We start from the raw sequence: 144,179 nt of genomic DNA on the forward strand, positions 1-144,179 counted from the left end.
ACTCTCAGGAACTCCAACTGAGAGGTAGGAATTTATACCCCTATGCAGACTCCTGCTAATTAAAAGCATCTGAGCAGAATGGGGAGGAGTGCTGATACCAGAAAAGCATAGATTCTACAAAATGTGTAAAATATAAGAGTGAAACTGGATCGCACACCCTCAATACTATGCTTTTATCTAATAACTGCTTCTCAGCATAATTTACATCGCTTCTCAGCGCAATTTATCGTATACCTACCCCTATGTTGCATTAGTATACAATTTGATAAAAAAAAGCATAGGCCCACTCAACACCACAAGGTTGCCTCTTTGAATGGGACCCTACGTCGCCGTATATCCTCACACTGCACTGTATGTTCGTCCGCCCCGAGCCATTCATGTACCCAGCTTTTATGTATCCAGCCTTGATGTACCCAGCTTTACGTACTCAGCCCTGGAGGAAATAAAGGAAGTTTGCGCCGAATGGTGAGTGCCGCCTGTATATATCTTTTCGTTTAAATTGGCTATAAGATTTCTGTGGGCAGAGCACCGCCAGGTGGCTAAAGTTCGCACCCGTGATGCACGTTACATAGCCCGTTTATAGGGTAGAGGAAGTTATACGCAGTGCCACTCGAACTATTTTCTAACACGAGCCCATGTAGATTGTAAGCTCTTACAGGCAGGGCAGGGTCATCTCTCCTTCTGTCTTATTTGTTCTGATTACTTGACTTTCTAGTTGCTAGTTACAATGGTTGTCCCATTCTACCACTTATGGCAAATCGCTAGGCTATGGCACAAACGTCCGATAGGTGCGCTTCTATCACCAGAACAGAGCACCAAAGTGAAGGAGAGCACACTGTCCATGTGAGGTGTTTTCTCCATTCAATGCTAAGTGAGCGCTTGTCTATTTTTGGAACTCCTATAGTCGTCATCAGAAATGAGGGTAACTGAACAGCTGCTCTCCCTTCACTGTTTGGGGATAGCAATGACTCCCAGAGGTGGGACCCACATTACATTTGTGGCATATCCTAGCAATATCCCATAAATACTGATGTGGGACAACCCTTTTAGAGGGGTTAGCCACTTTCTCACAGGATGTCTATTATCTAACCTAGTTTGCCCTATCCTAGGAAACCCCAAGCTGCCTCATGACTTCGCTTAACACTCCATTTCCATGTCCCCTGCTATTGATACTACAGACACTGGCAGCCGCCATACCCAAGACAATGAAGATGGCAAGGATCACATGATTTACCCACGTGATCACTGCCCAGGACACATCCTGCTCTACTATTGTGCTGAAGCCATTCAGTACATGTGGAGATACAAGCAGAAGAACCTGCTGTATGTGCACATGCACTGAATGCCTTCATTTTAGGCGCAGAAGAGGATGCATCTGGGGCAGCGGTCATGCAAGAAAATCATGTGATCTGGAGTCACATGTTGCTGTGCTTACACAACAGATCCAAGGACAGCGGGAGACACTAAAACGGGGAGGTAAGTCATGAGGGGTTTTCTAGGATAGTGCCCCCTAGGTTAGGGCATTATAGAAATTATTTTAGAAAGTGGCCAACCCCTTTAATTTCCCAATTGTAAAGTTTGCAGACTATGTTGTTATAAAATTAAAGATTATTATTAGCATCTTGTGCTTGTTTAAGTGTTTATAGTAAATTGTATAAGTTTTTATGCAGTAAACATTTGTATTTTTGGCCATATGGGTATGCTGTTGACACTAATGCACCTCTTTCTCTGTTTGTATATGTATTTGTATTACCTATATACCTAGATTTTATATTAAATACTTCATACAAGGCACACACTCGGACTTTGCTGGTATTTTTATTTTATTATTATTCCTATTCAGAGTATATGCTCTGTAAAGGTGCAGAACCGTGCTATCAGTTTTGTACCAACAAATACCATACACATTATACATTGCAGATTTTTTTTTGCTTTATTTTCTAGAGTACTAGTAAAATCAGTAACATAGACAAACGTAAAAGCAGATGGAAAATAGAGTGCAAAAATAAAAATAAAATCCATGAATACTGAGTTACCCAATCTGCTCCCATCTTTATCATTACCACCAAAGTTACAAGTATACATTATTCTCCACACTACAGGGTCAACAGTTCAAGATATTACACAGAATATTAAAGTGTATTCATGGTTTTCTTGTCTTCATTCTACAATAACCCTTCCATTAAACTACTGCAACATACTGATTTCCCTTTTTGTTGTATATACCACTATCTACTTGCATCCATTATTGCATGACATACAATTATGTATGACCATGAGGCACAGGTACTTTACAAAGGGGAGAATTTTTCTTAGCTGTATATTTAAGCGGGACGCATCTTAGGCCACGTTCACACTTCAGTTACTTGGTCACTTCTTTTCATCAGGTATTGTGAGCCAAAGCCAAGTTCAGGTCAAAAACACCGAACAGGAGCAGATCTTTCCATTATACCTGATAGGCTTCACTACTGATGGAAATAACGGACCAAATAACTGAAGTGTGACGCATTCTTCTGGCTTCTATCTCACATCTGCATCTGCACATCTGCATTAATACATTCTGCAACTAATTCCGATTTCATAGGATTGTTTAATACACTAAGTGTAACCTCAACGTCTGAGGTTTTGTATAGTTACCATTCACATAACCTAGTGCGGAGCTATTTCATGTAAGCAAAAACTCCAGTCAAAAGTAATAAAACATATAGTATATAGGGGCAGATTTACTAATATTTACTGTAAACATAGGCCAGTCTAATGACGTTCCAAATGTATCACAGTTGCTCATGCTGAATGATACTTTACACTAGCTACTGATTGGATTACTTGCTGTCCTTTGCCAGTATGTTAATTCCCTCTCCGTACACAGGGTTTAGAAGGCAGATGGAGACAATTATGCACCAGCTATGTTTTGTTCGGGAGAAGAAAGAAGCATGGGCCCTTTACACAGTTGATGATTGGGAATAAATATTCCTACGAACGCTCATTTGCCCGATCATTGCCCTGTGTAAACATGCTTGTTTGCCCAGTCTTCGCAGACATTAAAAATCGTAGTCTGTTGGCAGGACTTTACCCTATGTAAACAGGGGATACAGTGCCCACAAATGCAATGTATGCAATTGTATGGGGAAGATCGTGCTAATTTACTTGCCACTCAACGAATGCCAACTGACATGTTGTATTGCTGTAGAGCGCTCGGCTATCTACGGAACTCGCATATAAATGAATGGAGCAGCTGCGAACATGTGCAACCGGTGCTACGGTCATTTCAGGGGAGCAGCAGGGGGTATGGGCCCCCGTTCTTGTGATCGGTGGGGGCCCCAGCAGTAGGACCCCTAGTGGTCTGATAGTTATCCCCTATCCTGTGAATAGGAAATAACTTTTACCTACCAGAATACCTCTTTAAGGGGACAAAAATCTGCCGTGTAAAAGGACGCTTAGGAGACCATCAATGTAAAATTTTGTTAAGACTGGAGTTTTTCTTATAGAAAACAAACTCTCACACATTGTGCATGTTCCTATGACTATCGTTTTTGAAGGCCACAGCTGAAATTTTCAATTCAAAATTTTTTTAACAGTATTTTCCTCTTTAGGCCACAACAAACCTTTGGGTATATGTATATACAAGGCATCTATGACAAAAACAGACTAAAACCTGCATATACAAGACTCATCTATATTTACAAAACTGTACCCACACATTCAAGTTCCCTCTTCCACTATTCCATCAGGAACTGTTTTTCTCACCCACAGGAATAAACTATACAAACAGGGGTTGACCAGAGGCTTCCATTTGGTACCAGTCACAATGTATCAGTATTATGATAAGGTTCATATTGAAACGGTCCCATGTAATGGAGTTTTGGTATGAACACATCGATTGGAATTCTTAAGCTGGCCATACTCATTAGACATAAGGAGACCTCCTGACTCTCCCTCAAAAGCAGATTTCGAGAGAGATACGGATCGGGCAGTTGGATTTCAATTGCTTACTCCCTTTGTTCTCCGGGAGATATAAGCCATTGGCAGAGGAGTGCGGGCATGGCTTCTTCTGCTGTGAGCTAACCTGAGGAGTCATGTGTATGAGGAAATCAGGAGTCATAACTGTTGGGCAAATAAGAGTTCGGTCAGCAGGCATCTTATGTGTATGGCTAGTCTTACAATGATGGATGGACATATAAAAAGAGTACTGTACTATTCAATTCAGATATGCAACAAGTTTCCACCACCACATCAGAGCAATACCATAGGCGCCATCTCCTCACAGTCCATTTGCTTCACCTCTTTTAGGTTGAAATCTTACACATTGTACAAATTAAGAAGCTATATTAAAAGATTAAGAGGATATTTTGCAAAAGCCTCTACATTTTTGTCTAGCGCAAGTGCTGTAGACATCTGTTTCACACATTTTTTACATTTTGCAATGTTTTAATTTGTTACTTAAGCTAAATGTATTACACATCAGTTAGAAATAAAAAAAAGACATAGCTAGAAATGGTCCACAGACTTTGTGAGGCATTTATTTTAGGATGCAATGTTACTGGAAAGAGCTCCTTCGATCCACTCCGTGTCTGATCTCTTAATCCCGAAATAGTACACGGCCCATAGGTCTTTAGCTTTCATAACCTATACGACCATTACATCTCATAATTATATACATACAATAAATATTCTTTATCATAAAGTAAAATATATATAGCTATATATAGAGAACAATATGCTTTGTACACTATGCAAAATGGCTGTGGCAGGTTACTGGTTATCCTGGCACAATATATACATAGAATATAGCAGAAGGGCTATGGGAATGCTATTCAGATGTGGTTATTGCTTTACAAAGAAAACGCAGCTCAAGCTTGGAGAGATGCTGCAGGCGTTCATTGTTAAAATGAGCATTAGATGAGGCAAAAAGTCACTTGAATCATACAGGTCAGTCATCTGGTAGATGATTTTGGTGGCCTAGTTCCTTCATAAGTGACATCCTATGGAGCTGTTGTGACCACCATGACAAAAGTGATAAATTCTTCTAGCAGAACGGCTTGGTGATTCTCGTGTAGATTCTTAGATATGTCCTTGCATATATCAGTATATTCTGCAATAATTAAATTATCTATATACCAAATGGTGACAAGATTGGTAAAGAACTGGGCATTGCTTTTCCATGAATGCTGCAATGCATCTCCCATTCCAGGCTCTTCTCTTCACTGATGGTGTGGGTTCCATTGAGTGTGGAGAACTGTGTTGAGATCTGGCATCAGGTGGGAGTAGCACAAGGAAAGCCTATATTACAACTAGGCTCTGTGTAACTTTGCAGCTGTGGCTGCCTGAGCTGTATGGAAACGATAAAGAAAAGAATTGGAGACGTAAGTACCAAATATCAAGTCACTGAACTGGTGCGATAGAGAAGAAACGACAGATAGAGAGCTAAGTGAAAAGGGCCGCTAATGGGAGAGGATAAAAGAGGGAAAGAAGGACGGAGAGAAGAAATTTACAGAGGAAAGCTACCATGGTATAGGGGAACGATCAGTATCGAATTTCCGTAATTTCTTCAGATGCATCACATATTCATACAGTCCATAAATATTGTATGATGTTTTAGTTTATTAGATGGATTCCTGCAAACATTTTATGGGAGTTAGAAAAAAAAATGGAACTAGTGGAGCTGATTTCTTAAAATGCTGAGGATTTCAGCTTTAAAAGGGGTCTAGAACTTGACAGCTGCCCTTTACTTGGTTTGTATTACTGTCTTTGGTATCATTATCATTACACACAGAACATGCCATTTATCACCTATTCACAGGATAGGTGAACAATGTCTGATCAATGGGGGATCCGACCTGCACGATCCCAAGAACCTGGTCTCCAGGTTCCCTGTGTAAATCAAGTGATAGTGCACATACATGACCAGCACTCCTTTCACTGTCTATGGGACTGGTGAATATACACAGGGGAGTTAGGGACCACTGTTCTTCGGGGCTGGCGATCATATTTATCATCTTGTCTATAAATGATAAATGCTCTTTATGTGAAAACCCCTTTAAAAAAAGGTTATTTGTAATTTATCTCATGACTACCAAACCCTGGCAGCAAGTTATTAGTTTATTGGCTCCATAGTCACCTACAAATGGGGCTGTCTACGGCTGGATCTTTGGGACCCATTATTGTGTCACAGCCTGGGCCCAACAGAAAAGCCTGGTACTCTGGCGGGCTGGTTGGTAATGCCCAACATCAACTCTTTACTGCACTTATTTTGTCTCTTAAAATGTATACCACTTCTGTTCTATGCTTAATGACAGGAAGGCCACGTGGCTATTTACAAGAACGCCATCTAACTCACTGTTGGTGTTGGATAATTTCATCCTAAATATCTTATGTTCATTTTCAGATGTCTTCTAAATAGCATATCTTACATGAGTGCTATCCTCTAACACAGGGCTGGCCAACCTGTGGCTCTCCAGCTGTTGTAAAACTACAATTCCCACCATGCCTTGCTGTAGGCTGATAGTTGTAGGCTGTCTGGGCATGCTAGGAGTTGTAGTTTTGCAACAGCTGGAGAGCCGCAGGTTGGCCAGCCCTGCTCTAACATAAAAACAACCTAAAACATTATAAAACAGTCACACATACATTCTGAACCTATTTACTGTTCTCCAAAACTATAAACTGCATTCCGTTGCAAAAAAAGTTTCAGCTATATTTTGTACAGCTATCATACGCATACATGAAGGGGAAGTAGCTTCTTACACTGTGGCTCAGACACACATGATGTTCGCCCCGTATTCCCCAGCGCTGTCACTGCTGTTGCTGCTGCTCCCTAGAGCCGTGCGCTCAGGAGAAGAGGGGAAGGTCTGAGGAGCTGGGGACGTGGGAGACGTAGGGGGGCTCGGGGTGGCACACATTGCTGGAAACAGAAAATGAGAATGAGATGATGCAGCAAGCATGAAGGGGTTAATGTGTGTAATAGTGTCTATGTTAGGCCTCTTTCACACAAGCGTGACGGATTGGCTATAGATGCGTTCAGAGTGCGTTCAGTGAAACTCGCACCATTTTGCAAGCAAGTTTAGTCAGTTTTGTCTGCGATTGCATTCAGTTGTTCAGTTTTTTCCACGTGGGTGCAATGGGTTGATGATTTTTTCACGCACGTGATAAAAAACGGAAGGTTTACAAACATCTCTTAGCAACCATCAGTCAAAAAAAACTTGAGTATTCCCCGCGGGTGCAATGCGTGATGCGAACGCATTGCGTCCACACTGAATCCTGACCTATTCATTTTAATGGGTCTGTGTACATGAGCGTTGTTGTTCATACATGACTTGTGCGTTGCGTGAAAAGCGCAGCATGTTCTATATTCAGCGTTTTTCACACAACGCTTGCCCCATAAAAGTGGGGCTGCGTGAAAATCAAGTGCGGATGAGATGTGTTTTTTCACGGAGGGTTGCTAAGAGATGTTGTTGGTAAACCTTCCGTTTTTTATCATGCGTGTGAAAAAAACGCATCAATGCACATTGCAATCGCAGGCAAAACTGAACTTGCTAAATCGCGCATTTTCAACTGAACGCATCCGGACCTAATCCGTATCGCTCATCTGCAAGGGGCCTTAGGAAAAAAAGGAGAAAAGGGATTTGGCACCTTATGCTCTTTCCAAACAAAACCTACCAGAATAAGATGAGAAAAGTGCAGACGGTGAAGACACTTTAGTACGCTTCTCTAGAGTTACAGAGAGTTTGTGCAATATTTCTTAACCTAAAGGTGACAGGCACAATAAGCATATTTAGGTATATATATCACAGTACAGGTCTTCTAAAGTGTATTAAAATCATCTAAGTATCCCCCCTGTCCACCTTATAAATACAGTAAACTGAAGTTTTATAACCTGGGTGAAGCGTCTTCAATCTGCCCAAGGGGCGGCGTTTCATCTCCACTTGCGCCCAGCCAGCCGCCCCCAACTGCCGTTTTTAAGCGCCGCCCAGCTCATCAATATTCACTTCGCTGGGTGGCTACTACTGTCCCCGACTTCACAAGATCCGGCGCATGCCCAATACAATCCCATTGCTGAAGATGAGACGGAGGCCGATGCCCATAGGATTGTATTGGGCATGCGCCGGATCTTGTGAAGTCAGGGACAGTAGTAGCCGCCCAGCGAAGTGAATATTGATGAGCTGGGCGGCGCTTAAAAACGGCAGTTGGGGGCGGCTGGCTGGGCGCAAGTGGAGATGAAACGCCGCCCCTTGGGCAGATTGAAGATGCTTCAACCAGGTTATAAAACTTCAGTTTACTGTATTTATAAGGTGACAGGGGGGATACTTAGATGATTTTAATACACTTTAGAAGACCTGTACTGTGATATATATACCTAAATATGCTTATTGGGCCTGTCAGTGTCCCTTTAAAATCTCTCTCATCCCATGTTATATCTGGTTATAGGACGTGGTTATACAAAATAACGGGACTGACTATCCTTTGTCCAAGTAGAAGCAGAATGTGATCCAACAAAACACCTGATTAGATGACACCTACCGGATAGTACTTCCTAGGAAAGACTCCAGTTACTGGTAATAATTATATTGTTTTAATATTGTTTGTGAAGAAAGATTCCATAGACACTGGTCATTGCATTAACTGTCTACATCAGTCCAGCCTCATCACCCTATAAATTTGATGTTTTTTCCTATGAAGTATGAATCATTGGAACAGAGAGCAAATACTGTTGCAGATTGATGCTACTTTCCAAAGGGCAGTAAGATAACGGCAGACTGTATATTGATGAAAGAGAACTATTTCAGCAATGTTATGAGTTGAGCACTCAAGTGTTTGAGCCATTCTATAGAGAAAATGACAGCCCTAGTTACTGCAGCTGATACCAGAGGGCTTCCTCATCCCCTATGTTCCTGATAGTTAATGAGACCATGTCTATAACAAAAGGAAAGCTAATTTGAGGAAGACAAATACTCAGAAACATCTCTAGGTCAGTCTACTGCACAATGCCAGGGATATAGAAAAAAGCCCCTGGACTGTGTCACCATCTGAACCCCTCTGTTCTTATTAAACTGGTACACAAAGGGTTGGCTTATTAAATTCACATGCGGTACGGAGTAAGTCTGATGCAATAGAAAACTCTATCTTCAGACGTCAATGAATACTAGTCATGTCTAGGATTTTTCTATATTTTATTGATCTCTTCCACTTTCACTTTTTAAGAGTACGAAACTTAGGAAAGAAGATTTTCCATTTGTGATAAATCTATTAAAGGGGTTGTCCGGGCTCAAAGCTGAACCTGGACATAACCCCTTCTTCCCCAACTCAGCCCCTCTGAGTTGAGCAACGGAGCATTTCATGGTCAGATGTTCCCCCTTGCCCAGGACAAGGGCTGTTGGTTTACCTTTTTACACTGCTAGGCTGACGCTTCCAGCTAGCAGCGCTAACGACCGCCCATTAGTGCCAGTCACGTCACCAGTCTCACTGTTAGGTGGAAGCCTCCGCCTAGCATAACCCGATACGTCACCAGATCTTAAGAAAAGGCCCAGAGCTTCAACTCACAGGGGCTGAAAGGGGGGTTGTGTCCATGTTCAGCTCTGACAACCCCTTTAAATATTTGTGCTGCCATAAATGGCTTCATCTAAGCCATGTCCTTACAGCATGGTTGTAGTTAATGTGATCTGATGAAAGCTGTGCCAAGAGCTGGTGGTGGTGGAAAAGTACAGCATTTCTTACCAGACAGAAGGCGACCACGACGAGAAGCTTCTGCAGCCAGAGTGCAGGATAACTCAATGCGCTTCTCCTGCTCCTGAAGCTGAGATTCAGGATCTGGAGGTAACTCCATCTCAGAGTCACTCAATGGAATAACATTCTGCAAACTTAAAAACAGACAGAGAAGACATAGCATGCATAAGTATGATGAGCTGAATCTTTAGTCATTACCAAACACCTTGTCTGCATTTAAGAACAATCTAAGGGTACTTTCACACCAGCGTTATTCTTTTTCAGTATTCAGTTCCGTCCTAGGTGCTCAATACCTGAAAAAAAATGATCAGTTTCATGCATTCTGAATGGAGAGTAATCAGTTCAGGATGCATCAGTTCAGTCCCTCTTTACAGTATTTGGCCAGAGAAAATACTGCAGCATGCTGCAGTATTTTCTCCGTTCAAAATTTCGGAACCTCTTTCTGAAATGCTTTTAGAGGGGACCCAACCTTCTCTTTGATGTCCACATACCCTAACAGGACAGAGGTTGTCTTCATGAGACAACTACTTAAATTTGCTGAAACTGGAACACCCCTTGAAATGTGCTTTGGATTCCCTTAATGGAAGCAGATTCACAGATTCACAGTAAATCTTAAAAGGGTTTTCTGGGTTGTAGATATTGACGACCTATCTTCCGTGTAGGACATAAATATCAGTTCAGTGGAGGTCCAGAACCCCCACCAATCAGTTTGCAGCAGCAGCAACCTGGAGCTGGAAGTAGAAAAATCCATTGATTGTGCAGTGGCTATACAGGTTACTGCAGTACAGCTCCAATCCTTCCGAGAAAAGCTGATCAGTGTGGGTTCTGGGTGTTGGACCTCCACCAATCTAATAATAATGACCTATCCCGAAGACAGGTCATCGACATCTAGAACCCGGAAAAACTCTCTAATATTTGCTGTGAATTCCAGAGCACATTTCAAGGGGTATTGCAGTTTCAGCAAATGGCTGTCTCATAAAGATAACACTTGTCTTATTAGGTCATATGGACATCAGAGAGAAGGGTACCCTGTTAGGCACCCCTCTAAAAGGCACTTTTTGAGAGTGGCTCCTATTCTTATGGACTTGATCTGTCCCTGTGTTACACAAATGAGCTTTAATCTGAATGGCCTCCATGTAATACTACTGCAGCTGTAAGATAAATTGTACCTAGCGCAATCCGTTAATCACCCTCTGGGCTGCATTCGGAAAGGTGGTGTCTCTCATGAGACAACCCCTTTATTTGTATCTTTTGTATAATGAAAAGCTAAATAATTTTCCAATATTCATTCTCTATCAGTTCCTCACGGTTTTTAACCCCTTGGCGTCAAAGTTGGATGGCAGAAGTCGAGGCTTTAAACATAACTGGCAGGTGACTGTTGTATTATATAGCAGACACCTGCAGGTAGGGTCTCTGGTCAGAGACAGAGATGCTGTAGTCAATAGTGACCCTTTCTCCTTCAATAAGACCCCCAACCCCTACAGTGAAATTGAGAGTTCCGATCAGCTCACAAAAACAAAAAAATATATAAAAAATTTATTATCTCTTTCCCGTTTTTTTACATATAGAGATAAACAATATAAAAATAAACATAATTACTATTTCTGCAAATGAATATGTCCAAACTAATATAGAAATATTTCTCCTGTGTAGTGAACACTGTAATGGAAAAAAGCTAACCAATTCACATTTTTGGTCACCTCACGCCTCACAATTTTTTTTACACAAAGTAATCAAAAAGTCGTATGTACTACAAAATTTGTACCAATAAAAACTGCAGCTCTGTAAAGGGAAATACAAAAAAGTTTGGTTTCAGAAAAGTGGTGCCTATTGAATACTGGTTCTGTTTGCTTAATTAAGTACAATTTAAAGATAAACGTAAAATTATGGTGGCTCACCTGGTTGTGATCATGTGTTGGGTGCTCCGTCTCTATCTGATTCACCCAATCAGTGTGTATAATAGATAATTGTATTGTATAGATAGGCACTCCACATCTAGTCGCACGCAGAGAGATATACTAAAATACTAAGTATTTTATTAGTAGTAAAAAAACAAGCAATATATGGAACACACTGGGTATAATTAAAAGGATATAATTAAAAATTTATTGATTAAGAACAAAACTAAGAATTAAAATGGTGTCTCCTTTGTATTTTGAATGCTAGTCAAATAAAGATATAATATCTTTCTAGAATGTCTGGAGAAAGGTACATTAAAAGTCTAATGCGTAATAGCAGCTTGTTGCCGTCCTTGTTATTATATCGTCTTGCTTATGAAATCTAATATACCGTAAGTAATTTTGTCTCTTCCTGAAATGAAAAATAAATGAATAAACAGAAAGCATCAGTGTTTTTTGGTAGATGATATCAACTGTTTGCCGTCCTTATGGGTGTATCCTCCTCTTAATTTTCACAAGGGTAATTGGGTCCTTGTGGCAAACAATGTATCTTTTAATGTTACCAACTGCATATATAATGTACTTATAGGCAGTGGTTTAGTATATTGATCGCCACAAACAATAGGTTCTTGGAAAATGCAGGATCTATTGATATAGGGCAAAGTTCAAAGTTTGTTGATATAAAACAAAGTTCATTCCGTAGGCAGTTGGGTCCCACGTGGCTGTGCTTGCAATACGCAAACTGCCGTTACCTGTATCATTGTCTTCACAGCTGAACGCCGCTCATACGGACCCGGCTTCCCTCTTTGGGATTCCCCGATGTGTGTACCGCGTTGGTATGACGTCACTCCTCCAGTGTCACACATGTAATATGCCGGTCTTATTTGACTAGTTCGCCGATCGCATAAAATGACAATGTTTTAGTTGGAAGCGCTTCCAAAAATAGATTGGGCAAATGTGATAATTTTTCACCAGACGCGTTTCGGAGTCCCGATCTGACTCCTTCCTCAGTGGTTACCCGCATTTCTCATGAGGCTCCTTTTATACACTATCCTTGGTTACACCAAAAATCTGGAGTGGATACATCTTCATTTTCAAACAGTTTATAGTTTTTATTTATATTGGTGTTTCCCAGAGTAATTACATATCCACCATTCTTAGTTATCAAGAGTTCTTGTTAAATGGTACCTCACATCACAGGCTTACATTCCAGACCTATTGTTTGTGGCGATCAATATACTAAACCACTGCCTATAAATACATTATATATGCAGTTGGTAAAATTAAAAGATACATCGTTTGCCACAAGCACACAATTAGCCTTGTGAAAATTAAGAGGAGGATACATCCATAAGGACGGCAAACAGTTGATATCATCTACCAAAAAACACTGATGCTTTCTGTTTATTCGTTTATTTTTCATTTCAGGAAGAGACAAAATTACTTACGGTATATTAGATTTCATTAGACTTTTAATGTACTGGTACCTTTCTCCAGGCATTCTAGGAAGATATTATGATATCTCTATTTGACTAGCATTTGATATACAAAGGAGACACCATTTACTTTTTAATTCTTAGTTTTATTCTTAATCAATACATTTTTTATTATATCCAGTGCACTCCATATTTTGCATTTTTTTTTTTTTTACAAATAAAATACTTAGTATTTACATATCTCTCTGCGTGCGAATAGATGTGGAGTGCCTATCTATACAATACAAATAACAATTATTACCAGTCCATACTTAGTCTTCTACATATAAAAGGTATGTGATTTAACTAAACATGTCCAACCTTGATTTGGCGATAAGTGTTTTTATCCGTTCCACCTTCCTCTGCTTCTCCTGCATCTCCTCTGGGCTCAGAGGGCTGTCAGGTTCCATATCAATGTAACGCTCTGGAATGAGCACCTTGTCTGGGGTGGAGAGCTGAGACATAGAGACGGACATACAAAGTGTGATACATACTGTGCAAATGATACAGCCTGCACACAATGTACAAGGTGTCAGAGATGTTAGTAATGGCGTGCATTGTGACCATAGTGACTTGTATACAACATATGTGGAACACAAGTATGGGAATGTTCATGTTACACACATCGGTATATGGTAAAGTGGGAAAATCTGATATAAAATTTGGGGATTGGCACCTTGTCTGGTGTGCTGATCTGAAACACAGAGGGGAACAGTTATGTTGGTAAAACAGGAAAAGGTTAACCGGAAAATAGATAAAATTTGTGCGACAGGAAGAATAATGTAAGTAAATGATTGAGGTAGGAGAAGGGGGTAGGAATTATACAGGCGAGTTAGAAAAAGGTGACAAAGATATACAGGTCCTTCTAAAAAAATTAGCATATTGTGATAAAGTTTATTATTTTCTGTAATGTACTGATAAACATTAGACTTTCATATATTTTAGATTCATTACACACCAACTGAAGTAGTTCAAGCCTTTTATTGTTTTAATATTGATGATTTTGGCATACAGCTCATGAAAACCCAAAATTCCCATCTCAAAAAATTAGCATATCGTGAAAAGGTTCTCTAAACGAGCTATTAACCTAATCATCTGAATCAACTAATTAACTCTAAACACCTGCAAAAGATTCCTGAGGCTTTTAAAAACTCCCAGCCTGGTTCATTACTCAAAACCGCAATCATGGGTAAGACTGCCGACCTGACTGCTGTCCAGAAGGCCATCATTGACACCCTCAAGCAAGAGGGTAAGACACAGAAAGAAATTTCTGAACGAATAGGCTGTTCCCAGAGTGCTGTATCAAGGCACCTCAGTGGGAAGTCTGTGGGAAGGAAAAAGTGTGGCAGAAAACGCTGCACAACAAGAAGAGGTGACCGGACCCTGAGGAAGATTGTGGAGAAGGACCGATTCCAGACCTTGGGGGACCTGCGGAAGCAGTGGACTGAGTCTGGCGTAGAAACATCCAGAGCCACCGTGTACAGGCAATGGGCTACAGGTGCCGCATTCCCCAGAAACAGCGGCAGAAGCGCCTGACTTGGGCTACAGAGAAGCAGCACTGGACTGTTGCATGTCATTCGGAAATCAAGGTGCCAGAGTCTGGAGGAAGACTGGGGAGAGGGAGATGCCAAAATGCCTGAAGTCCAGTGTCAAGTACCCACAGTCAGTGATTGTCTGGGGTGCCATGTCAGCTGCTGGTGTTGGTCCACTGTGTTTTATCAAGGGCAGGGTCAATGCAGCTAGCTATCAGGAGATTTTGGAGCACTTCATGCTTCCATCTGCTGAAAAGCTTTATGGAGATGAAGATTTCATTTTTCAGCACGACCTGGCACCTGCTCACAGTGCCAAAACCACTGGTAAATGGTTTACTGACCATGGTATTACTGTGCTCAATTGGCCTTCCAACTCTCCTGACCTGAACCCCATAGAGAATCTGTGGGATATTGGGAAGAGAAAGTTGAGAGACGCAAGACCCAACACTCTGGATGAGCTTAAGGCCGCTATCGAAGCATCCTGGGCCTCCATAACACCTCAGCAGTGCCACAGGCTGATTGCCTCCATGCCACGCCGCATTGAAGCAGTCATTTCTGCAAAAGGATTCCCGACCAAGTACTGAGTGCATAACTGAACATAATTATTTGAAGGTTGACTTTTTTGGTATTAAAAACACTTTTCTTTTATTGGTCGGATGAAATATGCTAATTTTTTTAGATAGGAAATTTGGGTTTTCATGAGCTGTATGCCAAAATCATCAATATTAAAACAATAAAAGGCTTGAACTACTTCAGTTGGTGTGTAATGAATCTAAAATATATGAAAGTCTAATGTTTATCAGTACATTACACAAAATAATGAACTTTATCACAATATGCCAATTTTTTTAGAAGGACCTGTATGTAAGGTATTTTATTAAGATAACTACCTCTCTGTTGATATCCACATCAAAGCCCTGAGGATCCAGCTCCATTTTGCGCAGACGGGCAATTTCTTCTCGTGGAGATTCATATACCCTTTGGGTCTCTTGGGATCGGATAGCAGCTTCGAGGTCTGAAATGTCTACCTCATGAATGCTACGATGTCTCCGCACCTGTCACCAAGGAGTAAAGTGATCAGCGTCCATAGGCAGCCTACAGGGCACATGGATGAATTTGCTTGGTATAGGTAGAAATATGGAAAGTAAAGCTTGACTCACCACTCGGTATGAGCCTGCTGGTTTTGCAGTGCTGGGTTCTGTCGGCTGACCAGAAGGGAGCTGAAGACTCCGTCTCTTCTCTTTCATTGAGCCACTTTGATGACGCTTCATTCGATCAATCTGTTCCTCCACACTCATTTTAGACTTTACTTCACTGGGAAACAGTGCACTCTTTGGACGCTCCTATTAAGAACATTAATATGTTGTTGTTTTTTATCTTCTATTTACTGGTTACGGTTCACCAATGTGTTTGTAAGATGATTATATGACTATGATTATTAATATAGCCTTTGTAGAAATTCTGCACCATTTTCTACATTTTTTAAGGTATGCCCTCTTGTTTACAAAGTCTTTTCAGTTGGCCATAAAATGGCTGCTGATGGAGGGTCATGTGACCAGGCAAATCACCTCCATGTGATGTCTTCCTTCATTCAAACACACTGTACCTGCATTAAACTTCCAACAGAACAAGTACAGATGACAGGTGCAGTGTATTTGAATGGAGAAGACATTGCATGGAGGTGATTTGATTAGTCACATGACCCTCCATCGGCAGCCATTTTTTGGACAGGATCTCTGTGTGGACAACAGAAAAGACTGTGTAAACAAGGGGCATACCTGACAAAATCTAGAAAATGGTGCAGAATTTCAACAAGAACTACATTAGTAAGAGCCATATAATCATCCCACAAACACATTGGTCAACAGTAACCAAAAAGTGGCCAAACCCTTTAACATTAATATGTTAATTTTCAAGTTCAATCCATGAAGTTCAAATCCATCAACACCAGCCTACACAAATCTGGCCAGCAAATACAGGGGTGGATCTGTCAGGTGTAACCCAGGCCTTATAAACCGATTGTGGATTTACATGTATTTCCACAACTGCTATAAAACATCAGCAGAAACTGCATGTATGAATTTTACCATCGTAGTCCAATGGTGCAACTCTGTCATACTATTACCACGCACGTAAGAACAGCTTGAAAGTTGTCCTGTCTTCTCCTCTCAACTTCCCTAGTCATTGAACACACTAAAACCCAGCAGAACACACAAGCTTCCCAAGTAGTCACAGAACACCCCCCCCCTCCCCCCCCAGTAACACAGTAGGAAACCAATAGTATAAATCCAAAAGAAAAGTCAAGTAGAATGCTCTTACCCGTGAGATTTGTCCATTTGACGTGTGACTACCCCCTCGTCTCACCACGGCTGGTTTTGTCACTGGTCCTTCTTCATTTGGTGACTTAGTTCGTGGAGGGACAATTCCAACTTAAAAGACGTATTAGAGGATAATACGTAAAAATAAATCTCACCAAATCCCAGTATAATAACTTTTCATTATAACTATATGTTTATTACCTTTATTGATAGCCTGCTGCTTCTCATTCTCTGGGTCTGGCTTTGTCTGCATGGAAGGGACTCCTTCATTGGGGAGAGATGTGGAGAGATGAGGTGACTCTCTCTTATATGACTCTAAACTTGACTTCAACTGCAAAATGAAATTGATCATTAAGAAAAACAGTTCGTGAAAAGTAAGTTACCAACACGCCAAGAGAATACTTTAAAAATACAAATAAAGATTACGTTATTTGTGGAGAAACCAATAGGTCTCACATTTTTCATATTTTCTCTTAATAAGATTAATTCACACAACCATATGGTCCACAATGTACGGGCACTGGCTGTGTGCACTCTATGGTGCGGATGTGGAGCCACTGACTTGAAATTGAAACGTAATTTTTTTTTTTTACGTTTTTGTAGTTTTAGAAAAATTTCTAAAAGTCTCTGCATTGTTATATTACCATTACGATTTTGTAGATCCGTTTACAGATCTGTGTAGGCACTCTTTTTATGCGGGGTGATCTGTTGTTTTTATTAATACTATTTGAAGTAGTTATGACTTTTTAATATTTTTTTTCATCCAATTTTTTTTAAGGAAATCAAAAACCATTGATTCAGTTACTTTGATTCATATTTCTGTTCACCATACTGGATAAATACTTTTAAAACGTAATGGTTTGACCATTTGTGGACACAGCGTTGAAAATTATGTTTATTTAGGAAGGGGGGGTTATTTTTAAAACTTTTTTTTTTTACTTTATTTTTATCCTCCCAAGGATAATTGAACATGTGAACATTGGATTGCTTATACCAAAAACTGCAATAAAATAATACTGTAGTCTATGGTTTATGGGCTATGTTCCTATTTAGCACTGGCCACAGTTCCGAGTTGCTATAGTAAACAAGCGGCTCCTGTGATCTCATTGCAGATAGCAGGGCCGGGCCCTTGGTCGCCAGAGGGAGCCCCCTCACTCTAAATGACCTCTCAGATGTTTTGGTTGCAATTGATCATGGCATCTCAGAGGTTTAAAAGGTTTTCTGAGATTTAAATGCTGATGACCTATCTTCTGGATAGCAAATGAAGAGAGGTAAAGGCAGCATCTCCAGTGAATCCTTTATTGGACGGACTTTACAGAAAGTGTGCTGCTTAATTTTATGGCACACTTTCTATAAAGTCCGTCCAATAAAGAATTCACTGGAGATGCTGCCGCTACCTCACTTCATTTGCTATACGGTCGACTGCTGAGGATCTGCGGTTGTGGCTCGGCTGTTGTATTACCGGGGTGGCCATTTACGTCCATAGGTGCTGCTCTACAAACACTTTTGTTTACTATATTATGGATAGGTAATAAGTATCTAATCGGTGGGGGTCTGACACCTGATATACCTGCAAATCAGGTATTTGAGAAGGCACCAGTGCTCCTGTGAGCACAGTGGCCTTCTCCGTGCACACCAAACACAGCAACGTACATTGTATAGCGGCTGTGCTTGGTATCGCAGCTCAGCCTCATTCACTTCTGTGGGGCTGAGCTGCTCATAGGCAACGTGACTGATGATGTCATCACTGGGCTAGGGGAAGCTGTGAGAAGGCCACAGCTCTACTGCGAGAGCCACTGCCTGCTTGAACAGCTGATTAGCGGGGGTCCCGGGAGTCGGACCCCCACCGATCAGGTGCTGATGACCAATGCCGAGGATAGGTCATTAGTATTTAAGTCTCGCAAAACCTCTTTAAGTGTCCATGATTGGAGTTGTCTGACCATAGACACTACTGCCGGTTGTCTGCTTTGTAAAACAATCGTTACCCACTGGCTATAGCACTGGCTCAGCTCCTGGGCTGACACCATATTTAAACCGCTGATATTCAACATAAATGCATGGGGGATGTTGGGAAGCTGGTAACGTTTACATAATGAGGTGGATACATATCAATAAAAATGAACTGATAATACTGTTCAAACAGTACCCCTTGGAAAGATAAAAATGTGATTCCATGCAGAAAACTGCTCTAACTAAAATTGCCGAATCCCTTCTTTCCACATGAACCCTGCCCTGAAAAGCCTCTGTGGCTTTTTTTAGGAACATCTCAACATAAATAGTTCAACAGTATTAGGCCTCATGCACACGACCGTCCCGTTTTTTTTTGCAGTCCGCAAACCGCAAAAAACGGAAGCCGTCCGTGTGCCTTCCGTAATTTGCGGAACGGAACGGGCGGCCGTCAATATAAATGCCTATTCTTGTCCGCAAAGCGCGGACAAGAATAGGACATGTTATATTTTTTTTGCGGGGCTGTCCGCATCTTTTGTGGCCCCATTGAAGTGGCTCGGATGCGGACCCAAACAACGGCCATGTGCATGAGGCCTTAAAGTGATATCATGATTTACCAGTTGGACTCTCACATTTGTTCCATGTGGATTCTAATGGTGTTCTTATAGGTTACTGGTTATCCGGCACCAGAGGCATCTCACTCAGCCAACCAGTCCCCTGCTCTATAATAACAGGGAGCAAGAACTGCGAAACTTGACTAGTCCTCTTTCAAAGCTTTTTAAAGGGCACCTGTCATGCATTTTATGCTGCCCTGAATGAGCTGCCAGCATTATACAGTAAAGTCTCAGAAACCACTTCACAATAGCAGCTAAGTGACAGATTGCTGAAATCATTGAGGGAAGCAAAATGTGGATAAGAGGGGAGAACCTCACATGCTACTAGAAAGAGTCACTCACCACTAAATAGTCATCCATGTGGAGTTTGCCATCATTAGTGGCTATAATAGGTTTTGAATCACATAACTACGATAGCAAAAAAAACTGAATAAAACGCCCACCTTGTTTTCTGGAAAGAAGGCCCAAGCTTACATAAAAAGAAAACTAAAATCTGTATTCTAATTCATGACACTGGCAAACTTGCACGTATAATTGAGGGATTTTGACAATTTGGACACTGTGCACAAAACTCAAAGGGGCTGTATATATTTTAAATGGATAAAACTCTTACGTCATTAAGACAAAAAGGCTATTTTGCAATATAGACCTACATTAATTTATGGATGTTTCATTGTAATGAAACAGGGATACAGGGATACATGTACAGTATTTGTGTTTCTTTTAATAAAAGGATGGATGTCATATAGATCATTCCTCCTGTAGAGAGGTGAGATATTAGAGTGGGCTTGGCCATCACCTCTTACATGATAGCCATTTATTTCAATGGCCAGTATGTGACATGTGGCCAGTCACAACTGCCTCTCCAATATCAGCTGTTGACTGTGGGTTTCAGATATCAGACCTGTCACTGTAAGGCTTCCTGCACACATTGTGGATTACATAAGTTTTTTCCAAGCAGATTCTCATGCAGAAAAAATGCTGTGTAATTCAGTGCCAGCAAAGTGAAAGAGATTTGACAAATCTCGTGTGCACTTGGCATTTTTCTTCTGTGCGGAAATTGACCTGTCGTGCTGTGGTACGGTGGTTTTACCATAGACTTCAAAAAGTCCCTCCTAAATGTGAGTCTGCTGAACTGTAGTCATATAATTCCGTGACTACACTTCAGTAGACTCATGGTTAGGAAGGAATTCACAACATCATAAATCATCATGGTGCTGCAAATCCACTTCAGATGAGCAGTGTCCGGAATGGGAAATAGAGCTCCCACATGGAGCCGACATCCTAGTCTAAAACTAAAGGTCCTATTACACGGACCGATAATCAGGCCAATTATTGGGAATGAACGTTTGTAAAAACACTCATTCCTGATAACTGCCCTGTTCAAGGATGCCAGTGATCACAAGCAAACGCTCGCTCAACGGGTGATCTTGTCTTTCAGCCAGCGCCTAAAATCATCATCATCTCTGTGCAGCAGATCGTGGTGTGTAAACAGCCATCTGCTGTCCAGGAACAATGACTATATATGGGGACAACCAATCCCTGCGGCGATCTCTTGTCCCCATACAGCAGATAATACAGTAAATGCAGCCAACGTCTCTGCTGACAATCAGGTATTTATCTGGAACATTTGGGTAGTTACCAAAAACATCAGTCCATGTCATGCCAACTTTGGCTACTTTCACACTGCTGTTTCTGGGTCCGCCCTGTGAGATCCGTTTCAAGGCTCTCACAAGCGGCCTAAAACGGATCAGTTCAGCCCCAATGCATTCTGAATGGATAAGGATCCGTTCAGAATGCATCAGTTTGCCTCCGTTCAGCCTCCATTCCGCTCTGTAGGCGGACACCAAAACGCTGCTTGCAGCGTTTTGAAACTGAGCCAAACAATGTAAGTCAATGGGGGACGGATCCGCTTTTACTGACACAATATGGTGCAATTGAAATCGGATCCGCCTCCCATTGACTTTCAATGTAAGTCAAAACGTATCCGTTCTGAACGGATACAAGCGTTTGGATTATAGGTGCGTATAAAGGCTACTTTCACACCTGTGTTAGTTGTGGATCCGTCTGGTATCTGCACAGACGGATCCACAACTAACACAGGTGTGAAAGTAGCCTTTATTGTTGGAGACAATCCTTTTGCAAAACATGTAGGCTTACTAAACTTGAGAAAGCTCAGTGCATGGTACTCTACTGTATGTTATTATTCAATGTATATGCTAGAGGAAAATTAACAAATTCGGTTCCCAAAGTAAAGTTATATTAGGAAATACATTTAGCAATGCAAATCTACCAGAATTCTAGCAGACATGCTGTGTGCCATATTTTTTCATCTTAGACACGTTCTCTGCCTCTCTCGGCAAGCTGGCGTGACTTAATGGGAAATGGGTGTAGGATAGGTCATCAATAGGAAAAAAAAAAGCAGACAACCACTTTAACCACTTAACAGTTTTGCCGGAGTCCAGCTCCTGCAGTGGGAAGAGTAGCTAACTGGAGGGGGAGGGCTGTTGCTTTAGATGGTGATATCTCCTGAATGGTTAACAGCTAGAAACATGCAACTAGTCTTGTTTAAAAGCTGACAGTCGATGCTTTCATACAACTGACGGCTAAAGTCCAAGCAACAGAGGAGAAATCAGTGTTAGAAATAGAGATGGGAATAATCGCGGGTAAAACCTGTTTTTACTTTCACTTTCAGCTGCATTAACAGCATTCCCATTTCTATCAGTGATATCTTCCCCTGTACTTAACATATTGCTGTCATTCTTGTATTGTCTGAAAGCTTGGAAGGTCAGCTTTCAAGAACAGCTGCATGTTTCTAGCTGCTACCATTCATGAGATAGCAGCATCTAGCAGCCCTCTCCCCTCCAGTCAGCTACTTTTCCCACTGCTGGAGCTGGACTGGGACAATACAGTTAGGGGGTTAACATATTTAACTAGACCCAATTTCCAAAACTGGACAGAGTGATGTAGAAATGCAAAAATATTTTGCCCAAATAATCCCACAAAGTCGCAAAAGCTCTATTTTGTGACATTTTAAAGCCAGAATTCTTGAGAACAGGGCAAGATAAACTCCATTCTAAATCTTGGACAGGATTAGTAAACCTAATCCATTGTGTACTTTTATCTTTTACCATTTTAGACACAGACATTGCCTGCTAGCATCTTATACCTGCTATTGTATGGATAACTTTAGAGTGTCAGTCATTAAAAAATTAAGAGGAACACTTTGAAAAACCATGTGGATAATTTGACTTGCATATTTTACTCACCTGAAGAACATACAGGTCCTTCTAAAAAAATTTGCATATTGTGATAAAGTTCATTATTTTCTGTAATGTACTGATAAACATTAGACTTTCATATATTTTAGATTCATTACACACAACTGAAGTAGTTCAAGCCTTTTTATTGTTTTAATATTGATGATTTTGGCATACAGCTCATGAAAACCCAAAATTCCTATCTAAAAAAATTAGCATATCATGAAAAGGTTCTCTAAACGAGCTATTAACCTAATCATCTGAATCAACTAAAAACTCCCAGCCTGGTTCATTACTCAAAACCCGCAATCATGGGTAAGACTGCCGACCTGACTGCTGTCCAGAAGGCCATCATTGACACCCTCAAGCAAGAGGGTAAGACACAGAAAGAAATTTCTGAACGAATAGGCTGTTCCCAGAGTGCTGTATCAAGGCACCTCAGTGGGAAGTCTGTGGGAAGGGAAAAGTGTGGCAGAAAACGCTGCACAACGAGAAGAGGTGACCGGACCCTGAGGAAGATTGTGGAGAAGGACCGATTCCAGACCTTGAGGGACCTGCGGAAGCAGTGGACTGAGTCTGCAGTAGAAACATCCAGAGCCACCGTGTACAGGCGTGTGCAGGAAATGGGCTACAGGTGCCGCATTCCCCAGGTCAAGCCACTTTTGAACCAGAAACAGCGGCAGAAGCGCCTGACCTGGGCTACAGAGAAGCAGCACTGGACTGTTGCATGTCATTCGGAAATCAAGGTGCCAGAGTCTGGAGGAAGACTGGGGAGAGGGAAATGCCAAAATGCCTGAAGTCCAGTATCAAGTACCCACAGTCAGTGATGGTCTAGGGGTGCCATGTCAGCTGCTGGTGTTGGTCCACTGTGTTTTATCAAGGGCAGGGTCAATGCAGCTAGCTATCAGGAGATTTTGGAGCACTTCATGCTTCCATCTGCTGAAAGCTTTATGGAGATGAAGATTTCATTTTTCAGCACGACCTGGCACCTGCTCACAGTGCCAAAACCACTGGTAAATGGTTTACTGACCATGGTATTACTGTGCTCAATTGGCCTGCCAACTCTCCTGACCTGAACCCCATAGAGAATCTGTGGGATATTGGGAAGAGAAAGTTGAGAGACGCAAGACCCAACACTCTGGATGAGCTTAAAGGGCTTCTGTCACCCCACTAAAGTGATTTTTTTTTTTTGGGCTAGTGAAATTAGTTATATTGCGATATATCACAATATAATTGTGTTACTTACTTTGATCCAGCAGTTTCTGCAAAAAACGAAGTTTTATAATATGTAAATTCGGTCTCTAACAGCAAGTAGGGCGGCTACTTGCTGCTAGCTGCTGCAGAAATCCGCCCCCTCGTCGTGTTGATTGACAGGGCCAGCCGGGATCTCCTCCTCCGGCCAGCCCTGTCGGCATTTCAAAAATCGCGCGCCTCTGTTGATTCGGCGCAGGCGCTCTGAGATGAGGAGGCTCGTCTCCTCAGCACTCCCTCAGTGCGCCTGCGCCGATGACGTCTTCTATTTCGGTGATGTCATCGGCGCAGGCGCACTGAGGGAGTGCTGAGGAGACGAGCCTCCTCATCTCAGAGCGCCTGCGCCGAATCAACAGAGTCGCGCGATTTTTGAAATGCCGACAGGGCTGGCCGGAGGAGGAGATCCCGGCTGGCCCTGTCAATCAACACGACGAGGGGGCGGATTTCTGCAGCAGCTAGCAGCAAGTAGCCGCCCTACTTGCTGTTAGAGACCGAATTTACATATTATAAAACTTCGTTTTTTGCAGAAACTGCTGGATCAAAGTAAGTAACACAATTATATTGTGATATATCGCAATATAACTAATTTCACTAGCCCAAAAAAAAAAAATCACTTTAGTGGGGTGACAGAAGCCCTTTAAGGCCGCTATCGAAGCATCCTGGGCCTCCATAACACCTCAGCAGTGCCACAGGCTGATTGCCTCCATGCCACGCCGCATTGAAGCAGTCATTTCTGCAAAAGGATTCCCGACCAAGTATTGAGTGCATAACTGAACATAATTATTTGAAGGTTGACTTTTTTTGTATTAAAAACACTTTTCTTTTATTGGTCGGATGAAATATGCTAATTTTTTTAGATAGGAATTTGGGGTTTTCATGAGCTGTATGCCAAAATCATCAATATTAAAACAATAAAAGGCTTGAACTACTTCAGTTGGTGTGTAATGAATCTAAAATATATGAAAGTCTCATGTTTATCAGTACATTTCAGAAAATAATGAACTTTATCACAATATGCTAATTTTTTTTAGAAGGACCTGTATATATTGAAGAACACAAAAGTCACTTAAAGAGGACCTGTCACCACTCCTGCTATGTCATAATATCTATATAAATTCCATGTATAATATAAATCATGGAGAGTCTATTCTTATGGTTCTATGTTGTGCCATTCCTTTATTATTTTTTGCTAGAAGTTATGAGTGAATTGCTAGCAGTCTGCAGTAAGGATACAGAGGGGAGGTAACCAGTTGGGGGTGTGTACCTGCACAGACTGACAATGCCAGCACTGATTGGATAGAGTGAGTCTCTGCAGGCACACACCTCCAACTTGTTAACTCCCCTCTGTACCCTTACTACAGACTGCTAGTAATTCATGCATAACTTCCAGCAGGAATAATAAAGGAATGGCACAACATAGAGCCATAAGAATAGATGATCCAGAATTGTTATTACATGGGGAATGTATGAAGCTATTAAAACAGGCATGTCAGGAGTGATGACAGATTCTTTTTAAAGAGGACCTGTCACCTCTCCTCATATGCCTGCTTTAATAAATCATTTTATTCCCCATGAAATAACGATTCTGGAGCATCTTTTTATATAACACTATACCACCCAGTTTCTCTATTATTTCTACTAGAGGTTTCTGGAGGAATTACCAACTGAATTTGACCTGCTGTGAGTGTGTGTCTGCGTAGTCTGTGACTGGACAATGCCAGACTGTGCAGGGACACCAATTAGTAACAGCCACTTGCCAATTAGTTCATACAATTCTAGTAGGTCCTAGACCGGTCCTCTTTATAGGTGAAGGGTCCTTTATGTATTAAGACAACCCCTCCCTTTTGTTTTCCCTTTATTCCCTCTAGTTACCTCACTGTGTGGCCAGCAGGGAGAGATAGGGTAAGGCCAAGGCTGGAAGCGGCCCTCCCCTGGGGGTGGAGGGACAGCTGGAGGAGAATCCAGGGGAGTGTACGAAAGAGGGAGAGGGGGCCGAGGGGGGCCCGAGTCCTGAGCAGAGAGGAAGCCAGAAAGCATTAGCAGCAAGGGATGAATAGGTAAAATCATAGGGTAAAAAGAGCGGGAATTATAGATACAAAGTAAAAAAAAATTATTAAAAAAATTAATAAATCTTAGGAAATTGATTTACTGGTAAACAGGATTTAAAAATGAATAAGCAATAGCAAAAACAAATAAATAAATATGGGTTTAAAAAATGAGGGGGAAAAATTCAATCACATATAATAAGAATAATTATATTTTAAAAGGCATGCAACTGTTCAAGGACTGACAACATGAGGTGGGAATAGCAATTTTTTGCGGTGTAGTAAAAAGGACTGTCTAGCCTTATGTAAGGAAGTTATGAAACTTACTAATATAATTTGTGCTACAACTATTATTATGGGGTTATCCAAAGTCTAAAATATTACCCCCAATGCCCAGGCCCCTCGTATTATACTTGCCTGTTCCCTGGCACCTGCGTCACTCCAGATCCCTGCACGGCCACTGCTTCATCTCCCCGTCACGCGGCTCAAAACATCCGGTGACTCCCCCATCACCAGATGTTTTGATCCTGCGTGACGGGGAGATGAAGCAGTGGCCGTGCAGGGATCTGAAGTGATGCAGGTGCCAGGGAGCAGCCAATAGCAGGCTGCGACAGGGACAAGCCTCCCTATCAGCAGCGGCCGTGCAAGGATCCACAGCGACACGAATGCCAGGGAGCAGGTAAGTATAATGTATATAAGGGGCCTGGGCTTTGGGGGGTTATTTTAGACTTTGGATAACCCATGTAAGACTACTATTTGTCATTTGATGAGCAGCTGGCACTGTTACAATGTGCCAATCTAGATAAGAATTCAGCCTGAAGAAAACAGGAGATCTATGCTGCTGCTCTGTGTAACCAATCAGGACGAGGCGAGAATGAGTTTTCAGACTCTCAATAAATATTTCTATTCAACGACCGAAAGCACAGATCTTAAAAAGATTAAATATAAGGTACACTAGAGAGATAACTGCAAGAGTCTTGAACTACCTTTAATTTACATTACAGATATCAATCAAACATATTTGCATCTGGGAAGAATAGGGTTTTGATAAATTAAGGTGCATTTACACGCCCAGATGATTGTTGGGAATAAAGCGTTCCTTCCCGACAGTCGGCTGCTCACTCAATGGAGGTGAAGTGCTGAATTTACATGCAGCGATCACCTCCACAGTATGCGGACGAGGGATCACTTTTGCTATCGCTCGTCCTCATACAGCTGCATTGTTTCTGCGCAGCAGATTGCTGTTTAGAAAGGACAATCTGTTGCCCAGAAATGATAAGTTAGGTGCCTGCATGAACAACAGGACCACTTGATAAATTCGAGTTTTGCTCGTTCATCAGGTAATCGTCAGCACCTTTACACAGGCAGACTATTGGGAATGAGTGTTCGCAGAAATGTTCGTTCCCAATATTCTGCCCGAATATCTACTCGTGTAAATCCACCTTTAGTTTCTGCTTTGCTTTTCTAAAAACATTAGTAATGAAATAGTTTTTATAGATATGGATATTCTGTGTATAGATTATAGTCTGAATTCTTCAGCTAAGTGATCCAATCTGATTTGGAAACAAATGATTGAAATAGGGTTGTCAAGAAGTATATAACACTGAAAAAAGTGAAAAGGATCTCAGCGTACTGCCCTCTGGTGTCGATGCCCATGAACAGCAGAAAGTCCATCTCCTAAATTGCTTGCAAGTTTGAAAACTAATAAGAAAACCACTTACTTCACTTGTAGTATGCTTGGTAGGTGATCCCTGAGATCCTGAGATGAGGGAAAATGGGCTGAGGGGGCTGGTGAGACTGGCAGAGCTCAATGGGCTTGCTGGACTATTAGAGGTGAATGTTGTTGAAGGCCCTGCAGCTACTATAAGAGAGAACACAAGTCAATGATGGAAAAACAAGGAACATACTGTACAAATAAATGTATGTAAGTTAAACAGATAAAAGACTGGCAATGTCCTGTTTTTATCATTCAGACAATATTATGGACGTGCCAGTTATTAGGGAACATGAAAAACTACCGTTTACCAATAAAGACTTGCAGTAGGCTCACCTCTGTACTTTATAATAAGAAGACCCCATACATTACTGGCTTGTATTATTATACCTCATATACGAGGGATCAGCAGCTAAAAAACCAATCTCCGCACCACCAAAGCTCTGGGCTGCCAATGCAAGATTTCCAACTGATCCTTTCAGATGATTTCTGCTGACCTATCTGAGAGAGTATGTATAGAGGGAGAGGAGCTGAGCAATGCGATACGAAGGTTTATATGACCCGGAGCAGAGAAAATCCTGACAGGACTCCTAGGAGAGACAGTGAGAGTCCTGATTGCCCTGCCCACACAGGATGATTGACAGCTCCCGCTGTATCAGTGTGCATATAGAAGGCTGGGAAGTAAGCAGGACTCTCAACATTTCTCCTAGGAGTCCTGTCAGGATTTCCCACTACAGGAATCCTACCCTCTTTAGCGTACCCTGCTCTCAGATAGGGCAGAAGTAATGTGATTGTTCTAAATAGGATCCATCCATTTAGTGGATTATTAACATGTCCTCTATAAACAGTTGGAACACAATCTCACCTCTATGTTTGGCCGTGTCTGTCCCCCTGGAGGGGTTATTTTTCCTTAGGCCTTCCATTACATCTTGAATCCTCCAGATTTCCCTTTGAATGTGTCTATTCATTAATTCGTTCTGAAAGATTGGAATACAAGCCATTAATGTGTTGATATGACTGGTATTGCTTGTTTTTCCAGAGAAATGAGTACTTCTTACCTGTATGTTAAGGTTCAGCTGCTCCCACAAAGCATCATGTAAAGCAGAGACCTCCGCCTCCAGCACCTCGTACTCCATGCTGCTATTGTTTAATGCCTAGAGTACAAGAAGGCTCATTAGACCATACTAAAAGAAACCCCTGACATGATATTACAAATTGTAAATGCACACTCAAGTCTACTTTGATAAGCCGAGGCGTATTGTGAGCCTAAGGCCTCATGCGCACAGCCGTAGTGCAGCTGTTCCATGCATTGGGGACCGCAATTTGCAGTCCCCAGTGCACAGCAACATCCGTGCGGCGGCTGGGACAGATCGAGACCCATTCAACTTGAATGGGTCCGTGATCTGTCCACACCGTAAAAAAATAGAACATGTTCTATTTTTTTGCGGTGCGGAGGCACGGACAGAAGCACCATGGAAGCACTCTGTAGTGCTTCCATGGGCTTCCGTTCCACACCTGGATTGCATGATGCGGGGTCCACACGGCCGGTGCCAGTGTATTGAGGACCCGCCGTATGCGGGCCGCAATACGGCCATGGCTGGGCAACGGTCGCGTACATGAGGCCTAACATGCATGATTTTCCATTTTAATTACTGGACAGTGAAATGCAATTATGCAAGTTGCTCTGAAGGACATATTATTAATGTTGTCCTTGTCATTCTGGTAATAATCAGTGTCATAACAAGATAATTGACTTTCCACTGCATTTGAGTGGCAGAGAAGTGCAAGGATAGCAGTTTGATTCCCATGTACTATTTATATCCGCAATGTGGACCAAACATGCCCAATGAAGACTACGGGACCGTAAAAACCACTGACAGAACACAAAAGTCATCCGTGTTCTGTCAGTGGTTTTCACTGATCATTGATAAGAAGGTGCTCTGGAAATCCCTTTTCAGCCTAGCAGTGCACATGGAATATGGATGTCACTGGGAGGGCAGAAAAACTGACACACGGACCAACAAAGGACCCTTCATGGAGATTGTCAAGGATGAAATGCTGAGTACAAGTACATGTGAATCAGGACGAAGAATGCTGGTTTATTCTGAGTTAATGTAGGTTTTGTGTTATGTGCCTTACCGTGGTGGCCTGTGAGAGCTCCTACACGGATACTGATCAGCTGGTTCTGGAGAGATTCCTTCCGATGCAGTAACTTTTCTGGAAACGCTGTCTGATTGCCAAACATCTCCATCTCCTGGTGAGTTCCCATAAGTGCACTCTCGAGGCTCTCCTGGATAGGTGGGCAAGCAGTCAGTCACAAGAGAGTTTGCAGTTGCACATTTTTTTTTGCTCATTCTGGATGACACTAGCAGCGATGCTATATTCCCACTAATAATATGTTACTAACAATGATCTATTGTTCCACCCACACATTTATACTGCGATATTTACTGTGAAGTCTCTGCCAAGGTTAAATGGAGAATACTTCTATATACAGATATAAATAATGTGATGCATAAATGACCCAATTTGCACATTTTTACGCTTTTATTTATTCATTCTTCACTATTCATCCTGTATGACTATTGTAGAAGATAAACCTTGTGGAGAATGTTTTGCCTCTAGATTAGTGTTATATGTTGTTGAAGGGGTTCTGCACTTTGTTTAAACTGATGATCTATCCTCTGATCTATCCTCTGGATAGATCATCAGTATCTGATTGGCGGGGGTCCGACCCCCGGGACCTTCTCACTGTTTACAGCAGGCCCAGTGACGGTACGACTAGTATCAATGGCCTGGGCGGGGCTAAGCTCCATTAAAGTGAACAGAGCTTAGCCCCGCCCAGGCTAATTGATACTAGTTGTGACGTCACTGGGCCTGCGGTAAACAGTGAGAAGGCCGCAGCGCTCCTTCCTTTAAATGTGAAGGAAGCCTTGCCCCAAAAAATGAAAATTAACCCTAAATCTTATCGAGTGGATGATCTGTCATTAGACATGAAGTGACAGGGGCATCTGATAGATTCTCCCAAACCATTTCGAGGCGGTGCTCCAATTTCTGAAATGACTAACAATTTAAGAAAATTCAAAGTTTTCAAGAGTTTTTATAGTATCCTCACAGATGCTGCTCTCAGGACCCTGTAACAGCTCCATGCTGGAGCAGTATATTTTGCATCGAGGTTGAGGTGCGATCACATTTTTGCCATAGAAAGTACATCTGAATGTAAAGTTAGGGTTACGTTCACACGTCGCAGATTTCCTATGGCAAAATCCAACTTGTGTTTTCAAGAGGTTTTGTGGCGGACAGTTGGATTTCAGCTGTGAATGTGCAGTTTGATGCGTTTCAGATCCTCACACGGATTAGTCTCAATCAATAAAAAAGACCCAGGGCGTCCCAATGGAGGGTGAAGGACAGTGCCCACCCAATGTAGCCACAAAGGACACCCATGATTTGTAACTTGGTACAAGCTCCCGAGTATAATAGCAAAAAAAAATAAAAAATGGAGCTCATGGTACCAGAAAGTAAAAATATGCTTTATTAAGACATGATTAAAAGATATACATAAGTAATGAAGCAAATAAATATAGTGCCATTTAAAAAGTGAATGGGAGCAGAGAAAGGCGCCACCCTGGGGTAGCACACAGGTCAATAGTAAATATATATGTATGGATCAAGAAAAAATACTAGGTACAATGACCGACCAATGACCCAACAGCGAGGCGAAAACCTAAATGTACAGGTGAGTCGATGGTCAACAGGCAGACCCGCACGGCAATGGAAAAAGGTTTGTTTGGCAAATGCAATATAAAAATAATAAACAACAAACCAGCAGTGGAGACCAGGTGTAATAAGACACCAAAGTCAGGAATGCCGTACAGGTGATAGAGGAGCAAAGACTCACCTGAAAAAGACTGTGTGCTAAATTACCCAGGGTGGCGCTACCCCAACGCGCGTTTCGGCGTGCCTTCGTCTGGGGGTAACGCCATCACTGTGAATCAAGTATTTACAGCCTCTCTCAGCCAATGGGAAATAGATACTCACTTGTCCTCAGGTGTGGATGTATGTTGGCGCGCGAAGCTCAAGTGAAACCGCGCCCGGCTGCCTCGCGGCCGGCCTTCCACCGACACGCCCACGCCACGTGAGAAATCACATGATCGGACGGCATGAGGACGCTCAAGCGTGAGGCGCCGGATGACGCGCACACATCACATAATAGGGGGAGGAACAGGGCATCCCATCAAAGAACCTAATTCTCTCCGCGGAGAACCCTCATGTGTGGATAAAGAATACACCATAGCATACATAGAATATAATGCGGCACCTCCATAGAATCCATGATTATGCTGGAGAAACCGGTTTTGCACAATACAATATAAGCGCCAAAATAAATTACATAGTATATGTATTAAAGAAAAACTAATAAAAAGTAAAAACTAAAGAGAATAAAAGAAAAGTAGTGGGATCCACAGTCGTGGGCCCAGCGGTTACAGAAAAGATGAGAAGCCCAAATTATCATTTAGGCCCCTGGGACATAAAGTCCCAAGGGTCCAGATCCAACGGCTCTCCTTTTGGGCTAGCCTTTTGGATACATTGCCTGCACGTAAGTCAACCTGGATATAGTCAATCCCTCTAACCTTGAGAAGTCTCAGATTTTCTACGCATCCGACGGATATGTTCCGACGATGCGACTTTTGAAAGACAGGCCGGTGTTTTGAAGGATCGCTTCCTCAGGAGAGGCTATAGCCATCGCTCCATCAAAAAGGCATACTGGCGAGCTAAGACACAAGATCAAACCCAATTGATACAAACAAAAAAAATAGGGTATCCGACAAAAAAAATTAGATTTATAAGTACGTACCATTCACACTGGGATGAAATGAGGAAGTGTTTAGCTTCACACTGGCCCATTTTATTAACGGATCCAGTCTTGGAAAAACTCCTGCCTACACAACCCCTTATTACGGCATGTAGGGCTAACACCCTACGAGATAATCTAGTTAGAAGCTACCTACCACCAGCATCTCCTCAACTTTTTGTCAGACAAGGTAGTCCAAAGACTGGTTTTAGACCTTGCGGCAGATGTGCTACATGTCCCAATATGGAGCGATCTTTTGACTTCATGGATTCCTCTGGAATCAGGTCCTTTAAGATCCATCGGTCCCTTACATGCTCCAGCACGCGGGTGGTATATTATGCTGTATGCCCGTGCCCCAAGATATATGTGGGTTTGACAACACGTGAATTAAGGGTCCGCGTGCGGGAACATGTAAGGGACATTCTGAATGCACAGGAAATAAAGGCGGACGAGGTCCTCAAACCAATTGAGAGTCACTTTAAGGAATTTCACTCGTGCAATTGAAGAGACTTCTCAAGGTTAGAGGGATTGACTGTATCCAGGTTGACTTACATGCAGGCAATGTATCCAAAAGGCTAGCCCAAAAGGAGAGCCGTTGGATCTGGACCCTTGGGACTTTATGTCCCAGGGGCCTAAATGATAATTTGGGCTTCTCATCTTTTCTGTAACCACTGGGCCCACGACTGTGGATCCCACTACTTTTCTTTTAATCTCTTTAGTTTTTACTTTTTATTATTTTCTCTTTAATATTTTGTGTGTGTCTCTCTCCATTACTGTGTTCTCTTGCAGGATGTCACATCCTCATGCCTCCCATTGACCTATATCTGCTACAATTGGACTTCCTTTCAGCTTGTCATCTGTTCGCTATTTGAGCCAGTGTCGAATTCTGTCATATGCACAGATACATACGCATTTGCGTGCCGGTCTGCACATCACATCATTTATTCCACCCCTCCCCTTTTCCCTTTCCTTTTTCCCTCCTCCCCCTTTTTCCCAATGCACTTCGGCACTTTATATACTTTAATTGTTTAGGACACTTTTGTGATTATATATGCTTGCCTAATGGTGCCTCTGGGGCTTGCGGTACTACGCAGCCTCCGCTCCTTTTCCTCTCGGGTAAACACCCTTTGTCTGCACTGTCCATTTCTCAGATCGTTGTATACATGATATATTCCATGTATCTGTCTTATGCACTTTGCACTTTATCGATTATTGATCATTGTCCTTATTCTCATGTTTTCATTATATCACCAGTACTGTATGTTTCACTTTATATAATCATGGACTTACGGTAATTATTACTGTGACCATGTATGTATGTCCTTATAATATCACGACTATCGTCACCATTATTATTTCTTGCATTTTTATCTTCAGCCTTTATATTTAGTGATATTTGTATTTATTTGTCACCCCCCGCAATATTGACTTATACATTTTTATATATATTGCCATACTTGTATCTATTTTTCACTCTGTAATTTATTTTGGCGCTTATATTGTATTGTGCAAAACCGGTTTCTCCAGCATAATCATGGATTCTATGGAGGTGTGCATTATATTCTATGTATGCTATGGTGTATTCTTCATCCACACATGATGGCTCTCCACGGACAGAATTAGGTTCTTTGATGGGATGCATTTTGTTATGTTGGTGCCCTGTTCCTCCTCCTCTTTTGTGATGTGTGCGCGTCATCCGGCGCCGGCTGTAAATACTCGATTCACAGTGATGGCGTTACCCCCAGATGAAAGGCACGCCAAAACGCGCGTTAGGGTAGCGCCACCCTGGGTAATTTAGCACACGGTCTTTTTCAGGTGAGTCTTTGCTCCTCTATCACCTGTACGGCATTCCTGACTTTGGTGTCTTATTACACCTGGTCTCCACTGCTGGTTTGCTGTTTATTATTTTTATATTGCATTTGCCAAACAAACCTTTTTCCATTGCCGTGCGGGTCTGCCTGTTGACCATCGACTCACCTGTACATTTAGGTTTTCACCTCGCTGTTGGGTCATTGGTCAGTCATTGTACCTAGTATTTTTTCTTGATCCATACATATATATTTACTATTGACCTGTGTGCTACCCCAGGGTGGCGCCTTTTTCTGCTCCCATTCACTTTTTAAATGGCACTATATTTATTTGCTTCATTACTTATGTATATCTTTTAATCATGTCTTACTTTCTGGTACCATGAGCTCCATTTTTGTGTTTTTTTGGCAGTCTCAATCAATAGGCTGATCTGTGGCCTCTCTGTCTGGAATCCGCAAAAATAATAAACATGATCATTCTTCTGGCACGTTTTTTTTCTTTCTGCGGCACAGACACAAAGCTGACTAGGTTGATTTGGAGCATGTGAACAGGGTTTCAAAAACAGATTAATAGGCATTGGAGGCAGCATGGTAACCGATCTAATGAGGGTTTTGGAGCAGAATCCTGGACATGTAAACAGGCCCTGAATACATGTAGTTCTTTTTTTCTCTTACCTTCTCGGCTCGGAGCTGCTGGACTAGCCGGTCCTGTTCCCTCACCACCTTGTGTTGCTCACACAGCCTACCCAGGAGTTTCTAGTAGAAAGAAACGTAATGTCCTTATAACACAACTTACAGATAGATAAAATATGACAACATAAAAGCTTCACATTCACTTACATCTGTGTCCTGCTCATTGAACTTGTAGCTCTGCAGAGCTTCTCTGTATGGATCCGCATAAGGAGAGACCTACGCGAGAAAACCCAATAAAATGATCTGTCATTAACAGCACATGACAAATATGGGATCAGATAAGTATATATAAAGAAGTTTTAGCATGGACTTCAGTAACTGGGTGACCTGCACTGCTGAACCATATTTCGGGAGAATGAAAGCCTCAGTAGACTGGGCCATATTTGACACTTAAGGCTAACTAATTCATAAAAATAATAAGAAGGTCGCTCAACTTCTGAAAGGTGGATTTATGGTTGAACTGGAGAATGAATTAATTATCTATGAGAACTGACACTAAGGAGGTTGCTCTTTTCCATTGCCCTAATCCCTTCTCCTCATGTAAATAACGGTGGTGTGACACTCATGTAGATGACACCTCTATTTGCCATAAACAGCTGGTAGCAACAAAAGTGCATATTTTTATAGCTTAAGTTATTTATACAGGCAGATGGCGGGACCTCAGGTCATTGGCATTCACTGAATGGTGGGTAGTTGACTAAGCAATCCCGTAATCTCAATGTATCGTATCTCATGTGGAGATGGGAATGGGTTGTGTCATGCAGAGTGAAGGTGACGCTCAAGTGTTCTCTTACTTGCATGAAGATCTGTGCTCTGGGGGAGGAGTGTACCATGTTATTCACCATGCTGATCAAAGTCTCACTCTCACTCATCTGCAGCGGATGGTGGGGGAAACAGAGGGTGAAGAAGAATTCCAGTCATTGCATTCACTCTGACAATATATGAGCCATCCACTGTGTTCTACACTACTTTACACACTGGTCTGTATCTAAGACTGAAACACAACGTCAGCAAAGAAGTATCTGCATATGTACGTCGCCCTCTGGAGGCAGAAGCCATGAGTCAGGGTACCCGGCATGTCAACTTAGTATAATTAAATGGGTTGACGACTGAAATGAGTCAGGGTATCCGGCACGTCAACTTATTAAAAATCAGATGGTATGATAACTGAACTACCGAAGAACATTTATTAGGACTAAGGTTTTACATGGTAGTCTTAATCTATCCCCCGCTGGCATTAGATGCCCCACAATTATTCAGTGCCTGATTCCTAATAATTGTGGAGCATCTGTGCCCAAAAGAGAGCCAGTGTAGATCTCAGGTGTAATCTACTGGCGTAGATTATAATAAGTGTGCCAGGACACCTATGTCCAGTCCTGCACTGCCCACTCCCACGTTTTGGTAAACTGGTGAGCACGAAGCAACCGCCCAAAATAGTCTCAAGATTTTGCACAAGCAGGACGTTTGGCAAATTTTTGCTAATTTTAGATGCCAGTTTACTGATGTACAGGTGTTGATAAATATCCCCCCACTAGGGGGATTGTTTCCAATTGTTTATATTAGTTGACACGTTTTATTCTAAGTCAGTGGTCCACACTAATGTGGAGGTTGCACGGGCACATGTTGTGCTGCCAAAAACTCACTGCCATGCTACTCGTACTGTACATATCAGCGTAATGAAAGCAAATGCAGTCACATTGTGACACACGACCCAACAGTCACCGTAAATCCAGTATATTTGTATTTCTTCTGACTTTTGGGTTGCAGTCAAGGCAACTTGCCATCACTAGGGCAATGCTTCAAGAAACTGTCATAGCCAATAACAGTGTGGCTAACTACAGTGTTAGACTGCGTTCATATCGGCGTTGTGTTTTACACATTCACATAAAAAATTTAAAAATGTGATCCATTTTAATCACAGTTTGTTTAAATGGGTTACTTTGGACATCAGTTGTGCTCAGTTTGTGTCCCATCAGGTCTCAGTTGCTCTTGACTGGAGAAAAAGTCATGTCTGCTTTCTCCTATCAAAAGTAACCAAAACCTAAGGGAACTACACACATTGAGCACAACTGATGATCAAAATTGCTCAGTTTTTAGTGTTTTTTTTTAGATTTTCCTGTTCCTCTGATGGAACACAAATACGGAAAACACAACGCTGCAGTGAACTCAGCCTGATCCAGGTTTTATTCAGTTTGGTAAATTGGCAAATGATGTAAAACAGCGCAAGGATCTCCTGATCTTCTATGGTGCTCCTAACCTAAGCAGAATCTACTCTTGTCCCTTATCAGTAACATTAGTGGAATTGTCTAGGTAAGAAACCTCACCCTATTAGGAAATTCTAAGTTAATAGTTTGGCTATTGAATGAGGTGCACATCTCATTGCTCCTTCAATAGCTGTTGGCCGAACATTCGTTCTGTCGACAGCTATCTCTATCAACTCCCACATAAATGTTCGGTTCAAACAAATGTGCGTTTTCAATAGGGACAGAGGAGAAAGCTGCTGTCATACACCTCTGGCAGCAGCTTACCTCCTGGGAGAACAAATGGATCGGGCGCTCAGTCCTTCTTTCCTCCAACAAATGGATCGGGCGCTCAGTCCTTCTTTCCTCCAACAAATGGATCGGGCGCTCAATCCTTCTTTCCTCCAACATCATCTGTCGTGGAAGAGTCAGGAGGCCCCCATCCATGTTGGACTGTCAGCCACTCCTCAGGGTAGGCCATCAAAATCTGAGTGGTGGGGGTTCAAAACCCTAAGCTCCTGCAGGAAAGGAACTCTTGTGGTCATGGGTTGAAGTGACAGCAGCAACAACCCATGACCAGCGCCACCGATCCCTTCTAACAAAACAAATGGTCCTAATTTATATTTTTTTTTTAGTAAGCAATAAATAGGAGATCGGTGAAATGTGATCTCACTTAGTTGGCGAATTATATTCCTTGGCTGTACCATTGGTATAAAAAGTTTGTGTACTTTTAGAAGTCAATTTAGATGTATCCTCCAGTTATATGCCGATAGCTGGTACAGAAACTCCTACGTGACCTCCTCTAACCTTGTCATTTGACTATTCTGGTGTGACTGACATCTTTTATTGATTCATGCATTATTTTATTGATTACATGCAGGATTTATTTGGTGGTCTTTTCATTCATATTTGCTTGCTTGCTCTGAAGATATACATATGCTTTCAAGCAGGGACACATAGTTACAAGGGCTACCGATTCACACATAGTACATGAGGGAAGGAAGGTCAGACACTGTGTCACAGGGAAACCCATACAATGTAGGGGGGGTATGGATGTAGCTTTGTGGCTTCCTACCTGCTGATCCAAAAAATCAAGATGCCTCTGTAATTGAAGGTCTAACATTTCATCCTGTGTGGAAGGGGAAGCAGCGGCAGGAGACAAACACAGGGTTAAAAGAGCAAAGCAGAGCAAAAGCTGGGCTGGGAGCCTCCAACCCTACATTTACTTATTCATAAAGTGCTACAAAGCAAGGCTGCAGAAATTAATGCGAATAGCGCTAAAGCAGGGAAGGAAAGATGACATGCCATGCAGCACCTATGGCAATCCGTACTCCACAGTCACACTGCATAGTATATAGTACACGCAACACGTACATGCAATACATAGTGAGACCACTAAACACTGAAGATGCTACACCCCAGGACACATGCTACACACATGTTCGGCACATTTTTAATTTATTTGATATACTGTACAAACAACTATAATATTCCTAACCTATGTATATACGTATTAAAAAGTTTTCCATCTTTGGGGGACTTTTGGAAAGGACCCCCTCCCCCCACGTGGCTAGATTTGTGGAATGAAGCATACTTGCTTTCCCCAAGCGACTGGGTTCCAGCTCCTTTGATCCACCGCCAGTGCTGCAGCACTCCCTACATGTTAACATCCGGTCTGATGGCCGCTGCAGCCAATCAATGGGTCACATATCTGCAGCAGCCATCAAACCCGAATTATGCAGTGGGGAGCAGAGTGTTGCAGCCACAGCAGAGGAGCCAGAGCCCAGCAGCAGGTAAGTGTGCTTCCCTCCACAGGTCCAGCCACGTAGAGGTTGGGGGTCTGTCCGGAAGATGGAAACTCCTTTAATATATACAATTTGAAGGTCACACACTTGACTACTATTTAAACTGCTTTTCCTCAGTCCCAGCTTCCCAGTTTAATGATATAACCATATATCCAAGATATCCTGCACAGCAATGCAAAGATTAAGGGTACAGTCCATGTAACAAACTCTGTGGATTGACTTGGATGCCAAAAACCTGCAGCGTAGCAACAAAGTGAATGAGACCTAAATAATCTGTGACATAAAAAAGATTTTTGGCACAAAGACAACTATCAGCCAAATCAGTACTGCTGTAGAGAGATGTGAAGTCCGTTTTCAGCAGCATCCCAAAGGAATGGTACCTTACCATATATGTGCCCATAGGGGATCCATTTATCTTCAGCAAATTTAACATTAATGGAACCTGAATATCTACTAAGTATGAAGAAGCTATATGGCAGGTTATTGTTATTTATAACCGAAAGGAATTTTATAGTTTTACATAAGCGCTTTAACATAAGACTAACCCTCGCCAAATACTGCCGTCTGCACTGCATTATAGTCAATTCGACTTAATAGGAAAAGAAGCATCCACATCCGGTCAGGAGCCGGGAGGAAAAGACCGCAGCCTGTGTCAGTGTAGCAGAGGCAGCAGCATCGGGGAGTGAGGGACAGGCAAGTACTATCTAAAAGATCTTCCTGCCACAGGTTAGCACCCGTCACTAATTAGACTAAATGCTCAGAGAATCCCTTTAAGACTAGACAGCCCCATTAAAGGGATATTCCTATCTATGACATTTATGACTGAGATTGGATCGTGGCGAAAGGTGGCCTGGATTACAGAATCAGACAAGTATGTTGTACTACGCTTTTTTCCGTAACTTTCATAGAAGTAAATGGGAGCTCCAGAAACCGTATAGTATAGTATGCTATGCTGTCTCCATAGCTGCAAAGTTACAGATACAGGGTAGTGTGCTACTATGCAGTGTACATTTACCTATATGGGACTTATGGAAATAGCCCACTCAGCCCATTTCGTAACCTCTGATCACTGTGTACGATGGGTATCCCAAAGGTGTATTGAAAATGCACCTTTAACTTGGTAGCTATGCAATGCTTCCATTGGTCATTATGTTGTATGAATATCTATAAAGGTGTCCACATATCTTCAATAGCTGTGAGCCAAGCAGCATTCTCTCCAAACTCCCCCATACACTCTTGTTTCAGCTGGGCTCATATGTGATTATGATGGGGAGAGAGGGGAAAGCCACCAATGTCATGCACCTCTGCTGCCATCTTATCTCCCAGAGAACAAAAGGATCAGGTGTTAAAATTCAAAAGATCCTTAACCTTCTCTCTCTCCAAATGAAGAGTCAAGCTCTCCCCACACATAGAGGTCCTGCCAAAAGTATAATGGGGTCATTTATTAATACTCCTTTCAGCTAGCTAGCGGTGGATGTACCGAATTTATGTAGAGGCGCCGGCCTCTAAACAACTTTGGCGTATCCAAAGCCTGTCTAAATCTACACCAGCTCCTTTGCTGGCGTAGACTTAGACAATTTTTTACCTCTAAACAGGGACCCCCTTTTTTCAGACCTGGTGTGAGAAGGGAAAAGTTGCAGATTGTGGCGCAAAGATTCTTTGAGTGGCATATATCGGTTAGTAAATTACCCCCCAATGTGTATAGGTGCTTTAAAAGGGAATCTGTCATCAACTTTTAGCTGACCTCACTGAGGGCAGCATACAATAGTGACAGAAATGCTGATGTCAGCAGTGTTCCACTGATGAGCTAAAAGTAAGTGGTTGCTGAGAACCAGCATCATAATCATTACAGCCCAGGCCTTGAGAAGAGTCCAATCTACCTGAGAAGAGTCCTGGTTATTCATCTCCTGCTCTCTCACCATCTGCTGATGATTGGCAGTTCTCTCCTAGATAGAAAGGGAGAAAACTAGGTAGGAGACTGTCAGTCATCAGCAGGTGGGCAGGAGAGCAGGAATTCATGAATAACCAGGACTCTTCTCCGGTGGCCGTGACTCTTTTCCAGGCCCAGTCTGCAATGTTTGTGAAGTTTGTTCTCGGCAACCACTTACTTTTAACTTATAAATGACAGACCGCTGAAATCAACTCGCCTGTCTCTACTTCATTCTGCCGTTAGTATGGGCAGCATAAAGTTGATGACAGGTTCCCTTTAAAACGGGTACCCACTGCTTCTTCTTCAAAATTCCCTTGAATTGGGCTGAGCATCTGTAATCACACTGAGCCCCTCTACAAAGGAGACGAAGCGCAGGTAATCTTGAAGAGGATGTAGTGTTTGCAAGACCACAGCTACCTCTTCAACAAGCTGATCTGATACTGATGACCTGTCCTGACCATAGATCAGCAGTATTTTAGCACTGCACAACCCCTTTAGGACACCGTTGTAGATGTAATGGTTCCAATTTGTCAGTAGTTTTTCCATCCAAATACAAGCACCCTCCCCCGAGGCTTATATCCTTTAATTTAACCTCCCATGCGGCAGTAAATCAAGAGCTTTTAGAAATTCTAAGTAGACTGGATCCTTCCAGCCGAGGGCATGATGCTGTGTGAACCATGAAGTATTTTCATGCACAATTACAACTTACTGGTTGTCATCGTGGACAGAACCTACTCTATAAGGATAGAAAGATGTGTAGACAGAAGTCATAGTCACTCAGGCCTAGCAGTCATCACTGCATACAGGAAATAGAGGCATAAGGCTCCATTCACACATCCGCAAAATGGGTCCGCATCCATGCCGCAATTTTGCGGAACAGGTGTGGACCCATTCATTTTCAATGGGGCCGGAATGTGCTGTCCGCATCCGCATTTGCGGATGCACACTTCTGTTCCGCAAAAAAATAGAACATGTCCTATTCTTGTCCGCAATTGCAGACAAGAAAAAACATTTTCTATGAGAGTGATGGCGATGTGTGGTCCGCAAAAAAGCCTTGATGGGCAAAGCTTGTGTTTTGTCTGCATAGAGGTCCTGTCCACAAGATGGCTGCTGATTGAGGGTCACGTGACCAGACACATAACATAGTCAACTGTAAAATACAGAGTTAGTTTCCTGGTCACATGACCCTCCATTTTATGAACGGGATCTCTTTGTGGATTATAGAAAATGGCACAGAATATCAAAGGCTATATTAGTGCCATATAGTTATCAAAAACATATTGATCAACAATAGTCAGAATGTGACCAGCCTTTTAATAACTATGTATACTGATGCCCATTGCAGGCAGCACTGGAAGAACTGTGTAAGACTGTGGGTAGTATTTTAATATTTAAATGGGTTATCCAAGATGTGGCTGCAGTGTAGTTCATACTTACCTAGTGCCTATGTGATCACTGCAGCCAATCACTGGCCGCAGCGGTGACCTGTCACCCATGTGGCACGTCACTGGGTCACATGCTGCACGGGTGACAGGTCAATGCTGCGACTAGTGATTGGCTGCAGTGGTCATGTGGTGCCCATCAACAGTATGTTGATGCCAGAGCATTGCAGAGATGGTCAGAGAGCAATTGAGTTGGTACCCAGCGACAGGGACCAAGTATGAACCTCACCACAGGTTGTCCACTCTCTGAAGTCTAGGATAACTAATTTTATTAAAGAGGGCCTATCACTCTCCGTACTGACCCGTTTTAGTAAATATGTGCATTGCTCATGAAATAGTAATTCTGCATCTTGTCTTCTTTAAAGGGAATGTGTCATCAGAAAATGATCAATTGTTTAAATCGTGTTTTTATCTCAACCCTTCGGGACTTGTTTTCGTTTTTCACACCCTGCCTTCCCGAGGGCCATAACTTTTTTATTTTTCCATTCACATAGGGGCTGGCTTTTTGCAGGACAAGTTGTACTTTTTAAATGGCACCATTTAATATTACATATGATGTAGTGGGGGGGGGATGGGGGAAATCCAACTGGGGTGTAAATATAATTCTGCCACAGTTTTATGGGTTTGGTTTTTACAGCATTTCTGATGTAGTAAATCTGACTTGTTCATTTTTTGTCAGCGAGGAAGCTGTCTTACATTTAGAATCAGCGGTGGATACGCTGAAGTTATGTAGAGGCCGCCACCTCTTCATAACTCCAGGGCAGGGGCTTAATAAATGTGCCCCTTTATGTATTTGAATCACCAAGAGAAAGTAGAAACCAATTGCCACTATTTTACAGCAACTTCATGTTTTTAAAACTATGATTTTTTTTTTTACCTATTTACTCCTAATAATGCTAAAATTATAAAAAAGGCAATGTTTCCTTAAAGATTTTAAAACATGACAACCAGCAGCTACTATACTGTATATTGTGTCTGGCCATTAAGGCCCAAAATATCCCCATTCTTTACAGGCTAGGTGCACTTTGCAACCATTTTAGTATAAAAATAAAAAAAGGTTTGCAAATAGTCCTTATACAAAAAAGTCTACCATTCCATTCCTACAGCTCCTAAGCAGTCCTATGTGTGGTCCTGGCAAGGACCATAAACAAGCCCTATGTAGGCTGATCCATGTATCACTCCCTTTTGAGCTGTCGACTGAGCACTCATTCTGCTGACAGCTATCTTTCCAGATCATCCCATACGTATGCATGCTCTGCTTGGCCAAGCATGCATACGTAGTGAATGGAGAGGCGAGAAAGCTGCTGTCAGACTCTTTTAGCGGCTTATTGTCCCAGTAACAAAAGGATTGGGAAATTGAATCCCACTTGCCCAATCCTTATATTCCCTGAAATCGGGGGAGATGTGGGAGGCCACCATACACATTAGATGTCAGCTGGACCCTCTGAAATAGGTATGTTTGGCTGATACACATCTAATATGTATGGCCAGCGTTAGAGGGCGTGGAGTAATATGTGACTGCAAGATCAGACTGCACAGAGTTTGTAGTCTGTAACTACAGAGACTCATAGGTCTGCATATGAGCTGTAGGATATTTTAATGAAGTCTATTTGCAAAGCAGCTTAAGGGTTGTGTGAAGTTAGAAAACTATTCCCTATGGCCTCTTTCACACGGGCGTCATGTTTTTTGCCCGGATAAGAGGCAGGTGCGTTGCGGGAAAATGCGCGATTTTTCCGCGCGAGTGCAAAACATTGTCATGCGTTTTGCACTCGCGTGAGAAAAATCGCGCATGTTTGGTACCCAAACCCGAACTTCTTCACAGAAGTTCGGGCTTGGGATTGATGTTCTGAAGATTGTATTATTTTCCCTTATAACATGGTTATAAGGGAAAATAATAGCATTCTGAATACAGAATGCTTAGTATAATAGTGCTGGAGGGGTTAAAAATAATAAAAAAGTTAACTCACCTTCTCCTCTTGTTCGCGTAGATGCCGGTCTGTTCTTTAGCTGTGGACTGAATGACCTGAGGTGATGTCAGATCACATGCTCCAATCACATGGTCCATCACCATGGTGATGGAGCATGTGATCTGACATCACCACAGGTCCTTCAGCCCACAGCTAAAGAACAGACCGGCATCTAAGCGAACAAGAGGAGAAGGTGAGTTAACTTTTTTATTATTTTTAACCCCTCCAGCACTATTATACTAAGCATTCTGTATTCAGAATGCTATTATTTTCCCTTATAACCATGTTATAAGGGAAAATAATACAGTGAATAGACTGTCACCTAGAACCCATGCGTGAAAATCGCACCGCATCCGCACTTGCTTGCGGATGCATGCGATTTTCACGCAACCCCATTCATTTCTATAGGGCCTGCGTTACGTGAAAAACGCACAAAGAGGAGCATGCTGCGATTTTCACGCAACGCACAAGTGATGCGTGAAAATCACCGCTCGTGTGCACAGTCCCATAGAAATGAATGGGTCAGGATTCAGTGCGGGTGCAATGCGTTCACCGCACGTATCGCACCCGCACGGAAAACTCGCCCGTGTGAAAGGGGCCTTTGAGCAGGACAGCGATAGACATTCTCCGGCTGTCACACTGAGAATAAATGGAGCAGTAGCAATAATCTGCCCCTCCATTCATATGGGTACACGAGGCCCCCTTCTCATGACTGGTGGGGTCCCATTGGTCAGACCTCCACCTATCAGAAGTGATCAGATGAGGAGTAGACGTTGACCACATACTGTATATAACTGACCTTCTGAGGTCAATAACTAATCTCAATTAACTTTATGTCGCACAGAAACTGTACAAAAGACTCGCAACTTATTATTTCTAATATTCCGCAATTTTACTTGGACGTAATAGCAAAAAAATCTAATAAAATCAAGGGAGGAGAGATGCTGCTGGCACAGAGACGTAACAAGGCCAGGACAAATACACAGGAAATGTTTGGAAGAGACAAGGGGTCCACAGTGCACACTTCTATCCAAAGAACTAACTTGTTTCCGTCATTTCTTACCATTTTGTCATGAAGAGGAGGGGACGATGGGTAGCTGTACGAGTACACTCCAGCAGGTCCTGGTCGCCGGTCTCCCAAATAGTCATACTGAGGAAAGAGATAGAAATCTTGAGATGTACATAAACCCTGTAGACACAGTAATGTTTGCTATAGCTCTGTCCCACTATGTTACATCTATTTTGGATGTGGAGAGGAGAGATGTATGTCTGAATTTACACACTATCTGTGGTGCATGTTTGGTATACCGTATACCTCAGGGAAATTTCCCAATGTATAAGCTAATCTGCCCACAGGTGTGTGCCTTAAAGGGGTTGTCCAGCTTTTTGGACTTTAACTTTCGATGGCAGCGTGTTGTACCAGTTGGAATATTTTTTTTTTTAAATCACACTTACCTGCCCTCCACCGTTCTGGCTCCCTTCAGTGGTCTTCCGGTCCCCATCCTGCAAACTTGAGGGACATTCGGAGTCATGTTTGGTCAATGGCTGACCAGAAGACTGCTGAACAGAGGTACAGGAACAAAGCGGCAGGAAGCAGGTGAGTATGATTTCTTCAACCATTAAAAAGAGGCTGTTATTGATGGTTTAAAAAGTCCAAAAAGCTGGACAACTACTTTAACCCCTTAAAGGGATTCTGTCACCTCCCCTCAGCCAAAAAACGATTTAAAAGCAGCCATGCAGCACAGCTTACCTGGATTAAGCTGTGCTCTTTTATCTTGAAATCCGCCCAGCAGTTACTGCAAAAAACGACTTTGATCGATATGTAAATGTGTCCTGAAGGTGCCCAGAGGGGCGTTTTTTTCTTCTTAGTGAGCCCAGTACCGCCCCTCTTTCAGTGCCCAGCCCGCCTTCCTTGTACTGTCTAACCGCCGCCCCCAGCCTGCCCAAGCCTCCCCTCCCTCTCCTCCCCCTCCCTCACGCCGAACGAAGTCTCGCACAGGCGCAGTACCCACTGAGGGCTGCGCCTGTGCGATCATCAGGAGACTGAGGGCGGCAGCTTCATCTTCGTCACTGGGCATGCGCCGAGCCCAGTGACGTCCGATGTTAGCTCTTTCCCTCAGTCAGCCTGGTAGGAAGCGCAGAGGATTGCCGATCGGCTGCTGCACCCTGCGCTTTCTCCAGTCTGCCTGCCACAGTGAAGACGGCCAGCGATTTCTTTCCCCACCCTCCCTTCAGGAAAGAAATAAGTATTTGTTGGGGCGAATTAGGTATTATTATATTAAGTAAAGCTTTACTGAATTTATACATTTTCACTGAGCAAAAACAAATACTTATTTCTTTCCTGAAGGGAGGGTGGGGAAAGAAATTGCTGGCCGTCTTCACTGTGGCAGGCAGACTGGAGAAAGCGCAGGGTGCAGCAGCCGATCGGCAATCCTCTGCGCATCCTACCAGGCTGACTGAGGGAAAGAGCTAACATCGGACGTCACTGGGCTCGGCGCATGCCCAGTGACGAAGATGAAGCTGCCGCCCTCAGTCTCCTGATGATCGCACAGGCGCAGCCCTCAGTGGGTACTGCGCCTGTGCGAGACTTCGTTCGGCGTGAGGGAGGGGGAGGAGAGGGAGGAGAGGCTGTGGCAGGCTGGGGGCGGTTAGACAGTACAAGGAAGGCGGGCTGGGCACTGAAAGAGGGGCGGTACTGGGCTCTCTAAGAAGAAAAAAACGCCCCTCTGGGCACCTTCAGGACACATTTACATATCGATCAAAGTCGTTTTTTGCAGTAACTGCTGGACGGATTTCAAGATAAAAGAGCACAGCCTAATCCAGGTAAGCTGTGCTTCATGGCTGCTTTTAAATCGTTTTTTGGCTGAGGGGAGGTGACAGAATCCCTTTAAGGTTGAGGTCCATTTTCATTTTTGTATTTTGTTTTCTGGATTTAGGACTTTAAGGCTACGTCTACATGACGACATTTGTCGCGCAACAGATAGGGCACAACTACACTGCAACATTTGTAGCGCAACATTTTGTTGCACTAATGTCGTGCGACAATTTTTATAATGGCAGTCTATGGTGTCGCACTGCAACATGCAGCGACTGCGACGCAACAGTCGCAGAAAAATCCCATCTCGAATGGATTTTCTGCGACTGTTGCGTTGCAGTCGCAGCATGTTGCAGTGTGACACCATAGACTGCCATTATAAAAATTGTCGCGCGACTTTAGTGCAACAAATGTCGGCGTGTAGACGTAGCCTTAGGGCCTATCCCCAGGACAGGCCGTCAATATCAGACTGGTGTGGGTCCACCTCTCAGCCAATCAGCGGCCTCTCCGTTGTTTCTATGGCTCCGTCTACCTGCACCCTGTCTACTTACTAGCGGCTTTGCAAGATCTAATTAGAGATTATTATTCAGCATCACAGAGTTACAGTGTGGCTCATTCATATACAGATCTGAGGGCCAATCTGGGCCATAAATCCAAGTCCCAGCTTTGGGTTTCTATCACAGACACCATGTTACAGATTGCATATACTATATCAGTCTAAATAAAAGTCTTCTCATGGACTGATCCTGTATTATAGTAGAAAGCTGCATTAGGGCTCATGAACACGACCATGGTTTGGGTCCGCATCAGATCCACATTTATTGCGGATAGAATGCGGACTCATTCATCTCAATGGGGCCGCAAAAGATTCGGACAACACACCAGTGTGCTGTCCGCATCCGTAAGTCTGAAAAAAATAGAACATGTCCTATTCTTGTCCATTTTGCGGACAAACAAAGGGCATTTCTGCAGGAGAAAAAAAAACATGGCGGCATTCACTTGGCTGGGATCCATGTTTTGCAGATCTGCAATTTGTGGACCGCAAAACACTTACGGCCATGAGCATTAGCCCTTACATATGGTAGTTCTGCAGCCTTCTGACCTGCAATCTCCCGACATTCCCCACAACTAATAGTATGTACATAATATAAAAGTACATTTGGAATGATTCACAATAGTTAAACACTATGATAATGCCAATAGCCGCCAGCAGCTCATGCCTAAGGGATCATGCACACTGTATTACGGATCTGTATCATTCCCTTCTTTTTTTTCACTGCATGGCAGTGCATTTAAAGTGACTGGCCAGTTAATGGTTAATTCTAGAAATGTGCTAAAATCAGCACTATAATCAACTTACTACTAGGCTGGAACGAGAGCATTTGTGCTGCTGTCCCCTTCACTGCCGCACGTGCCCCTTGTGCCGACAGTCGGCTCCTGTGTAAACATAATGATCCTTCCTCAGACATGGCCGCTGATGGAGAGGAACATTACTAGACCCGTCTATCAGTGTCCTCCATAGAGTAAAACTGTGCATGGGCTTGGTAACTAGTTACACAGTGGAGGCCGCTGATGGGTCTAGTCAGGTTCCCCTCCATCAGCAGCCAGGTCTGGAAAAGGATCATTATGTTTACACAGGAGACGCCTGCCAGCAATGAAAGGGACAGCAGCGCAGCTGCTCTGGTTCCAGCCTAGTAGTAAGATAAATATGGTGCTCACTTAGCACATTTCTAAAATTAATCAGAAACTGGCCAATCCCTTTAAATGGTTATATTCAAATTTTGGAAGTTTGGGCTTTTTTATACACGTCCGTTTTATGCACATTGTGTTTGTTCCAATATGCAGCATGTTCAATGGATCCATATGGGTACCACTTTCAGCTCACAGAAGTAAATGGGTTAAATTTAAATGGAACCGGCGGTCCTATCAGTGACTGGTAGCGCTTTCTGTATACACAATCACTGATAGGACCGCCTCGCTGACTTCAAAGCCCAGAAAAAGCAGGACATTAAATGAATAAATTACAAGTTATTGAGGGACATGGCATGAGATGCGCTCCATTTATGAAGAGGCAGAATTAGTCACCTCTCTGCCCTGTCACGTGCCAGAAACTGAAGTCTACGCCAGCGAGAGGCCAGCATAGACTCCACCTAAAAATGACACCAGTTTCTGGCTAAAGTTATAGAAAATCTGGTGGGCTGTACAAAGCTTCACCCCTCTGCAAAGCCATGTCCGCCTTCTCAGCACTTCAGTAAAGTGCAGAGAATCATAAAAATTCTAAAATTATGGTGCACATATGACGTGTGCTATAATTTGCTACTTTTTTATGCTATTGTGGCAGATTGTAAATGTCCCTATTATCATTTCCAATAAAGCTATAGATCAATTGGCTCAGCTCCTCCTGCTCTGCTCAGATACCAGATTCCCTTTAAAAATGCATGTTCCACATTTACATAGCTGATGTGTCCATTTCTTCCATTCTTACCATCCCTTTTTCTGCCACATTACATAACAGCAACAAGTTAAAAGGATTTTTGAGATTTTAATACCGATCACCTGCCCTCTGGAAAAGGTCATCAGTATCTGATCAGTGGGGGTCCGAGCCCAAAACTGCACCAGCACTCCTTTGAGCACCACGGTCTCCTCCCTGCTTACCAAGCACAGAGCCATACATGCGATAGTGGCTGTGGTTGATATCGCGCTCAGCCCCATTCACTTCTATGGGGCTGAGTCTTGCCTAGGCCACGTGACCGCTTAAGGTGACGTCACTGGCCTGAGGATAGGTCAAAATTATTAAAATCTCGAAAAAAAAACTTTAATCCATTAACAAAAAATGAATACTGACGTACAATCAATACCAAAAAAATTAAAAATAAATGGTAATAAAAACAATCAATTTTGCACATCCATATTTTATCCCCGTTTTCATAAACAAGTGTGAATTATCCCTAACTTAAATGCTGACATACTCACTTTAGGAGAACTAATTGAGCGCCTCATGGTGTATGCAGCTGGATCTCCAAAGCTTTCATCCCGACTCATGCTTTCAAAGCGTGCACTTGGGGACCGCACTGGAGAGTAGACCCTTGGACGAGTACTGTAAGCTCCCTGACTAGGAGATCGTGGTACTGAACGAGAACGAGGCTGCATGGAAAGGCGTCTGAGAGATCCACAAGCAGCATCCACCTCCTTGTAGTATAAAGCTGGTCGGGGGCCCCACAATTCTGCTGGGCGTCCATAAACACCAGGCTCCTTCCAGTCCCGAGGCTGATAAGGTATTCCATTGCGAAGAGCCTGATGCTTTTCCTCTAAAGCCCATTGTGGGAAAGCCGACATGGAGCAAATGCTGTCTGGTCGTGATCCCGCAGGACTGAAATACTGATAGCCATCAGAATACTGAGATGCGTACTGAGGATAGTAATCAGGCATGCGGTGTGATCCTGGGAAGTATCTGCTGGGGCTGTGATAAAATATAACGTGTATTGATTGGATGTAATTTCATACAGCACACACAAAATATATATAAAACAGTAACAATAATGTTGCCAGCCTCCAGTGATGCAAATGTAATACACTTACATATGAATACAACACTTCACAACCCGTCTTCTCTAATGTGCCAATGTGATATTTTATCAGTCTAGTTTCTTACTATATATACTGCCAGAGATCATCAGATTACTCTCCTAGAGGTGCAGCATTGCAGACCATACTTTCCTACCTTTGCAGGTCTTCTGTAGGTGCTGCCGCCCTGCGCAGGTTGACCCACTGCTGTAATTGTGACATCGAGTTTTGTCTCTGTGCAACTTTCTCTGGGTGGGTGCGTGAAAAGTTTCCCCTTCGTTGTCCATTGCCCTCTGGAAAAGCAGTGCTGGCTGGGCGGCCTGGAGAAGAAACAAAACCCCAACCATTCGGATGCGGGGGGCGTTCTCCTTCTGGCAAGTGTCTGGGAGGCTCCAGGTCAGGAAGCCTTTCAGAAGAAGTTCCTGTCCCATTTACTTTAGTCATAGGTTCCTTTCTGCACTCCGACCTTCTCTCCAGCTTTTCAGAACCTCTCCCATCTCCTTCACCTCGGCTTCTGGTTTCTGGATCACGATCCCTCACAGGAGGTATATTTTCACTGTTCTGCCTTTCCAATCTTCAAAAAGTACGCATAAACATTGCAGTCAAGGTTTACAAAGGTTATTTCTTTTTATTATCTTAAATGTTTTAATCAGTGAGAAATGTCTAGTTTTCCTGTTATCATCTGTGTATCAGCTCCCCCTCCACTGATAATTGCAATTCACTTGGAAAAATGCATTTTCCCCATGCAGGATAAGATTATCTCTGCAGGTGGATCATATTTTAAGTGTCAATACAAATCTATGGAGAGGGGAGGGGGAGGAGTGAGAAGACAAACACAGACAACTAAGACTGAACAGCTACATAGGAAGCTTATAGCTTATCACAAGTGCTTCATTCACAAAAATACAGGTCAGTACTTCTCTGTAATGTGCTCAGTTATCCTTGGGCTGCTTCTGAGTGACTTTGAGACAGTAAGGAAGGAGATTTTCCTCTACTTTCTGTGTGTGCAGTGGATGGCAACTAGTCTCCACCCACCATGTCTGAGAGAGCTGTAAACCAGATATTCGGCAAGCACAGAGGAAAACTGCTAAAAAACGCCAGATACAAGTCATATAATGGCCAGAAATGTTCCTCATGTACACACACTGGACTTTTGATTAATGCAAAGTTTGTTGCTTTAAAGGGGTTGTCCGGAATTGGGGACATTGTTGTAGGTGTACAATAGTCCCCTAAATATTACATTCGTGCCTGGCCTACCTTTAACAGACATTTCTGATGCCCCTTTTGCAATTCACAAAATCTCACCAGGAAGTGCCGTTCTTCTAAGAGTCAGTGACGTACCGGGTCCCTTTCTGCAGAGCGAAGCCTCTTCTTCCTCTTCGCAAGGAGTCTGGTGATGTCACCGTCAGCCAAAGTAATTATTCACAGCGCATGGATGGGCGGTAGCTAGGCGGCAACAAACTGCGCTAAGCCACGCCCCTCTGGTCCGGTGACGTCACCAGGCAGGGCGCTTTATTATCAGTGAAGGAGGCAGAGTTTAGGGGTGTAACTAAGGGGGAGATATATGTGCAGCAGGAGGCGGCATATGAATCAGGGGGGCGGATGCACGGAGGAGCAGACAGACACCAAAAACCACGCAATGCTGCTCTGCGCTGGGACCCAGAAGGTAGTGTGGCAGGAAGTTACTGCATACATAAACATAGATGTCAACAATCAGTGGGGGACTGTCGGAGCACTGCTGATGTCGAAAAATACAAAAAAACATCTGGGGGGACCTTGAAACAGCTATTAATAGTGAGTAAACAGTTTTGTAAAAAAAAAAAAAAAAAAATTGATACCGGACAACCCCTGTAAGACAAACCTTCTTCTAGAATTCAGATCTAGTAGCACATATCACATATTTACTCAGGAAGTAATTTCTGTTTCATGACACTCCCTACAGAATGCCTCCATGAGAGAAAGAGGCTTATTAAAGGGGTGTTCCCATCTCAAGACAATGGGGGCATATCGCTAGGATATGCCCCCATTGTCTGATAGGTGCGGGTCCCACCCCTGGGAACCGCACCTACAACGAGAACAAAGCCGGGAGAGCGCTGTGGCTGGAGGACCCCGGATTTCCCGGGGTCCGTCCATCACCAAGCGCTGCTCCCATAGAAGTGAATGGGAGCACACCACGCATGCGCGGCCCCAGTCTCCCATTCATTTCTATGGCAATAGCCGAGCCAGCTATTTTAAGCGGCCCCATAAAAATGAATGGAAGGTGCCCCCTCCGTTCATTTCATGGCTCCATTTTCATTGTAGGTGTGGGTCCCACACCTATAAGACAATGATGGCATATTCTAGCAATATGCCCCCATTGTCTGAGATGGGAAAACCCCTTTAATCAGCAAAGCATACAGTATTTAGTATTATATGTGTACCTTATATAATATACAGGTGGCAATTACTTCATATCATATACATTATACAGCATTTATTTGAAACAATCCAAAAAATATATACTTTTTCAAAACATACTAACATTTCCCTGCCATAATTATACAGTAGTTAGGTTGGTGAATACAGTTTCAAATACAGAAAAAGAAGCGCTACATAGCGATAACTAGACTGTAACGGGGCAAATCACTTTATATAATATGGAGAGCACTAAATGAAATATAGATCTACGTTTTCAAGTTTGTGTGCAGATTTGGGGGCATCACTGTGACAAGGGAGGTGATAACTAGAATATATATTTTATATATATATATATATATATATATATATATATATATATATATATATAGCTTGTAGAAAATAGGACTGCACTCCAAATTGAAAGTGAAAATAGTGAACTTTTATTCACCCATAATATGGCAACTTTTGCAACGTTTCGGCTCACAAGAGCCTTCTTCCTCACAAGAGCCGAAACGTCGCAAAAGTTGCCATATTATGGGTGAATAAAAGTTCACTATTTTCACTTTCAATTTGGAGTGCAGTCCTATTATCTACAAGCTGCATTATTGGGGTATTGCCGCTGCCCTTGTGGACATTGCACCCATTCCTCGGTTGGTGCTCCCGCTGGACTCTTTTACAATATATATATATATATATATATATATATATATTATTCCTGCAACACTATTACTACTTTGTATGCATACTAAGGAGTATATTAATGTGGATTTGTTCAATTACTACTAAAACTCCTGCAATTCCTATATCTGATCCATTGCCACAATGTTTTCATTGCCATTTTAGCATACTCACATCAACTACTCCTTCATTCTATTTCAATGTACCCATTACTACTCCTGCCTCGCTATCTCTATGTACCCACCACTATTACTCTTGTATCACTATTTCTACATACCCACTACTACTACTACTACTACTACAACATCGCTACTCTAACTATTACTAGGCTATTTCTGTGTACCCACTACTACTACTCCTGCCTCATTATCTCTATGTACCCACTACTACTACTCCTGCCTCATTATCTCTATGTACCCACTACTACTACTCCTGCCTCATTATTTCTATGTACCCACTACTACTACTCCTGTATCAGTATTTCTGCATACCAACTACTACTCCTACATGGCTATTTATATGTACCCACTACTACTACCTATGTATCACTATTTCTGCACTAACTACTACTAGGCTATTTCTGTGTACCCACTACTACTACTCTTGCCTCATTATTCCTATGTACCCAGTACTACTATTCCTGTATCACTATTTATGCATACTCACTACTATTACTCCTGTATTGCTATTTCTATATACCCACTACTACTACTACTACTCCTGTATCACTATTTCTACATACCCACTACTACTCCTGTATCCCTATTTCTGCATACTCACTACTACTACTAGTACTTCTGTATAGCTATTTCTGAATATCCACTACTACTACTCCTGTATCGCTATTGCTACATACCCACTACTACTACTCCTGCCTCACTATTTCTACATACCCACTACTACTCCTCCTGTATCCCTATTTCTGCATACTCACTACTACTACTCCTGTATCGCTATTTCTACATACCCACTACTACTACTCCTGCCTCACTATTTCTACATACCCACTACTACTACTCCTGCCTTGCTATTTCTACATACCTACTACTATCACTCCTGTATCGCTATTTCTACATACCCACTACTACTCCTCCTGTATCCCTATTTCTACATACCCACTACTACTACTCCTGCCTCGCTATTTCTACATACCCACTACTACTCCTCCTGTATCGCTATTTCTACATACCCACTACTACTACTCCTGCCTCGCTATTTCTACATACCCACTACTACTCCTCCTGTATCGCTATTTCTACATACCCACTTCTACTACTCCTGTATCGCTATTTGTGCATACCCACTACTACTATTCCTGTATTGCTATTTCCGCATATCCACTACTACTCCTGGATTGTTATATCTACGTACCCACCTCTGTTATTCCTGAATAGCTATTTCTGCATACCTACTACAACTACTATTCAACACTGCATATCCGCCGTTTGGGACTATATTTTGGCATAAAATACGGCACAATTTGGCAGGAAAGAGGCACGGCCTAAAATGTCACTTTTTGTGGCAAAATTTCTAGAATAAAAATTTGAAAGAAAGACAACTCTACATTTTTAGACAGTTTATAGACGGATTTTTCATAGAACCTAAGCCACTGTGTCTACATATCTAGCCTAACTAATAGTGAATCTGGGCCAGTGCACCCTCAGAGATTAAAGGGGTTGTCTGGGTGCAGAATATTGATGACCTATACTCAGGATAGGTCGTTAATATCTGATCAGTGGGGTTCTGACACCCAAAACCCTACCAATCAGCTGTGCATGGTATTGCAGCCCAGGTCTATTCACTTGAATGGGGCTAAGCTGCGCCTAGGCCATGTGACCGATGAACGTGACGTCACTGGTCTAGGAAGAGGCAGCAGTGCTCACCCCAATGTAATGGCCTCTTCAAATAGCTGATTGGCGAGGGTACTGGAAGCTGGACCCTCACTGATCAGACACTGATGACCTTCCCAAAAAAACGTAAGATTTTATGTCCAGAATGTATGTTTTTATTTTTAGATGCCTATTTTTGTTTATCAGCAGTACATACATGTAATTATATTCTGCTACCATGGGATCAACTCCTTCATGGAAAATCACTGTTGCATTACTTTGTACTCATTCTTTTGTATAAAAGCTACAAAAAAGTGGATACTTTTCATTGCAAGTAGCTCTGTATGCAGGGGAGCTATATGTATGATGTGATGTATATCATATACTGACCTAGGAGTGGGAGGGTTGTGTACTTGTGATGCCTCCCCATGGGGAGCTATATGTATGATGTGATGTATATCATATACTGACCTAGGAGTGGGAGGGTTGTGTACTTGTGATGCCTCCCCATGGGGAGCTATATGTATGATGTGATGTATATCATATACTGACCTAGGAGTGGGAGGGTTGTGTACTTGTGATGCCTCCCCCATTGCTCGTATCCAAGCCTCCTGTTCTTCTCTGCTTTCTGCACTAAAGTAATACGTGCGAATGCCAGCGTGTTCCGCCTGTCGAGACATTTGGGCTTCATTATGGAAAGTTTCATCCCCAACCCAGCACACTGTTACCTGTGGGACAAAATACAAGAACAAATATGAAAAGGACAAAACAGTGAATACAAAGCCGCAGTCAGACATGCAAAGACAGATACAGGTAAAGATCCCAGGAAACCCACCTAGTTGTGAGTTAGAATAGCACACAAACATATTTATGTCCTGCCTTTTTCTAGGTTGTTTTACTCTCTTTATATATTTTATATAGTAGGTGTATGTATATATATATATATATATATATATATACACACACACACACATACATACACACATACACACACACACTTTATGAATAGCAAAAAAATTACTTTTAAGGCTACATTCACACAATCATATTTTGGGTCCACATTCATTTCCCAGGCGGACAGCACATGGATGTCATCTGTGTGTTGTCCGCATCCATGTGGCCATTCTGCAAATTACAGAATATGTTTTGTGGATAAGAACAGACACTTCTATGATGAGGCCCGTAGAAAGTGCGGGATGCACAGAGCCAGTATCTGTATTTTGTGGATCAGTCGTTTGCGGACTACAATACGGATACGATCGTGTGATTGTAGCCTAACTGAACCATAATTTAAGGGGGGGTTGTGCAATCTTATAGCAAAAAGCTTAGTCGCTGTATAATGAAAAGTTATGTAACCTTCGAATAAAGTTTGCGTTTCAATCTCTCATGATTTTTAAGATCTCCATTTGCTGTCAGTGAAAATAGCAGTCAAACCGATCCTGTGTTAGCTGAAAGGAGCAGCAGCCCAAATGTCCAGCACATTTCTCCAAATTCACAGCTATTCTTTACAGCGATACACTATACAAAATGGCCGTTATGCAAGCAGGAAGGGTCTTCAGTCTGCAAAGACAAACAATGCATTTTCTCTTCACTGACAGCAAACAGACATTTTAAAAACGGCGAGGAACTGAAAGAAAAGATTGCATTATAACAACTGGACCACCCCATTTAAAGACGAAATTAGCAGATACTTAAGCACGTCATTTCTATTTTGTTTCACATTCACCAAATACTTATTTATGTTGTAAGATATTGAAAAATGAATCCCCATGCATGAATTCCCAGTGCACAGTAAAGATCTGTGAAAAGACATCTGAATTCACTAGCCACCCTCAAGCAAATGGCACAGCTTACACTCGAACTGGCTGCATGCATGTGTGTATGGAACATGCATGCTTGGCCTCTGCCAAACAGGGAATGGAGAATGTGAGCATGCAGCAGGACTTACTACCTAGCACAGCGACTCTGCGGGGGGCAGGTTCTTGGCAGGGGTACGTTCCATGGACTCCTCTCACCAGCACAGGAGGGAAGACAGAACAGGTGAGAGAGGCAGCATACACTGGGGGCTTGCATCACGCAAAGCAAAAAACCCCATATGTGACTCAAATGACTTGTCGGAACATAAAATAAAAAATAATGGATCTCTTAGGAATAAAATATACTAAAGACAGCTTCATGTTTAAAGACTCCCAAACCATAGGATACAATTGGAAATAATTAAAAGAGTGGACATGCTTTTAATTCTTTTAAAGTTTCAAATAATTATTTCAAATATAAGAATACATATTTTTTGTACAAAAGGCAAAAGAAAATAACTACAAAGTTTATAATTCATACATTACTTGTATAGAAAGGTTGTATAATTACACAAATATTAAAATACTAGAAATATTTTTTTTCCCTTTTAAACATGTCACTGTCATCAGTAAGTATTTGCCCTAAGAACGAGCAATCCTTCAACAGAGTGATAAGTATTGGATGAGATCTCTCCTAAATCAGTTCAGTTTCTGATATAAGAAAGTCACCTGTATGTGAGAGCATACATTTCATTCAGTAGATATCCTGGAAAAATGTGGCTGTGTGACCATATACTGTCAACTACTGTGGATCAATAGGTAGTAAGGGTACGTTCCCACTGAACATATTTTGCAGCAGAAAAATCTGCGACAAAACCATAGTAAAATCCATATGAGTTATTTGTCACTTTAAGGACTCATGCACACGTATTTTCTTTCTGTGCACGTTCCATTTTTTTTGCGGACCGTATGCAGAATGATTCATTTCAATGGGTCCGCAAAGAAACAGAAGTTACTCTGTGTGCACTCTGTTTCCATATGTCCGTTCCACAATAAAGTAGTACATGTCCTATTACTGTCCGCATTACAGACAAGGATAGGACTGTTCTATTAGGGGCCAGCTGTTCAGTTCCACAAAATACAGAATGCACAAGGACGTCATCCATATTTTTTGCGAACCGTGTCATGTGCATTAATCCTAAACAGTGAAGTCCGCAGCATACATTGGCATGCTGCAGTTTAAAAATCCGCACTAATGGTACAATTTCTGATATGCCTTTTTCCGACAGCACGTAGATGAGATTTGTAAAACCACTAATATAAACGCTGTGGATTTTCTGCATGCAGTTGTGCAGCAGAAGATCCCTAGTGTTTCCGTTCGATGGGAACCTACCCTTACTCCAGAATATCTTTTTATAAAATTCTGCAATCCCACTGACCTTGAAGGTGTGCTTCCGACTGATATTATCCGATGGTTGGACGGGAGCGATGCGAAAACTCAGCAGGGGAATGCTTCCCAAAATCCCCTCTTCTTTTTCATCTGAATTTAAGAAAACAATGAGAATCTTGAAAGAAAGAGGCAAGAGGGGAGAAATGAAATAATGAGGGCGATGAGTGAGGAGGACAGGGCAGCAGTGCGCACATGGAACAAATAGAAGGAAAAGATGGACGCAGGCAAAAAGGCACTGAATAACTGGTGACAAGAAAACAAAACCCCCGCTGCAGAACAATGCAGAGAGTGACAGACTGTAACACAGGGGGTGGACACGTCGTGACAAAACCACCGCTATACACCTGATGTAACTCTTTCTCTGCAATTTCCCAAAAGCAATGCTGTTTTCATGGATGTCGCAGTAAAGATCTTCCCCACAGAGTTAACCGTACTACATGTAGGCCTGCCAGTGATAATAACGTGTGGGAGGCTTTATGCATGCACACATAACACAATAGGGGGCTGATCAATTATTCAGACTCCACCTGTTCCATGCCAAAGCACAGGTGACTTGGGACCAGGCAGCAGATGGGAGCAGGGGTCCTCAGTCCATCTGTTCTGGCAATAATAACCTGTACTGGGATTTAGACAAGTACCTTTGTAATAGAAGAGGCAACGATCAACAAGAACAAACCACCGCTTGTTCCACTGCTTTACTCCAGAACTGGCCTGCAGGAAAAAAAATTGTGGATAGTCAAAGAGAAGGGAAAAAAAGTAAGGAAAAAGATAAAACAAAGCATCTAATGTGTAAATAGAGCAGAAGTAATTAGATTACAATTTAGAAATGTAGTAAATAGAGAAATTAAATTAATTTCCTGTTCTGGGATTTTTTTTTGCAAAAACAGCGAATAGCTAGCAGAAAAAAACAAGCACAATAGGCAAGTACAAAGACGACACTTCACAGTAAAAATGAAAGGGGTTGTACTATCTGAGACACTGGGAAGATATGGCTAGGATATGCCCCCAATGTCTGAAAGACCAGCACCTATACTTAGAACGGAGCCGGCAAAGGCCCGCCCTCAGGGACAATATCTGCATAGAGTTTGTATGTTCTCCCCGTGTTTGTGTGGGTTTCCTCCGGGTTCTCCAGTTTCCTCCCAAACTCCAAAGACATTCTGATCGGGACCTTAGATTGTGAGCCCCACTGGGGACAGCCTGATGTTAATGTCTGTAAAGTGCTGTGGAATATAGCAGCGCTATATAAGTGCGTAAAATAAATAAATAATTCAATGGGGCCGCAAAATATAACACACCGTGTGCTGTCCGCATCCGTATGTCCTTTCCATGGCATCTGCTAAAATACAGAACGTGTCCTATTCTTGTCCGCATTATGGAAAAGCATAGGACTGTTCTATTATCGCCCAGACGTTCCATTCCGCTAAATGCAGAAACACGGGCTGGTATCCAAGTTTTGTGGACTTCAAAAACGGCTACAGACATGTGCATGAGCCCTAACAAGGGCCACGGTTTTAATACAAGTCTTAAAGGGGTTCTCTGAGACCAGGAGCCCCTTTTATATTGTCAGGCTGGGTACAGAGATTTTTGATCACTCTTTATTACATTTTTTGATGGGAGGTGAAGCAATGAAAAAAAATGGCAAATTGGCCAATTTGATTTTTTTTTTTTTCATTACGCCGTTCGCCTTATGGGATAAATATTTTTATATTTTACTAGTACATAAGTTTTGGGACACAGTTTATGGGGATTTGAATTTTTATATTAATACTGATTTTCTCAGGTATTCAAATACTTATGTTCAGCAGTGCAAGACAAATACATTCTTTAAAAATCATACAACGTGATTTCTTTCTTTATTTATTTAATTTTATTTTTATTCCGTCTCTCAGAGTGGGAATGCACCTACAATGTGAATTTCAGACCCCTCCATGATTTCTAAGTGGGGGAACTTGCAAAATCGCAGGGTGTTCAAATACTTCTGTTCCTCACTGTAGGATCAAAGGGAGATTGAGCTGAAGGGAGAAGGTGCTGGAATATTTTTATGTTTTTTGTTCCTTTAAAGGGCACCTGTCAGCAGATTTGTACCTATGAAACTGGCTGACCTGTTACATGTGCACTTGGCAGCTGAAGGCACCTGTGTTGGTCCCATGTTCATATGTGCCCACATTGCTGAGAAAAATAAAGTTTTCATATATGCAAATGAGACTCTAGGAGCAACGGGGGTATTGCCATTACTCCTAGAGACTCTGCTCTCTCTGCAACTGCCACGCCCTCTGGTCTTTAATTGACAGGGTCAGTTGTGATCACATTTACGTTGCATGGTCGTGTCAAAGTGCAGAGGATGTGGCAGTTGCAGAGAAAGCAGAGCCTCTATGTGTAATGATAACGCCTTTGTTGCTCCCAGAGGCTCATTTGCATATATGAAAACAGCATTTTTCTCAGCAATGCGGGCACATATGAACATGGAACCAACACAGATGCCTTCAGCTGCCAAGTGCACCTGTAACAGGTCAGCCAGTTTCATAGGTACAAATCTGCTGATAGATGCCCTTTAAATAGTTTCTCAATAATTCACTATCTTGACTCAATGGGCCTCATTTACCAAAACTGTCTAACAGGAAAACTGTCTTAGTTGCCCATAGCAACCAATCAGAGCTAATTTTTTCAGAACCCTTTAAGACATGAAAGGTGAGCTCTGATTGGTTGCTATGGGCAACTAAGATGGTTCTCCTGTTAGTTTCGATAAATGAGCCCCACTGTCACTATATCATTGTGTTTTTAACGTATACTAAATATTGTTTTTAACACACAATTTACCCACCTGTTTATATAACCAGCCTGTCTTTGTGACCTCAGCATTTGGATTCCTCTTCATGGAATTGGACCGTTTCCCAAATGCGATTCCTTTTTTGGACGGTCGAGACTTTGTAAAACAAAATCCACATTTTTCTTAGTGACCGACACAGCATCACAGAGAAAATTAAAGGGGTTGTCCGGGTTCAGAGCTGAATCCGGACATACCCATAATTTTACCCAGGCAGCCCCCCTGACTTTTCAAGTGCAGTTCATGCTCCGATGCTCTCTTTTGCCCTGCGCGATTTAGCTCTTTTGTTTACAATAACAGACTGCCAGGCGGAAGATTCCGCCCGGCAGTGTGTTCGGTGACGTCACCGGTTCTGATGAAGAGCCTGATTTAGTGCAGGGCAAAGGAGAGCATTGGATTTCTATCACCCTAAGTTCAGACCTGAGCGTTTTACAGCGCGTTCCTACGCGCTGTAAAACGCTCAACAAGGAGAAACCAATGCTTCCCTATGGGAATGGTTCTCACCTGGGCGTTTTACAGCGCGTACGATCGCGCTGTAAAACGCCTGACGCTCAAACAAGTTCTTGAGCTTTTTTTGGGGCGTTTTGTCGCGCGTTCCTGTACATAGATATTCGGGAATGCGCGACAATGTGTGTTCTCTTGTCTCTGTATGCGCGATTGTAAACGCCCGTACAATGGCGCATACAGAGCGCTCCTTTCGGAACGCTCAGGTCTGAACCCAGGGTCAGTGATTGTGAACCAATACCAGGTGTGGGTGAAAAACAATGAAAAGGTGCAATTCTATCCATTATACCTTATCTCAGCGTACTTCTGGTTTTGGCTCACAATCACTGATGTAAATCACTGATCAAATCACTGAAGTGTGAACTCGGCCTTAGGCCCTTTTCACACAAGCGAGTTTTCTGCGCGGGTGCAATGCGCGAAGTGAACGTATAGCACCCGCACTGAATCCTAACCCATTTATTTCAATGGGTCTGTGTACATGAGGGTTTTTTTTTTTTTTTCACGCATCAGTTCTGCCTTGCGTGAAAAATGCAGCATGTTCTATATTCTGCGTTTTTCACGCAGCCCTGGCCCCATAGAAGTGAATGGGCTTAAGGGAAAAACACATTGCATCCGCACGCAAGAGCGGATGCAATGCGTTTTTCACTGATGGTTGCTAAGAGATGTTGTTTGTAAACCTTCAGTTTTTATCACACGCGTGAAAAACGCATCAAAACGTATTGCACCCGCCCGGAAAAACTGAACAACTGAACGCAATCACAGATAAAACGGACTGAACTTGCTTGCAAAATAGTGCGAGTTTCACTGAACGAACCCTGAACACCTCCGGAGCCAATCAGTCACGCTCGTGTGAAAGAGGCCTTAGGGCAATTTGCGGTCCCCAATGTAAGGGGCAACATCCGTGCGGATTCCACAAACGAATCCTGACCCAGTTCTATTTTTTCGCACCGCAACTTCTGGATTGCGGATCCATTGAAGGGATACACATCCGTGATGCGGAATGCACACGGCCGGTGCCCGCCAATTGCGGATCCGCTGTTTGCGGGCCGCAATACAGGAGCAATGGCCGTGTGCAGGACCAAAATGAGAAGAGCCACAATCTGTCAAATGATGACACAAACACTGCCCAATGGTCCCCACTGACTAGAAGAGGGGTCAGCAACCTCCGGTACTCCAGCTGTTGTGAAACTACAACTCCCAGCATGCTGCATTAACTTCTATGGGAGTTCTGACAACAGTTAAGCACGTGTGCATGCTGGGAGACGTAATGTCAGCACAGCTGGAGTGCCGGAGGTTGCTGATCCCTGGACTAGAATGTTGTCAAACGGGTTTCTGTCAGGGAGCCCGGCAGCTTACCGGACAAAATATAACATTTTTATCCGGCCTCTTTGTCCGGCTTCGACAGAAGACATAAGGTTGTGAACAAAGCTTTATAACGCGAATAGGATTTTTTTACTGCTATTTCTGTTCTGACAATACTCTATGTACATCACTATGTGCATTATATCAATGACCAAAGTTGCTCATTAAGTTCAGCATATATAGGTGTATCAAATCGTTTTTTTGTACACAATAAAAGCACACAGAGCTATGGCAACTGGATATTGCGGATGTGCTAGCGGCCATCTAGCAACCCATGTCCTCAGCTCTATACCCAAAATCCAGATGACAGGTTCCCTTTAAAGTAGGTTTTCTGAAATAAACACCACTGTATATGTACAGTACAGGCCAAAAGTTTGGACACACCTTCTCATTCAAAGAGTTTTCTTTATTTTCATGACTATGAAAATTGTAGATTCACACTGAAGGCATTAAAACTATGAATTAACACATGTGGAATTATATACATAACAAAAAAGTGTGAAACAACTGAAAATATGTCATATTCTAGGTTCTTCAAAGTAGCCACCTTTTGCTTTGATTACTGCTTTGCACACTCTTGGCATTCTCTTAATGAGCTTCAAGAGGTAGTCACCCGAAATGGTCTTCTAACAGCCTTGAAGGAGTTCCCAGAGATGCTCAACACTTGTTGGCCCTTTTGCCTTCACTCTGCGGTCCAGCTCACCCCAAACCATCTCGATTGGGTTCAGGTCCGGTGACTGTGGAGGCCAGGTCATCTGGCGCAGCACCCCATCACTCTCCTTCATGGTCAAATAGCCCTTACACAGCCTGGAGGTGTGTTTGGGGTCATTGTCCTGTTGAAAAATAAATGATGGTCCAACTAAACGCAAACCGGATGGAATAGCATGCCGCTGCAAGATGCTGTGGTAGCCATGCTGGTTCAGTATGCCTTCAATTTTGAATAAATCCCCAACAGTGTCACCAGCAAAGCACCCCCACACCATCACACCTCCTCCTCCATGCTCCACGGTGGGAACCAGGCATGTAGAGTCCATCCGTTCACCTTTTCTGCGTCGCACAAAGACACGGTGGTTGGAACCAAAGATCTCAAATTTGGACTCATCAGACCAAAGCACAGATTTCCACTGGTCTAATGTCCATTCCTTGTGTTCTTTAGCCCAAACAAGTCTCTTCTGCTTGTTGCCTGTCCTTAGCAGTGGTTTCCTAGCAGATATTCTACCATGAAGGCCTGATTCACACAGTCTCCTCTTAAGGCCTCTTTCACACTACCGTTTTTTTTTTCCGTTTTGCAGTCCGTTTTTTGCGTTCCGTATACGGTCCGTATACGGAACCATTCATTTCAATGGTTCCGCAAAAAAAACGGAATGTGTTCCGTATGCATTCCGTTTCCGTATTTCCGTTTTTCCGTTCCGTTGAAAGATAGAACATGTCCTATATTTGGCCGCAAATCACGGTCCGTGGCTCCATTCAAGTCAATGGGTCCGCAAAAAAAACTGAACACATACGGAAATGCATCCGTATGTCTTCCGTATCCGTTCCGTTTTTTGCGGAACCATCTATTGAAAATGTTATGCCCAGCCAAATTTTTTCAATGTAATTACTGTATACTGTATATGCCATACGGAAAAACGTAACGGAACAACGGAACGGAAACGGAACCACAACGGAAGCAAAAAAACGGAACAACGGATCCGTGAAAAACGGACCGCAAAACACTGAAATGGACATACTGTAGTGTGAAAGAGGCCTAACAGTTGTTCTAGAGATGTGTCTGCTGCTAGAACTCTGTGTGGCATTGACCTGGTCTCTAATCTGAGCTGCTGTTAACCTGCGATTTCTGAGGCTGGTGACTCGGATGAACTTATCCTCCGCAGCAGAGGCGACTCTTGGTCTTCCTTTCCTGGGGCGGTCCGCATGTGAGCCAGTTTCTTTGTAGCGCTTGATGGTTTTTGTGACTGCACCCGGGGACACTTTCAAAGTTTTCCCAATTTTTCGGACTGACTGACCTTCATTTCTAATGAAGTAATGATGGCCACTCGTTTTTCTTTACTTAGAATTTGTATTATAGCAAGAAAAAAGCAGCTAACAGTCTATTCAGTAGGACTATCAGCGGTGTATCCACCTGACTTCTCCACAACGCAACTGATGGTCCCAACCCCATTTATAAGATAATAAATCCCACTTATTAAACCTGACAGGACACACCTGTGAAGTAAAAACCATTTCAGGTGACTACCTCTTGAAGCTCATCAAGAGAATGCCAAGAGTGTGCAAAGCAGTAATCAAAGCAAAAGGTGGCTACTTTGAAGAACCTAGAATATGACATATTTTCAGTTGTTTCACACTTTTTTGTTATGTATATAATTCCACATGTGTTAATTCATAGTTTTGATGTCTTCAGTGTGAATCTACAATTTTCATAGTCATGAAAATAAAGAAAACTCTTTGAATGAGAAGGTGTGTCCAAACTTTTGGTCTGTACTGTATGTGTACTCACCCTTATGCTGGGGCCATCCTGAATGGTGTCAGAAACCATGTTGAATGTGGGATTTTCGTTGGCTAGGTTAGTAGTGCGCTTTCCTCCTGCCTCTGAGTTCATCTCAAACCTGGCCAAAAAATGGAGAGTACAAGGCTTACAACACTGTATCAGTCATGCAGAGGTCTATAAAAGACTATTCCAAACTCACCCCAATCGTCCAGTTTTCTTTGGGATCAGTCCAGTCACTGGGTGAAGGGTAAGGTGCTCATTGTGGCTACAGAAACAAAAAAGAATGGGGAATATAAATGCATTTATCTGAATATAAGAATATACAAGTTTTATTACATGTAACTGGCAGAAAAAAGGGCATCTTTAAAGTGTTAGGCCTCTTTCACACTGGCGTGTGCGGCCTGTTGCCGTATTGCGGGCCGCCAACTGCGCCGTTCTGTGGGCATTCCGCATCACGGATGCGGACCCATTCACTTGAATGGGTCCGCAAATTCCGGAGATGCGGAATGGTGCGGTACGGAACCACGGAACCCTACGGAAGCACTACGGAGTGCTCGTGGGGTTTCGTCCCGTACTTCCGTTCCGCAAAAAGATAGAACATCGCAATGGCCGGATCGCAGACCCATTCAAGTGAACACTGCGGCTGCCCCACGGACTGTGCTTGTGCATTTTGCGGGCCACAGCACGACCACGGGCCGCACACAAGAGGCCTTAGAAGAAAGAAAATAATGCAGTGAAAAAAACTGAAAAGTAAGCCTTTCTTACAAGCAAACCCCCCCCCCAAAAAAAAAAACTATGTGAAAAGGAATATTAATGGACATTAGGGCTGAAATGAGTACTCAAGCAAATCGATCAACATAAAAAAATCCTTGATGCAATTTTTTTGCATTAAGTATTCGTTTACACCATGTGACCACAAAGCGGTTACTGAAGGGTAATTGCTATTACTCACTGCTCCATGGTCTCCCTCCGGCACCACACTGCACTGTCTTGGCACGCACACATCATCAAGACATAGTGCATGTAAGCGCGCACTATGACCTGACCCTGTGTGATGTCAGGTCCCAGTGCATAGCATGAAAAGGACGGTGGAAGAGCAGAAGAATGTCGTCGGTGCCCCTAGCAGGAAAGGATAAGTTCTATTTATTTATTCGGCTATGGCATGGGGGTCTGATGACACGAGGGAAGGGGTCTCATGACATGGGATGTCTGAAGGCATGGGGGGGGACTGATAGCACTGGGGACGGATGGCATGGGGGGAACTGATGGCACTGGGAACGGATAGCTTGGAGGAGGCTGATGGCATTGGGGAACTGATGGCTCTGGGGACTGATGGCATGAGGGGGCTGAAGTGCTCTCTGCTCTGAACTAATTCACAATCCCGCCCCTCTGCTCTGAGTGACAGCTGTGGCATCCAACCAGCTGTCACTCAGAGCACAGGGGAGGGGCTGTGAATTAGTTCAGAGCAGAGAGCACTTCACAGTGAAGCACCGCCTGCTGGACACTAATATTCACACTACTCCTCAATCAAAGCTCAACAAAATGTATGTTTGTCCTGCTCTTCCAGGCCCCCTACCTAGTGCTGTTAGTAGTTTCGCAAGGACAGAACTGCTGATAGACGCCCTTTAAGCTGGCCATAAACATAACACAGTTTCTGAAGCAGTTAATGCCTACTTAGAAGGAAATAATAAATACCCACAGAATTTAATAAAATACTATATAGGAAGTTCAAAGTTCAGGTCCCTGCTGATTTACTTATGAAAAATTAAATAAATAAAAAATCACAGCAGTATCAAGGATCTCCATATACCATCAACCAAACGTTAACGATCTGACATAGTACGATCTTACATACTTCACCCCATTTCACCCCATTTCTTCCTCCTCAAAATAATTAGGACTGCAGTTTCACAGCGATCACCATTCGCTTCACAGTAAGCTCTGAGCTCTTCCAAATCAATGGATTATAATTTACAGGTTTATTAAAATTCTAATCGCCAGGAATGTCACAAACATTGCCTGAGATGAATCATTAATCCTGGTGCTTGCTACCTCTGAATAACTTGTGTATTTCAGACATAATGAAGATATCTCACACAGAACACCCTTCTATATTATTCACCTAGAGCTGCCATTATGACGCAACTAAGGCTGGACCCGAAGCTCTTGAGTTCGATGACAGCCTTTGCATAATCTGCATATGTTAGACAGCAACAGGATTTGCGAGTTGTTGGAACTAATGAAAATGCTGGCATCTGAGATGTCATCACCTTTCCATGTCACTGGCAGGTTCTCGACTCAATACAATAAGCATGGCTTCTCCATCCAGAATTTTCCATTTCCGATCTTCACGTTTCCTGACTTGCTTTGTCTCTGATCTATGTGTGGTTTCCAATTCCAAGCTGGGAATGAAAAGGGGGGGGCGCTTGCTGGTATGGCCTTAGCTTCATGGCAGTGGCAGCAACTGGGCGGAGGGCAATGAGAACTCTCACATATATACATTATGTATTAAACTGCAGAAGAACAGGATTAAAAATGCATTATTCTCCAAATCTATAGGAGAAAATCCTGCAATGCAGCCCTCGCGTCTTCAGGGGTATAATAAAATAACAAGGAAAACCAAGCAGATTAGGTGGGCTGGCTCTGTATATAAGCATGGGTAGGGTTAAAATGAAGTAGATACTTACCTGTCCTGACGCCTGACACGAAACTTAAGCATGTTCTAGCTGCCACCTGCCCTTCGAGGTGATGTGGTAGAGGCAGGTGATGGGAAGAAGGCACACGCTTGTACCATGGACGTAAGAAGACACAGCAAGGGATAAAGGGGAGGAGGGCAGGTCACTTGATGTAGGGGATAAGCAGATAATAGTTGAAAGGTGACATAAGCTTTGGCAGAACCGAGTGATACCAGGTCGCCAGGTGCCCCTTATTATCAATGACGCAGAAGACTACAGGTCCCAGTAGAAATCAAAGGAACTTCAGGTTTAGTGGCTGGATGGAACTACCCTACCTACTGAGCCTTATGCATCACTGTATACCCTTCGTCTAGTGTGATAAGAAGATGGATATCAGGCTTGAAGTCAATTCCAATATAGTTATCAGTCTGATAAACCAAGCTGAGTACCACATGTGTGTCCTCAGCTTACCAGCAGGGGGGAGCTTTCCGTCACATCTTCAGGCTTCTGTGACCTTAATCTTTTCATTAGTAGGTTGTGTTAGGCTAGCCTCAATTAACGCCTTCTACCCTAACCTAAAATCATGCACTAAAAACAAGAAAATCCCTTAAAGTTTAACCTCACTTATCATGCTCGGCATAAACAGCTTAAGTTAGCACCGGCAGGTCGTTCTTTATATAGAGGTCAGGCTGATGACATATACGACCTATAGGTGTTGTGCTACACGTGTCTTTTATTCCTGGAGAATATTCTAGGACATATGGATGAAGTGTGCCCCTACTCCGAAGCGAGATCATATACTCTACATGTGCAAGCAATTCAAAATCTCTACATGTTACTGTACTCTCAATAGGAATATGAGAAATAGCAGTAAATACAAACATCTGCCCTTTCTAGATGTCTGGAAGGTATTTCTGTGGATTTCAGGAGACTCCCCTCATTTTCCTTTATCTACACAGCTTTCCCCCTCCTCTCCTGTCCGGTTGCGCTCACATCAGGACCAGCCTACAGTAAGTGTGTTTTTTGGAACGAGCTGCAGCAGATAAGGTGTTTCCCGAATTCCAGGGTCCGAGAGAAGAAACATCTGGAGTTAATAATAGCTCCAGGAATGTTCATCCCCCTCCAGACACACAATACAGGGATCTGTAGCCCCTCAATATCCATGGAGGAGGCTTAAAGACTACTCAGATTTAGAGGTGGGGGAGAAGTATAACAGTTTAACCCTTCACCTAACACAGAAATAGCATTTGTCTGTATCATATCTATCTATATCATCTAATCTTATAATCTGTCTATCCACAAATCAGTTACATTTGTCAAGGCAACCAGTCCATCAATTCAATTTGGTGGCACTGACTGAATTTTAGGTACACACAGAAATTGTATAGAAGTATTCCATCCTGGTCTTTGTAATTATTTGGCACACTACATGGAATTGCTAATAAAAAGTACTGTATCTTTTTCTTTACCTGAACAGACCTATACATGGTGGGACTAACCTGCCTGTAGTAATCGTTCTGCAACATCAAACACTGAACTATAATGAAGTGAACGATAATGTGGAGAGTAAGAACATTCTGACGGGGAGCAGAAAAGAATGGGTGCTGACTAGTGTTGAGCGAACTTGTGGTTTCAAGTTTGTCGTACAAGGTTCGGGTTATCTAAGAATTCCGTTATGGATTCCGCTATCAGTTATTTCTGTGGTAGCGGAATCCATAACGGATTTCTTAGATAACCCGAACCTTGTATGCCGAACTTAAACCACAAGTTCGCTCAACACTAGTGCTGACCTCTCTGGTGGCTGGGACAGCGGGAGTGCACATAGGCTAGCGCTTTTTCTATACTGTACAAGCACGGCCACCGTTGCTGGATTGTAGAATGGTTGTAACAATGGAAACGAGCAGCATATAATGTGATGGATGAAGCCAGCAAAGGGGCAATATGGATAATAACAATACATTAGTAAGCGCCTTTCTCTCCATGATAAATGACATTTGCCTGAGCGAGACAACACCTTTAAAAGGCCCTTATACATCACACATATATATGTCTGGCTTCCAGATATTTATAAGCTTTCACCAAATAAGCACATAGGGGGTAATTTATTAAGACCGGCATTTTAGACGCTGGTCTTAATATAGCCCCGTAGCTGGCGGTGGATCCGCCGCAGTTATGTAGAGGAGCTGGCCTCAACATAACTTCAGCGCATCCAGCGCCAGTCTAAGTGTAAGACAGCTTCCTCGCTGCATAGGCGTAGAAAATAATGAATGAGACAGGCCTACTGACCTGTCCCCTTCCCTGCCCACTTTTTTTAGACTTGGCATGAGCAGAGAAGAGTCGCAGATTGTGGCACAAATAACCTTTGCGCTGCAATCTGCGCCAGAAATACACCTAATATATGACCTCCATTATTTTAATAGAGAACAGGATATAAAATCAAACCTTTCACATTCCAACAGTCGAGTGATCATGAGACATTGGCGTTCTGTCTTTTAGGCCTAGTAGTTTTGTCAGAGTCCACTGCCTGCTGGCCTATGTTCTCTTATCTGCTTACACGTTTCTGGCCTATGGCGGCTCTGTTCTCTCTGCAGGTCTCGAAATGTAATTAACTTATAGTAGGCTAATGACATTTAGTGCTAAGTCGTGACAGAGAAGACAGAATGTGAAAAGATCTAGCAAAAAAATTCAGTAACCTGAGTTCTCTTTCCAGATAAAAATGGGGGGATAGCAAAATATGTGCTGGTCCTCCTGACACTGACCTTCAAAATCAAGACCTACAAGCCTGTACTTCTGAGTCCTTAATCTTACCATACTCCATCCAGCATAATAATTTGAACGGATAACTAAATAAGAATGATGCTGAGGGTTTAGGGTACGTTACACGGCAAGTTTGCTGCGACTGCAACATGCAAAACACAAAAAATCTAGCAGTGTTGATTTAGGATTGAGAATAAAAAGTTGTCTCCCCACATTTACCACACAGTAACAGGTTGCATGTTTTTCTATACCAGCCAGCAATAATGATTTATGACTTCCAGAATGGGTACAAGCACATAGTTGCATCATTAAAACCATCTGATATACTAGGACCTATCTGGCATGCCATTCAGTAAGGAAAATCATAAGACGAACATTTAAATGGTCACTAACTTTTCACACAAGTTTGCATAAATCAATAGTACAAGCGACCATAAGAAACTTTGTAATATGTCTTATCAGTGATAAATGTCTATTTCTCATATCAGATGTTTACCCACCCCAACTCGCACTTGCTAATTTCTCTTCCCTTTGAATAATTATAATGATCTTTATTTAATTTTTTTGCAAGTGCCCCCAGCTTGCCTCTGGAAACAGAAGATTCATACTTATGTGCTCCCCGCTGTTCCGACGGCCACAAGTTACACGTCACCGCTGAAGCCAGTCATTGCTGTGGTGGATTTAAACACAGCATGGGGACCAGAACATGGACAACTGAAGCAGTGGGAGCAGGCAAGTATGAATATTCTGTTTATGGACGCAGGAAATCATTATTCCCGTCCAATAATAAACCCGTCCAGATCAGCTCCATTGAAGTATCATATAACACATCAATACAAGTCTATGGAGAGGGGAGAATGGAGGACTGAACAGGAGTAGAATGAGACAGGACTCCAGGGGAGACACTAAATAGACTGCTGCAATTAAATAGGAAGTTTATATCTCAGCACAAGTGCTTTATTCACCCCCATACAGATCAGTGCCTCTCTGTAATGTCCTCCATGATCCTGAGGCTGCTTGTGAGTGAGTAACAGAAGGTTAGGAAGCAGATTCTCCTCTATATTCTGTGGGCAGTAAATGTATAGCCGTATATTTAAAATAAATGGTGGGAGGGCGCTGTTTACCATTAATAAATGAACTTATTATATTAAATTACAATTAAAACAAATGGAAATAAAATAGCAGGAAGGTGTGACATGTTTCAAAGGCAGTCTGCCTCCTTCCAGTTAGAAATGGCCCGGCCCAAAGTAGAAGTTTAAATAATGAGACAGGGAGTCACTGGGGATGTGAATGGAAAAGGTATGTATGAAGTATAGATTTAAATGTAAATCATAAGTTGTAGATTGACCTAGTATGATGCTGAAAATGTATGTGTGCAGTGGATGGCAACTAGTCTCCACCCACCAGCTCTGGGAGAAATGCAAACTAGACTATTCAGCATGCACAGGAAAAACTTCAAAAAAATGCCACATACACACCATATAGTGGACTAAGAGTGCTACTCCTTATGTACACACACTGTACTATTGATTAATGCAAAGTTTGCTTTGAAGGTTACGTACACTTTAAAATTAATTTAATTATAACAAACTTTTTTATGAATGACCAGTTTTTATCAACGGTACTTTGGACAGATTGTTTTGTGCATTTACACAAAACTGGAAGGAAAAATATAATTGTCACGTGTGAAGGGGGTCTTCATTTAAAGGGGATCTCCAGGAATTAAAATTTAAATCAAATTAATGAAAATACTTAAAGGGGTTGTCCCATGAAAAATATTCTACAGTTTTCAAACTAGCACCTGGATCTGAAAACTTTTGTAATTGCATGTAATTATTATTATGTAAAATGTATGTGTATAGTGCCACTTAATTTCTTTGACCTGCTCACCGAGAAGGCCGCACATACTTAGTTTCATCCTTCAGCTGCCTCCTGAGCTGTGATAGTGAGAGCATGGACACGCCTCCTGAGCTGTGATAGGGAGAGCGTGGACACGCCTCCTGAGCTGTGATAGGGAGAGCATGGACTGCTTAGCTGCAGCAGAAAAGACACTCCCTTGAGCTGTCAGCTTAATATAAATCTAGCAGAACAATAAATGGGGAGATCTCTGGATCCATGTGCGGTACAGGGCTGGTTCTAGCTTTGTTATAAAGAGACTGTCATGGACTATATGATGTCTGGTTTTCATTTTTTTACAATAGTAATGGGATAACCCCTTTAAATATTACTTTATTTTAAATATATCCCCAAATACCTTTCATTGTCTAGGGAGCAATCATCAGGGGAAATAAAATGGCCACTTTCCTATTAGTACAGACAAAACGTGTCCTAATCGAACAGGAGGACAAGTTAATTCACAACATTGAGCTAAAGGGCTGCCTCATCCTCCTCTCTGCTTGTCAGTGACTATGATCCTGAATACAGATGAGATGGAAATGGATGAGGTGACATGAAGTACATAGAGGAGCCATGCAACAACTCAAACCTTCATTTGTTTCCTTCCAGGGCTGTTTCACACTAATAGTATCTTCCTGGTTGTGGCTGGATCTCCACTGGACCCCATTATAGTCAATGGGGCCGGGTGGATTGCCGGGAGCTCACATCTGCACCAGGCAAGGACGGATCCGACAGGCTGTTCCCGGCTGTTCTGTTTACCGTTAGTGTGAATTAGCCCTTAGTCAGTAAAGTAAGTGACAAAGGTATCTTGACAGAACACACACGTGGACAGCTTGCAGACACATTTTGTTCTCCATGTATATTTTCTTATCTTATCACTGAGGTAAAAACAGCACAGGGTCATGGGGTTAGACAATGCGTATTTATTGCTGGGATTAGATGGGGACACACAAACAGGTCCAGACAGACTGGAGAAATCCTCATCTCACATGTGGTTTATGAGGCTGTGCCACACAGTCACATTTTCTGATGCAGTTTTTAAAACCACAATCGGGAGTTGATCATAAAAAGTATTAAAGACAGATACGTCTCTACTTTTTTAAATCCACTTCTGGTTTTGGCTTAAAATACTGCATCAAAAAACCTGAATGTGTGACAACACCCGGAGGAAAGCATGGAGCAGCTGATGCTGGAAAACAGCTTCCAGCTAAACCTAGAAGTTATAGGCTACATACACATTTACAATCACTTTTTTATTGTCTAAATATATCTAAAATAAACTTTCAATAGATCCTAATTAAACAGTACTGATTATTTGTTTCTACAGCATCTATGTGTCTATATGACAACAGAGAGCAATATGAATTTGTCTATATATTCCTACAGTCTTTCAATCTCATATTTTCTACCATTTTTACCTATTTTGTGCTGACGTTTGTTAGATTTGTCAAAAGCAGAAGGGGATATGAATGCAGAATCAGACTACACATACTTTGTTTGTTGTCTGTTACCATGGAGATGCGTAGTCTGGATAGAACCTATAGGAACAAAACTGTAGGAAATCTTTCAAAACTGGCAAAAATTAAGATATATTTTTCATGGTGGCTGGCCATGCCCCTTTCTGCCCGTGCTATGCCCCTTTTCTAAAAAGAAGTGAGGGTGATGAAAAAAACACCACTTGCGACTATTTGCATTTTAAAAGTTGCACACTGTAATTTTCCATATGAACAGACCTAGGAATGTTCATACACTGGAACCTATGACCCTGGAAACCCTGAATTGCCCTGGAATAGTGTCAGGGCTTAAGAAGACCTGTTCCTTCCTTCCAATATGAAAGAACAAATGTCTCCCTGAGGCCTAGTAACAAACAGACAGAGGGGAAACATCAAAATATAAAAGGGAAGTAACACTTAACTTCTGAAGTAAATGGACGAGCAGGAACTCAGAAGAGGACCATACACCAGCACTTCCAATACCAAACTGCATAGCATGATGGGTAAAGCCAGACCAAATAGGGGAGTTGGAATGACCACTAAGCTACACCTGAGACAAGAGGTGTGGTCATTACCAGCAACAACACAGAAACAAGTGAAACCAAAGATGCTGTCAGATCACATAACATGCAGCCAGTCTCTTAGATCTTCTGAGACCTGTCACGTTAGAGACCGTGACAGCGCCAGACTGTTCCCTGCCGGATCTCTGACGCTAATGTACAACTAGCATAACTACAAGCCAACAGCACCCTCTCAGGGGGAACCGCTAGACATCTAAGAATTCGCAAATTAATTAGAATTTGTATAGTACAGGTTAACTCAGGCTAGTTTCAATCTGTGGAATAAATAAAAATGGACACCAACAGCTCCCAGCGGATCCCATTAACTATAATGACGTCCATTGGGTTTCCATTAGAGACGAGTGAATCGATTAGTCTCATCAACAAGAGCTCTTCGCCTGAGTGGGGCTGTCCCTGGCACTGAAGAAGCCCCCCCCCCCCCCCACCCTGACAATCTTGGTCTGCGCCACTGCCCTGAGCAGTGGTAGAAGGTGCAGAGGCTCTGCTTCCACTTTCGAAGCAGCGAATGTTCATGTGCCGCTACCTGGAAGTTTAGTTGCACATGTACAGTCACTGCTCCGGAAACGCAGCAGCGCAGGTACCAGATTGTTATGGTCGAGAGATATTTCCAGCCCTGTCAATCAAGCAGCAGAGGGAAGCTTCTTCAGCAGCAGGGACAGCCCCTTGCAGCTGAAGAACCCTTGTTGATGAGACGACTCGATACGCTCAATCACTAGTTTCCGATATGGTTTCCACAATTCTACTGGACAAAATACCAGTACATGCAGCAATATCTTGTCCTACTGTTTTTCAGGAACCTAAACCTCAGCTACAGATGTGAAGGTAGACTCAATATAATATAAGTAAAGCTGTTATCGGAACAAGAAACTATCCTGCAAAGATCTCTCCAGCACAGACTAAGGCCTCATGCACACGACCGTTGTTGTGTCCCGTGTCCGTTGTTCCATTTTCCGTGATTTTCTGCGGACCCATTGACTTTCAATGGGTCAGTGGAAAACTCGGCTAATGCACCGTTTGTCATCCGCGTCCGTGATCCGTGTTTACAGTCCGTGAAAAAAATATGACCTGTTCTATTTTTTTCACGGACAACGGTTCGCGGACCCATTCAAGTCAATGGGTCAGTGAAAAAACACGGAGGCACACAAAACTGTCATCCGCGTCCGTTTTTTTCCTATCATTTGCATGGCAACTTGACTTAGATTTTTTTTTACTTTCCTTCATGTCTGGAGATCCTCAAAAAATAAAGGAAGACACACGGAAACAAAAACGGACACGGATCACGGAACAACAGAACCCCTTTTTGCGGACCGCAAAAAAATACTGTCGTGTGCATGAGGCCTAAAGGACCTGTAACACGGCTGAGGATCGGGACAATTATCAGGGGTAAGTGTACTTACAAAAGCGTGTTCCTAGTATTTGGCCCATGTAAATGTACCGCCAATCACCTGACAAACAGGCATACGCTTGTTCATCAGGTGATTACATCTTTTATGCGGCACATAAAATCCTGTGTAAACAGGGATGCTCTGCTGACAAATGCTGAAACTGTATGTGAGGAGTGATAGCAGTTATACGGTATACACAAGGCATCAGAACAGCATTGTGCGTGCTTTATATAACCAGTCCCCTCTCACCACATTGCAGAGGTTGTTACCCAGCTTTCCCCGAATGCCAAATGTATGTAGTTTTTCACTGATAACGCTCCAGCCTATATCACAGCTAGTCAGATATGCAATTCAGGGACCTGGCAAAGCTGGGTATCAATGTTTGCGAAACTAAAGGACACTGCTTTAGGGCTGATTTTGACAACCGAATCAGTTTTTTGCAGACGGCAAATTGCGGATCCGCAAATTATGTGTGTTCTGCATTTTGCAGTCCCTCTCCATGATGGAAATGCCTATTCTCGTCCGCAAATATGTTCTATCTTTTTGTGGGGCTGTGAGACGGCCATATGTATGTGGACAACACACAGTGCACATCTTTTGCAGCCCCATTGAAATAATGGGTCCGCACCCGATCCGTAAAATTAGGGAACGGATGCGGACAGAAAAATACAGCCGTGTGGATGGGCCTTAAAGACAAATCTGCCGTCTTATGCAGTAATAATTCCCCTATTCTGTAAGCCAGAAAGGTTTGCCATTTGGGGTACAAGAGAAGTTAGGAGTCTTTTTTTGCCCTCCATGTGTCATCTACAGTCAGGTCCATAAATATTGGGACATTGACACAATTCTAACATTTTTGGCTCCATACACCACCACAATGGATTTGAAATGAATCTAACAAGATGTGCTTTAACTGCAGACTGTCGGCTTTAATTTGAGGGAATTTACATCCAAATCAGATGAACGGTGTAGGAATTACAACAGTTTTCATATGTGCCTCCCACTTGTTAAGGAACCAAAAGTAATGGGGCAATTGACTTCTCAGCTGTTCCATGGCCAGGTATGTATTATTCCCCCATTATCCCAATTACAACGAGCAGATAAAAGGTCCAGAGTTCATTTCCAGTGTGCTATTTGCATTTGGAATCTGTTGCTATCAACTCTCAAGACGAGATCCAAAGAGTTGTCACTATCAGTGAAGCAAGCCATCATTAGGCTGAAAAAACAAAACAAACCTATCAGAGAGATAGCAAAAACATTAGGCAGTGGCCAAAACAACTGTTTGGAACATTCTTACAAAGAAGGAACGCACCGGTGAGCTCAGCAACACCAAAAGACCACGGAAAACAACTGTGGTGGATGACCGAAGAATTATTTCCCTGGTGAAGAAAACACCCGTCACAACAGTTGGCCAGATAAAGAAAACTCTCCAGGAGGTAGGTGTATGTGTGTCAAAGACAACCATTAAGAGAAGACTTCACTAGAGTGAATACAGAGGGTTCACCACAAGATGTAAACCATTGGTGAGCCTCATAAACAGGAAGGCCAGATTAGAGTTTGCCACATCTAAAAAAGCCTTCACAGTTCTGGAACAACATCCTATGGACAGATGAGACCAAGATCAACTTGTACCAGAGTGATGGGAAGAGAAGAGTATGGAGAAGGAAAAGAACTGCTCATGATCCTAAGCATAGCACCTCATCAGTGAAGCATGGTGGTGGTAGTGTCATGGCGTGGGCATGTATGACTGCCAATGGAACTGGTTCTCTTGTATTTATTGATGATGTGACTGCTGACAAAAGCAGCAGGATGAATTCTGAAGTGTTTCGGGCAATATTATCTGCTCATATTCAGCCAAATGCTTCAGAGCTCATTGGACGGCACTTCACAGTGCAGATGGACAATGACCCAAAGCATACTGCAAAGGCAACCAAAGAGTTTTTTAAGGGAAAGAAGTGGAATGCTATGCAATGGCCAAGTCAATCACCTGACCTGAATCCGATTGAGCATGCATTTCACTTGCTGAAGACAAAACTGAAGGGAAAATGCCCCAAGAACAAGCAGGAACTGAAGACAGTTGCAGTAGAGGCCTGGCAGACAATCACCAGGGATAAAATCCAGCGACTGGTGATGTCTATGCATTCCAGACTTCAGGCTGTAATTGACTGCAAAGGATTTGCAACCAAGTATTAAAAAGTGAAAGTTTGATTTATGATTATTATTCATATTCATAGTCCGTTTTTTCTCCGCGTCCGTGATTCCAGTCCGTCAAAAAAATATAACCTGTTCTATTCTTGTCAGTGGAAAACGGAGGACAGACCCATTCAAGTCAATGGGTCCGTCAAAAAATAAATAAATGGTATGTCATCCAGTGTCCGCGTCAGTTTTTTTTTCTACAAGACCTTGGTGCAATAAAATTACACTTTTCATTAACCTTCCTTTTTTCCCCCCTGTCAGACAAAAAAAAAAAGGAAGACACAAGGAAACACAACTGTAGCAAAATCAGACACGGACCACTGAAGCCAAATCACTGACAGTGAAAAAACACTGTCGTGTGCATGAGGCCTAAAGCTGACAGTCTGCAGTTAAAGCACATGTTGTTAGTTTCATTTCAAATCCATTGTGGTGGTGTATAGAGCCAAACATTTTAGCATTGTGTCGATTTCCCAATATTTATGGACCTGACTGTATATGCTGAAAAAGCGGATTTCCAGAGGATCTACTACAGATGGTCAGTGAAAACCAGCTGTGTTCTGTCAGTGGTTTTCACAGACCCATAGACTTCATAGTGTAACTCATGCTTGGGGCTGCACAGATTCCCTGCTTTAGGTCCTTCAGCATTGCGCAGCTTTCTGTGCCCATTCTAGTCTCACCCCCAGTTCCCCTGACTGCCACCCCCATGAGGCTGATACCTGGATACCAGCTTGCTTTAGCCAAAGATGGAGGAGTCTGGGCGGAACAGGTTTACTTTTTGTCTGTGCCGCTTGTTGAAATTATTGCAGGCTCTAGAGGGAACATTTTTTATATGCGTTTATCTTTTCCCAATTATTTTAAAGTTTCATGACCTTTAAGAGGTTACAGGTTTCTCTTATTTTCATTTGAGAACAGGTTTAAAGGAGTTGTTCACCTTTTGGGGAGGGAGAGGGGGTTGGGCAGACCCTACCCTCCCAGCCAGACCTGAAAAGGGAAGCAAACTTAGGCTACTTTCACACCAGCGTTTTTGCTGGATCCGTCATGCATCAGCATAAACACTTTCGCCATGATAATACAACTGTCTGCATCCGTTATGAACGGATCCGGTTGTATTATCTTTAACATTGCCAAAACGGATCCCTCATGAACTTCATTGAAAGTCAATGGAGGACGAATCAGTTTTCTATTGCGTCAGAGAAAACGGATCCGTCGCCATTGACTTACATTGTATGTCAGGACGAATCCGTCTTGCTCCGAACCACATCGCAGACAGAAAAAGGCTGCTTTCAGTGTATTCTGTCCGCAACTGGAGCGCAACAAAAAGGAATGGAATGCATTCTGGTGCACTCCTTTTCGTTCAGTTTTGTCCCTATTGACAATGAATGGGCACAAAAAAGAAGCGTTTTCCCCCCACTATTGAGATGCTATGACAGATCTCAATAGCAGAAAGTGAAATCACAGATGTGAAAGTAGCCTTACCTGGTCCCTGCCACTGGGCCATGGCTCCTTTACTGCCTGGCCACCGCTGCCTCACTGAGGTCCCATCCACTTTGATGCTGCTGCTGCCAATGACTGGCCACAGTGGTGACCTGCCCTCATGTCAATTAGTCGTGTGATACAAGGGGGCCGGGATGTTGACAGCAGGGGACCTCAGCAAAGCCGCGGCTGACAGATAGTAAAGGAGCCAGTACCCAGCAGTGGGGAGCAGGTAAGTATGCTTCTCTTTGCAGGTCTGGCCAATAGAAGGGGGGGTCTGCTCAAACGCTGCCAAAAAGTGAACAACCCCGTCAAAGGGGTTTTCCCTATTAGTAACATTTATCATCTGGGAACACCACTATTCACCAGAAGGAGGTGCCGGAGTCCGCTTTGTGAATGGAGCAATACTGCGAAGGTGGCGCACACCATTCCATTCACGTCTATGGAACTGTTGGAGAGCACTTCCACTTGGTAATCCTACAGAAGTCATGCGGTCTCAAGGACGCTCATTTTCGTCATTGTTTGGGATCCCAGTAGTTGCCATCCTAAGGCTAGGTCATAAAGTATGAAAAAAAAACCACCCTATAATAGTAACTACCAGTAGCCCACAAAGGAAAACACCTACAGTCGTAAAAGCCACAAGACAGTACATATAGTACATATATCACCTTCCCATGTTAGTGACAGCAGGCAAACATCTCACCCTGTAGTCTCCCTCAGGGGGTTTATCCAGCATAAAGTATTTATTTCTACACATTAATCATATTGGAGCACAATGTCTTTATGGAATTTAGGAGGCAAATGTCTGATGATGATCCTCAGCCCTAGAAAACGTCTTTCATTTACACAGCTGGAGACAGATGTTGCATTTCTGAATCTTCTTTCATCCAGTCAAATTCCAACCACACCCTGCCCGGCCACTCTCCCCCTCCACCTCGGCAGTAGAAACAAAGCATAGGGAGCATTGCTAGAGCAATCACGTAATGTACTGCTCCATTAACTGGTCATAAAGCCGTAGGATCTTCTCTCAGTTGGACAAATATACAAAAAAGGCAATTAACGCAATGTAGCAAATGTGGGATCATATATGTAGATGCTAATAGCTAGTTGTAATCATGAACAGAGGGCTGATTCATCATCGTATTATTTCAGTAGTAAAGGTTAAAGAGTCGAATGATACACCCAGTGCCTCCAGTCTTTGTTGTGAAGACTCAAAGTCCATTGTGTTCTTGACCTTATCATTTCCAATATTTTGTGCTGATTAATTTTATAATATACCTTCATAGCTCCATTTTTCCAATACAGAGCTCCAAATCCACCATAAATATTCAAATACCAGCTACCTGCAGCTACCACTAGGGGGAGCATACCGCATACCACTTTATTAGGAGTATAGTATGCAGTAAGCTCCCAATCTCCCCCTAGTGGTGACTTCAAGCATTTAGAATAGTATCATTTCACCCTATGACAATGCAGAGGTGCTCTGACCTTTATAAAGACATACCATTAAATAAATAAAAAACACAATTTTGGATCTTTCTTGATTAAACAATAATAGGGTATTCCAGTTATATTAAGTTATCCCCTACCCACGGCCGCTCCATTCATCTCTATGGGACTAAGCTATCTCTGGCAGTACCATATACTTTGACAGGAGCAGTGGCACACATGCACGACCCTCATTGTATTTGAACGCAAGTCATGGGCCCATGTTCTCAATATCAGTGGCGTCGCCTATCCAGAAAGACAGAACTGTAGTCAATAGAAATAAGTATTGTCAATCACTCAGGGCGATAACTCAAATAACTGGAAAAAAAAGGATATTAGAAGTCAGAGAGCAAATCAGAGAAGATACCAAGCTCCAAGCGGAGTGGTGACAAGGTGCTTGTACGTGCTTGCCTTATCTACATTTGGTCTGTCTTCACTGACAGTCAAAGGAAGCTGAGCTTTTCAACACCAATTCACTACATTCCACAGCTAAAGTTTACACGAAGAGCTCAGAGGCTTTGCAAATTCTGTTCTTCACATATCCTACATGACGTTCTCGCCTTCCTTCATGTCCAAAGTTGGCCATACACATTCCATAGCTGCCAAACCAACAAGGTATACATGTCATTTCAATGGGAGGACACAACTACAACAACCAAGGATTGGACAGTTAGGATCCAACCTATCACATCTCTGTGACATTTTTTCCAGATTCAAACCAATGGCTGTCCAGCTTATGTAGGGTTCTGTGGGCTTTAAATGGGTTTTCCAAGACTCAGACTTATGATCTATCCTCAGCATTGAATGGCATATTGTAGAGATGTTACAGGGGCTTTCCGAGACTTTAATACTGATAACCTATCCTGAGGAAAGGTCATTAGTATCTGATCGGTGGGGGTCCAACAACCAGGACGCCGCCAATCAGTTATTTGAGAAGGCACGGCGCTCGCAGCATTGTACATTGTATAGCGGCTGTGCTTGGTATCACATTCAGCACCATTCACTTCTATTGGGCTAAGCTGCGCCTAGGCCATGTGACCGATGAATGTGACACTATTGGCCTAGGAAAAGCTGAAAGAAGGCTGAGGCACTACTGAAAGCGGCGGTGCCTTCTCAAACCTCCCGGGTATCGGACCCCCACCGATCAGACACTAATGACCTTTCCTCAGGATAGGTTGTCAGTATCAAAAGTCACGGAAAACCCCTTTAAAGCGGCTCTGTCACCATGATCACCCCTATTAAACCAGACATACTGGCTGGCAGGGATCATCATGCTGATTAAAACTGTACCTTTCTTTTGTCTGTACGATAGCTGCAGAGATATCTGTGTTTTCATTCATATACAAATGAGCAATTGGAGCACTCAGAGCCGGGGCTGAATCGTCTGCGCACTGCTATGTAACACCCCCTGTGCTCTGTACGTGCCCCTCCCCTTGATTGACAGGGCTAGACATGCTGAGGGCAGAGCTGTGTCCTGGCTTATGCATAGTTACTGTATATATGTGTATTATACACACTATGTACTATAGCTTCGCCACACTGAGATCTGCTCAGAAAGCTGATATACATAATACAGCTGAATTCACAGGCAGAATGTATGATTATAGACACCAGTAATATGTGTTAGGGCTCTTTCACACCTGCGTTATTGTCTTCCGGCATAGAGTTCCGTCGTCGGGGCTCTATGCCGGAAGAATCCTGATCAGGATTATCCTAATGCATTCTGAATGGAGTGAAATCTATTCAGGATGCATCAGGATGTCTTCAGTTCCGGAACGGAACGTTTTTTGGCCGGAGAAAATACCGCAGCATGCTGCGCTTTTTGCCCCGGCCCAAAAAACTGAAGACTTGCCGCAAGGCCGGATCCGGAATGAATGCCCATTGAAAGGCATTGATCCGGATCCAGCCTTAAGCTAAACGTCGTTTCGGCGCATTGCCGGATACGACGTTTAGCTTTTTTAGAGTGGTTACCATGGCTGCCTGGACGCTGAAGTCCTGGCAGCCATGGTAAAGTGTAGCGGGGAGCGGGGGAGCAGCATACTTACCATCCGTGCGGCTCCCGGGGCGCTCCAGAGTGACGTCAGGGCGCCCCAGGCGCATGGATGACGTGATCGCATGGCACGTCATCCATGAGCATGGGGCGCTCTGACGTCACTCTGGAGCGCCCCGGGAGCCACACGAATGGTAAGTATACCGCTCCACCGCTCCTACTATGGCAACCAGGACTTTAATAGCGTCCTGGGTGCCATAGTAACACTGAAAGCATTTTGAAGACGGATCCGTCTTGAAATGCTTTCAGTACACTTGCGTTTTTCCGGATCCGGCGTGTAATTCCGGCAAGTGGAGTACACGCCGGATCCGGACAACGCAAGTGTGAAAGAGGCCTTAGCTTATAAGCATAGAAGAGTATACAGCTCTATGTGGTAATGCTTTAGCCTAATGGTATAGTAATCTGCCTTGAATAGTGACATCCTTGGTTCGAGTCCCAGGAGAGATATATTTTTTTCTATTTTATTTAAAACCATATTAAAAGGCTATACTATAATAAATAATATGTAATCATATTATATAATAATAATAATAAGGCCTTACTATATTGAGAATAATGATTTTTTTCTAAAATCTGTTACTCCTTTATTCATAGACACAATACACGATTATGAAGAAACCAGTAATATTTATTAGGTTTCTAAAAAACATTATTCTCAATATTATATCCTCTAAGGGTACTTTCACACTAGCGTTTTTCTTTTCCGGCACAGAGTTCTGTCCTAGGGGCTCAAAGAACTGATCAGTTTTATCCTATTGCATTCTGAATGGAGCGAAATCCGTTCAGGATGCATCAGGATGTCTTCAGTTTAGTCTTTTTGACTGTTCAGGGCAGAGATAATACCGCAGCATGCTACGGTTTTATCTCCGGCCAAAAATCCGGTACACTTGCCGGAATGACAGCATTTTTTTTTTCATAGGAATGTATTACTGCCAGATCCGGCATTCAAAATACTGCAATGCCGGATCCGTCCTTCTGGTCTGCGCATGCACAGACCGAAAAAAAGTTTGAAAGAAAATAAATGCCGGATCCGTTTTTCCGGATGACACCGGAAAGACGAATCCGGCATTTCAATGCATTTTAAGACGGATCAGGGTTGATGATTTGTTTGTGCCATGTGACCGTGGAGTGTGAGTGAAGAGCATGCTATTACTCACACTCCCTGGTCACCCGCCTGCCCACACAGTGCTGAACTGGATCCTGACGTACACACATTGTCAGGACACAGTGCACGCACTATGACCTGATGCTGTGTGACGTCAGGTCCCAGTGCAGCGCGTGAAGAAAAGGATGAAGATCTCTGGAGTGTCGGCAGCATCCCTAAAGAAAAGGTAAGTATTTTAGTTCACTGGCACTGTGGCTGGGCATTGATGGCTAGGAGGGGGAGTGGGGGAACTGATGGCAGTGGTGGCAGCTAGTGGCATTGGAGGGGGAGCTGATGGCACTGGGAGGGGGAGCAACTGATGACATAGGGAAGCTGGTGGCACTGGGGGGAGCTGGTGGCACTGGGGGAGGAGCTGGTGGCATTGGAGGGGGAACTGCTGGCACTGGAGGGGGGAGCTGATGGCACTGGAGGGGGGAGCTGATGGCACTGGAGGGGGGAGCTGATGGCACAGGGGGGATTGATGGCACTAGGGAACTGATGGCATTGGGGGGGGAAAGGGGGGAGAGCAACTGATGGCACTAGGGGAGCTAATGGCACGGGGTGGGGGCTGATGGCATACGGGGCTTATAGAAAACATTATTTTAATTAGTTTTTTTCTTATTAATTAGAGTACTCGATTAATTATTGGAATAAATCGGTAGAATACTTGATTACTAAAATAATCGATATCTGCAGTCTGAATTCAATGCAAGTCCAACCACTAATTCACAAAATCGGTGGAAAGCTGCAGCCATTTTTTAGGTCGTTTTGGGCTGGGTATAGTAGTGCAGCTCAGCCCCATTCAAGTGAATTTCATTTAATGTGATATTCTGGCTCTCATGCATGTGGTAATTGGGTTTCTAAGGCCCCCCCCCCATGGCTAAAAATGGTGCGGTCTAAGGTAACGTAATCTCACATTGTGCTGGGGTAGACCTGAATGCATCTTTTCCCTTGTTCCTCATTTCTTTATTACATTTATTATTAATACAATGTCTACACGTTCTGCGCAATTAGTTAGATAAATGTGGCATCGTTTTGGATTACAATGTATTGCCTTATTACATTACTGTTTTCCAACTATTCGTATTTCGCCTAATAATGAAAAGGAGATTGCTTTACAGCGGAAATCATCTTCATACAGTTAAGTAAATTAAGAGAATAAGTCTTAGGTGCTGATAATTGCTTATTCCCATGTCTCCGACCGTGTGCATGACAATGGGCTACGTATGGGGGTGACTAGCTGTCAGAGGGAACTGGACATCATCATTTTCAGACAAGGGTTTGGCAGCCCCCACATTCTGCTGACAAATATCTAACGTCAATAGTCACCGCTCACCAGACGCACATCCACCTTTCCCGAGGGCTCATACAGCAAAGTGTACAAAAAATGCTACAAAACGTTATAATCACTGTCCCCTTTTCCAACAACAGTAAAGGGGAACTCCAGCGAAAACCGCTGCCGGCACATGGTCAAGAAACCATTAGGAAGATCCAGTAGGCATTCAATTGTCAGTGGACTTCACTGACTAAAATTTCAAGCAATTACATTCGCACCCCTTTATCAGCCTAACGTCGGCACCTCCTAGTGACGTCACCAAATGTGATGACCCACTGATGACATCATCGCATGTGATCTTCACTTGTACCATAAAGTCAGTCCATTATGATGTCACTGTTATTTAAACTGAGAGGGTAAAACCTTTTTTTTTTATGAAAATGGCTGTGGCGAGAAGGGGTTAAATCCCTTCCAAGCACAGAGACAACGGTGCAGCAGGTACCTGTGTTTTTGGTCTCTGTGTCAGATCCAGCGCTTATCATGTTACATCCCACAACACCGTCCCATTCCTGGCATACCAAAGGGATGCAGAAGGCCAGAGAGGACCCCAGGAAGAAGAAGCGATAAAAGCCACTGCTACAGCAGGGTAAAGGCTGGACAGCGGGCACCCACAGCTGTCCACTGCCCTATCACAGGCTCCAGTCTCTTCTGACAGGGCCAGGGACCTTGGAACAATGTTTGCAGAGGAAAACAAACAGGCTCTGTTTACCGCCCTATTAACCATCTCAGCCCCAGCGCCTGCTTTACAGACTACACAGATGTCTATTGGCTTGCGCAGAATATACGCTCTGTTTGTAGGAGACATGATAAGGGTAATCTATGGGAACATATTAGGAAGGCTGAAAGGAGGCCACTGTGTAACCTCCTAAAATAAAGCAAACGTTAAAGGGGTTCTCCGGGAATTAAGAAAATTAAAATACTTTATTATAAATATATTCCCATATACCTTTCAGTAGTTATGATGGCTCGTTTTGTCTAGGGAGCAATGATTAGGAGAAATAAAATGTCCACCGTCCTATTAGTGCACACAAAACCTGTCCTAATCACACAGGAGGACAAGTTACTTCACAACACTGAGCTAAAGAGCTGCCTCTACCTCCTCCTCTCCTACTTGTCAGGGATTATGATCCTGAATAAAGTTTAAAGGGAACCTGTCACCGGGATTTGGGGTATAGAGCTGAGGACATGGGTTGCTAGATGGCCGCAAGCACATCCGCCATACCCAGTCCCCATAGCTCTGTATGCTTTTACTGTGTATAAAAAACTATTGGATACATATGCAAATTAACCTTAGATGAGTCCTGTCTCTGACTCATCTCAGGCTAATTTGCATATGTATCAAATAGTTTTTTTACACAATAAAAGCACACAGAGCTATGGGGACTGGGTATGGCGGATGTGCTAGCGGCCATCTAGCAACCCATGTCCTCAGCTCTATACACAAAATCCCGGTGACAGGTTCCCTTTAGGCCGAATGCACACAGCTGTGTTTCACGGCCGTGAGCGGTCCGTGGAAACACGGGCTGGATTCCTGCTGAGAGCAGGAGCGCACGGCGTTATTGGTTGCTATGACGCCGTGCGCTTCCTGCTGCCGCCGCAGTGCAGTAGTACACTGGTATAGATCATACCAGTGTATTACTGTATTGCGGCGGCAGCAGGAAGCGCACGGCGTCATAGCAACCAATAACGCCGTGCGCTCCTGCTCTCAGCAGGAATCCAGCCCGTGGTTCCACGGACCGCTCACGGCCGTGTGCATTCGGCCTTAATAAAATCTTCAGCTGAATCTCTGTGGGAATGGAGGAAACATGAAGTACAGAGAAGAAGGTGGGGTGTGGATAATGAGCAGCAGCACTTATCACTACAGTCTGTCCTCTCTGTACATCATGTCTCCTCATGAACTCCATTCCTACAGAGATTCAGCTGAAGATCAGGATCATAACCCCTGACAAGTAGGAGAGGAGGATAAAGCAGCTCTTTAGCTTAGTGTTCTGAAGTAACTCATCCTCCTGTGTGATTAGGACAGGTTTTGTGTACTGATATGACGGCGGCCATTTTATCCCCCCTGATGACTGCTCCCTAGACAAAATGGGCCACTATAACTAATGAAAGTTATTTGGAAATATATTTATAATAAAGTAATATTTCGGTATTTTCATTTTTTTATTTCCCGGAGAACCCCTTTAAGTCTTTTTATGCCAATGAACTGGGATTAGCTATAAATTTTTTTTATAAAAAGACATATCAGTAAGTCATAACAGTCAGATCAGTGGGGTTCAGCCGCTTTGCCTAGAAGATACCTGCATAGTTTCTAAAACCAACCATATCTCAAGAGCATCATCCCGCTAGCGCCACCTAGTGGACGTGGCTCCCTATGGGTCAAAATCCGACTTTTTAACAAGCCTTGGGATTTGACAAGGAAATTATTGAAAAGTCTGATATTTGACTCTTAGGGAGCTCCACAAGGTGGCGCTACTGAGATGGTTCATTCCCTTTGCATATTCATTTACCATGGAGCATTGCCATTAAGTCTCCATACCATGAAGTACATACAGGACTGGTCTCTTGAAGGAGATCCAGCACCCTGCCTAAAACTAACCATACTTATGGATACCTGTCTTTTCACTTCAAGATTTCTGAAACCACCACTAATCTTATTAGTTATCTGGACCCTCAATTTCAATTTTAGAACTTGCCTGATTTAAATCATTCTTGTGACAATTCAGGCCAAAAATGTGATCATGAGACAATGGTCCTTTAAGTATACTTTAAGGAGCACGTGTCACCTCTCCTGACAGGCCTGTTTTAGTAATTACTTGCATTCCTCATGTAATAACAGTTCTAGAGTGTCTATTCTTATAACTATGTTGTGCCATCCCTTTATTATTCCTGCTAGAAGTTATGTTTGTAATGAAGGTCCAGATGGGTGTCACCAGTTGGGATGTTCCTGCACAGTATTATTACACTATCCAATTTGTGCTGCTAGTGTCAGACTGTGCAGGGACACAGCCACAAGAATATGGATCTGCAATGTAAACTGTGAGTAATACAGTCATTGTATACATAGGAATAGTAATAAGAATAGATGCTCCAGAATTGTTATTCCATGGGGAATGCAAGTAGTTACTAAAACAGACATGTCAGAAGATAGGTCCTCTTTAAGGGCCTATTCACACGACCGTATGAATGGGTCCGCATCCGTTCTGCAATTTTTCAGAATGGGTGCGGACCCGTTCATTTCAATGGGGCCGCCAAAGATGCAGACAGCACAGAGTTCCGTTCCGCGGCCCCCGAAAAAAAATAGAACATGTCCCATTTATGCCGGCAATTGTGGACAAGGATAGGCATTTTCTATCATAGTGGCGGCCATGAAAGATCAGCTAATTGCGGAACGCACAAAAGCTGGTATCCGTGTTTTGCGGATCTGCAATTTGCGGACCACAAAACAACTCCTGAGGCTGGGTTGCATGGCTTGGCACGGTGGGTGGTAGTGTGCCATACAACATGTCAAACCGCAGTGATTTACCCTGAATTCTTGCAGATGAAGTACATGCGTTATATGTGCTTTGGCTGTACTTGCTGAAAAACCATGGCAATTCACTGCAAAACACTGCAGTTTTACTGCGCCACATAGCACACCACTGCGCCACAGCGCAACTGCTGCTCCTCACTGCTTTCAAGACCTCTGCTTGCTGGGCAGGAGTCAAATGGACATGGTCAGTAGATATTTGCAGCGTCTGGAGGGAGACAAGAATGCTCCCACTCACAGAAAGCAAGCGGAGATCTTGAAAATGGTAAAAGGTATTTAAGAAACAATTCCTTGTATTCCTGACTGAACTTGGTGTCTTACAGGGTTTGCCAGTGTCTTAAAGGGTCTTCAGTAATAAATGACACTGGAGTGAGGTGCCCTGAGGTGAATTGGCACAAAAATGGGCATCAGGGTGGACACATGAGAGTGTGACTGCAAGGGTTAAATGGCTTTTGGCCCCTTTATGCACCAACATGAGCACAGAGAAGACTCATATAAAGTGATGTTAGCTCTAGCCCGGACCACAGTGGTTCTGGGTACAAAAATTGGAACCAAAGTGGGTAGATGGGCACTTTGTACTGACTTGTATAAGTAATGGGTGTTTTTGAAGATCACTGTTCCCAAACTGTCAGCACACAGATAGGGATGTCACACACCAATTCCAGTCAAGTCCTGGCTGGTTCTGGGAATAAAAACTGGCACAGAAGAAGGCTGCTATTTTACTGAGCTGGATAAGTAATAGGAAGCGTATTTAAAGGGTTAATTGGACTTTGGCCGGTGACATCACATGCAGGCTGGCCATAGTGGTTCTGGGCACGAATGCTGTGTTTTGAATAAGCGACAGGTGTTCTCAAAGAGTTAAATGACTTTGAACGACAGATACCACTGGCAGATTGGGATGCCCCCACATCAGAGTCAGTCCAGACTGGCCTAAAGCTGCTCCAGGCACTAAAATCCCTATATCAGGGTGCTGGCAGCACGGGTACACGCACTATGGTAGAAAAGGGCTGTCTACCCATTTTCATGCCAGTCGTTCTATCCCTGTCCATGTGTTAGCAAATGCCATTTAACCCTTTAAAAACATCAATGACTTATTAAATCAATAAAAATAAAAAAGCTCCAAAAAGTGTCCCTCTGCCCACTTTGATGCCAGTATCGATGCCTCGGACCACTTTGATGCCAGTCCAGAGTGGAACGACTAGGGCATCGCTACCTATGTGCTGGCAATGTCTTTTAACCCTTTGGAAACGTCGCTTATATATATCACTGAAAATGATGCCAGTTCTTATGCCCAGAACCACTTCAGGCCAGGCTTGGGGCTAAATGAATTTTCGGGGTGAAATGAGAGCCTTAAAGTCATTTAACCCTTGAAACTCTTGAGTGCCAATGATTTCTGTACATGTGATTTAGTAGGAAAGCTAGCTTCTCCTTCATTCCCAACCCAGCAGAGAATAAGAAACTGGCAAATAGGAGACAAGCAGCAGTAGATGCATGTGACGCATGAGATCCCAGCCCTAGTACACACAGGCAGCCCACACATGAATACCGCAGGCGGCCGGGCGGCCGTGCAGTCACACGTAGAAAGCACCTACCAGAAGACGGCGGCACAGGGTGAAGTCCAGGAATGCCCTCACGTAGACGTCCATGGGGCAGAGCAGCACCACCAGCCTGCAGTAGCCACCCCACCTGTCCCCAGGGGAGTGACAACTGCCAACCCGAGCTCCACGGCCGCAGCTCCCTGGTCCCGAGCAGTCCCGGGCTCCGCCTCACGTCCTCCTCCTTCCCCGCTCTTATCAGTGACGCCTCACCTGCAGCCTCCACACCACCGGCCATGTGCCCGCACATGTGCCCTCCGTGGTGCCCCTTCCCTGTAATACAGGATATTCGCCAAATATCGTTCTAACTTTTTCAACCCCAGGCAGGAAAGAAGCTGCTGCCATATAATAAGAATCCCCTCACAACTCCTCAGACAGGGAAGTGGGGTGCAGGGCTGACTGGGAGCAATAGCATAAGGATTGGATTAAGAGGGGTCCCCACCAGGAAGGCCCCCCTCCCAAACTGAGGACATGACCACTTTTCTTTTCAGTAAATTTCACAAATCAGGTCTGGTTAGGTTCACATATGCTACAAAATTCCCTTTTTCTGTTCCAGTAGAACAGAATCCTGACAGCACGGACACCCAAAGAATCCCAGTGACTATAATGGGGTGGGTTGGGATATGGCATTTTGCTAGATACTTCTGCATACGCAGACTTCTGTCAGAACCTCAGATGCGAACCTTGCCTCAAAGGAGCAATTCACACTGGTGTGTGTCCTATTCTGGACAAGAGAGTAAGGCCTCGTGCACACGACCGTTCTGGTCTGCATCCGAGCCGCAGTTTTTGCATTCACTTCAATGGGGCCGCAAAAGATGTGTGACAGCACTCCTTGTGCTGTCCGCATCCGTTGCTCCGTTCCATAGCCCCCCCCCCCCAAAATATATCATGTCCTATTCTTGTCTGTTTTGCGGACAAGAATAGGCATTTCTACAACGGGCCGTCTGTTCTGCAAAAAAAACGGAACGGTCATGTGCATGAGGCCTAAAAAAACTAAAGGCAAAGCACATGGAAGAAATTTTTGCAGATACATCTCTCTCTGTGGACAGAAAATCGGACATGATCATGTGAATAAATAGCAGGCCGCGACGAGACGAGCCTCCGTAGCATGACCCGCGATGCTAGGGAGGCTCATTCCTGTCGCAGCCTGCTATTGGCTGACCAGCCCCCCCCCCCCTTGCTGCTCTTAATAAATGACCCCCACAGTTTATTAATACAAATTTTATATATACAGAAATAAGGTACTTTCACACTTGCGTTAAACTTTTCCGGTATGGAGTTCTGTCCTAGGGGCTCAATACCGGGGAAAAAAAACGTTTTATCCTAATGCATTCTGAATGAAGAGCAATCCGTTCAGGATGTCTTCAGTTCAGTCACTGTACGGTTTTTGGATGGAGAAAACACAGCAGCATGCTGTTCTGGAAAAACTGATCCGGATTTTGCGGTCTGCACATGCGCAGACCTTTAAAAATGTGAAAAAGATAAATACCGGATCCGTTTTTCCAGATGACAACCGGAGAGACTGATCCGGTATTGCAATGCATTTGTCAGACAGATCCCCATTCGGATCCATCTATAAATGGTATCCGTTTGCATACAGATTGCCGGACCCGGCAGGCAGTTGAGGCGAAGGGACTGCATGCCGAAATCCATCAACGCAAGTGTGAAAGTAACCTTAGGCCTGATGCACGGAGATCTATTTGGCAAAAACTCTTGAACCAGTGGTTGCTGCAAATTGACCCCAAAAATCCACTTCAAGGGTGAAAAAAACACCTTTGCAAAAAGCTGCCTGTTTGTCCTGTTTTTAATGCTTCCCATAGACGTCCATGCAACATCTGGAACTGGCATTTTTTTGCCTAAAAAGCGTGGCAAAAATACCCAGCAAAAAGAAAAATAAATAAATAAATAAACAGCAAAAGTCCGCTCAATGCTGCGGCTCGCTGTCCTCTGGTGGTGAGCCGCGGTATTAGCTAGCACATCCGTACTGCACATGTCTGTGCCTCTGCCCATAGTGGGCATAGCACTGCATATGTCTGGGCCCGGCGGTGAACTGTGCAGGTGAGAATTGAAGAGGATGACCACTAGATCATAACAGGGCGGGCCAGAGGACACCATTGGGGGGGCACTTGTTAGACTCATTTGCATAATTTTAGCATAACCTCATTTTTGCAGCTTCCCTCATTGTCTGATAGGTGCAGGTCCCTCCTCTAGGGACCCACACCTACAAGGAGAACGGAGCCGGGTAGAGTTGTGGCTGGAGAAACCCTGGGGTCCGTCCACCACCAGGCGCAGCTCCCCGCCTCTCCCATTGAAGTGAATGGGAGCGCACATGCGCATGCGCAGCCACCGCTCCCATTCATTTCTATGGGGCCGACGGAAATAGCCGAGCCAGCTCGGCTATTTTCAGTGGCTCCATAGAAATCAATGGATGGCAGCTGCGCATGCACAGTGTGCCCTCCTCAACTTTCTCCATTCTCCTTGTAAGGTGCGGGTCACAGAGGTGGAACCCGCACCTATCAGACAATGGGAGCATATCCTAGCGATATGCCCCCATTGTCTAAGATGGGATAACCCCTTTAAGGTTGTAATTAGAGATGAGCGAAGCAAGCTTCGGATGTTACATCAGAAGTCGCTTCGTTCAAAACTTCAGATTAATACTGTACGGAGATTCTGATTAGCCGAAGTACAGTATTAGCAATGTATGGGCTCTGACTGAGTCGAAGTAAGTTATTCGGTAATTGATTTTTAAAGTGGAAAACCACTTTAAAACTTGAAACTGAACTCGGCTTCGGTTCCGAGGAACCAAAGTCGAGTTTCGAGACTTAAAGTGGTTTTCCACCAGAAAAATCAATTAACGAAGTTATTCAACGAAGTCGCAAATAACTTACTTTGGCTCATCGGAGCCCATACAATCTAATACTGTACAGAGATGGATCCTGTACAGTATTAGGGCTCATGCACATGAACATATTTTCTTTCTGCGTCCATTCAGGTTTTTTTGCGGACCGTATACGGAACCATTCATTTCAATGGGTCCGCAAAAAAAAACAGAAGTTACTCAAGGTGCATTCCGTTTCTGTATGTTGGTTCCACAAAAAAATAGAACATGTCCTATTATTGTCCGCATTACGGACAAGGATAGGACTGTTCTATCAGGGGCCAGCTGTTCCGTTCCGCAAAATACGGAATGCACACGGACGTCATCCATATTTTTTGCGGATCCGTGTTTTGCGGACCGCATGAGCCCTAAGGGTAAGGCCAGTGTGAATTCAAAAATGAGAGTCGTATCTGCGTTTTATACTTTGGGTCCTTTTATGATCCATTCCTGATTTTGGCCTCCAAAACTCCATGCAGCCTGACCGCGTGGTCGTACAATAAGTGTATCCGGAATTGACCGTTTTAAGAATCAATATTAGTGCATGGTAATCAATTGAAAGGTTAATTGTCACAGAAGTGTCCAGTCCTCTAGGTCAAACCTGCTCACATGACCATGCTAGCGAGGGAGCAGTGTTCAGGTGGCCCCCTCCCCCTCTGTGCCCTAGGGCATAGTGATCTCAAGGGTCAGCAATTCATTGGTAGGACCTATGTTTCAGCATTAATCTTTAAGTTTAACCTCCTGAATGCCAGGATGCTATTGTGCCTATCATCTCCACAGAGACAACCTAAAGTCTCTCTCAGCCATGGTGTAAAGCAGCACTAAATATGCAGACTAAAAAAGGAAAGCTTATAAAAAGAGCCGCTAACATTCACACGTGTATGGGAACGCTGGTGAATGTTCTCTGAACGGTGGCAGAGGTGAAAAGCAATTGGTGGGGGTCTCAGCATTCAGACTCCCACCGATATGTCTCTAAGACATATTGAAAGTTTTTCAAAAACTCAGTGACACTTTACTTTAAAAAGCTTGAGGGGCTCATTATAGGGCTCCTTGTCCCTTGTAGTCCGCGTCCTATCTTTGCACGTGAAACTGCTACTTTATATGTCTGCTCCTGGATATGACCTGGTAAGGTTGTCACGATACCAACATTTTGATTCGATTTCGATACCATTTTGTACTTTTTGGACCATTTTGTACATTTTGTATTGCGATACTCGATACACAAAAAAGCTGCGTGCATTCTGCATTTTATGGAACAGTCCTATCCTATTTTTTTCCAAACACTTGCAACCAAAACCGAGTTCTGGAAATGTTTTTTTACAGTAGAAATTAATTTCTGAAAATATTACACGAGGTCTCGCGAGACTTCGCGGAGTAATAACTTTGGCTCATCGGAGCCGATACATTCTAAGGGCTCATGCACACGAACGTATTTTCTTTCCATGTCCGTTTTATATTTTCTGCCGACCATATGCGGAACCATTCACTTCAATGGGTCCACAAAAAAAACTGAAGTTACTCCGTGTGCACTCTGTTTCCGTATGTCCATATTTCCGTTTCTCCCAAAAAATAACATGTCCTATTATTGTCTGGATTATGGACAAGGATAGTACTGTTCTATAAAGGGGCAGATGTTCCGTTCTGCAAAATACGGAATGCACACGGACGTCATCCATATTTTTTGCGGATACATACAGTCGTGTGCATGAGCCCTAATACTGTATGGAGCGCTCGCTCGGTACAGTATTCAAACAACGTTTTATGCAAATGAACTTAAGATGTTTCATCCGAAGTCGATTCGCTCATCCCTAGTGGCGATACGTAATATATTTATTTTTTATTGTGTTTATATTTTTATATGTAAAATTGGGAAAGTGGGCGATTTAAACTTTTTATATTTTGGTGGGGGATCTTTTAAACTTTTTTTTATTTTTTTACTTTAGTCACCTTAGGGGCTAGAACCCTTGTCCTATTCACCCTAATAGAGCTCTATCAGGGTGAATAGGACTTCACACTCTCCCTGCTGCCGTGTGCATAGTGCACACGGCAGCAGGGAGCTTACTATGACAGCCATGGTAGTGTCCTGGCTGCCATGCTAACCGATCAGAGCCCCACGTTTACACTGCTGGGGATCCGATCAGAAGCTGCCACTGCCACCAATGAGAAGGAGGGGAGGGGACCCTGTGGCCACTGCCACTAATGATTATAATAATGGGGGAGGTCGCACTGCGCCACCAATGAATATCATTTATCCCTAAATACAAATGTAGGTGGCGGGTGCTGGTTGTACCACATACCCTGCACCCGGCCTCTATGACAGTGGTCCCACCAAACTGCAGCAATTAACCCCTCAGGTGCAGCACCTGAGGGGTTAATTGCTACGGTTCAGCGGGATCCCTGTCATAGAGGCCGGGTAGTTGATACGGCTGGCACCTGCCGCTTACATTTGTATTTATGGGTTAATTATATTCATTGGTGGCTCAGTGCACCCCCCCCCCTCCCCCCCAGTAATATAGTCTTTGGTGGCAGTGGCCACAGGGTCCCCACCCCTCCTCCTCCCTGCTATCTCTTCATTGGTGGCAGCCGGATCCACGTCACGGTGGGGAGGGAGGGACTCTCTCCTTCTCCACTGTGCTGCTGAGGAGCACATGGCGCGCTCTGAGACCCGTGTGTGCCATGTTCTCTAACAGATACTAGACTGTGCAGTACTGCAGCCTAGTATCGGAAAATAGTAAAACCCGGTATCGTATCGATCTGGGTCTAAAAGAATCGATAATTCGATACCTGGTGCAACCCTATGACTTAGGCTACATGCCCACGACCGTATGTGTTTTGTGGTCCGTATGTCATCCTTTTTTTGTTTTCGCGGATCCATTGTAACAATGCTTAAAACAAATAAGAATAAGACATGTTCTATATTTTGTGGGGCTACAGAACGGACATACTGATGTGGACATTTTTTGCGAAACCATTGAAATGAATGGGTCCGCATCCTATCCACAAAAAAAACGGAACTGACACGGAAACAAACAATGTTCGTGTGCATGTAGCCTCAGGCCTCTTGCACACAATCGTATGGCTTTTTCAGTATTTTGCAGTCCGCAAAAAATACAGATGACGTCCGTGTGCATTCAATTTTTCGCGGAACAGAACAGCTGGCCCCTGATAGAACAGTACTATCCTTGTCCGTTATGCGTTATGTTCTATCTTTGAACGGAACGGAAATATGGAAATGGAAGGCATACGGAGTACCTTCTGTTTTTTTTTTTTGCAGACCCATTGAAATGAATGGTTCTGTATACGGAGTGTAAACGGAAATAAAGAGCCCTATGGGCTTGTTCACACGACCATATGGCTTTTTCAGTGTTTTGAAGACCGTTTTTAACGGATCAGTTTTCCGTTTTTGTTTCAGTACTGTTTCCGGTTCCATTCTGCTTTTTCAGTTCAGTTTTTTCCGTATGGCATATATATACATATACAGTAATTACATAGAATATATATACAGTATACAGTAATTACATAGAAAAAATTGGGCTAGGCATAACATTTTCAATAGATGGTTCCGCAAAAACAACCAAAAGCTCACAACCAAGCTCTGTAAGCAATGGGAGCACAATTTTACTGTAAAACCACCATGGGTTAGCGGGTATTGGCCATGGGTATTCAGCCACACCGCGTGCTCTTACCTGCACATTCCCCAATGAATTTTCCCCAGGATTTTTTTATGTAGCATTGTTTAAAACTCCAATGCACTAAAATTCATATCAAGCCAGTACGGTTCAGTGAGTTACTGCTCTGGCAGGTTACTACCACTTCATGTACAAGGCATTTCACACCAAAGTCTGAAAATACAGGGGAGTGGATATGTACTTATTCCCACTCTTCCATAAGCTAACATGAAGCTGTATTACAGGGATGAGATTGTAAAGCTAATAATGATATGCTGAGTTAGGAGGATTCCTAACCTTTCCAAATACTATTGTCGTCTCAAGAACTGTCAAAATTGACACGTCACACAAGTGCTGACCTTTTCATGTTCCTTAAAATACCCTATCCTACTAAAAAGTGTTAATATGTTATTTTACAGAAGAAGGATCTAATTGGTGGATGTCTGACCACCAAGCACAAGAACGGGGGTCCCATTCCCCCATATGAATGGCAGGTTGCACATGACTGCTGCTGCTCCATTCATTCTGTGAGCCAGGCCTGGAATGGCCCACAGGGATACAGGTGAATCCCCCGGTGGGCCCCTGAGCAAGGTGGGCCCCTAGTCTCCCACCCCCATTTATATGGGAGTGGCACATAACACAGTAGACTTACTGCACTACATACATATATTCAATGTACAGCCCCTCAACCAGCCTATATCAATATAAAAACTTGTGTCCTCTTCTCCCCAGGACCTACCTTCTCAAAGCTACTGCAGAGACCCCCATATTCAATCATCTGGTAGCATCTTGCTGCAGGTAATATCTGAATGTATCCGTACTGTGGGCCCCCGAAATACATTTTACTGGTGGGCTCTAGGCAGCCCAGTCCGACACTGCTGTGAGCCTCTGGTTTCCAATCGATTTGTAGCACTAATTGGCCAGTATACATGAAGGAGAAGATGAATGATGATATTTTTATGGATGTTCATCAGTTCTGACACCATAAAAGTTATCATTATTGGGGACAAGCTTTATTAATGTAAATGTAGCACATGGTATGTGTGCTAAGTCCCATCTACCTGTATCCTGGCCTAATCATGCAGGGTTATCTAGCATTCTCAGACAGCAGACATATTTCACTGCGTAGGACCTCACGTGATAAATAGTGTGACTGGGCATGGAGCATCCTGGTGGCAGGGTTCCAGATTCCTCACATACCCTTCACTAACAACACAGTTATTAGATTTATGTTTTTGCAGCAGTCTGATCTTTACACATAGAGAAGAAGACGGCGTGAAAATAACTTCAGCCAACGTGTCCTGCCCATGTCACGCACAGAGAGACTACAATGTCACCTGATGCAGCTGTTCATGGCATTACTTGTTATGGTGACACTCTAGACTATGTTGCAGACATTAGCAGCCCCACTCCCGGCCTGTGTGTGAGGCTTTCTTGTTAATATTGACTAACTAAGAGTACTTTCACACTAGCGCTATTCTTTTCCGCCATAGAGATCCGTCCTAGGGGCTCAATACCGGAAAATAACTGATCAGTTTTATCCTAATGCATTCTGAATGGAGAGAAATCCGTTCAGGATGCATCAGGATGTCTTCAGTTCAGTATTTTTGACTTTTCAGGACGGAGATAATACCACAGCATGCTACGGTTTTATCTCCGGCCATAAATCTGGAACACTTGCTGGAATGCCAGATCCAGTATTTTTTCCAATTGACATGCATTAATGCCGGAGTGTTCCAGTAAAACGGATCCGGCATTGCGGTCTGCAAAAAATGTGAAAAAAATGCCGGATCCGTTTTTCCGGATGACACTGGAGAGACAGATCCGGCATTTCAATGCAGTTGTCATACGGATCAGGATCCTGATCCGTCTGACAAATGCCATCAGTTTGCATGCGTTTTGACGGATCCTGCAGGCAGTTCCGGCGCTGGAACTGCCTGCCGGAATCCTCTGCTGCAAGTGTGAAAGTACCCTAATGGTCTACGTCTATTGTGAGGTATTCATGCAAGCCAAAACCTGAATCCAAAGCAAAACCTCAACAAAATGGTCAACATCAGGAAGGTTGTAAGTGCCACATGGACTTCATGGTGTAATCGCATGCACGGTATGTACAGTATTAAAGGGGTTCTCTAGGATGAGGAAAAAATTATCTCCAATTTTTGTTCAGAACAACTGTCCATGGTTGTGGACAGTACAGCTCCATTTACTTGATTGGAGATGAGCTGCTATATAGGCCCAGCCCATGGATAGATGGACAACTTTTCCTGCAAACCATTTTTAACATGTGCCAAAAGAGTGTTTTCTTCCACAGTTCTAGATAAGAATATGGCAGGTCAGCAAGGGGACTAAATTCCCCATTGATCAGCAAGCTATGGCCTGCATAATGATGTTAGGGCTCATGCACGAGACCGCAGCGTGTTTTGTGGTCGGCAAACTGCGGATCTGCAAAACACGGATGTCACCTGTATACGTTCCACAATTTGTGGAACGGAACGGCCGCCCATAATAGAAATGTTGATTCTTGTCCTGAAAATGGACAAGAATAGGGCATGTTCAATTTTTTTGCGGCCACACGGAATGGAGCAACGGATGCGGGCAGCACTACGCGTGCTGTCCGCATCTATTGCGGCCCCATTGATATGAATAGGTCCACATCGGAGCGGTTCGTGTGCATGTATGTTGCTATCAGATTTGTAAGAAGCCATGGGGAATTAGTAACATCTGTGGGTTTGGGGTTTAATCTTTGAGAATGGTAAGTGTAACGGGATATTATACCCAGTGTCATAGCTTCTTATGTTAGTTCCAATTATATCTAGAATCCATCAAAAGGGTGCTTGGGGGTCCCCTTTTTCTATCTCTTTACATCAATACAGCTCAGTCTGTCCCCTAGAATGTTCTTTTCACACCTGTATAGACACTAGGTTGTATAGATGAAAGCGCGGAGGTCAGGATCTGGAAGAAACCAGCAGAGAGATTTCTTTTTCCAATCAAGCTTCCTATTAATTTAAAGAAATAATGCAGAAAGGCTTTTTGCATCCTTCCCCCCATGCTGTCATGCAGTATACAAAGACAAGCAGGAGAGCACTGAAGATGCAGACATATTGACGGCATGCCTGATTTCCATCCACTAGCGTGCCGCCTAGATAACAATCAGTCAGTGCATATTTCTATATCTCACGCACAGCCTGCATATACATGCTAACCCTGCTCGCATACCAGCACCATCACACTTATGAGCATAAAGAATCTAATCACTAAAAAACTTTCACGCCAGAGTTTTTGCTGGATTCGTCATGGATCAGCAAAAAACGCTTCCGTCATGATAATACAACCGTCTGCATCCATTATGAATGGATCCGGTTGTATTATCCTTAAAATAGCCAAGACGGATCCGCCATTGTAAGTCAGTGGGGGACGGATCAGTTTTTGTGTTTTTTTTTGTGTCCGAGAAAACGGATCCGCTACCATTGACTTACATTGTGTTCATGACGGATCCGTCTTGCTCCGCACCACAACACAGACAGAAAAAGACGGAATGCATTCTGGTGCACTCTGTTTTGTTCAGTTCAGTTTTGTCCCCTTTGACAACGAATGGGGACAAAACGGAAGCGCTTTCCCCCGCTATTGAGATCCTATGACGGATCTCAATAAAGGAAAGGAAAAACACAAGTGTGAAAGTAGCCTAAGGAGCAAGGCAGCAGCGAAATAATCATTGGGTATGGGATTTCACTGCGTGGCACTCAAGAGCCAAGTGGCAAATGTAATTGTCTTGACATTACCAATTTTCGGAGGAAAAAACGGAAACTCATTACCAGACTGAGATTGTTATTAATACGGAAGGCAGGGGTTATGCAGCTACATTTGGACATGAGTTGTGCTAAAATCATAGGGTTACTACATTACACAATTTCATTGTTTCCATGGGTATTTTTTTATTTTTTTTGCAAAGTCGCCGATGGCCTTATTTTATGTAGAAAACTGTGATTTACCCCAATTCATTTTTTCGATGCAGGTTATCGATTAAAACCAGATCGATGGATCGTCAGCGTCCAAACAATCAGACCACTGACATGATATACTGAATTCTCACTTATGCAAAGTGGCGAAAGAATACTCATAATTACCTGATCATGCCAAAAACACACACTTTCAGGAAATGAGTGGTTGCCTTTTTTTCTTAAAATAACAGATTTTGATGCTGTCAAAGGTGTTTTCTGGGAGTAAATATTGATGATTGACCTAGATCAGGATCTGATCAGTGGGGTCCGACTCCCGTACGCCGGCCAATAAACTGTTTGAAGAGGCTGCGGCACTGCAGCTCTTCTTAAGGCAATGACAGGACATTTACCTGTCACAAGGCCTAAGTGCAGCTCAGTCCCATTCAAATGAATGGGCCTGAGCTGCAATACTAAGCATAGCCACTATACAATGTGTGGTGCTGTGCTTGGTATGCTGTGTGGAGACAGCAGCGATCACCAGAGCACCTTGGTTGATCAGATATTCATGACCTAGATCAGTGGTAGCAAACCTATGGCACGGGTGCCAGAGGGGGCACTCAGAGCCCTCTCTGTGGGCACCCACGTCCTGGAAAAATCCTAAGGCATACCAGTATGTGATAAATAAGTGGGTTTTGGGTTGAAGTTTGGGCACTCTGTCTTTAAACGGTTCGCCACCAGTGACCTCAATATTGTATTACTGGAAACCCTTAATAACAGTCTGACAGCTTGAATTATCTAAGGCTAGTCTTTTGTACATGAATACAATTTTGAAACCCATCACTCAGTGGCTGCTTAATTACCCCCATTCTGTATTCCTAAAATCCCCCATCCAGATACCTCCATACAAATGCATGAGCTCTGTGCAGAAACATCTGACAAGCTTTTATCCCTAGAGCATTTTTATTCACTAGAATATCCTAAAATATACTGGAAACATAAAAGCGCCATGGTCCTGCCAAGTACATAATAACATATCTATGTACAGACCCACGCTACTTGTTGTTTTATCTTACTATTGGAACCAGAGGGTGAGGTTGCCTCCAAACCACACAGCAAAACAGCCATTGAAATGCTCCACGGTTCACTCCCTAACAAAAACATGAATGCTTTATGGTTTGGGTAAAAAACATCTATGGTATGTTTTTTAAGTCTTTACAAGTATGAGGCTGGGCCTAAGCCCTGCTATGTGCAAGAAGCCACATACAGAGGTATTTTGGGGGAGCAGCTTGGAGTAATTGATGCCAAAAAATACATGGACAACTCTCTCCTGTTTGTTGGCCATACCATTGCTCACACTCTTTCATCAAACAACTGTGAGATGCTGAGGAATAGTGATGAGCGGCAAGGGTCATATTCGAATTCGTGATATTTCACTAATATTTTGTGGAATATTGGTCAAATGTTCGCAAATTCGTATATTCGTTATATTCTACATTCTTTTTTTTTAACGTAAATATCTGCAAGGTCATGATCGCCTAATTTGCGAATATTGCGCGATCAATACAGGCATGGGTCAAAAATGAATCTATAGCACTATAAAATATAGTGCTATATATTAGTTTTTAGAATATTCATCCATCTGAAGTCATGGTTCCTCCCTGCTTAAGTTGCTTGTGGGCCAATTACGTCATTGGCCCACAAGCAAGAAGCAGGGAGGAATCAAGTTTTCAGATGGAAAAAATGATGAATATTCTAAAAACGAATATATAGCATTATAGTCTAAATATTCACAAATTTTCGAAGTGGCGATATTTGCGAAAAAAAATAGTTTTTTTGAATATTCGTACTCAACACTACTGAGGAATCCCTTATCCAATAGAGAGGGATCCATTTATGTCAGTGATTGGCTCTGGAGAAGAAATGTCCTATAGAAGTAGTAATCTGTTGCAGATACTTCTGCAGAAAGAGATGAACAGCGTCTATGTGGTGCAAGTCATCTCGGTCATCAGATGCTGACATCTACAGATATGTCCAGAGATGGATCATGTCTAGTGATGTCACATGTCCTATATATAATTGATAAAGTAAACTAACAAAATCTTTTAGTCCTCCTCCTCCTGGATGGGCCACTTCTGAGTCAGGGCCCCAAAGTAACCGCTTCCCCTGCTTTCCCTATAGCTACGCCCCTGCTAGTACAGAAGCACTATGGTTGGTACTATAACTCTTTTACTGTTCTGACTATATAGGTATATCAGGGCTTGTTTTTTCTAATAGCACCATTTAATATTCCATACAATGTATTGGGAGGCTGGAAACAAATGTGTTAATCAGGTGGAATAGAATTTCTCATTTACAGGATAAATGCTGTAATATTTAGATATTTTTGGCATGTTTGGACATGATGTTATGTTGATATGTTTTTCATTTATATATGTAAACTGGGTAAAGGGGGGTAGTTTGACTTTTAGATTCTTTTTTTATATTATTAAAAACTTATTTTTTTATTTGTTTTGTACCTTTTATTTTTTTAGTCCCCTATGAGATCAGTGGACGGTTTATACCCTACACTGCAATGGTTTAGCATTGCAGGCTACAGTAAAATCACAAGGCTCCTGCCTGCAATAGCAACCAAAAGGCTCCCTCAATCTCGTTACAGGGGGGCCAAGAAGTCATCGGATGGAGCCTCTTCCCTCCAAATGACCGCTTAGATGCCATTGTCGTTATTGACCACAGAATCTGAGGGGTTAAATGTTTGCGTTCAAATTTTTTTCCGATTACAGACACTGTCAGCAGGTGTGACCCACCGGTCATGGTGCCCGCTCAGCTCCTGTGCAGAAGCCTTCTTTAAGGCCCTGACATCATTCATAAACAGTTTTTGCTAAAAATATATTTTTATTTCCTACTAGTTTGGGTTGGTCAACAGCAACATTTCACAGCGAGTATGCAAGAATAGGTGATAGGTGCACAATATATTCATTGTTATATGCACATACCGTACTGTGCAGGTCATTCTGAATATGTTACAGCTGGGGAAAAAAACATACAGTATTCAAGATAGAGAGAGAGAGCAAGAAATAGATAAATAGACAGAGAGATATGAGATGGATAGATGATAGATAGATAGTGTTACAAAACAGTCACGTACTGTAGGTATGCACCCGTTTCAGTAGTTGTCAAAATGTAATGTGAACTATCCAAAAGAAGGTGCTATATTGTAACATAAACGTCAATGCACAAGAGAAAGAAGAGTAAGATATCTTCCTGAAGCAGAATATAAGGAGGCATGCTTTCTGGTGGCTCTGCTTACTTGCACTTAAGGCATAATACCAGCTTGTGAAGAAATGTGAGAAGATATATTTCAGAAAAAAATATGACAAACCCTATTGTTCTCTGTTATCTTTTGTATTATGCGAACAAAGATAACCACCAAAGGGCAACGAAGAAACATGAAATTTGATACTCATATGATGTAAGGGGAAGAATAGGGGGAATGTACTAAAGCTACTAAAAACAGGGGAACATAAAACAAGGCACCTATGAGCCCTAAGAAACTCCAATACACAAACACCTGTCATCCCAATAATTTGAACAGTTTGGGAGGCTCTACCTGTATACAGTGTCCAATAAACTGAGCAGTGGTGCACCCATGGGCATAGGCTTTCACACTAGCGGCAGCCTTCTCCGGCAGGCTGTTCCAGCGGGTGAACAGCCTGACGGATCCGTGCTGCCGCTAGTGAACACGTGCCGCCGGAGGTCCGCTCCGGCCCCATTGACTATAATAGGGGCGGGCCGGAGTTCCGGCGGCAGCACGGCACACAACAATTTCTATAATGGCAGTCTATGGTGTCGCACTGCTACATGCGACATGCTGCGACTGCGACGCAACAGTCGCAGAAAATCCATTCGAGATGGATTTTTCTGCGACTGTTGCGTCGCAGTCGCAGCATGTCGCATGTTGCAGTGCGACACCATAGACTACCATTATAAAAATTGTTGCGTGACATTGGTGCAACAAAATGTTGCACGACAAATGTTGCATCCTATCTGTTGCGCGACAAATGTCGTCGTGTAGACGTAGCCTAAAACTACGACATGTACGCGTGCACTAGCGGCAGCACGGATCTGGCAGGCTTTTTACCCGCCTGAACAGCCTGCCGCTAGTGTGAAAGTAGCCTTAAATGGGTATTCCATTTTGGCCAAATAAAGGTTAGTCTTTATATATAAAAGTTATACAATGCTCCAATATACTTTCTGTATCAATTCCTCAGACTTTCAAAATCACCGCTTGCAGTGACTGAGATGGAGCCTTGTTTATTTCCAGTGGATAAAAATCCAGTAATCCTGTAATGTACACAGGGGTGCATAGCATGTTACAGTACAGAGCTGGTGCTCACCACACCACGATGACATGACCCAGGACAGGGGTTGTACACAAAGAAAGACGATCTACCCATCTAAGCTCTATCCCTAAAGGTGGATTTACATGGTCCGATTTTTGAGCAGCAAATGACCGTTCCTTCAAACACTCTTTCCCGACAATCTGCCCATCTAAATGTGCCGCCGATCAATGAGCAAAACTCTTCTTCATCAGTTGATCCTGTCAGTCGTGCAGACACATCAATCATCATTTCTGGGCAGCAGATTTTGTGGTCTAAACAGCGATTTGCTGGCCAAAAACAATGATACTGTAAAGGGACAAGGGATCACAATAGCGATCCGTCGTCCTCATACTGTGGAGGAGATCTCTGTATGTAAATGCAGCAGTCTCCTTCACTGAACAAGCAGCCGACTGTCAAGAAGGAGCGCTTCCTTCCCGACAATCGCCTGTGACATCTTGTGGTGTAAACATATCTTTAGACATCAGTATCAGATCGGCTGTGGTCCGACACCATGCACCCCTTCCAATCGGCTGCTCAGGAGTGGATGGAAGTGGACAGAGTTGTGTAGTTTCGGTTTTTGGGTATCAGATCCCTGCCATTCGGATAATGATGAACTATCCTAGGGATAAGTCGTCAATTGCTAAATCCTGGAACACCCTTTTAAGCTCTTATGGTCATTTTATATAGTCAATAGTTTACCTTTCTCAAGTCAGGTAAACAGTTAAGGGGTCTCCGTGATGTCAGTACTAATGGCCTGTCCTCAGGATAGGCTGTCAGTATTAGAATACCCCATAGATCAGCTGTTTGAAGAGGCCAAAATGAGCGCTGTGGCCTCTTCCTCAGCCGATGACATCACATGTATTTGTCACTTGGCCTGTCTATAGCTCAGTCCCATTCAAGCTACCGTACAATGTATGGCGCAGTGCTTGCCACACTATTAACAGTCTCCGGCACTCAGACGAGGCCTCTTCAAACAATTGATTAGAGGGGATGGTAAGAGTCAGGGCCCCATGATTAGATATAGGTCATAAATAAAGGGGTTATCTCAGTTCAGCAAATGGCATTTATCATGTAAAATTAATACAAGGCACTTACTAATGTATTGTGATTGTCCATATTGCTTCCTTCACTGTCTGGATTCATTTTTCCATCACATTATACACTGTTCATTTCCAGGGACTACAACCACCAGTGCAGCGCAGATATGAGGTGGACAGGATCAGAGCTGCTGCGTATGCGTGTCTAAGTACAGTCCCACCGTCCTAGCCACCAGAGAGGTTTCCCTAAAATGTACAAGCATGTCCAACACTGCTGGATTACAGGGTGGTCATAACCCCTGGATACGAGCAGTGTATAATGGAAAAATGAATGAGGCCAGTAAAGGAGGCAATATGGACAATCACTATACATTAGTAAGTGCCTTGTGTTAACTTTCTGATACATGATCAATGCCATTTGCGGAAGTGAAAAAACTCTTTTAACTCCTGTAAGATTAACTTAGGTTTTGCTTAGAATTAATAGTTTATTTTTTATTTGCTTTAGGCTACATGCACACGACTGTATGTGTTTTGCGGTCCGCAAATTGCGGATCTGCAAAAAAATAATGAACGTACACGGAAACAAACAACGTTCATGTGCATGTAGCCTTACACAGTGGATGTAGGTGTAAGGAGTGAATAATTTAACCCTATTTCAGCATCTATGAAAAGTAATACCAGATTTCAGATTATAAGGAAGGACAATTTCATGAACTCATGGCTTGTAAATCACAGCTGGCACAACTCTGTTATTAATGTCTGATGACACAGTCCTAAAAAATGGTGCACATGAGCCGCAGGGCAGACTGTGCTGGTTACATAAGAGTTCATAGTATTGGCGACATGGGTCCTAAGCACTATGGAGGAGTGAAAAGTAGAACTGGCTTAGTTGCCCATAACAACCAATCAGATTCCACCTTTCATTTTCCAAAGGAGCTCCGAATAATGTAAGGTGGAATCTGACTGGTTGCCATGGGCAACTAAGACAGTTTTCCTTTACACCAGTTTTGATAAATCTCCCCCTGTATTTATTAATAATGTCATATAGTTTCAAAACTTGATCCATCAGCGTCCAGTCTGCATTTTCGTAAATTCAGCACGGTTAAAACTTACTTTTAACTATGGGTAATTAGACTGTTCAGTCTATACAATTTGTATAACGCTACATGCACACGACCGTGTGCCCCCCCCCCCCCGCGACCATATTGCGGCCCGCACGGGCACCGGCCGTGTGCATTCTGCATCACGGATCGCGGACCAATTCACTTGAATAGGTCCGCAATCACGGAGATTCGGAACGGAGGCACGGAACGGAACTCCGTAGTGCTTCCGTGGTGTTTGTGGCCATGCCTCCGCACTGCAAAAAAGTAGCGCATGCACTACTTTTCTGCGGTGCGGACCATCGGATGCGGATCGCGGACCCTATTCAAGTGAATGGGTCCGCGATCTGCATGCGGCTGCCCCACGGTCTATACCCGTCCATTGCGGACTGCAATTTGCGGTCCGCAGCACGGGCACGGAGCCCTTACGTTCGCGTGCATGTAGTGCCAGTTCCAAGCTGAACGCAGTCTACAATGCAAGGTATGCTGCAGGTAAGAATATTTGACGGATAGGACCAGACAGACTGTCACACACTATTAGATGTCTTGTATGCGGAGTACAGCTACAGGCAAGCTCGCCATTCAGTAAATGCTGTGTAAACGCAAGGTATGGCCAAGCAGCCATGATCTAATTTCTAAACACTTTCCGGTGTTTCTGTAAGCGAGCAGTGAAAATCAATAATGACAATTATCTGGATGACAGCCATAATAATTCCACCCAAGGTGCACTGCAAAACCGTAAAAAAACAAGCCACAGTAACACACCTCATTGCACAAATATACAGCAAACTGCCATCTAGCTGGTGAAAGGAGTGGGGGTAGAAAACATGGTAGGGTATGGCAGAGCCTAGGTTTCATATGGCAGTGACACTGTCTAACGTAGATGCCTCAGACATGTACTTGGTCTACCACACATCCTACGATGAGTGTCCACTGTGCGTGCGGCTGGTGAACAGATGGCCATTACTGTCCCGAATACACGCACGCTAAGTAACATATGTACCACAAAAAGGTTCTCCGCGTACTTTATTGTAAAAGATGCTCATTAAATTCCTCCCAGCCATTACAACACCTCCGTGTCACAACTTACAGCATCGACTATTACTCCATACATGAAGCATGCGATATACAATAGTTTTACGTCGCTTGTTGATGGTTATTTTGGGACCATACGTTATTACTAACAGTCTCTGTGTCCAGTCGCGTTACATGATCATTACGTCTAAGCTCATGTTAACACTGATCACACGCAATCACAGTCATTCACTTCTTTTCATACAGTTCATGATGGTTACATTTTTTTACGTCACTTTGATTTAACTATTATGAAAGATGCTTAAAAGAACCTTTACCTACTATGTTTATGACCAGAATGTATATGAATCACAATGCCCATCATTCACTGCATACATTCACGCTGGTCCTTTTGTCAGTGCACACCACCTGCCTCTCTGCAATAAATAGGCAAAGGACTCACTCACGTTTCTGTTGGTCTTGTGCTGGGACTGTGATCCCTTACTATGGATACTTGACAAACCTCAGACCCAGACTTGCTTGTGCAGACACAGATTATGCTTCCGCCTCTGGCACAAACATGCTTAGTTACCTGACACAGTAAGAAAGTAGGGGGGGTTAGGGGTGTGTGCATTTAAACTAGCCAACCAGACCGCGGCCGGATGTTCAACCATCTACCTGTAGTCTAACACTCGAAAGGTAACCCTTTGCATACTTGTCACTCTCAATGCTAATCTGGGATTTTAAACATTACACGTAAAACTAAAAACGTAAAATGTGACAAAGGAGCGAAATCTCATTTCATAGCAAACAGAAAACCAAAATATTGTCACTGTTATACAGAATTTAAACTACGGATTTATTGGTGGATTCTGCATAACTTGGTAGAATCTAGACAGTATGGGGACAAGCCAAGCAAGTAAGATTTCCACACAAAGGATGTCAACCTGTCTGAGCTGAAAATGTTCCCAGGAGATAAGCAGCAGCAGAGGTGTCTGGCATCTGGTCGGGCCAAGATGAGCAAATCTGTTCCTGTGGGAGTCAGAGAAGATGTTGGCTTCTCACTCAGCTGATATTGCCAAAGGATGTTTTCGTTGGTTTAACATTTCAGGTGATGGTTAAGAGTATTAGGATTAAGAGGGTAAAGGTACCCATGTACCAAATGTGGGCCATGCCCACATTCAGCCGACGGCTATTTCTCCCGACTCTCTAAGGCACGTTGATGTTCAGCAAAGAGGAGAAGGCTGTTGCCTGACACTTCTGGTGGTGGCTTATCTCCTGCTAGAACAAAAAATAAAATGGGCACTGAAATTCAACTTGATTCTTCTTTCCCCTGACATCATCTGGAGGCCCCACATACAGTACACAGTAGATAGCCTGCCTTGCAGATAGATAGTCTAATGTGTATAGGAGCCTTAAAGATGACCTTTCACGTCTCTGGTAACTACTTTCATTCCCCATGTAATAAAACTTCTGGAGCCTCTATTCTTATGGCTCTATGTTGTGCCATTCCTCTGTTATTTCTACTAGAAGTTTATGAATAAATTGCCAGCCGTTTCCAATAAATGCACAGATTGGTGTTACCAGTTGGGGGCGTGTCCCTGCACATTCTGACACCAGTAGCACTGATTGGACAGAGTCAGACACACCCACTACTGGTAACATTCAGCAGTACCTTTATTGCAGACTGCTATCAACTTATTTGTAAACTTCTCACAGGAATAATACAAGAACGACACAACATAGAGTCATAAGAATAGAGGCTCCAGAATGGTTATTACATGGGGAATGCAAGAAGTTACTATAACAGACATGTGACAGGTCCTCTTTAAAAGGGTTTTCCAAGATTTAATTTTAATGACCTATCCTCTTGATAGGTCATCAGTATCTGATCAGTAGGGGTCTGGCACCTGTGACCCCGCCGATCAGCTGTTTTAGAAGTCACTGGTACTCCTGTGAGCTCCATGGCTCTCTCAGCGCTTACCAGGCACAACGCCATACATTATACAGCGGCTGCGCGCGGTACCCATTCACTTCTATGGGGCTGAGCTGTGCCTAGGCTACGTGACTAATGAATGTGTCGTCAATGGCCTAGGAAAAGCTGTGAGAAGACCGCGGTGCTCACAGGAGCGCCAATGACTTCTCAAGCAGCTGATTGGCGGGGGTCCTGGGTGTCAGACTCCGGCCAATCACATACTGATGACCTATATCCAGAGTATAGATCATCAATATAAGACTCTTGCCAAACCTCTTTAAGGCCCCTTTACATGGGCCCATGTATTAAGCGATTGTCGGGAAGGAAGCATCGCTTGCTCGTCAGTGAAGGAGACATCTTTATTTACATGCAGCAATCTCCTCCACAGTATGGGGAGGAGCGATCACTAATGCCATTGCTCATCCCAATACACAATCATTGCTTGCCAGAGTGCTGTTTAGACGGCACGACCTGCTGCGAGCAAACAATGATTTAGGTGTCCACGGGAACGATCATATTATCCTATGAATAAGCGTTTTGCTCGTTCATCTAGTAACTCGGCGGCACCTTTACACTGGCAGATTAACACTAACAAACGTTCCTACGAACACCCATTCGCGATAATCTGCCTGAACATCAGGCAGCATAAAGAGAAGTTAAGACAACTACTTTAAAGGGGTCGTGCAGTGGGATAATATCAGATCGGCAGGGGGTCTGACTTTACCTGCACACCCTATAGATTGTAGTGGCAGTGCAGCGTAATTACATCTGTTCCTCTCATTCACATTTTGTAGATTTTAAGCTTTCGCAGGCAGGGACCTCTTCCCCTCTGTACCCGTCTGTTAACAGTTTCATTGTATTTGTATTTTTTATATTATGTATGTATAACCCCTCTTGATGTACAGCACCATGAAAGTGAAAGTAAGCATTGAAGAGGATGCCGTGCACCAGGAGCACCATTGCCTCTACAAACAGCTGATTGGCAGGGGTGCCAGGAGTCGGACCCCTTCCGATCTGATATGGATGACCTGGCCTGAGCAAAGTTCATCAATACATGCACAACCCCTTTAGCAGAGAACCATAGATAACATTCAGGTTCAGAAAACAAGAAGAAAAGACAGCAACATACATGATTACTTATCAACTGGGCGACAGCTTAGGACAATGAACCATTAATCTGCCTGGACAATGGCTGCAAATGAACTTACTGAAATCAGCAACGAATAGCTCCTGATCCAGACACATGAATGTTCTCTGCCATGAACACATCTAACAGCATATGCTTCCATATGATCAGGGGCGTAGCTATAGGGGAAGTGGCTGCTTTGGGGCCCTGACCCAGAAGGGGCCCATCCAGGAGGAGGAGGACTAAAGGATTTTGTCAGGGCCCCCTCAACAGTATTACAATAATAATATAGTGACAGTATAAACTGATGGAACAGCTGCCGGCCCTGGTCTGAGAGGGCGATCTTTACTAGCCACAGGAATGGGGGCGGCATGAAAGGAAGGGGTTGCGAAAAAATGACTGTGGGATGGAGCCCCATTCAAAAATTTGCTGTGGGGCCCAGTCATTTCTAGCTACGCCACTGCATATGATACCTAAGATGCTCCAGATTTGAAGAAATATAGCAGAACATATCTGGAGCAATGGATTGGTTCACTTCAGCGCTAAACCCTGTTCAAACTAAGAAATATATAAATACAATATTTACATAATAAATCCTTAAAAAAAGTAATTTTCAGTATGAAAAAAAATCAAGTATTGCATTAGATGTACTTTACAAAAACAAGCCCGCTGACATGTGCTTACAAATCACCGTATACTTACCACAAGCATATTATAAAGGGAAAGTCGTCCAGAGATTTGACCCGGAGCTTCTAAGCCTCTGTGGCATCTGTAGTTGATCTCTCCAAGACTTTTATCCTCTACTAATTATGTCTGGCACAAAGAAATCTTTTCTGTCCATTGTCGCTGCTCCCTGACCACCCTCTCCTTCACCATTGTATTAGTCACTGCCCCTCCTCCACATTCTTCATCTTTTTACATAACAATTACACAATGCACTTATTTCTCCTATCACTCTTGTGTGCTGGCTGGGGAAGCAGGACGATACGCTTTAGGCTACTTTCACACTCGCGTTTGGTGCGGATCCGTTCAGATAATACAACCGTCTGCATCCGTTCAGAACGGATCCATTTGTATTATCTGTCACATAGCCAAGATGGATCCGTTCAGTTAATACAAACGTCTGCATCCGTTCTGAATGGATCCGTTTGTATTATCTGTAACATAGCCAAGATGGATCCGTTCAGATAATACAAACGTCTGCATCCGTTCTGAATGGATCCGTTTGTATTATCTGTAACATAGCCAAGACGGATCCGTTCAGATAATACAACCGTCTACATCCATTTAGAACGGATCCGTTTTGTATTATCTGTAACATAGCCAAGACGGATCCGTTCAGATAATACAACCGTCTGCATCCGTTCTGAACGGATCCGTTTGTATTATCTGTAACATAGCCAAGACGGAATCGTTCAGATAATACAACCGTCTGCATCCGTTCTGAACGGATCCGTTTTGTATTATCTGTAACATAGCCAAGATGGATCCGTCTTGAACACCATTGAAAGTCAATGGGGGATGGATCCGTTTTCTATTGTGCCAGATTGTGTCATAGAAAACGGATCCGTCTTCATTGACTTACATTGTGTGTCAGAACGGATCCATTTGACTCCGCTTCGTCAGATGGACACCAAAAAGCTGCACGCAGCGTTCTGGTGTCAGCCTCCAAAGTGGAATGGAGATGGAACGGAGGCAAACTGATGCATTCTGAGCAGATCCTTATCCGTTTAGAATGCATTAGGGCAAAACTGATCCGTTTTGGACCAGCTTGTGAGAGCCCTGAACGGATCTCACAAATGGAAAGCCAAAACGCCTTATTTTCAGGACATTATTCTATTTCTGTCTCGTAGAATTAGTATGTTTGCTTAATTTAGAAAGGACATTCATGTTTCAGGTACGTAAGGGCTGTATTAGGGCTGCAGATGAGTATTACGAGTGTCGGGAAGGAAGCTTTTCTTCCTGACAATCGCCTGCTCGTAAGTGAAGGAGACCACTGCTAATACTGTACATGGAGCTATCTCCTCCACAGTATGGGGAGCAGTGCTTGCTAATGTGATCATTCGTCCCAGGTACAGAATCATTATTTGGCAGCAGCAGAGCACAATTAAACAATACGATCTGTTGCCGGCAAATGATTATTTTTTTAGCTTGTGTAAAAAATTTGTTTGCCCCATCAGTGGCAGATCGAGCGTTTCTAAAAAAAGCGATGATGTGGCTGACCCTCGCCAGTGTAATACAGGCCTAAGGCCTCTTGTACACGAACATGTGCTGCCCGTTTCCATAATACAGATCCGCAATACACGTTCGCTGTTCCGTGGGCATTCGGCATCACGGATGCCGACCTATTCACTTCCATTGGTCCGCAAATCTGGAGATGCGGAATGGTGGGGAACGGAAGCATGGAACGGAACACTACGGAGTGCTTCCGTGGGGTTTCATCCCGTACTTCCGTTCCGCAAAAAGATAGAACATGTCCTAGCTTCTTGCGGAACGGGCGGATCGCGGACCCATTAAAGTGAATGTGTCCGCGATCCGCTGCGGCTTCCCCACGGTCGGTGTTCGTGCACGGGGCGCACTGTGTGCAGGAGGCCTAAGGCCTTGAGTTTTCCTCCCTATTTCTTAGTTATATTTTGTTTCTTGGGCAGGTGGGTTGTCACGCAGATTTCCTGGCGCCTGAATAACAAGTCTGATCAACTATATAGAAATATAGGAGAGAGAAGGTATCACTGCACACATGCCTGCCAATTACACCTCAAATTATATGGTTTTTTTTAATTTGGTGCAATTTGAACCTTAAAATGTCTATAATCAGATAAGTTTAGGTGCTGATATTTAAAGGGATATTCCAGCATAAGAAAATAAAGCTGCCCAAGGGGCTGAACATGCTGTAAAAAATAACAGAACTTATACCCGCCTCACCAAATAGTAACGCATATCCTTTTTTTCTAATCTCTTTTTATTTTCTGGTGGCAGATTTATTTATTCTATTTTCTGAATACGATTAAGAGGGCTGCCATCTTGCCTGACCTGTTCTAGTTTTTCCCCCCAAAAATATTTTTTAATTTAAGTTTAAGGCAAATTACATTTGCCACACAAAGTGGCACAAAAGGCATATATACATGCTTGCATACAATTGGTGAAGACTCTGGAATAATGACAAATAATAACAGTCAGCCTTATATTGGAGGCCGTAATAACAATGAAAACCTGAACTATTAAATGGTTGTCCGGGTTCAGAGCTGATTTCATGCTCCGATGCGCTCCCTTGCCCTGCGCTGGATCGTGCAGGGCAAGCGATCTTTTATGTACAATAACACACTGCCGGGCGGAGGCTTCCGCCCAGCAGTGTGTTTAGTGACATCACCGGCTCTGATGGGTGGGCTTTAGCCCTATGGAGAGCCCGGTTCGTCACCGTAACTCCAGAAAATGCCAGGGGGCTGCCTGGGTGAAAATGGGGATATGTCCAGGTTCAGCTCTGAACCCGAACAACCTCTTTAACTATAACATAGTTCCCTAAGGGTCCATTCACACGTCTGCAAAATGGATCCGCATCCGTTCAGCAATTTTGAGGAACGGGTGCAGACCCATTCATTTTTAATGGGGCCGGAATGTGCTGTCCGCATCCACATTTGCGGATCCGCACTTCCGCATCCGTGCTTCCGTTTCCGCAAAAAAATAGAACATGTCCTATTCTTGTCCGCATTTGCGGACAAGAACAGGCATATTCTATTAGTATCGCCAATGTGCGGTCCGCAAAATGCGGAACGCACATTGCCGCTTTCCGTGTTTTGCGGATCCGTGGCTCCGTGTATCCACAAAACAGGTTGCGGACGTGTGAATGGAGCCTAAGGGCTGAAGAAAGGAAGGGGAGATTGCCACTCCTAAGAGAAGGTGTGAAAACAAGGTTATGTTTTTACCTTAGGCAAAATAGGACCTGACCTGTTCTTAACAGCATTTAGAAAGCATTAAGTAATTGGATCCTTCACACAATGAGGTGTAAAGCCTGTATTAGGCTCCATTCATACGTCCGCAACGTGTTTTGCGGATCCACGGAGCCGCAGATCCGCAAAACACGGAATAGAATATGCCTGTTCTTGTCCGCAATTGTGGCCAAGAATAGGACATGTTCTATTTTTTGGCGGAACAGAAGTGTGGATCCGCAATTCCGTGTCCGGGCAGCACGTTGTGCTGCCCCATAGGAATGAATGGGTCTGTAATTCCGTTCCGCAACATGCGGAACGAAATTGCAGACGTGTGAATGGAGCCTTACACTGCTCGATTTTTTTGGCAGATAATCGCTAACGAGCATTCACATGAACGTTTGTTTAAAATCATCTGGCAGTGTAACACTGCCGCCGATTGCCCGTTCATGGGCCAATCCAATTCTTTTGACATGTTATGGTTTGTAGGAGGCAGACCATGGTGTCTAATAATGATCTGCTGCCGGCAAACCACTATACATCATGGAGACGAGCAATGGCATAGTGATCATTCCTCCCCATGCTGTGGAGGAGATCGCTGCATGTAATAGCAGCGGTCCTTGCCGGGAGGGAATGTTTCCCTCCCAACAATCGTATGCCACATCAGGCCCTCTTGACCATCCAAAAAGTTGGATGGTATGCTGCACAAGTCAGATTATTGGCATGTGTCTGTGAAGGTTCTCATTCATCCAGGTCATGGTATATCACTAGTAATAAGTCACAGCTACTGGACCTTTCTCTTGAAGACATTTCTCTAGTCATCCGATTGGCTTTCAAATTGAGAAACCAGTCGGTGGACTAGCAAAAACATCTCCAGGAGAAAATACAAGTTCAGTTCCTGTGACGTATTACTACTGATATAAGCTTACTGGCCATTCAGGAATTTGGGAAAGCTGTACCACACAAACCCTTGTTGTAGCTAAGCTGGTAGCCATCCTGGCTGTTACCTAGCTATTCCAAAAACAGACAAAATCTAAAAAACTACACAATAAACTACATAAAATATCAGTAATAGTCACATAAAGGGACAACCCAGAGACTGGTGATTTTTTTATATTCAGATGTAAATCATGTTATCTTTATTAAAAGGGGTAGTGCAGGGGTTTTATATTGATGACCTATCATTAGGCTAGGTCATCAATATCAGATCGGCGGGGGTCCGACCCTGATCAGCTGTTTGAAGAGTAGGCAGCGTCTATTAGGCCTCATGCACACGACCGTGGTGTGTTTTGCGGTCCGCAAATCGTGGATCCGCAAAACACGGATGGTGTCCGTGCGCTTTCCGCAATTTGCGGAACGGCATGGACAGCCTTCAATATAAATGCCTATTCTGAGCTGAATGCGGACCTAAAACAACGGCCATGTGCATGAGGCCTTACACTGCCTGTCGTCTTGGAAGATTCAGCGGTGCAGTGTAATGACAAGTGCTCGCTTCATTCACTTGAATGGAGCAAGTACTTGCAATTACACTATGCCACCACTCCCACAGGAGACGATGTGTAGGGTAATGACCAGGAAACGGTGCTCCCATGGAGCGCCCCCTCCTCTTCAAACAGCTAATCGGCGTGGGTTGCTGGCTATGGCACCCGCGCCGATCTGATATTGATGTTCTATTCTGACAATAGGTCATCAATATATATTGCTGCACAACCCCTTTAATATCTTTATCTATTGGTAGAATTGTAGACCATTTTGTCAAATATGAGGCATAACTGTAGGGGGTGCAGAGGGCCATGCTGCAGAATTTGTCCAGGAGTTTCAAATTATGCTTATGTTTAAATTTATAAAAAATCTCAGCAAAGCAAAGCTGCTCTTGTAATATAAATGTGACCCGACATCCAGTCTTGTAAACATAACGAAAAGTGGGTCAGATGTGTATAAAGAACATGGCATGCAAGAATCAGTAAAAACAGTTTCACAATTATTCCAGACAAATACATCTAACGGGATCCATTTCTGCTTACTTCCTGGATTTACAGCACAAGAAACTGACTTTGTCATTGTAGGAGCTTTGATTTGGTCATATGGCATTGCTCATGGTGACACAAATAAGGGTTATCTGTGGTTTTCAGGACTTCTCCATGACTTGACCAAATGTGCACGTGTTGTGAATAGGAGGGAGAAATACACCTACTCCTCTAGTGGTGGCTTATCACCCTGAGAACAAAAGTTTTGGTAAAGGTCACAATGCTTTCATGGCATTTGTGACCTTTAGCAAATCCCTTTAGTGTCTTAGAGATGTGGAAGGATTCTTTTCTGTTATTAATAAGCCACAGAGTTGTAGTTGCCCCTGGACCCTAAGCCACAAGAACGGAATACCAGGATTTATTATCTCTGTCCTGGGACATCACCATGCTCATTATCAGTGTACTCTGACATCACTGTGTGCATTATCCCTGTATAAATAAGCCTTGTGTTACATCACTGTGTTGATTATGCCTGTTCAGTGACATCATGCCACATTATTCCCATATTAAGGGCTCACTGTGTACATCCCCCCTGCACTGTGAGGTCACCGTGACTATTTTCTTTGTGCTGCTACTTTACTATGATATTACTATCTTTATACTCCATGTGTATAGATATCAGCTTATCACTGTATTGTGGTGACAGAACTGGTGCCAGAAGTGGCCCAGTGTTTCCTTTCCAACATAAAGTTCATCTGTATGTAGAATATTTGACTTTTTAATCTGTATTCATCCATAGGTTACTATTTCTCCTTGTGGAGAGCACCTAAGTGTAAGGAATCTTATTGGCCATGCAATGTTCCCCTGGGAAAATGTTATGCAAATTATCACTTTTCCAAAAGAAAAGAAAGCTGTGCCTCTGATGCCACCAGTTGTAAAGTAGCTATACTATAATTTAATGTTCAACCTTTTAGACAGGCCATAAGACATAATTTAGGATTTTAGATAAGTCAGTAACTCATCTGCAGGCAGCTCTTTTGGGATGACTGCACCTCATCAGTTCACACTAGAAAGAATTGGCTTAGCTGAGAGAGAGGCCTTTGTTGGGGGTATCTGAGCGGTACTATTTCTGCTTGGGGGAGTGCCTAGTAGGATTAAGTACTCATATAGGTCAGGCAATGCTGCTCTGAGAAAATAGCTAATTATCCCTTTCCAAAAAGATAAGAAAGCCGTGTGTCTAGTGCCACCAATTGGCAGGTAGCTATTCTATAAGTCAATGTTTGACTTTTTAGACAGACCTTGAGACATAGTTTACGATTATAGTGAAGCCAGTACCTCATCTCCAGACAGTTTTTTTTATATTGAAAGACCAACCCGTATAGTGCTTTCTCACCCCGTGCAACAAAATCGTGCTGCGTACCACACAAAAAAACGTGCACTAGGTTGCGGTCTATCGCAGGCCCTCTCCATAAGAGAAAAGCCCGCCACAAACCATTCCCTATCCCTCCGGGGCCGAGGCTCCTGCAAGGGACTGGGACAAATGGCAACTCTCAGCCGAAGCAAAGGGTACGATCTACAGACAGCTGTATCAGGTGATTGCCCTTTATCATTGCAGAGCAGAGAGAATTAACCTAGCTGAGTGACAGATCTTTGTCAGGGATACTGGGAATGTTACTTTCCCTTGTGGAGAGTGCCTAGTAGGCATAAGGAGGCCATGCAATGCTTCTCTGGGAAAATGTTATGCAAATTAGCCTATAGGACTCCTTAGGCTACTTTCACACTCACGTTCGGTGCGGATCCGTCATGGATCTGCACAGACGGATCAGTTCAGATAATACAAACGTCTGCATCCGTTCTGAATGGATCAGTTTGTATTATCTTTAACAAAGCCAAGACGGATCCGTCTTGAACACCATTGAAAGTCAATGGAGGATGGATCCGTTTTCTATTGTGCCAGATGTGTCATAGAAAACGGATCCGTCCCTATTGACTTACATTGTGTGCCAGGACGGATCTGTTTGGCTCAGTTTCCTCAGACAGACACCAAAACGCTGCAAGCTGGTGTCCGCCTCCGGAGCGGAATGGAGATGGAACAGAGCAAACTGATGCATTCTGAGCGAATCCTTTTCCATTCAGAGTGCATTAGGGCAAAACTGATCCGTTTTGGACCGCTTGTGAGAACCCTGAACAGATTGGACAAACTGAAAGCCAAAACGCCAGTGTGAAAGTAGCCTTATTATGCCTACAAAATGCTCTCCACAAGAAGGAGAAAAAGTAACCTCCAGATCCCCAACAAAGGCCTCTCAGCAAGCTTTGGCAGCTCTCACTGCTCTGCACTGATGAAGGGTAATCATCCTGAAACAGCTGCAGGTGAGGTACTGGCTTAGCCATAAGCCTAAATTACTGTATGTTTCAAGGCTGGTATGAAAGGTTGATCATTGACTTATAGTATATCTAGCTTCCAACTGGAGGCACGAGAGGCACAACTTTCTTTTCTTTTTCGAAACTGCTAGTTTGCAATCTGTATTCATTACATTAGGAGAGTGTATATTTTACTGCATTTGTTCTTTTAATCCCGGCAATGGGTTTTTGGCAGGTTGTTGGCGTATCTTTGACCTTAAATCTGACAAATACTACTGAAATGTAAATTGCAAATATATTTAAAGGTTATGCATCTAGCCCCAAGAAAGTATATACCGTATATATACTTGTTGACATGAAGAATCAACACAGTATTTGAATGACCTTCTATGATGCACTTTTGAAGGACTCAGAAAATGACCACAGGGTTAAATACGTTGGATAATCAGTGGACCCCACAGGCAGTCTATGAGTGGGACTGCAGCCAGGTCTACAATTATTCTCAAATAACAAGCCAAGCACAGCTGGACACACACGCACACGCACACATTACACGCATTGCTCAGGACACACGACATGCAGCATATTTGAACTTTACAGCACACCCACCATGGATAACATGCACTTACTAGCACTCTGTATTACACTTAATATCTCTGATATATCCCCCACACACAGATAGCACTGTTGATTTCCCACAGGGATGTTTTTCACAGACAAGATCTGGTTCTGTCAGTCATAAATACAACTGGTTGCTTAAATTAGCTTTAATGACAGGCTGCAGCGGTAAAATAAAAACAGTGGCTCAGTGGTTGGCACTGGTGCCTTGCAGCGCTGGGGTCCTAGGTTCAAATCCAACCACAACAACATCTGCATGGAGTTTGTATGTTCTCCCTGTCTTTGGTTGGGTTTCCTCCCACACTCCAAAGACATACTGATAGGGAACTTAGATTGTGAGCCCCATTGGGGACAGTCTGGTATCTGTAAACTGCTGTGAAGCATAGCAGCGCTATCTAAGTGTGTAAAATAAATGCATTTTCATATTTTGTCTACTGACAATTCAGTACGTTATATTGCCAGCTAAATAAAAATATTTTGTACTTTGGTGCTAGAGGGACTTAAAAACACAAAGGAAGAGATACTCACCTCCATTGATTGCCCACTGCTGGCAGTGGCACACCCAAGCCAACGATGGGCATTTCAAGGCATGTTGAGACAGGGGCCGAAAGTAGAGAGCAGCAGGATATATGGAAGTGATGTCTCTATATCTTTCGTTTATGTTTTTAAGCCCTCTAACACTGATGCAAACAATTTTTCATTTTCTGGAACACCCCTGTATGTCAAGTATTGGTCACAGCGGGCAAGATGTTGGATATCTTTCATATAAAGCCTAACCACTCAAAACTAAAAGATTCAAAATGGGTGTAGCCCACCCCAATAACGTATGTAACACTCTCAAGGAGCCAAGATGAGATTTGGGGGGTTGTTTGATAGGTTCCTCAGTTTAGTGGGGTTCACACGTTCATAAGCAATGTGTGGCATTGGCTTATTCCCCTCTCCCCATTGAGAACACATGCATGCTCGGCAGAACAGATAGTTCTTGTGTATGGTTTGGTCAGGAGGAATAGCTGTTGGCTGCATTTGTCCGACAGCCATTGAAGGTGGTTGAGTCGCCTAAAAGGCATTTATTTGGGTTTGAATCCTGGTGAGGTGGTTGTTGTCCTTACTGCATTATAGTATAGATGCAGATCATTTCCATACCTCCCAACTAAAGATGAAAAAATCGACTTCGGATGAAACATCCGAACTCGATTCACATAAAGCTTTGTTCCAATACTGTACGGAGCAGGAGCAGAATGTATTGGCTCTGATGAGCCGAAGTTATTGCTTCGCGAAGTCTCGTGAGACTTCGCATAATAACTTCATAAATTAATTTGTACTGTAAAAAACCATTTCCCAAACTCGGGTTCGGTTCCAAGGTACGGAGCCAATACATTCTAATACTGTACGCAGCTCCTGCTCCGTACTATATTGGAACGAAGTTTTATGCAAATCAACTTTGGATGTTTCATCCAAAGTCGATTCGCTTACCCCTACTCCCAACCCTTAAAAATTACAAAGAGGGACAATAGCAGCAGTGCGCATAGCACGCCATGGAATTTTTTATATCCTTTTAACCAGGCATGGGATTCAGCCAGTTCCCCTCGGGTTTTCCAGATCCGGTTGTTCAGTACAGTGGCAGCTGGAGATGAGTACTTCCATTCCGTAGTTTAGCTACTTAGGCCCCTTTCACACAGGCGAGTATTCCACGCGGATGCGATGCGTGAGTTGAATGCATTGCACCCGCACTGCGTGAAAATCGCAGCATGCTCTACAGGGAGTGCAGAATTATTAGGCAAATGAGTATTTTGACCACATCATCCTCTTTATGTATGTTGTCTTACTCCAAGCTGTATAGGCTCGAAAGCCTACTACCAATTAAGCATATTAGGTGATGTGCATCTCTATAATGAGAAGGGGTGTGGTCTAATGACATCAACACCCTATATCAGGTGTGCATAATTATTAGGCAACTTCCTTTCCTTTGGCAAAATGGGTCAAAAGAAGGACTTGACAGGCTCAGAAAAGTAAAAAATAGTGAGATATCTTGCAGAGGGATGCAGCACTCTTAAAATTGCAAAGCTTCTGAAGCGTGATCATCTAACAATCAAGCGTTTCATTCAAAATAGTCAACAGGGTCGCAATAAGCGTGTGGAAAAACCAAGGCGCAAAATAACTGCCCATGAACTGAGAAAAGTCAAGCGTGCAGCTGCCAAGATGCCACTTGCCACCAGTTTGGCCATATTTCAGAGCTGCAACATCACTGGAGTGCCCAAAAGCACAAGGTGTGCAATACTCAGAGACATGGCCAAGGTAAGAAAGGCTGAAAGACGACCACCACTGAACAAGACACACAAGCTGAAACGTCAAGACTGGGCCAAGAAATATCTCAAGACTGATTTTTCTAAGGTTTTATGGACTGATGAAATGAGAGTGAGTCTTGATGGGCCAGATGGATGGGCCCGTGGCTGGATTGGTAAAGGGCAGAGAGCTCCAGTCCGACTCAGACGCCAGCAAGGTGGAGGTGGAGTACTGGTTTGGGCTGGTATCATCAAAGATGAGCTTGTGGGGCCTTTTCGGGTTGAGGATGGAGTCAAGCTCAACTCCCAGTCCTACTGCCAGTTTCTGGAAGACACCTTCTTCAAGCAGTGGTACAGGAAGAAGTCTGCATCCTTCAAGAAAAACATGATTTTCATTCAGGACAATGCTCCATCACACGCGTCCAAGTACTCCACAGCGTGGCTGGCAAGAAAGGGTATAAAAGAAGAAAATCTAATGACATGGCCTCCTGATCTGAACCCCATTGAGAACCTGTGGTCCATCATCAAATGTGAGATTTACAAGGAGGGAAAACAGTACACCTCTCTGAACAGTGTCTGGGAGGCTGTGGTTGCTGCTGCACGCAATGTTGATGGTGAACAGATCAAAACACTGACAGAATCCATGGATGGCAGGCTTTTGAGTGTCCTTGCAAAAAAAGGTGGCTATATTGGTCACTGATTTGTTTTTGAATGTCAGAAATGTATATTTGTGAATGTTGAGATGTTATATTGGTTTCACTGGTAAAAATAAATAATTGAAATGGGTATATATTTGTTTTTTGTTAAGTTGCCTAATAATTATGCACAGTAATAGTCACCTGCACACACAGATATCCCCCTAAAATAGCTAAAACTAAAAACAAACTAAAAACTACTTCCAAAAATATTCAGCTTTGATATTAATTAGTTTTTTGGGTTCATTGAGAACATGGGGTTGTTGTTCAATAATAAAATTAATCCTCAAAAATACAACTTGCCTAATAATTCTGCACTCCCTGTATATTCTGCGTTTTTCACGTAACGCAGGCCCCTTAGAAATGAATGGGGTTGCGTGAAAATCGCAAGCATCCGCAAGCAAGTGCGGATGCGGTGCGATTTTCACGCACGGTTGCTAGGAGACGATCGGGATGGAGACCCGATCATAATTATTTTCCCTTATAACATGGTTATAAGGGAAAATAATAGCATTCTGAATACAGAATGCATAGTAAAATAATGCTGGAGGGGTTAAAAAAAATAAAAAAAATAATTTAACTCACCTTAGTCCACTTGTTCGCGTAGCCGGCATCTCCTTCTGTCTTCATCTTAGCTGTGTGTAGCAACAAGGACCTTCAGTGATGTCACAGTCATCACATGATCCATCACATGATCTTTTACCATGGTGATGGATCATGTGATGACTGTAACGTCACCGAAGGTCCTTGTTGCTACACACAGCTAAGATGAAGACAGAAGGAGATGCCGGCTATGCGAACAAGTGGACTAAGGTGAGTTAATTTAAAAAAAAATAAAAAATTTAACCCCTCCAGCGCTATTTTACTATGCATTCTGTATTCAGAATGCTATTATTTTCCCTTATAACCATGTTATAAGGGAAAATAATACAATCTACAGAATAACGATCCCAAGCCTGAACTTCTGTGAAGAAGTTCAGGTTTGGGTACCACACATGAGCGATTTTTCTCACGCGAGTACAAAACGCATGACAATGTTTTGCACTTGCGCAGAAAAATCGCAGGTGTTCCCGCAACGCACCCGCACATGTTTCTGCAACGGCCGTGTGAAAGAGGCATTAGGCTTTTTAAAAGTTGGGTGGTATGTGTGTGTAGTGTATATATGGTGTTTTTATGTATGTGTACCATGTATATGGTGTATTTATGTGTGTTGCATATATATGGATTATGTATTTATCTAAACATGTGTCGTCATGCCACGTGTCCACTGTTGAGTAGGGAACCTGTTCTTAAAAATTTGAATCCCACCCCTGACTCTAACTCCGCCCAATGCCTATCTGTACACACCCAATCCTACCTAGTCTCCTTAGTGTACCCACATGGTAATTATTCCCCCTTTGTTCGACCAGACAGTAGTTATGTCCCCTTAGTGCCCTCACATAGCGGTTTTGCCTGCATTCTGCCCCCACACATTAGTTATGCCCACATTGTGCCCCTTTCACAGTAGTTATATTCCTCTTACAGTGGTGCCCCTTTTAGAGTAGTTATGCCCACATTGAGCCCCCTCACAGTAGTTATGCACACATTGTGTACCTTTCACAGTAGTTATGGCCCTCTTACTGTAGTCATGCCCACATTTTGTACTCCTCACAGTAGTTATACTCATACTGTGTTCTATTTATTGTAGTTATGCCCACATTGTGCACCTTTACAATAGTTATGCCCACACTGTGCCTCCTTACAGTAGCTATGCCCAATTTGTACTGCTTTCAAAGTAATTTTTCCCCTATTATGTGCTCCCACAGTAGTTATGTCCACATTGTGCCCCTTTATAGTATTTATGTCCATATTGTACAGTAGTGTCTATTTCACAGTAGTTATGCCCCCCCTTTCAGCATTGCCCCCCCCCCCACCCCGTACTGTTAAAAAAAAAATGAAATAAACTGTAAATATAATCCCCAGCAGGCATGATCCAGTTACACACACAGCGTGCTTGGTGGGCTGCGTAGGAAGAGCACACAGGCCGATTCCTAGGTTTGCACGCTCCTCCTACAAAGTCCAGCAGGGATGTGTGACCACACTGTGCCTACTGGGGAGCGCTGCCAGTTCACCATTGCAATTAATTGTCTCTGCTAGGGATGAGCGAATCGACTTCGGATGCCTCATCTGAAGTCAATTCACATAAACTATATTGTAATACTGTACAGAGCGGGAGCTCCGTACAATATTAGAATGTATTGGCTCCGATGAGACAACATTTTTACTTTACGAAGTCTCACGATACTTTGTGTAATAACTTTGTGAACTAATTATTACTCCAAGTGGTACCTTGCAACTGAACCCTAGTTCTTTATCAAGGTTTTTTGCAGTAATAATTAATTCACAAAGTTATTATACAAATTCTTTTGAGACTTCGCAAAGTAATAACTTCAGCTCCCGCTCTGTACAGTATTACAGTATTACAACTAAGTTTTAATGCGAATTGACTTGAGATGAAGCATCCGAAGTCGATTCGCTCATCCCTAGTCTCCTAGACATTTGAGAGCCAGACATACCTCAGTCGCCCCGAGACCACGGGACAGCCACTGAAATCCGGGACTGTCCCACCAGATCCAGGACAGTTGGGAGGTCAGCATTCTACTGTCAGTTTTTACATTTCTAAGCAAGGAGGAGCCATGTTGTTGTCTGTAAATACCAGGTGTCAGAGTGGCTCATAAATCAGTCCAGGCTGTAAATCCTGACACACATGCTGATCCTCCCAGCGTAACTGCAAGCTCTGATCTTGCTGTAGGTTTGATCAGGGACACTTTGAAATCACCTCCCAAAACAGCAGTGTGAGCGTTCGGAGAAATGACAGACTGAGATAAGCAGGACCAGCACTTACAAGTGCAGACAAGTTATCACATTGTTTATGTCCTACTGAAAAGCCTGCAGAGAGGTGGCATTTGAATATAAAACATGCTTATGCGTATCTGTACACAATTACATTAGTGACATCTGACAAAATAGACTCTTGACTGGTTGCTACAAAACAATTTGACATGCTCCATTCCAAGACATAATGTACTTGTGTGGGTGGGGGATGGCGTGAGCTTGACAAACTTACAAAAGGAATTTTGGCGCTTCTCATACTCAGCTACTACACAGTACACACCCAACGATACAAACACCTACCCAAGAATAGATCCATTATAGAACTAGGTTCTGATGAGACCAGCCAGCCAGAACAGAGTCCGAATGGTCCAATATAAACTCTATATGGGCTCAAAATACTGTACTTTATTCATTTCTTAAAGGGGTTTAGCAGGTTCAGGGCTGAACTCGGATATAACCTCCCCTTCACTCCATGTAGGAGCATCATAGTATTTCATAGTATTTATTGCTCCGATGCTCCCTTTGCCTTGTGCTGCATCGCACAGCACAAGGTCTGTTTGTTGTGAGCCGGTGATGCACCAGGCTTCACATTAGTATGCTAGGCAAGGACTTCCACCTAGCAAGGAGGCCACTGATGTCACTAGCACAAAGTGGCAATGTATAGCGCTGTTCTGGGCAGTTTTAGAGGCGCGTACTAGTGATACCCACCTCTAAAACCGCCCAGAACAGCACTATACACCACCCTTTTTGTGCCAGTGATGTCACTAGGCTCCTTGCTAGGCGGAAGTCTCCACCTAGCATACTCATATAAAACCTGGTGACGTCACAAACAGACCTTGAGCTGCGCAATGCAGCAGCACAAGGGAAAGGGAGCATCAGAGCATCTTTATAGCAATTGGAGCATTGTTTCTCTGATGAAGAACTTAAAATCTAATGCACGGACATAAATCTTAAGAGGACCTGAATTCCCCATTTAATAACAATTCTGGAGCATCTATTCCTGTGAACCTATGATGTTTCATTTCTTTATTATTCCTGCTAGAAGTTACAAATTAATTGCTATTAGTTTGTAATGTCCATTTGGGTGTTACCAGTTGGGGGTGTCCCTGTACTGTCTGCCAGTATGTAATCAGTGCTGCCTTTGTCAGACTGTGCAAGGTCACAACCCCAATTGGTAACACTCAGCTTGACTTCATTGCACACTGTTAGTAATTCATTCATAACTTCTAGCAGGAATAATAAAGGAATCACACAACATAGAGTCATAAGAATAAATTGTTATTACAAGGGAGGTGCAATGACTGCTAAAAGCGACAAGAGAGATTATAGGTCCCTTTTAAGTGTAACATTGAGGCTGGCTGCAGCTTCCATTAGGGTCCATTCACACATCCGTAGTGTATTGCAGATCCGAAAATTGCAATACACCCAGCCGGTACCCCCATAGAACTGCCTATTCTTGTCTGCAATTGTGGACAAGAATAAGACATGCTCTATTTTTTCCGGAGCTGCGGACCGGAAGATCGGGGGCGCGCTCTGGAAATGCGGATGCGGAAAGCACATAGTGTGCTCTCCGCATCCAGTCCTGCCCCATTGAGAATGAATGGATGCAGACTCATTTGCGAACATGTGAATGGACCCTTAGAGGGAGGAACTTACTGTATACTGGGTGGAGGGAATTTATTAAAGGAATTTTCCATTAATTAATAACAGGCCAACTCCACGGATGGAGTTGAAATAATAAAGAAAAAACTTAACTCACATACATCCCCTTCAGATCCAGCATCGTAGCTCGGTCCCCTCTAATGGGCTGTAGCAGTGGTACATTGTTTTGGCAGCCATGGTGACATTACAGCTGCAGTCATTCATTCGCCTCAGCAGTCTCATGCCGTACACTGATGAGGCCAGTGTTTGGCTGCAGTGGTATACTGAAGTCACCACTGCAACAAAATGATACTTCACTGCTGCAGCCCAGTGGAGGGGACCGAGCGGCAGTGTTGAATCGGGGGGGGGGGGGGGGGGGGCTGGGAAGTTGAGCAAAAATGTCTTTATTTTTTTATCCATGTCCCTACACTTGGCCCATAACAAGTACAACTTGGAAAACCCTTTAAGGCTGGGTTCACACGGGCGTTGTGGGTGCGTTGAGGGAAAAGATGCAAGTGCGTTGAGGGAACATGCACGATTTTTCACAGCGAGTGCAAAGCATTTTTATGCGTTTTGCACGCGCGTGAGAAAAATCGGCATGTTTGGTACCCAGACCGGAACCCGGACCATACAAAGATAAAAAAAAAAAAACACCAGGCCCAGAGCTTGATGTGATTTCAAAGAAATGGCATTCACCTAAAGTTATAAAAAAATGCACTACAAAAAAAAAAAATTGTGTGTGCTGTGTTTAATATTTCCCATAGACTTCCATGTAACATCATCAGCAAATAAGCACACTAAACCAATCTGTAACTTATCCCCGCTCATGCCAGGTCTAATAAAGCAGGCGTGGTGTGGGTGAGGAAGGGGATAGACCAGGATGCCCGTCTCATTTGCCATTTTCTACGCCTGTTTCAGGAGTGGAAAATGGTCTAAATTTAAGACAACAAGGAAGCTGTCTTACATTTAGAAGCGGCAGTGGAACTGACAAAGTTATGTAGAGGCCGGTGCCTCTACATAACTGCGGCAGATCCACCGCCAGCACAGGGCTTTATTAAGGCCGGAGTCTAAAAATCCGCTCTTATTCAATGTGCCCCTATGTCTGTACAGGAGATATGGACCTCGAAATGAGAAAAACGGAGCTTAAACTGCTATAAAAATATAGTAAGTTACAAACGTCCTGCGGATAAGAAGTGGAGATTTCATTATATGGCTATAGATAAAATACATTTTTAGGCTTTGATGAACTGGCATTTCTACCGTAATTGCATGACGGCGGAAACCTATCTAATGCTTAAATGGGATGTTGAATTAAAATAATCTTCTGATATGTCATAGATACAGTTGCGTAGATCACATTGGTGAAATGTGGTTTGTCGGGCCTCAATTCATTCTGACATCATCCTAAGAAAAAGACCATTGGTTTAAATGACAATTTGCTGAGAATGTTGTATCAGATCTCCAGAGCAGAAATCTATTAATGATCCCTTTGGGAGACTGACAGGAAATGTATTCCAATGTCCTTCTTGGTTGACTGACTGAGAGATTGCACCTGACTACTTTATAAGAAAAGCAGAAAAACCTGACCTGCCTGACCTCATAGAGTGTAAGCTCTTGTGAACAGAGTCCTCATGCCTCCTGTCTGAATTGTTTGTTACATTTCTGTACTAAAATATGAATGAATAGATATTTAATGCCATTTTTTTGCAACTTTTTTAGAATTTGTTTTATTATAAAATTTTAAATAGGTGTTTTTCTTCAGGAGTTTTTCAACTCCTATAGAGGCACCTAAGTGAAAATTGCCAGAAATTAGGGATCAGCTGATTATCGGAAGGTACTGATATTATCGGCCGATATTCAGGATTTTGTACATTATCGGTATCGGCCTCTAAGCTTGCCGATATACCGTTAATGCGTATAAAGCAAATACTAGTGAGCACTTCCCTTATGGAAGCACGCACTAGTATGCATCGGGTGCCAGGAGCGGGGAAGAAGTGCAGCAAGCGCTTCTGATACTCACCCTCCCTGGTCGTCTTTGATGGGGCCCGCGCTGCACTGTCCTGACCCCCTACAGCATCAGGACGTAGTGCGCGCACTATGACCTGACACTGCACGCTGTCAGGTGACAGAGCAGCGCGGGCCGGAGAAGACAGGGGAGCGAGACACCGGACCCGGAGATGAAGAGGAGCCGCGGCGCAGGAGAGGTGAGGAGCTTTTTATTTTATTCATCTGAGCTCTGATAGGGGTTAATAAAGGTCTGATCTGAGGTCTGATAGGGGTTAATAAAGGTCTTATAGGGTTAATAAAGGTATGATCTGAGATCTGATAGGGGTTAATAAAGGTCTGATCTAAGGTCTAATAGGGGTTAATAAAGGGCTGATCTGAGGTCTGATAGGGGTTAGGCTAGGTCTACACGACGACATTTGTCGCGTGACATTTTGTTGCACCAATGTCGCACGACAATTTTTATAATGGCAGTCTATGGTGTCGCACTGCAACATGCGACATGCTGCGACTGCGACGTGACAGTGACTGAATACCCCCATTGAGCACTGAATAATAATACCATACTGTGATGTATACCAGCATGCAATGGTCAGTCATAGATTTCCAGTATAAGAAGTGCTTGTTAGAGAGTAATTCACTGAAGGGGATTTCTGAGATGAGTCAGTATTTGGTGGGGACAAGAACCCATACCCCCCACCATTCCAGCGCTGCCCCTCTGGTGGTCCCACTGGCACTCAGCACACCTTCTATTGAGGCAGACCATCTGAATGATATGGCGCCTGGGGGGAGGAAGGCACAGCGATGAACTCCTTTCTCTGTTCCCGACATGAAAACATTGCGTTTTCACGCAGCTGCCACTTAGGGGAACTCAGTGCGAAGGGCTTTTACGGCTTTCATTGTAGTTAATGGTAAGTGTATAAATTCCTATGCAATTGAGCTCGCCGTAGTGGTGGCTTAAGGCAGACAGTTTTATAATACACTTAGGGAAGCTGCAAACATAGAGCTGAATAGGGGGATTCATAATGTATTTATGCCAAGTATACTAACTTTTACTATGAGGCCCTGTAAGATCTGCGTACTCCTTTACCCACTTGTCCTTGGTTATCGTGATGCAATGATGATGTGCTCATCTACCTGTGTGAGTGCTGTACCCAATCGCTAGATTCAGCAGTGTATGGCCAGAGACCACTGAGGACAGTGATTTATTGGCTGCAGTGGTCATATGGAGAGATGGGCAGGTCATAGCACAGTACACATACACAAAACCAATTGTACCAGGGTGGAGGTGCTGTGACAGTGGGGATTTAGCAGATGAGTAGTGGATCTCTTATTTTTTTTATTTTATATACATTTTTTTTAAATATATTATTATTTTATTATATTATTTTATGGCCTTTAACCTTTGGCCAAATTTTTGCAGATCTTGCAAAAACCCCATAAAATGTAACACCTGGAGAATGACCCTTAATGATGCAGTCAAAGAATTCCCTGTAGGAAGAGGCAGATATAGTGTAGCCCTATACACAGGGGTAACACGAGAATGTTCTTATAAACATTTCCAGCCAGAGATTATCCCATTAAAATAGTTGATAAAAAAATAACAGTTCACCCTTGCACACCTTGCAAAATAATAAAAAAAAAATAATGTAGTAATTTGCTGGGAGGTGATTGCCCATCCCATATCCAGAACACAATGCTTTTCATCTATTAAAAATTTTTTTTTTTTTTAAGGGAATCTATCTTCAGAAAATGAGACATTGATTAAATCAAGTTATAAAAAAAAAACATAACAATCAATTTATATTTAAATATGTTTTCTGTAACGTTGCAGTTTCACACTGGCTTCTGACACTTCCAGTTGTGTAGAGTCACCTCATTATCTTCAGCGGGTGGGATTAAAATGAGAGGTAACACCTTTATACAGCTGGAGGCAGATGACACAGGATCACACCAATGCATCTCAGCTCCTCACAGAGCATGCTCACTACATTCTCACTAAGGAGCCTATGGTAAAGCATAGCCATAAAGGCTGCCTCCATCATAATGCAAAGAAAATAGAACTGAAAAATAAAGAAAATGATACATTTACTGTAATGAATTTGCATCCATATTTCATTGGAAAATAATTTTTAGATCTGACTGTCTTTAAGTTACTTTCCTTTTTCGTAAACCGCTCACAGCTACCGCTCTGCTCAAACTATAACTATTAACATTAGGAGAGGTGAGAAAAGATCTCTTAGAAATGTGGCCATTTTTATATTACCAGGAGAAATTCTGCTGATTGTGAATACTGCGTCTACACGTGTAACCTTCACTGACTACTTAGGTATATAATTCGCCTACTGCATAGAAAGCTGATTGGTATTATTATTAATTCTTTCCATGTTCTCACGCACCAAGCATGACAATTACTACAAACGATTTCCCCCAACATTTCCTGACAGCACAAGTCATCAACACTACAGAGTGGTAAAACCTACCAAGTCAATGTTTTATGGAGATTACATATACTGCACATAAAATAACACATACGATTGTACATAATACTTCATTCTATATCGCTCCTACTGTCCAAGCATCTAATTCAGTTTTTTTTATTATTTGCAATGTAAATACTAATAAATGATTGCCTCATCATCCGCCAGGACAATCCGCTAGCTCCATGCATGGTCCTGAAAATAGACCATGCAAATTTGTCTGTGTTCACCATCAGTGATGGTCAGTTCGCAGTGTTCGCCAGCGAACACATGCGGGCTGCCATCTTGACTTACCCGTCCGGCGGTGCACAGGTAAGCCCTTACCTGTGCCTGTGCCGGGAGCCAGTCTGAAATCAAATGTGGTCACCGGGAGCAGGCAGTTCCGAGAACAGCCCGATGAAGGCCTCTGACGGCTGTTCTTGGAACTGCCTGCTCCCGGTGACCACATTTGATTTCAGACCGGCTCCCGGCACAGGCACAGGTAAGGGCTTACCTGTGCATCGCCGGATGGGTGAGTCAAGATGGCAGCCCGCATGTGTTCGCTGGCGAACACTGTGAACTGACCATCACTGTTCACTATTCCAATCATCTTTTTGAAAGAGGCCTTGGACTGCCAATAGACAATCTTTGGAGAATCTACACACAGGGATTTGCCATGGATATGGTGAGAAAGATTGTGGGGGTCATTGCACTAGTGTACGTGGGCACTGCAAAAGCTTATTATGTCATATGTAATGTCATGTTGTATTTCTTTCTTATGTGAAATCCCTGTTACCAGGCTGTCAGGTGCATTACACACATTCCACCACTAGATGGGGGTAGCACCACAGTATGTATATATACTGGGTAAAATGTCTTTGAGTGCATTGTAGAGGAATGTCTTACCGATCTCTAATCACACTACCCAAAAATAGCCTTTTTATAGGGCAGGAAGGAATGACACCTTATTGTGGCGAGACTCAATGTCTAATCTGACCACACTGTTTTTCAGCAATCTATCTGGGTGCGTTTTTTTTTTTTTGTCAATGAATGTACAGTACATATATGAAAAATGGAAAGCATCACTGTCATGGTCTTACCTCCTTGCTGTTCCCTTCGTTTGACATGTGCTGGCGGCCATCTTGGTTTCTGGGTTTTCTTGTAGCCTCCCACCCTGCGGCTCCTCCTTCCCACTGGGAGGAGCTGGATGCCTAGCTCATATATATAGGAGGTCTGTGGCTTCAGTTCCTTGCTTGGTCCTCCTGTGTTCACATGCTTCCAAGACTGCTGCTGCTTCTGGTTCCTGATCCTGGCCTCGTCTGACTACCCCGTTGGTTCCTGATTCCGGCTTCGTCTGACTACCCCGTTGGTTCCTGATTCCGGCTTCGTCTGACTACCCCGTTGGTTCCTGTTCCTGGCTTCGTCTGACTACCCTTCTGGTTCCTGACCTCTGTCTCCGCAAGACCCTGCTTCGGTTTAGCCATCCGTTCGGACTTTGCTACGGCTTGCTCTTCAATAAAACCTTCTTATTTTCCACTTATCTCTTGTTGTACGTCTGGTTCATGGTTCCATGACATTAGGACCAAGCCATGAATTCTGACGGTACAGGGCCACCCTCGCTACCTACGCTGGTTGCCAGACTTGATCAGCAGGATCACCTGTTGGGTCGGTTCGCTGTGGCGTTGCAAACCCTGCTTGAACGCACGGCTCATTTAGCTTCCGTTGCCGATGGGTCGGTTGTCGCTCCTGGGCCCGCTCCTACTGCCGCTCCGGTTGTTGCGCCAGAGTCTACCCTGACACCTGTTGCTGCGCCTGTGGTGTTTCAGGGTATGACCGGTTCTGCCCCCCTTCCACAGCGCTTTGGGGGAGAGCCAACTCAGTGCCGAGGTTTCCTTAACCAGGTGGGCATTTACTTCGAGTTGCTGCCACATGCCTTTCCTACTGAGAGATCAAGGGTGGGCTTCTTGATCTCGCTGCTCTCGGACAAGGCCTTGGCCTGGGCCAGCCCTTTATGGGAGAACAACAATCCGGTGGTTGCCGAGTTTTCCGGTTTTGTTGCTTCTCTTCGGAAGGTATTCGATGTGCCGGCTCGTGCTGCCTCTGCTGCGAAGCTCCTTATGTCCATCAGACAGGGTTCACGATCCGTAGCTGAATACGCCATTGAGTTTCGTACCCTGGCAGCAGAGGTGGGCTGGAATAATGAGGCTCTGGTCGCTGCTTTCTCTCATGGTCTCTCGGATGCCTTGAAGGATGAGGTTGCAGCTAAGGACCTACCAGTGGAGCTCGAGTCTCTTATTTCTTTCCTGATTTTGATTGACACCAGACTCAGGGAGAGACCTTCCTTTAAGGAGAGCCTGCGGAGGTCTCCTAACAGATTGGCGCCTACGTTTGCTGTCCCACCCGTGCCTCCCTCTCCTCCCACGCCTCCTGGGGATGACTTGTCTGGGGGTGAACCCATGCAGCGGGGGTTTGCTCGCCTGTCTGAGGGGGAGAGGGTACTCCGGAGACGCGAGGGCCGATGCATGTACTGTGGTCTCGGTGGGCATTTTCGGTTGGCATGTCCGAACCGTCCGGGAGAACGCTCGCACCTGAGGTCCTGTCGGGGGCAGATCTTGGGTGGAGTCTCCTCGTCCCCGGTTTCCCGTGTTGACAAACCACTGATCACGGTTGTCCTCTCCTGGGTCGGGGGCTCGGTGACGACCCAGGCGTTGGTGGACTCTGGTGCTGGTGGTTTGTTCATTGATAGAGTGTTCGTTGCCGCCAATTCCATTCCTCTGCAGCCTCGAGGTTCCCCACTGGCTCTTGAGGCGATAGACGGCAGACCCCTTCTGCCGCCACACGTGACTCATGAGACCCTTCCAGTGGGGATGGCCATTGGTGCCGTTCACAGAGAGTCGGTCTGTCTCCAGGTTATTTCGTCTCCACACTACTCGGTGGTCTTGGGGTACCCCTGGCTCCAGAAGCATAATCCGACTTTCGATTGGAGATCGGTCGAGATCCTCTCGTGGTCACCGCAGTGTGGGGCTAGTTGCATCCATGGGCCTGTCAAGTTGCTGTGTACTTCCTCGGACTCTCTGTTGCCTCCTGAATACGAAGAGTACCGGGATGTATTCGATAAGGTGCGCGCGGTTGCCCTACCTCCGCACCGCCCATACGATTGTGCCATAGAGTTACAATCCGGTGCCGTTCCTCCTCGTGGCAAAGTCTATCCACTGTCGGTAGCGGAGAATGAGGCCATGGAGGAGTACGTGAGGGAGGCGCTTTCACGCGGACACATTCGCAAATCCTCGTCCCCGGCAGGGGCTGGATTTTTCTTTGTGAAAAAGAAGGGCGGCGAGTTGAGGCCTTGCATCGATTACAGGGGTCTCAATCGCATCACGATCAAGAACGCTTACCCGATACCCTTGATTTCCGAGCTGTTCGATCGCCTCAAAGGGGCCACGGTCTTTACCAAACTCGACCTGAGGGCGGCATATAACCTGGTAAGGATCAAGGCGGGCGATGAGTGGAAGACCGCGTTTAACACCAGGACCGGTCATTATGAATCCTTGGTTATGCCCTTTGGGTTGTGCAATGCGCCCGCAGTCTTCCAGGAATTCATCAACGATGTTTTCCGTGACCTGTTGCAGCAGTGTGTGGTGGTCTATTTGGATGACATCTTGGTATATTCTGCATCCATGGAGGCCCACATTCTGGATGTCAGACGAGTGTTGCAACGCTTACGAGAGAACAAGCTGTTCGGTAAGCTTGAGAAATGCGAATTTCACCGATCCCAGGTAACCTTCTTAGGTTACATCATTTCCGCTGAGGGGTTCTCCATGGATCCTGAGAAGGTTTCGGCTGTCTTACAGTGGCCCCAGCCCAGTGGGCTTCGTGCCCTGCAGCGCTTTTTGGGCTTCGCCAATTATTATCGGAAGTTCATCAGGGACTTTTCCATGCTAGCCAAGCCTCTCACGGATCTGACCAGGAAGGGCAGTAATCCTCAGGTCTGGCCGCTCGAGGCCATCCGAGCTTTTGAGGCTCTAAAGTCCGCCTTTGTGTCGGCTCCGATTCTGTCGCATCCCAACCCTGGGTTGCCTTTTGTCCTCGAGGTGGACGCGTCTGAGACGGGAGTAGGCGCCCTCCTGTCTCAGCGTAGAACACCAGAGGGTCCTCTGCTTCCTTGTGGGTTTTACTCCCGGAAACTGTCTTCCGCGGAGTGCAACTATCAGATTGGTGACAGGGAGTTATTGGCCATCGTGCAGGCCCTTAAAGAATGGAGGCACTTTCTCGAGGGCTCGGTGGTTCCGGTTCTCATCCTGACGGACCACAAGAATCTGACCTACCTCTCTGAGGCCAAGAGATTGACACCACGTCAGGCCAGATGGGCTCTGTTCTTGTCACGTTTTAATTACGTGGTCTCCTACCTACCCGGCTCCAAGAACATCAGAGCGGATGCCTTATCACGGCAGTACTCCGAGCTGTCCGGGGAGGAGTCGATTCCGACTACGGTCATACCCCCGAATCAGATCCTGGCCGCTATTCGCACCAGCCTGACTTCTCCTCTGGGTGAGCAGATTTTGGCGGCTCAATCTGGTGCTCCCTCTGGGAGACCCAACGGCAGATGTTTTGTGCCTGAGGAGTTGCGCACTCGGTTGTTGCGAACCTACCATAACTCCAAGGCCGCGGGGCACCCTGGAAAGAATCAGCTGTCCTGGGCGGTTTCACGTCTGTTCTGGTGGCCTTCTCTACGTTCCGACATCGCCGCATATGTAGCGGCATGCTCCGTTTGTGCCCAGAGTAAGTCCCCTCGGCACCTTCCGTTGGGCCTTTTGCAACCCATAGCCACCGGGGAGCGTCCATGGTCACACCTGGGGATGGATTTCATTGTGGACCTCCCTGCATCCCGAGGCCATACGGTCATTCTCATGATTGTGGATCGGTTTTCCAAAATGTGCCACTGTGTTCCTCTCAAGAAGTTACCCTCTGCACAAGAGTTGGCCTCGATTTTTGCCAGGGAGGTCTTCCGGTTGCACGGTTTGCCCAAGGAGATTGTGTCGGATCGGGGGAGTCAGTTTGTGTCCAGGTTCTGGCGCGCCTTTTGCTCCCAGTTGGGGATTCATCTCTCTTTCTCCTCGGCCTACCACCCTCAGTCCAATGGGGCCGCAGAACGATCCAATCAGGCCTTGGAGCAATTCCTTCGTTGCTATGTCTCCGATCACCAAGACAATTGGGTTGACCTCCTGCCTTGGGCTGAGTTTGCCAGGAACACGGCGGTGAACTCTTCCTCTGGGACGTCTCCCTTCATGGCCAATTATGGGTTCCAACCTGCCGTGTTACCGGAGGTATTCTCTCCCCAGGATATTCCGGCTGTGGAGGATCACCTTTCCGTCCTACGTGCTTCTTGGGTACAGATCCAGAGGTCCCTTGAGGTCTCTGCGCAGCGCCAGAAACTCCAGGCTGATCGCAGACGAGCGCCCGCTCCTTCCTACCAGGTCGGAGACCGCGTATGGTTGTCCACCCGCAACCTCAACCTTCGAGTGCCCACTCCCAAGCTGGCGCCTCGCTTTGTTGGTCCCTTCCGAGTGCTTCGCAGGGTAAACCCGGTAGCCTATGCCCTTGCGCTTCCTCCTGGCATGCGGATCTCCAACGTGTTTCATGTCTCCCTGTTGAAGCCACTGGTGTGTAATCGTTTCACTTCCTCGATTCCTCGGCCTCGTCCGGTCCAAGTGGGCAATCGTGAGGAGTATGAGGTGAGCAATATCCTGGACTCACGCCTGGTCCGCGGCCGGGTGCAGTTTTTGGTCCATTGGCGTGGTTATGGTCCAGAGGAGCGTTCCTGGGTTCCCTCCGCAGATGTCCATGCTCCTGTCTTGCTCCGAGCCTTCCACGCACGCTTCCCTCAGAAACCGTTCCTTACTCCGCGGAGGAGGGGCCCTTGAGGGGGAGGTACTGTCATGGTCTTACCTCCTTGCTGTTCCCTTCGTTTGACATGTGCTGGCGGCCATCTTGGTTTCTGGGTTTTCTTGTAGCCTCCCACCCTGCGGCTCCTCCTTCCCACTGGGAGGAGCTGGATGCCTAGCTCATATATATAGGAGGTCTGTGGCTTCAGTTCCTTGCTTGGTCCTCCTGTGTTCACATGCTTCCAAGACTGCTGCTGCTTCTGGTTCCTGATCCTGGCCTCGTCTGACTACCCCGTTGGTTCCTGATTCCGGCTTCGTCTGACTACCCCGTTGGTTCCTGATTCCGGCTTCGTCTGACTACCCCGTTGGTTCCTGTTCCTGGCTTCGTCTGACTACCCTTCTGGTTCCTGACCTCTGTCTCCGCAAGACCCTGCTTCGGTTTAGCCATCCGTTCGGACTTTGCTACGGCTTGCTCTTCAATAAAACCTTCTTATTTTCCACTTATCTCTTGTTGTACGTCTGGTTCATGGTTCCATGACAATCACCCGTTGCAAATGTTCTGTTTATTGTAACCACAAGTTATCGAAAGTCTGTTCATACAGTTCAAATTTGAGGCAGTTGTGCCTCAGTCTGGAGTGGATCCAAAACAGAAAAAAAAAGGGTAAGGGATGATGCACATGGCTGTATGGAGAGTGTGGGAAAGGCTTTCCTGATTGTATAAGACTGCCCATGCACAGAGTCTACAGAGCCATAATACAACCATGCTTCAAGTCTTTTTTTTTTATCCGCTCTCAAGTTTTGGCTGAAGAAAGACATCCAGAAATTGGACATGAACTCGGAACCGTTAGCGATGATTTTCAGCTGATTACCCAATGCTCGTTTATTGGGCAATCCAGATTTTGAAGCTGTCTTAAAAATCATGTGGCAGATCGTGTTGTCTAATCATGATCTGCTGCCAGCAAACAACTAGTTATTATAGGGACGAGCGATGGCATTAGTGATCGCTCCTCCCCATACTGTGGAGGAGATTGCTGCATGTTATAGCAGCGGTCTCCTTCACTAACAAGCAGGCGATTGCCGGGAATGAACGCTTCCCTCTCGACAATCGCCTGCTATATCTCTGTATGTAATACAGCCTTAAAGGGGTATTCCCATCTCACTGATAGTGTAAGCTTTTACTTAGGTCCCATGGATCATTTTTGTGATTATGTTGTTTTATCAAATTCCCACCCTTTTTGACAAAATTCCTTCCCTCCTACCCCATTGTTGTATAAAGGTAACCATTAGATACAGCCACCGCTTCTCTCCCAAATCCAGGGACACTTTATTTTCACCCAGCCGGCCGCTTATTGCAGTCATGAACATGCTCGCTGCCGCGCATGCGCAAAGCTTATTTCTTCAGTGCCGTGTCTCATACAGAGCCGCACATGCTCTGTATGCAGCGCGGCCATAGGAGCGGCGGGGATAGGACTTCCCTGCATCTGATGACCGGGAGAACAAAAAGCCTATGTGAGTGGCAGGTGTACTAATTCATTCATCCCCAAATCCACCAACGATTTTATATTTTATGACAATCAAGGGGGTTATCGGATGCTGATGCAGGACACTATGCAGTGGAGGGAGGCTGGGGAAGGACGCTATGGAGTTTATGGACACTGGGGGAAGGACATAATGGAGTGGAGGGTGGGTGGGGGTGGACACTATGGAGTTCATGGACACCGGGGGAGGACACTGTGGAGGGTGGGTGGGGGCAGCCGCTATGGAGTTCATGGACACTGGGGGAGGACACTAAGGAGTGGAGGGTGGGTGGGGGAGGACGCTATGGAGTTTATGGACACTGGGGGAGGACACTATGGAGTGGAGGGTGGGTGGGGGAGGACGCTATGGAGTTTATGGACACTGGGGGAGGACACTATGGAGTGGAGGGTGGGTGGGGGAGGATGCTATGGAGTTCATGGACACTGGGGGAGGACACTATGGAATGGGAATACTATCCACATGAACAAGCACGCAAGGACTGAGTTCTCAGTGTGATGTCATAAAGAGGCGTGGCAGGCCTTCACTCAAACTGCCTAAGCCCTCCGGCCTTAGGGCTCATTCACATGACCATGGTTTGGTTTTGCATCCAGGCCGCATTCACTTTCCGTTGCTCCGTTCCGTGGCCCCCCAAAAATTATAGATCATGTCCGATTCTTGTCCATTTTGGGGACAAGAATAGGCATTTCTATAATGGGCCGTATGTTCCATTCTGCAAATTGCGGAAGGCACACGGGCGGCATTCGTGTTTTGCGTGAATGAGCCCTTAGAAGCAGGAAACCAGGAAGTGAACAGCAGAGCTGGCTGCAGGTGAGGACAAATTAGCAAGATGGGAATACACCTTTAAGTTATTTCCTTGCTCTGGTAATAATTCCTTTTCAAACGTGAAGAATTCTTTACATTGTACATTTTTACATCAACCTTTGTGTTTTATCGAAAAGCTCATAAAGATAAATGCAGGGGAGGGGTCTTGTCTGTGCAAACGCAAGGTGCATGAACAAACAGTGATATCAGGCAAAGGAAAAGCAAATGAAGGCAGTAAAGCACCACCCTCCAACCAATGATTCAATAAAAAAAAAAAATCTGCAATTCATAGGAAGTGCAAAGTCACTTTATATACTATTGGGACTTAAAATATTATCAAAGAAGCTGATGGCCGTCATGTGATTATAAGAGCAATCATGTAATGGGAGTATATCAGATATTGGACTTTGAACACCAAGGTTTCCTGTGAAGAAAGAAGATGCCTTCAGGGAGAGGCTGCTCTGAGAACCCACCAAGATCGAAGGATAATTTGGTAATTAGTAGCTTGGAAGGATATGTAAATAAAGGCTGCGTAAATACAGGTTTCCCATCCCCTTATTCAAAATTCTCTTTCATAAAATACTATACTGATTAAGATAATGAAGATTTCATTAGTTTTTTTTGGCAGCTTCATTAAGCCGACAACACTGCCGCAGAATCCGTACGTCTTAGATGCCGTAAAATGGAAATGACTACAGAGTATCAGACATTGGGAGACACATCACAAGTCAGCAGCAAACACATTATTATTATTATTTATTATTAAAGCGCCATTCATTCCGTAGCGCTGTACATATAAAAAGAGGTATACATACATAATACAGACAATTGCACTAAGTAAGACGAGTTACAAACTGGTACAGAAGGAGAGAGGGACCTGCCCGTGAGGGCTTACAATCTACATGGTATGGGAGAAGGACACAGTAGGTGCGGGTGAAGCTGGTCACGGCCTTGTATGTATTTGTTAGTTTTTTTAACTGAATTCGCTGGGCAATGGGGAGCCAGTGAAGGGATTGGCAGAGGGGAGAGGCAGAGGAGTAACAGGGTGAGAGGCAGTGGTGGATCCAGAGTCTGGTCTCGGGAGAGGCACTTCCTCTGCATCCATCATACAGTGGGCACACGTCCGGTGCCCGTATATTGCGGACCTGCTGTTATTGCGGGCCACAAAACAGGCACGGCCATGTGTATAAGCCCTTACACATGGTAATCTTAGATATGTGATTCAGCAGGCAGTATTACACATGATAATCTTAGATACAGTAGCTCAGCAGGCAGTATAACACATGATAAGCTTAGATACAGTAGCTTAGCAGGCAGTATTACACATGATAAGCTAAGATACAGTGGTTCAGTCGGCAGTTTCATACGCAGTCTTTGGCTGCTATCAGTAATATTTTCCTTTTAATCTACCACTGCATTTCCAGTAACAGCCTTCTCAGCACACGATGACATCACACAGATATGATATTTTGACCTTCTCATCATGGCTGATCTTTGCAGACAGGTTTTACTTGGCAGGAAGTAGCCGCTAAGCCTGCCGGTCTATCAACCACCTAGAACATGACGTCACTTTCTGCTGCTGCTGTTGAGATGCCAGTCACGGCGTCCGTGGGCAGGGCGTAGTGGAATGGGTGGAGGTCAGGGGCGTTGCTAAGGTCGAAAGAGATCCGTCAGTTTGCTGTACTACAGCCCCACATGCCTCTTACATCCAGTGACGCCTCCTTTGATGTAGACGTTCTCTTTCCTCATCTCCTTTCAGACCTTCAGACCAGACCACCATTTTTCAGTCATTTTACGTCTCTGCAGTTTGACAAAAAAAATCTTAGTTTACTACTTTTCCATCATCATGCCTTCTTCTGGATAAATCATTCTACTACCCCAATACTGTGCCGCTGTGCTCCCCAATATTATACTGCAGAAACCGATAAACCATCTGATAATACTAGTACTACACAGAGCCCCCCATTTAAAATATCCCTTCTTTGTGCCCTCAGTAGAAGCTCCCATAGTGTTCCTCTCCCCCCTTCCCCATATAAAATACACCTCAGTAAATGCCTCCAATAATGTGCCAGTAAGAAGTGCCCCCTAATAATGTGCCAGTAAGAAGTGCCCCCATAGATGCCCCCCAATAATGTGCCAGTAAGAGGTGCCCCATAGATGCCCCCAATCATGTGCCAGTAACAAGTGCCTCTCCGTTCCCCCCCAATCATGTGC

General features: G+C 43.8%; 1 protein-coding gene across 1 annotated transcript; it reads right to left on the bottom strand.

Moving 5' to 3' along the window:
• Positions 1-1,910: 1,910 nt before the first annotated feature.
• On the bottom strand, positions 1,911-113,645 carry PLEKHA6 (pleckstrin homology domain containing A6). The gene is given in 29 exon segments (XM_044288408.1): positions 1,911-5,329; positions 6,742-6,898; positions 9,709-9,851; positions 13,412-13,545; positions 13,767-13,784; positions 15,513-15,677; positions 15,783-15,965; positions 16,942-17,051; positions 17,142-17,271; positions 25,885-26,022; positions 27,779-27,918; positions 28,637-28,748; positions 28,830-28,925; positions 29,911-29,931; positions 29,933-30,061; positions 35,107-35,187; positions 35,272-35,340; positions 45,572-45,658; positions 45,964-46,068; positions 50,297-50,783; positions 51,045-51,461; positions 56,344-56,459; positions 59,027-59,127; positions 59,676-59,748; positions 61,859-61,960; positions 66,225-66,333; positions 66,415-66,480; positions 110,286-110,410; positions 113,622-113,645. Coding segments are annotated over 28 exon segments (3,615 nt in total). The 5' UTR covers positions 113,631-113,645; the 3' UTR covers positions 1,911-5,329; positions 6,742-6,749.
• Between the last annotated feature and the right edge of the window lie 30,534 nt (positions 113,646-144,179).

This window comes from Bufo gargarizans, chromosome 3 (genome assembly GCF_014858855.1).
Source record: "Bufo gargarizans isolate SCDJY-AF-19 chromosome 3, ASM1485885v1, whole genome shotgun sequence".
NCBI lineage: Eukaryota > Metazoa > Chordata > Amphibia > Anura > Bufonidae > Bufo > Bufo gargarizans.